Source organism: Medicago truncatula, chromosome 1 (genome assembly GCF_003473485.1).
Source record: "Medicago truncatula cultivar Jemalong A17 chromosome 1, MtrunA17r5.0-ANR, whole genome shotgun sequence".
In the NCBI taxonomy this organism is placed as follows: Eukaryota; Viridiplantae; Streptophyta; class Magnoliopsida; order Fabales; family Fabaceae; genus Medicago; species Medicago truncatula.
In genome coordinates, this window is record NC_053042.1 from 43,765,279 (window position 1) to 43,909,457 (window position 144,179).

A 144,179-nucleotide genomic window follows, 5' to 3' on the forward strand; every position below is an offset into this window, starting at 1 on the left:
CTTAACGTAATTAAATTCTCAAATCATCCCAAAATGTCATTGTAATATTTATGATCATCAATTTAATAGCCTAATTAAGTAGTAGTAACATTTGCTTAATAGACTATTTTGGAAATCATATAGTGACTTCTTGTATCTTCAATTCCAATTTATTATTTTTTGATAATAATTGTTTAGGTGAATGAGAAATCAGGAGTTGTGGTGTGGCCATAAATCTTTGTTGATTTGTGATATGTATCTATTTTGTTATATCTTTCTCTTCAACAACTTTCATTTTCCTTCTCTCAATTATGTGGGTCACTGCATGGTCTATTATTAATATTTAATTTGCATTCATATTTTTCAAGCTCCATACGCATCCTTTTCTTTATCCTTCAACTTTTTTCCTTCTTTTGTCCTATGAATTCGGAGTGATGTGGTGATAAGGACAAGCAAGTCATTTTGGTCAACTCGAAAAGAAGAAATACTGAAAAATATATACATACAGCTCAAATAAGTGATTAACCTTTAGCTAACCAAAAATAAAAAAGTGATTAACCGATTACAATCCCATTAATGACTTTATCCGTAAAACAAGAAATTCGTATCTACCAAAATAAATATCAAACTCTCCTTTTGTTACAAACATAAATCACGGTTCATTTTATAAGAGAAAAGAAAACCATGGGTGTGTTTGTTTCAAGTTTACCAAATTTATTCCTAGGAATAACATTCTTTGGAATATAAAGATGGGAATTTTATTCCAAGGAATTTAAGAAAAATATGTTTGGTTGGCTTTATAATATTCCTAGGAACCATAAAAATAGGGATTATAATAGGTAAACTATTTATGAATTTATTCTCATCTCCATGGAAACTTTATTCCCACCCTTTTCCTTGGAAATTTTTTTCTATTCCCAGGAACATTTTATACCAAGGAATAAATTTTAGTAAACTTGTAACAAACATAGGCATATACATTTCTATCATTTTATTCCCGGGAATCAACAATTATAACTTGAAACAAACACACCCCATATTTTGCGAGAAAAATATATTAATTTTTTTTTATATATAATAAAGTGAGACGAATTGGATCACGGAGGCCTTTCAAGGTCGAAAATTTTTTCATAGGTGTCAGAGGTACTTACATATAAATCCCAAACAAAGTCTCCATATTGACAACGAGAATGAAATATACTTCTATGATATACATCAATATAACATAATTATCATCCTGGAAATCATAATTTAATACGAAATATTTTTTTTACAAGAAATAAACTTGATATCTCAATTAATTTCATTGGTAATAATATGTGCAAATTTGCACATGATAAGAAGTTTAAAGTAGTAACTTTAACTTGAAACTTGTATTTTTTATATTATATATGTAGTTTTTAATAAATAATTATTTGTTTTCAATGAAAAATTACTACTTTTAGTTACTTAAGCATAGACAAACCCATTACATAATTATCATATTTCCATCTAAAAATAATCCTTGCAATTATTTACCTATCTACAAATACAGACCCCATTGTAGAAATCCGCCACACCTACTGAGCATATGTAGGTGTATTAAGCGAACATTTTACCATGTACCCCAACACTTACTCCCTCCGGTCACTATTATTATATTCAATGAACCTAAAAAGTAGAATTTTACTTATAATAGTGATCGGATAGAGTATACCTTAACCTATACAAATCATAAAAAATGTCAATTTTGACATTTTAATCATATGACTTCACCCCCACAATTAGTTTTATAGAACAAGTTTTCCAGAAGTTGAAATTGAACACAAGATTTCTGGAAATTGAAATTTAATCCGTAGCTGAACTAAATATTTTCGTCGATGAAATTACAGTTGTTTATGTTACCGTAAAACGTTTTTCGTTCACAATTTCTAATTGTATGGATCATAATCAAAATTAATGGAACTTTAAATCTAAACCCACGAAGCTAAAAATAAACCACAAACCAAAAAGGGAAAAGTAAAAGAGAATAGGGAATACATTTTTTTTCAACCTGGATACAAATAATTAGCACTTAATGGAAAAGCGTTTGATTATGATTTGCATGATTTGTCCAAGGTTGTTCATATTTTCCAATGAATCTAGTAATTTTCCCATAATTTTTTGTCGAAAATACAACAAATTAAATAAAAAAAAATATGGAGTGCTTGGTTTACGTGTTTAAAAATTCATAAATCAGTCACAGCGTTCTATACAATTTTTGCATACAAAAAACTTATCTATGTATCTGTTGTAGTATGACTCAAAATTTGATGGATGGAGAATATTGTTGCTAAAAATATAAAAGATTTGTTTCAAATATATTTTGTGCTGAAAATATATTTATGGACAATAAATATATTTTTGTATCGTATGAAGAACGATTTGATGCAAATATATTTTGAAAGGGAATATTATACTTTTGATGCAAATATTCTTTTATTGAAGGAGAAAAAAAAACGTATCTTCAGTGTAGTATTCGTTCCAAATTTATGAGTTATATGTTTACTATAAATATAGACCTTGTATGAGACAAAACTTTGAGAGATAGAGGGGGCTGAAACAAGGGTTTAGAAAGGCAACAATAAAACTAGGGTTTGTATAGAGTTTGTCTCTTTGGAACAAACACTAGGTTTTGAGGGTTGATTAACCTTGGGAAACACTATTAGGATTGAATCTCTTGGTTACGGGAAGAGACTGAGACTTTGGGTAGAATTAGGCGGGAGACTAATTCTTGTAACCCATTGATTTCTCTTTTGTAACGATACTCATCATATAGTGGAACGGAGGGCTGCTCTCTTCCCCCATACTAGGTCAATTTGGACCGAATTGGGTCAACAAATTCTTTTGTGTTCTTCTCTTCTTTGTGTTCTTCTCGCCGTTGTTTTTCTACTTTTGGCTTGTATTTATAACTTCCATACACTTTGTTTTGGTTGCTTGATTATCCCTTGCTCCACACATCAAGTTTGTTATTGGTGTGATTTTTCATCGAATTCACAACAGTATCCATGGGAAAATACTTCCTTCGTTCTGAATTGTAAGGAAAAAAAAATCACACTAAAAAAGAAAACTAAAACATAAGAATTTGGAGTATAGTTTTTTGTGTTTTTTTTTTAATAAGTTTTATAAGAAGATATAAAAACAATTTTTATTGGCTATTGGTCATGGAGAAAATAAAAGAGAGAGAAAATTGAATGTAATTTGTATTTAATTTTATGAGAATAAACAAAAGTTTTTCTTGAAAAAGATGGTTTTAAAAAAAAAAACATGATTAAATAGAATAATGTTTGTCTTTTTTGCTTACATTTTGGGACAAAAATTTTAACTTTTTTTGCTTACATTTTGGGAGGGAGAGAATATTTTATAGGGGTGAAATTAAATTAAAAAGGGGGCAAATTTGAAAATTTGTATGATTTGTAGGGATGAACATAGGTTTAACCTCGTGAATTTAAGTTTGTGGAAGATTTGTTGTTAATGCTTTAATGCAACAACGATCATGAAAGAACTTCTTGGTTCAAGATTAAGCGACGATGAGTTTGCAGAATGCATACCATTCCGAGTAAATTTTAACTAATAGAAATATTTTGTAGGGGTGAAGTCAAGTCATAAAAAGTGTAAAATTGGAAATTTTTTATAATTGGTAGGGGTGAATGTGTAAATGTTGGGGTGTAGGGTAAAATTTTCGCATTAAGCTTGTTTGAAGTCTTTTGGCCCAGATAAATCCTTTGGGTCTAAAAGACCAGGCCCAGAGAGAGAGCACACACATAAACCACGTCTTGAAAATTATGCCTTATACACCTCTATTTATTCTGATACCCCTACAAATCATAAAAATATTAATTTTATATTTGACATCACCCTCAAAAAAAAAAATAGTATGCAAAACTTTCCCGAAATTGAGAAAATTTTCGGAAAACATAGAGTTAAGTTTGTCGTAGAGAAATTTATAAACCAAAAAACTCGAATAAATTTTTTCAAAATTTAGTGTATTATTGCATACCATTCGTCTTCGCCCTATACCCAGCTTTCATACAACCTATCAACAATAAATTGCTGAAAGATTTAAGAAGTATAAGTTTCATATTCACAATTCAAAAGAAAAAAAAAATTAAAAGGAAAGAAAAAGTTTTCAAATCTAAAGGTTAAGAGGCAAACCCCAAAATAATATTTTGCTAAAGAAAAAAGGTTACACAGCAACGATACAATAGGAAGCAAAAAACGGTGATTTCAAATAATGACATTGAAAAAATTGGAACAGAAAAATTTAAAACAAAAAATCTCAAAATTCAAAGAGTAGATGAATAGAAGTATTAGTTTTACCCAAAAAACCAAAATGCTATGACAGGTATGATGGGACTTAAAAAGCCTTTGAGTTGTAGTGAAGGAGGTGGAGCAAATTGTAAAAGGTTTAAACTGCTGTGAAAACACATAGGGTTGACAATGACTGACCTAATATGAACATAGTTCGAAATTCAACTCAACAATTAACTTCATAAATTTGGTTGATGAACCAAATTAGTCGAACTTTATTTAAAAAATTAAATCAGTTAATTAAATGAGATGAACTTGAACTATATATAATTTAATATATACAAAGTATGTACCAAAAATAATAATATACAAAGTATTTTTTTTAGGGGATAGGGGATATACAAACAGTGGCGGATCTTAAAAAAATTTAGAGGGTGCCAAAAATTGAAATACAATAGTATAATTAATAATTTACCTCAGGGGTGTCAAATGGTTTGAACAATTTGTTTTTAAAGACACATGGTTTAGGTTTTGAGAGTTTATTATTTAATATAGCACAGGAAAAGGAAAAAAGAAACTAAAATGGGTGAGTGGGGATCAAACTCACCGCCATAATCTACCACTACATTGGGAAGTATTGTTACGAATTATATTCGCATAGTTAGTATATATGTCAAAGTATAGGGGGAGTCATGGCCCACTTCTGCTACTGAAGAGATCCGTCACTATATACTGTATATAAGTTATCCGATTCATTCCAATTTAATATATACAAAGTATGTTGTTCAAAAAAAATATACAAAGTATGTACCCAAAAAAAATACACACAGAGTATTTTTTAGGGGATAGGGGATATACAAAGAGTGGCGGATCTTAAAAAAAATTAGGGGTGCCAAAAATTGAAATACAATAGTATAATTAATAATTTACCTTAGGGGGTGCCAAATGATTTGAACAATTTGTTTTTATAGGGACATGATTTAGGTTTTGAGAGTTTATTATAAATGTGCTACCATTATGCTGTGAAGCATTGTTAAGAACTATGTCCACATAGTTAGTATATATGTCAAAGTATAGGGGGATATACAAAGTATTTATCAAGACCATGTTATATGATAGAATGTTCACAACCCCACCCCCCATTAGAACATGGATCTTTTTTATAGGGTTAATAGTGTTTTTCACTCCTGTAATATACGTCATTTTTTATTTTCGTCCCTATAAAATTTTCGGTTTGATTTGCACCCTCGTAAAATTTTTATTTTCCGGAAAACACCCTTAATAGGCCATTCAAAAACCAAAATTTCTTGAAAAAAAATTATGAAAATGGCCTATTAGGGGTGTTTTCCGGAAAATAAAATTTTTACGAGGGTGCAAATCAAACCGAAAATTTTATAGGAGCGAAAACTGAAATGGCATATATTACAGGGTGAAAAACACTATTAACCCTTTTTTATATTATCTATAAGGATGACTTTTGTTGGTGTAGTGCCTCCTCTTTTTAAATTTTGTATACTTCTATTTATTAAGGGTGTGTTTGGTTTAGGATAGAAGTTGTAAAGAGAGAAGTTGTGAAGAGAGAGTATAGGAAGAGAGAAATAGGTGAGAAATATAGTAGATTTGACCTATTGTTTGGTATAAGAGATAAATGAGAGAAGAGAGAAGTGTGTTAAACTTTTGAAAAGACCAAAATATCCTTACTAAACTTTAATATACAATTTTATTATATATTAATTAATTTCTTATAAAAACTGATAACTTATAATTTTTTACATTAATTTAATTAAGAAACTAAGTAATTTTTTTACAAAGAAATTTGATAACTTATTTGCTTAATTAATTATTTATATACAATTTTACAATTTAATCGGTTAAATTATTTCATTAGTTAACTAACTACTAGTTTAATTTTATTTATTATAATATAAGAGGATTCCAATCAAGAAGTAAAGGAAAGAAAGTTGCGTATTAGTTTTTGTTTTTACCTGCTACAACAAAAACCATGAAAACAATACAATAGTGGTAACAAAAAAAAAAGGACAATAGTTTTATATCATCCACAATACCAGGGATAGTTTTGGAAAAGAGCAAAAAGTTCACATCTCTACTCTATTTCTTCGCAATTCAAGAGAGAAATAAAATAGGCATGGGTCCCATCATATTTGGTCTCTCTTTTCAATCTCTATTCTCAACCAAACAAGAAAAGTTGCTTCTCTCTATCCAACTTCCCTCTTCCCTCTTTCTCTCTTTCTTATTTCTCTTCTAGCAAACAGTGTTAGGCCAAATTTTTAAGATTAGAACAATACATTAAAATTGTTTAAGGTGACCTTGTATGTAAATTTATAAGAGTTTATTTGATAGTATGTGCAAAAAGATGAAAGAATGGAAAATGAGAAAGTATAAGGGTGTGTTTGGTTGTGAGAAGAAAGTGAGAAGAGAGAAATAGGTGAGAGAGAGTAAGAGAAGAGAGAAATGGATGAGAAATAGAGTTGATTTGATGGGTTGTTTGATATAAGAGAAAGAAAAGAGAAATAGAAGAAAAAGAGATGTTACTATTTTTTGAAAAGACAAAAATATCCTTCAATAAAAACAACAGATAATTTATGATTAACTAAAAAAAATTGTACTAATTAAATTAAATTATTAGTTAATTAAATTTAATTTATCAGCTAACTATTATTTCCACTAAAAAAATACTTGTTTTTATATCAGCTCAACAATGAAATAGTATGTTTTTTTTTAACACACAATGAAATAGTATGTTAAAAAAAGCTCAATCTTGGGTGGGAGAGCTTGATAGGTCTGCTACCATGAGAGACCAAGAAAAATAATGTTTAATGGTTGGATATTGAAGTTCCAGAGTTCTTAACATACACCGGCAATATCAAATTTTTTAATTTCATTCTCCCTTTCTCTGTTCTCTCTCCTCTCCACCAGGATTCTTCTTTCTCATGTAATAATCTAAATTTGCAACATCATCACTTTCAATTACTCAACACAAATATGCAGCAATTGTGGTTTTGATTAATTCATATAACAAACTAAATCCATTTTCAATTAATTTTTTATTCATCCTTTGAAAAATAATAATTCATAACATGAACTCTCACCGGAGAAGAGCACAGAAGGACATAATAGCAAGCCAAACTCATTTTAAATTTTAAATTTAGATCTAAAATTGATTTTGCGTTCGTGATATTCATGATAATATGTTTAGATGCCAGTGGACATTAAGTTGTATTATGCAGAGCGCTTATATACTCATGATATTATTTTATAGATCTTATCTTATATAGTGCCAGCACCCAATACTTTTACGGTTTTACTTTCATTTTCACTTTCCTAGATTCGCAGCAACCATTGACATGGAACACCCTTCTTTTTTCTATTCTATGTTTCCATACTTCTTTGAATGTGTGTGAACTATTGAAGGGGCTGCGTTTTTTTTAGTGGGACAGACACACAACACCATTGATGTTTTGAAACTTTTTGTGATTTTTATGGACTGTGTTCTTGGTTGAAGGTGTGTTGGTCTTGCAAATTTTCTCCCCCCTCTTTAATTAATGAATATAAAAGTTTGAACATTGATGGTGATGAGTTGAAGCTTAAATGTCATAACTTTACCAGTTTTCTTCATTGATTATCAATGTCTGAATTTATTGGGTTTATCCCATTAATTTGCACTTAAAAAAGTAATATGAATGTTTAAATTTATTTGATCTATATGAGAGATTTGGAGTTATTATTAGGTTTACATGCCTGAGAAATTTTGCACTTAAAAGTGTTGATATTGTGAGAAAGAAGCAAATGGTGGAAGGATGAGATTATAGAGGGAGCATGCAGAAGAGAAATACGAGAGGAAGATAAACAAATGAGAAATAATCAAGTGTACTTCATTTATTGTGTGCTCATCCAATCCAACGGCTACCCTAAACAACGCCTGTTAAAAAAAATAAAACAATGGAAATAGAAGTCAAGAAGAACATAGCCAACAGTATAACCGTAAAAGCAAAATCATTTTTTTGTCTTTTATGACACAAAGGGAGGGTAGAATTGGAAAAGCAATAATAAGTGGCATCTCTCTCCCATTTCTTCGCTCATGTGTGAAGATTGTAAAAAGGGTGGGGGCCCACATGTTCTAACTCTCTCTTCTCTCTTTCTTACCTCTTCGAAATAAGAGATGTGTTGGATTTCTCTTCAATCTCTCTCTCTCTCTCTTCAACCTCTCTCTTCACCTCTTCCAAATAGTTTACGTTCTTCATAATTGAAATCATTATAATTTGTCCCAAAAAAATAGAATATTAAGAAATTTTATGTGTTTATTTATATAAAAATCTGTTATTATTTGATAAATAATAGATACCCAATACATGAATATAAACTTTGTTAGACTTTACAATCATTTTATTCTTCTAGCTAACATGTATAATATCAATTATCATATGATATGTACGAAGTTCATTTTTAATATATGAAGAATTAGGTAGAATTGATTTAAAATTCATGCATGTAATTCGATGGTGGTGTTATTTGATAATTAACTTCCATGTAGTTGGTTGGTGGTGTTTTTGCCGATTGATATGCATAACTCTATGAGACATATTTAATACATTAGAATGAGGAATATCAATTGTATATGATTTATTTAATATTATTTGTGTTTCATCCTTTATTTAATTTAATTAAAGTTTGTAACACTTAAATTAATAAATCAAATATGAAATTCTCAATTTTAAATTAAATTCAAAATTAGTTCACAATCAACAACATCCAAGTTTAATCTCTAATTAGAACAATATTAGATATGTTTTACTTACATTCCAAGTGTTCTTCAAAGTACCATAACCTTTTTTTCCTAAAAAATTGAGGGATAAAATCAAACCTTATATAATTGTTTTTTTTTTTTTGGGTACAAACCTTATATAATTGTTGTCATGTGTTTATATATTTTCAATCATTTTGTGATATTTGTTAGATATTTGAATCCTCAAAAATCAATATATGATTGTTAGAAACTGTTTTTACAAACATAAATCAACTTTTGTAATAAGAAAATTAATTTATGAGAATTAATGAATTAATATATTTATGGAAATATATTATTATCAGGTTGTACCAGACGATTTATGTAGGACCAAAAATCAATCTTTTTTAAAAGGGACTAGAAAATTATTTCTATACTATCTAATTCAAAAAGATTAAGCAAATCAACTTTTTATGAGATAAACGTAAAAAAAAAACTTTTTAAGAGAGAATTTTTTTAATCCAGCCTGAAACTTTGTTTTTTTGGAGCTTGAAACCTAACCGGTTTGAATAGTCTCTTATCATATTTTGATTTTCTCTTATTTAAACTTTTTTTTGATAAAATAACTCGACGAGTAACCAACATTGTTTCTCATAGAATCATACTTTGATAGGTAAATTTGAACAAAATTGCTTTTTCCACTTCATACAAAGTTAATAAACACTGTGAAATGACAAGTTTAACCCTAAATTACATCGGTAGTTAACTACCGTCGGTTAAAATTCAGCAGCAGTTAACTGTTGTTGGGGTTAAACTTATCATTTCATGGTGTTTCTTAGCTTTGTTTGAAGTGGGAAAAATAATTTTCAAATTTGAATCCTTGATTATGTTTGTTTGAATTCGTTAGGCCCAAATAAATCCTTTAGGCCTAAGAGTCCTTGCCTAGAGAGAGAGCACACACACATAATTCTTTGATTGAACAACATGCTATTTCTTTCAAGTTTTACAACATTTTATTTTTAATCAAATAGTTTAATGGTCAAAATTTTACACCTTAAAGTGAATAAATAAGAAATTCAAAGTTCGAACATCAACTCTTGCATATATCCCTTCATTTTTATCCTTCTAGTTTAGATTATGTGTAATTTTAGTCACTAGTCTTTTTTGAGCAATTTTGATCCTTCAACTTTTCAATTTTTAGAATAATCCATTAAAATAAATTAGAACTCAATTTGTTTCTAAAAATAAAATATAATTCAATTAATATTTATCTAAGTACCATTTCACTTAAAACTTGCCAACTAAAATGTCAAATTTAACTAAACAAAGTCCTGAATTTTCTTCTCTTAAAGCCCTAATCATCCAACATCCTATTAAATTCTTCTGATTGTCAATTTTTTATTTTGAGTTATTTTAAATCTTAAAATTAAATAGTCGAGTCTCAAATATTTTAATAAAATGATACTACGGATTCAGTAATAAGTTAACCATAAACTACAATTGCCAAAAGAACTTGAAAGATCAAAATCACACGTTGTACAAACTAAAAGCTCAATGAAGTCTATCTACTATCTTGAGTTTTAAATCTTGAATCTGTACTTTGAATTGCAAGGATATGGTTAAGTTTGGTTGAAAGTATCGTAAGAAGGAATTTTTTTCGTACTACTTTTTAAATTGAGGAGAGTTGAAAAACGGTTGGTGATGATGACGGTATTATTGGCATGAATGAGGACAGCATTTTTTCTTTCTAAGTTGGCAAGAGCTCACACAATTTAATTGTGGAGAAGTGGGGTGACCGAGGTTCGAACCACTGCTTCTGTATATAACATACGATATCCCTACCATCTGAGTTAAACTCACGGAGATGTGAGGACAACATTTTATGTGCACCATTTTGTACACTGACGCGGTGTGTTGTTGGCGTCACCGTGAAGAGTATGCCAAAAATGTTAACGTCCACTAACATTAATGTAAAACCGCGTTATGATTAAGGGACGCAAAAGTTGACTTTTTAGGTTCATTTAATAAATGATGTATATGGTTTATATATAGACTACATACATTATTTATTGAATGAATCTAAAAAGTAAATTTTTACTTATAATAGTGATCGGAGGGAGCAAGTGTTTAAGGAGAATTCATACAATAAAGATTTTCCGTTTTCATATTAAAAATAAAGAAAAAGAAAAGAACCTAAATTTTTAGATTTGGTTGTAAATGAAAAAGGACAGAATAATGACCAAACACAAATGAATAAGAGACAAGAAAGGACCGACAAGAAGCTTTAGTCTAATTCAAAGACCACACCGCCTGAATTTCCTTCTATTTTCAGATAATTTCTTTTTAAATAAATCTGAATTAATGTACGTGACGTGATGCTCTTCAAATTATTTTTCTCCATTGCTTCCACCTACGTACCATGCATGACACAATTAACTAATACATTACTTCATCTATCCTTAACTATAGAAGTATCGATATTTTAACATCAAAATTCGGAAACTTATGCGACAAGATATAAAATCACGCAAAAAACAACTCGAGATCTTTATAATCATTCTTTATAAGTTGTCATATAATTTGTTCAATTTTTTACGTTCAAATATCATACTCTAACTATAAGGACTCATTACAAAGAAAGAAAGAAGTATCTCTGAATATAGACTATCTTTCAAATCTTTTTTCAAACACAGCCTTAATACTACTAATTTATGAAATGTCCAAAGGATCATGTTACTACTTGTGTGGCCAAATAGGCCAAAAGATTTGTGAAATTGGATGCGACTTCGGAAGTTAGACTAAAGAGGAAGAATTTACATAAATTTAGGGCTCATTTGAATTGACTTATTTTTCAGCTTAAACAAAACATGCAAATAAATGAGTTTTTATGTATTATTCATAAGCTTGTCAAAGTAGTTATGAAAAAACAACTTATGATATGCAAATAAATGAACTTTTATGTATTATTCATAAGCTTGTCAAAATAGTTTATGAAAAAACTTATGATATGCAAATAAATGAATTTTTATGTATTATTCATAAGCTTGTCAAAGTAGTTAATGAAAAAACAACTTATGATATGTAAATAAATGAATTTTTCTGTATTATACATAAACTTGTCAAATTAGTTTATGAAAAAACAATTTATGAAGATAATCTTTTTTTAGGGAAATTTATAAAGATAATGAGAACTTATAAATTAACATAAAACCTTGTTTATTTACATAAACTATTTTTCATAAGCTCAAAGACAATGCAAACACACCCGTATTCTAACTTATACGGAAAAAAAAAACTTCCATAAATTGAAAAATAATCCAAAATAAGCATACATAGCATTGCTTCATGTTAAAACAAATTGACAGCATTGATGTATGGCCGTAAAGTTTGAAAACCACATTCTATGATTTAGAAGCTTTCCTTCAAAAAAAAAAAAAAAAAGATTTAGAAGCTTGTCATTTTTCTTTTTCTTTGATCAGAACATTAAGAAGCTTGTTTACTTTGTAAAAAACATGTTTATATCTCAATAGAGTAGTTTTAAAACAGAAAACACACTTTGAATAACAGATGTTTTTTAACATTTTCCTAATAAAAAAAACACCAAATGATGATAAATTAAATGAATTGAAAAGAAAAACAATATGCACACATAAAAACACCGTATGCACACAAGCTAAATTACAACTGAATTTGAATACCTTAACGTCATTAGTTAAGAAACGATTCTTATCAGTTAGCATTTAGCAATTTGTTGCACGCAGACCTACAAATAACACAACAAAGACTTGGGAGCAAACTTTGTACCAATTGAATATTGGATAATCTTTGAAAGGAATGTAGCAACAAAAGCAGGCAAGTACATACATTCTGAAAACCAAAAGCCATCAAACAGACACAACTGGCAAGTTCACAGACCAATTGCATCTAAGGTCGTTGTCTACAATCTCATGGCCAAAAAAACATAAGTTGGTTCGCAAACTAAAACACAAAATACAACATATGTTCCATGTTTGTTAAATATAATGCACACAAGTCACTTATATACAAAATAAAAGGGAGAAGGGGGAAGGGGGAGAGACTATGAAGCCGGGTTGGACTAAACAGAAAGCAGACATGTTGCCTATATCAGACCTGCAATACTGTGAGGGCCGATTCCAATCGGCTAAAACCTGCCAAGTAAAATCAGCAACTATGTCAGCCTTCATTAATCCCAACGATCACATCAATGAGCAACTTTAAAATTGTTAAATTGAATCAAATACTACAATCTTGTTGCACTTTGAATACTTGCCTGTTCCAGCAATCACTCGCAAGCAATCTTGGTGTCAAAGCTGCTAAGGCATATTGCAAATGCTTCAAAGGCAGAGATTGGATACTGGTAATCCATGGTGAACACATCCTTTCCGACTTTTCCAAACTGCAGAATGACATTTTCCTGGGCCTCCTCAGAAACTCCATTTTTAGGAGAAGCAACCAGCTGGAAATTTTTAACTGAAGCGACTGTCACACGTCCATTGAAGTTCAAACACCAGCATTGGAGTTGTTCATGCCACCTAGGAGCCTTGTTTTTTAACACCAGCTCCCCATCATTTTGACTTATCAAAGGTGCTGCTGATTGGAGATTCTCTGAGCGGGTTGATTTTGATCTGAAGAACGGGATAGATGGAGAAGTATCAGCTCTGCTATGAAGAAATTGAGTCTGTGTCGGGGCCACACCTCCAGGTTCAACAGCTGAGGCAGGGATGGCATCCATAACACATTGCATAATCCTAGGGCCCCTGTTAATATTTGGTTAACTAACTTGTAGTTATTCTAAATAAGAATTCAATTGCAGGGAAATAGAGCCAACTCTTGAAAGGAAACTAAGAAACAATCAATAACAGGAAAAAAATTAACAGCTATTTTCATCTAATGATTTCCAGACCACAGTATTCTCTTTATCTAAAGAGAGATACGTCAAGTGAAAAAACTAATACCTAGAGCCCAAAACATTCAGATCATATGAGACATGCACGATGGGATAGTTTCCTGCAGGAACTCTCGGAGACACTTGCTTGAGACTTAGCCTGGTGGTGCGGGACTTTGCAAATCTGTCTCCATAAACTGGAGGGTGTGCATCATACACTGTAAATTTGGTGCCCAGAAAGTTTGATCTGTTACCAATGAACCAAAAAGTGATTTCAGTCCTAGAAGGTAATAGGTAATAATTAACAAGTCATGTCATAGACTCATAGGTCAACTAAAATACCTCAACTTCCCAACATAGGTGCTACTCCTTCTTGATACATCATCCAAATTTAGAGAAATGATATAGTCAGTGTGGGTTGCACGTCGACACTTGCGTGCAGCAAGAAGGAACTTGCCGTCATCAGTTGAGGCTGCAAAATCAAATCAACATTACAAATGCATCAAAGGCAACATAGATAAAGAGATGAGATATATTCTCTTAATATCATACAAGTTGAGGTTACAAGGTAAAATGAGTAACACCCAGTCCAACCCATGTGTCACAAAATATAGAACACATTATACCACACATCTTAAATTTAAATCTCTGGTAGCACTCACCTTGGTTCAAACTGAGAAAAAGATAATAAATTTGGTCACCGCGATTTCGTTTAATATAGCACTGAATGAGAGAGCCCCTTGGACCAGGCTGCATGATGAAAATAATAAGTCATTTATAGATAATACTAATGTTCAATTTAGATATAGTTGTGTTTCCTTTGTGTGATAAGAAATTAAGAATAAAACTACAATAGTTTCATGCTTAAACTCATGTTACATTGGAGTTTGTTTTCCCAATTGAACAAAAGTTGAGAAAGATGAAAAAACAAGTCTATTCAGCACTACACACATTAGATGAAACCTTTGCATCTTAGTAGAAAAAAGTGTATCAAAATTCAATGCTATATCGAGTTACAGGCAATGGTGTACATATTATCCTTAGGACACCAATGTCACTATTCACAGGGAAGCTAGTCGAAGAAACTATACATCCTTTTGAGCTGAAATGGTTTGGTTAAATTGAAAGTAGTTTCGTTATATTTTTCACTATGTGTGATCTTGAATTGATGACTATACTTCACTTGAGAAATGTTGATGAGTTGATATGTTTTACAAATATTGTTTGTACTTTGTATACTATTTGATGCTACTCTTGCATTGGTGAAATTAAAATCAATAAAACCCATATTTGTTGAGCAGGTATGATTGAGGGGTGGGCTGTTACTTTGATTGTTGCGTGGTGCGGTGAATTCCCAACCCACACCTCACTCAAAAGAGTGAGTTAGCGAGAGAACAAGAATGATTGTTGGCTTTGATGTATTTTTGTAAACAAAATTGTTCATTAACAAAAATACGCCAAAGCCAACCTCACTCAACAAGAGTGAGTTAGTGAAAGGGCAGGAATGATTGTTGGCTTTCATTTACAAAAATGTGCCAGAGCCAACAATCATTCTTGCTCTCTCACTAACTCCTCTCTTTGAATGAGGTGTGGGTTGGGAATTCACTGCACCACGCAACAACCAACATGAGAATGGCATCAAACAGTAAACAACATTTGCAAAACATCTAAAGTAAACTCATCAACCTTTCTCAAGTTAGTAAAGTATAGTCATCAAGATCACACATACTACTGTCAAGAAAACAAACCCAATTCAGCTCAAAAAGGATGTCTAGTCAATCAAAAACTTCTCTGAGCTTAACTCATAAAGCTACAAGTCACAAAAGAACAACAAGTTTGCAGCTGAAAAAAATAAAAGATAAGTTGAGATAGAGACAAGTGCTACCTGCTTCAAGTTGACAGGGAATGTCAACTTGCTGGACAATTGAGGAGGCTTAACAAGTTCCTTCACGATTTCTCTCCAACTCCTGCAAACACCGGCACACGCGACAACATTCTTCCGAGTCGGCCAAGTATCATCTGAAACCTCAATTCTCATAAGCACATCCCTCAAAAGCTCATGGGGCATGTTAGCCCAACAACTCTGACTCAACCCATCATCAATCACCAAAGCACCATCGGCAATAACATTAACATCACAGTGTGACTGTGATCTTGATCTCATACCATACCCGAATTTCACGTCAAATCCCTTCCTATCCATGATCATACTCCTAAATGACATCGTTAACCTAATTCCAACTCCACCCAATTCCTCAATTCTACTAAATTAACTCACCCAATTCTTCTAAACCATAGCTCATGAATAAAAATCAAATTTTTAACAGAAAAATTATATTTTGTTGATGAAATTGAGCACTATGAGTAACCACAATTGCATGTACAAAAACTAATTTCCATCAGGGTGAATTTTGAAAATTAAAATGGATGCAATGTGAAATCAAGTAAACAAACCGAGAAATTTGACGAAAATCGCAGAAATTCACTACCCTTCTTCCATCAGAGTGATTGAACAACAGAAATTGAGGTTTGAGTTGTTGCAGAGAGTGCGGGGAAAGGAGAGAAGAGGCAGAGTAAAGTGAGAAACGGCAAAGGGTAGAGAAGAAGGGAGGAATATTCTTATGACTTATGTGATGAGATTGAGGGTAATGTAGTGTACTTGTGTGGGCTTGTTGGGTTGGGACTTATCCAATGGGTTTCGGGCTTATGTTCTACAAAATCTATTTCTTATTTTTTTTCTTCCCCGGTGAATACATGTCTATTCTTGTTTAAATTAACACGGAATTCTGAGATATTGTATTTGTCTTTCTTACTCTTAATCAAATCGACAACTCGTTTAGAATCTAACTCGAAATTATTGATTCCAATCGAAGATTGTGCACCCGTTTCAAAGCAAGTAGGAGCCCATAAGCTTCACCTTCGTCAATTGCACATGATGGGAAATCCACTCAGCTTTGAAGATAACTTCATTGTTAGTTAGCTAAAACATGTGCTTATACCTACTCGATTACGATGAGTAGAGAACAAAACATCAATGTTGCATTTTAATCTTCCATGTACTGGTTTGATATGTCTCACTTGGCTAATATGCACAACATTGTTGCTCAAATATAGTCGAACATGTTGGCCAAGACACCATTCTTATAAAACATGAACGACACGGTTCTACACTTGTTGAGGTGTATCTATTGATTGGTTCTAAACCATGGTGTGCTGCCTCAGTATCTAAATACCATCAGTGCGCATACATTAGAAAGATTATCATAAAGTTGTTGCAAAGCTTCAAGACTTATTTCACAGATATTGTCACACTTTCTCATAAATGGCTGCATGATATTCCATAAGCATCTTTGCCCACAACAAACCTCGTTTAGGCACACGAACAACAAATAAAGTTGTCCTCCAAACCTCCATCATAAGGAACACAATTAAGAGGGACATTTACCCCACGATCTTGCAGCCACGACTTAGTTGGAAGGTAAATTTGTGCATCCAGCAATACTAATTATTTACATTTAGTGGAGTTTTAATATACCAAATAAATTGTCATCTTCCTGCAACTCAAATGTGAGTGGTATCTATAAATTCATTCCCGTGAAAGCAATGAGCACATCATATCAAATATTATTCATGCTTCTCACCCTTCTAAATCATGTACGATTAAATCAAAAAACAGAATCAACCATTTATGTCAGATATCGTAGCCAAACATAGAGTTAATCAAAAATCATATCCAAACTAGATATAGTTGTTGGTTTTAGAATGTGAGAAACTTGAGTATATACTCAATGCGAATTAAGACCAATAAGCTTCAATATCATTACCTTATCACATAACTAGATTTTGGGCCAAATTTGTCACACCTTCTCATAAATGATTGCCTGATATTCCATGAGCATCTTTGCCCACAACAAACCTTGTTTCGACACACGAACAACAAATAAAGTTGTCCTCCAAACTCCATCACAAAGAACACAGTTAAGAGGGACATTCACCCCACGATCTTGCAGCCTTGACTTAGTTGGAATAATTTTTTTTGCATCCAACAATACCAATTCTTTACATTTAGTGGAGTATTAATGTGCCAAATAAATTGTCATCTTCCTGCAACTCAAATGTGAGTGGTATCTATAAATTCATTACCGTGGAAGCGGTAAGCACATCATATCAAATATCATTCATGCTTCACAGCCTTCTAAATTATGTACGATTAAATAAAAAAAATAAAATCAACCATTTATGTCAAATATTGTGGCCAAACATAGAGTTAATCAAAAATCATATCCAAAGTAAATATAGTTGTTGTTTAGAATGTGAGAAACCTGAGTATATACTGGATGCGAATTAAGGCCAATAAGCTTCAACAACACGACCCTATCACATAACTAGATTTTGGTCCAAATCGAAATGCTAATATTCAATCCAATGCACCAACAGTTTCTTTCTTAAAGCATAAATTTAGAAGGAAATTGCTCTTTAAGCTTTTGAAATTGCTCTCATGTGCCCAAAATTACCTTTAGTGCCTCCAAAAGCGACTAACTATTGTCCGCTCCTTAACAATTATCTTAGGAATGAGCGGTTAACTGTCGTTGGGGATGATAAGCCAATTTTTGGGTACGTGAAAGCAATTTTAGAACTTGTAAAGAGCAATTTCCAATTTAAAATTCCAAATACACATCAATATATAGTTGGGATTGTGACCAATCTTGGTACACAAAAACTATTTAGTCCTTCGTAGGACGAAAAACTAGTTAGCTTGAATTGATCAAAAATTTGGTTTTGTTCAACATTTATTTCAATGGAAAATATTAGTAATTAATTAGATTAATTTTTATTCATTCATTCGAGTTTGAACCCAAAACTTTCAACTCCTTTAACCCTTATCTCAAATTAATTCAGCTACCCACCCCCCTCCCTCCCTCCCTTCTCCCTCATCGGGATTTTGATCAACATTAAGGATCTGGTTCACTAAAGTACAAAGTCATTTACCAAATGACTCAAAGACTTCTTAATTGAAGCTATTGAAATGGGGGGCATTAGATATGTATGGATTTTGGAGGCCGGAAATTAAAAAAATTGAACATTAAAATATACCTGTTATGCACAGAGTGTGTAGCAGGAGTAGTTTCAATCATCTTCAAATACTAATAAAGCGGCTTCTTTAAAGATCCTCGTACAATCCTCACTAGAAAACACAATTAGTCGAATCCATAGGCAAAATTGCATTTTCCCCATCTAGGTCCCCAACGAAACCTTTGCAACAACACGATCAATGCAACTTTTGCGATGATAGTTTGACTAGGGTTTCTCTTTGCAAGGGACTCTTGTCTTCGAAGAGTATTTGATAAGTCTAATGTAAAATAATCTATAAGGTATTTGACAAATAAGGTTTTGCAAAATAACTATGTGGGCCTTGTATTTGACATTTGTCTTAATCTAAAAGCCCACTAAGTATATTGACCTTTGTCACATAGGAAACCTGAACCATTCCACAACTCTTATGTTAACGAAACTTACATTTACAAAAATATACATCTCATTAATATGCCTAAAAAACCTTGTACCAAAAAAACATAAATAAAACATTATCAAACACATTTATAAATAATTGATTCGATAAAACTAAACTTACACATGCTACAATACAAGAGACAAGCATGTTTCAATAATCCACCTGGGTTTGAGATTACGAGTCAAAGGGGCTTTTATCACTTTATTGTAAAAAGTGACTCTATTGCTATTGTTTGAATCTTACATAAAATTGTTCAGTGAATCATCCTTACTTCTCCTCGGATGATTTCAGCATTTGAAGATAAAATTTGACATTTGGTTTTCAATCTTAACTTTATATACGATTAAGATGATTTTCTTTTACGAGATTGAATATTGATTATAGTGGAGTATTCATGTTATTTACATTGAAACATAAAAATCAGGTAAAACAATTATAATAAAACTAAAGATACTTCAATACAAATACATTAATTAAATAAATTCTTAGTTGATTCTTTAGGCAAATTCATATTTGGTATAACAAATCTTAAACAAATTCAAGAAACAGTGTTTTTTTTGTCTTGAACCATGTTTATCAAGGGAAAGAGTATGATAAACTTGAGTTCGACTATTGAACAAGTAAACTTTGATCCTTTAAATCAGGATTCAAATTCAAATCTTAAGAAATAGAGCTATTATAAATTGTATCTACTATAGACTTAAGAAAATAAATCACCTAAAAGTTGGATTGTTCATCTTCTTTTTCATGATCTTCAAATTAAAAATCAATAAACTCATAAATTTAAAATCTAGAGATATCATATCATATTTCTACTCCAAATCGTTGAAATTAAAAAAATCAAAACAATATTCATCATGGGTAGATATGTCCAAATCATCTCCGCAAGCTTAACTCAGTTGGTAAGAACAATGCATAATATATACAAGGTCTGGGGTTCGAATCCCGACCACCACAAAAAAAAAACATGTCCAAATCGATAACTTAACACGAATATGATTTCCTATTCTCGAGTCTCATGCTTTCTTCATTCCTAACACAACACCCCTTTCTTAACAAATCACTTTTTTTTTCTTTTCAACTACATTGTCTTTTCTACAAATTTTAGAACCTCTCTTTGAGAATACATGATGCTTTAAATTGCAATTGTTGTTTTATCGTTCAATTCACATACAAAAATGGTTTTTGCACGAACATCAACCAGAAGAATAAAAAACACACCGATCCTTTTTTTAATACACTTTATAAAAAAGGGTTCAGTTTTAATAGAATCATTGTTTATTCCAATTCTACGATTTTTTTAAGGTTTAAATATGTCTTTAGTCTTTACACTTTCATCAGATTTTGGTATTGGTCCCTACACTTTTTTTTTATTTAGAATTGGTCCCTGCACTTTGTAAAAATATTGGTATTGATCCATCTGTTAACTTTCTGTTAAAAAAAAAACACAAAACTATTGGTATTGGTCCCTGCACTTTGTAAAAATATTGATATTGGTGCCATTTGGCGTGAAATGATTGGGTCACGTGGCACTCCGTTGGTTTTGTGTTTTTTTTTTTAACAGAAAGTTAACAGAGGAACCAATATTTTTATAAAGTGCAGGGACCAATGCCAAACAAAAAAAAGTGCAGGGATCAATGCCAAAATCTGATGAAAGTGCAGGAACAAATGACACATTTAAACTTTTTTTAATATAGTCAATTTTTTTTAAAGGGTTTATTTTAGATGGCCTTTAAAAATCTAGTCTATCTTATGACCATTATATTCTTATCTGAAACGGTTTAGTTTAGATGGTCCATTTAAATCATATATGATGAACTTCTTAGGTTTTTCACTAACTATAAAACAAATAACCTTGTTGTGTTGGCTGTCGTTTTCATATGTTTTACCCTTTTCAGCTAGACAACGATTTCTGAATTGAGATTAGTAAAATCACATGCTAATCTTTGGCTTTGCCATCAAATTGAAGAGAATATAGAGATAATTTCAAATTGAAGAAGGACAAGATAATAAAAAACCACAAAGATGTGAAAACTAAAGATTAACATCAAATTTCTATGAACCTCGCATTAAAATTTAGTGTCTACTTTCAAAAGGGTAAAACAAATGAAAATAGCCGCCAACACAATAGGTTTACCGGTTTATAGTAGTTTGTAAAATCCCTAAAAAAAATCATCACGTGGTTCTAATGGATCTACGTCTATTATAAATAACGTTTTAATGAACCATCAAAACTAAACCCTTTCAATGCAACCCGTTATTAATATTAGGGTTAAATAAGTTTTCTTATCCTTAAAAATATATAAATTTTGAATTTAATCCATAAAAAATAAAACTAGATGTTTCCAACCTCTCAAATTTTTCCCTTTCATTTTTGGTCCTTAATCGTCATAATTTTGAGATGTTGTTGACATTTCCTAAATAAGTAATATGGACGCATATAAGTTAGACATAGTAGATCGACATAATTTAGACAGATTAATATGAAGATAATAAACTAATCATTAAGGACAAAAACAAGAACATTTTTTAGGTGCACGTAAACATGTTGTTTAAGAAATTAAAATCAAAATTCACTATAATTTTAGGGATGTAAAACTTATCTAACACATATTATTATTGATACCAAATTCTGAATTTTATCTTATTTTTGAACTTTATTGACTAATATTTATTTCTGACAATTCCTTTTTGACTCAAGGTATAAATGGAATGGAAGTTTATTGACAACTATTGACCAAAGTTATAGATGGAAGTTTCTTGATGATATGTTTGACTCATTGCTTTTGCTTCCAACGGTTAAATCAAATTTATATATTGGCAAAAATCATATGAACATAACATCAACAAGAGCGCATTTCACATCCATCCACCAACGCCCACAGTCACGCTTCCTCCTCCTGTTTTCCTTTTCTCCACATTCATTCCATATTTTTTTTTTGTAATGAAAATTTAATTAATAAATTTAATCACCATATTAAGCCGCATTATTCTACTATAAATCAATACTAATCCCATTCCACAAAACATGCATTTTTTCCCTCCTTTAGAATTTGAAACCTTTGTTCTGTAGTGAACTAAGCTCAATCCCATCACCAAGTCAAACAATTTTTGAATCTCTCTCTATTCTAGTAACTGATGAATGACTATTCTATTCTATTGGCATTTAGCTCGAGGATATAGGTACTGTCAATATCAAACACACGTGTCACAACATCACAGGTTGAGCCCTCTCAAATAAAACAAACACATTCAAAACCAAACAGAAACTGCACTTCTACTTGTTCTACCGCTCTCTGCTTTTGTTCTTGTTCAATTCAACTAAGGTGGGTGCTTCTCTTATCTTCTTCTTCTTCTTCTTATTCATAGCTTAACATTGCAAAGATCGTATCTTTTTTACTTTTTCTTCATGTTAGTACCATTCTTGAAGTTTTTATTTAACTGGGTCAACGTTTTAAATCAAAAATATAGAAAAAGTTTCCATTTTTATTTATTTGTATGTGTTAATGTTTATCATTTTAGTTTTTGAAAGTTTTTTTTTTTTTTTTTGTTTTGTTGTGTTTTTCTATGTGCTGTCTTGTAAAAATCGAAGAGGCGGTGTCAGTGTAAAAGTCGGTTCATGCATTTGTCCCTTCATGTTAATTCGATGTTTTTGGTTCTTTTCATTCTTACTATCCCTGATTTATTTCTCATTTTTATTCAGATTTTTTTTTGACTCACTTTCTATTTTATTTTTTTTGCCCTTTGTGATTACGACGTGCTAATTATTAATGAGAAAGTGACAACATAAATTCCCCAAGTATACTACTATTCTTGCTCAAAAAAAAAAGAGAAAGTATACTACTATTCTATTCAATGTTGTTTAATGTTTTTTCTCTTATAGTAAATTTTCTTTTGACTAACTTTTTTCTTTTTTGTATATATGTATTAGGTTTTTGTTGTTGGTGATATCTAAGTAAAGAAACAGTAAGGAAAAAGAAGATGAGTGAAAGTACTATGAAGATGAAGAATCAACCGTCACAGTCACACTGGTGGTGGCTTGATGACAACACCACCGTTAGAAGATCAGCATGGCTTCAATCTACACTTACTGGTATACTATCCACTTCCTTTCCTTCCTTTTATTCATTTGAGTTTCTGTTTAAAATATTTTTAATTAGTGTTAGGCCATGAAGCATGGACACTTCTTGTATTAGACATGTCCCGGTGTCTTGTGTCCGACACCGACACATACAATTACACTAAATTATGTGATTTTCTAAAATTATTAGCGGTGTCGGCGTTTCCGTGTCCATATCCGTTCTTCATAGGTGTTCTTCATAGGTGCTAGGTTGTTTTAGTTTTTGGTGAAGAATTAGGCAATTGATATTGATTAATTAGTACTAAATTAGAAGCAACAACTTAATACTAGATTGGCCTATTTTTTTGGGTTAACCTTCTTGTTCAAACACATGGAATTTTGGATATGGAAAATGAATGATGATTTGCAAGAAATGCATTCAATGATGTTTTGGTTGATTGTGTCTAACCCTTGTAATAAAGGCATAGTAGTACCATATGATTGACCATCTCACCAATCATTCTTTTTTTTCTCATGTAGACCCATATAAGTCTGTTTGTTTCCTATTAAATTTCTGGACCCGCATGATTCTGTACTGAAAAACACTTGAAAACCATCTCCTTCGTTTAAATTCCGGTTGAGAGAGGTATCTGTATTACTATTTACTGTCCGACGATGTCTGGAAGGGGATTCCCTCTCTAGTGGAGGGAACCTTTGAGAAATAAAGAAAACCCCTTTTCAAAAGAAGTTAGATGGGCAAAAAGAGATACTTATATAACACGAGTGAAAAAAGTGAAAAGGTTCTGTTATGAGCCTTTGTTATTATTTCAAAGAGTGTTTCTTTTCAAAACATTTTTTCTCTTGACATTTTTTGACTGAGTATTTTCTAGTATTTAAAAGTGAAAAGGTTATGGGCCTTTGTTATTATTTCATTCAAGAGTGTTACTTTTCAAAACCTTTTTTCTCTTGACATCTTTTGGTTGTTTCCCTATGCAATTTGCATATGGTATCTAGGCTTTTGTGATTTGTGAACAAATACCAGAGTGTAAATAATTAACGTGATTTATTGTTAAGTAATATGTGTGTATGGTTGTTTATTTATGGCAGAGCTGAATGAGAAGACAAAGGCAATGTTGAAATTAATTGAAGGAGATGCAGATTCCTTTGCACAAAGAGCTGAGATGTTTTACAAGAAGAGGCCAGAGCTTGTGAGCATGGTTGAAGATTTCTATAGGAAACACCGCTTGTTAGCTGAACGGTTTGATCAAGTCAGGCCTGAATCCGGAATTCGCCTGCTCACCCCTTCTGCTTCACTTAAGCATTCTCAACCAGAGAAGTTGGTGAGTTTTGATGATGATCGTGGGTATGATAGCTATTCTGAGAGTTGCGATGTAGAGGAATCTGTGAAATCGGAAATTGATGATCCTGAGCATGAAGAGGAAGTTCAGTCCGTGGATGCAAATGAAGTGATGAAGCTGACAAGCGAAACTGAGAGACTCGGTGAAGAGAAGAAAACTCATAAGGAACACATCAAGCAGAAAGATGACATTCTTGATGAAGTAATGAAATTAAGAGAAGAGATAGAACTACTCAGAAAAGAGAATGAAGCGCATAAGGACAAACTCAAGCAGAAAGAGACCATTAGTAATGAAGTAGTAAAGAAGTTGAGGGAAGAAATAGAACAACTGAAGAAAGTGAATAATGCACAGAAGGATGGACTCAATCAGAAAGATACCATTTGTAATGACGTAATGAAGTTGAGGGACGAGATTAAACAACTCGAGAAAGAAAATGAAGCACAGAAGAATGAACTCAAGCAGAAAGGTACCATCAATAATGAAGTAATGAAGCTGAGGGAAGAAACAGATGAACTCAAGAAAGGGAATGAAACACTGAAGCTTGAACTGAAGCACAAAGATGATATTAGTAATGAACTAATGAAGTTGAAGGAGGAGATAGAACGACTCGAGAAAGAGAATGAAGCGCAAAAGGCTGAACTCAAAGAGAAAGATACCATATGCAATGAGGTAGTGAAGTTGAGGGAAGAGAATGAAGCTCAGAGAGATGAACTGAAGCAGAAAGATACCATTTGCAATGAAGTAATGAAGTTGAGGGAAGAATTAGAAAGACACAAGAAAGAGAATGAAGCAAAAAAGAGAGAAAGTTTTAGAGAATATACCATTTGTGATGAAGTAATGATGTTGATGGAAGAGAGAGAAAGTTTTAGAGAAGAGAATAGGACTCAGAAGAATGATCTGAAGCTGAAAGACAAAGAGAAAATAGAGGTAATAAGACAGCTGAGTTCAACAATAGATATGCTGAAGCAGGAAAATGTAAAAATGAGAAGCTTCATAGCTAAGGAATCTGCCAAGAAATGGAAGACCCCATTTGAGTTCAACAAACTTATTGAAACATTCTCAGGGAAATTGCTTAAGGGGATTCCAAGGAATAAGCCTAGTATTGTAGCTCTCTAGATATGGTTCAATTAGTTTAAAATACTATATAGTTCTCTAAACAATATTATAAAGATGATATATACATATGTAATATGTTAGTGCCTTATGATAGTAGCCTAGAAATCAATAAAATATGTTTCCAATCCTAGTGTACTTTATTACAGAACTAATTAATATTCTTAACAATATTCCAAATGTTACAATTTTATTTATTTATTTATTTGTCTAATACCTGTATTCATCTCTCCTTTTCATGCCTCAAAAGTTTAATTTCCCCTATATCTTAATGTGAAGTGCACAACAAGCAGAGTCATTAAAAGCTTCTTTTCTGCCACAGAGGAAAGCATTCATTGTTCAATTGATTGCTAAAGCCAACGATCTTTATAAATAAATAGGAAGTTGTCACTGCATTGCTAACTTCTATGGTATATTCCCCACTTTAAAGCCATATAAAGAGATATCAAAAGAATATACAATTATAATATACTAAAAAAAGTAACATACACTGAAAAATAAAGAGCCAAACTTTAAACACCTCATGTTTTATATCTCACAGCTCTGCAGTTCCTATCGGGAGTTTGAATCTATCCGAACTATCTTTGACGGACTTTACTTACCTCACGGTCAAACTCTGAATTATCAGGGACATTTTCCCTTTAGAATCGAACAGTTAAGATTAAAAATTGACATGATAGAACGATGACAAAAATTTACCTCCATTTATTATTTCTACATTCAAATTACTCATCAGACAGACACTTAAAAATGTTCACTAACTAGCCTTAAATTTTTAGAACATTATTATTACATGATTTTAGAAGACAGGCAGAAACAAACATCAGCATGTAATCACATACCATGAAGCTGAATTATACAAACTAACATGATAGCAAGATGTAAAATTGAATACATTAGGAGAGATGAACCCTGAGAAGAAGGGCCTAAAGCCGGTGGCATAGACTCGGATGGTGGAAAAGCCGAAACAGGACCTTGATGAGTTGAGATATCTGGATTTGGAGGGCTAGGACTTGAAGGAATTGTTGGTAATGAAGAATCCGATGGAGAGTAAGCAACTCCTCCAGGGGAAGGAAACAGTGGCTCCATATCTGGTGACATTGCAGGAGAAAAGAGAGGAGCTTCTGGTAATGTAGTTGGTGCTGCTGAGATTGTTGAAATATGCATGGTTTTTGCAGAAGCCAAAGCTAATGAACAATTGCATGCTATTAAGGCTAGGAATATTGATGAGAATGACCAAAAGGAAGCCATAAATGATGATAGATAAAAATTAATTAATTTATGATGTACTCTTTTTGCAGTTCTTAATGAAATGTGTCCGAGAGAGAGAAATGTTCTTGAGGAAGTTTATGATTGAAGTATAGAACTTACAAAAGGGTGTATAAGAAGTGGTGGTGGGCACAAATTTTTTAGTGGTAGTTGATAATTGGTACTTTTTTTATGTCACAGCTTTCACATAAAACATTGTTATGCTACAAGACAAAGTTGATAGGTATTTTTTACCTTGTGGAGCACATGAATCTGAGGTGTCTTTAGCATAAAAGTAAACACTAAAAGATATTAAGAAAAACCAATGGTATGAGTTAGCATCTTAGTTATAGTTACTAGGTAGGAATTCAGAATATGCATCTGTAAATACTGAGATTCACAATTCTTAGTTCTAAAAATTTCATCTCTACCTTTTTATGTCCTGCCTATTTTCTAGAGAGCTGTTAGGGGCCATATAACAGTTCCACTAGAGAGACCTTCATTGAGTACACTTTTATAGGTCCTAAATCTATGAAAATATAATGATAATGTTAAGGAACTCTAGGGAAAGAATTTGAAGAATAGATAAATGAATTCTTAGGCATGAAGTAAGTAAACTATGTTTAGTTGAAATAGAAATGAAAAGTGCTTCATTTACACATAATGAATCATTAAAATTTAGAATTCAACATCTAATCTTAAATATTTAGTGAGTGGTTTGGATGGAAATCCAAAATACTCTCTAAAAGGTTTAATAGAACTCTTTATACAATTGTTAAAATGAAATATTTTATAGCAACGATGCATAGTAAAATTATTTGGGGGGTAAAAAGTAAAACTAAAACTCTGAAAGGGTTAAACAAGGAAAAGAAAGCCAACCAAACACCAAACAATAGGGGAATCTTAAGGCAGGTTATATCTAAGGTACGATAAGTCTTGCACTATGTATATCGTTGTGTTCACCGTTGAATCAATAAATCTTATCGTTATATTAAATGAAATATGATAATGTTTATTGATCTAATGATAGAGAAAAAGACTTATGCACGATACAAGAACAAGTTACCAGTGTATGTTAGACAAAGCATCTTTTTAAGGTATTGTTTTGAGTGGTGATAGGTATACCACCTAATGTGGCAATCCCACTCTTATACACCTCTTATGTGGCACAATTTAATTTAAAATAATAAAATATCAGTGTTATATCCTAGCTGCCTTTCCCCTTCTCGTTCTTCTCCCCTTCTCTTTACAGATTTGTTTTTGTTCTGATTCAAAAGCTGGGAATATATTTTAGGCTTAAATATGATATTAGTCCCTGTAATTTGGGTCGGTTTTGAATTTCGTCCCTATAAAAAAAAAACTTTGAATTACATCCCTGTAAAAAAAAATTTGTTTGAAAAAGGTCCCTGGCCCCACATTTTTTATGATGTGGCATGGTTTTTGCCATGTGGCAGTTGCTGACTGTGCAACTTATGCCACGTGGCATGCCACATAATATTAATTTTTTAAAAATAATTTTAAAATTCTAAAAATATAAAAAAAATTAAAAAATCTGAAAAAAATTTAAAATTATTTTTATCATATAATTTTCAAAAAAAAAAATTATTTTTTTTAAAATTATAAAATCTGAAATTTCTGAAAAAAAAAATTCGAAAAAAAAAATATAATTTTCAAATTAAAAAAAATTAATGGTCGAAAATTTAATTTTAACAGTTTTTTTTCGATTTTTTTAAATGATTTTTGAATTTATTTTCATAATTTTTCAAAACTTTAAAAAAAAAAATAAATTTAATTACGTGGCTGCCACGTGGCAAAACCCATGCCATATCGTAAAAAATGTGGGGCCAGAGACTTTTTCAAACAATTTTTTTTTACAGGGATGATTTTCAAACTTTTTTTTTTTACAAGGACGAAAATCAAAACGGGCCCAAATTACAGAGACGAAAATGATATTTAAGCCTATATTTTATTTTGATCAGAATCAGAAATCGTGTTTGCATCCTCAGCAGCCGAGTTCCTACACTGCAGTCTCTGCAACAATATTGTTGATCATTGAATTAAGCAAGCTAATGGCCGAGATATTTCAAACATAACTTAACATAAAAAATTGTTTTTTTTCTTTTTTTTTTACAGAAGTTAACATGATGAGAAAATACCGTCTTCTTTCTTATTTTCCACCAATAATCAGGTTTATCACTTTTTTTTTTTTGTGAACACTTGTTTTTTGAAACGTTTTGCTAATCCCTTACAATTGCTTTGTTACTCATTTTCTACCCAACATTTATCTGGATCCCATTTTTATTGTTTCTCCTCGTTCTACCCAGCATAACAACAAATATAAATCCACAACATTTACAGTAAATTGGAGTGAAATTTTTGTAGAATAATCAACAACAAACTCAAACCCAAATTCTGATTAATATGTTAACAAAAAATTATATGAAAAAGAAAATCCATTGATCGACGACGCCGGAATGAAGCCACAATCATTTTTAGATTGTCCAATCATTCTTTGCTCAATCATTCATTGTTACAGAGCGACTCTCACTCTCTCTCTAGTATGCGCAGCGCAAGTGTTAACCAAAGAAAGATTTGATGGTTTTTCTTTGTTTTGTACATTGACATTTTTTAATTAATATTTGAATGGTCAGATTACTAAAATAAAAAAAAAAGTGTGATAAATTTACTAAAATATCCCTGCCACATATGGTGATAGAAGAGTGGTACAAAAAAGAATGTGTCTACCAATATTTTCCCTATTGTTTTCTCTTCTCTCTTGCATGTTTGTATTCCTTCATATTAATTAGGTTCATGGGTCACTTTGGATTAATAATAATATGTTGTATGTGAATGGGTCATATACCCATATTTTAATCACGGACAGACACATATGGAAGAAACGTGTTTTTGATTGTTGGGTAGTACTATACACATGCAACTTTCACAATGTAAATGGTAATAAGACAATATGGTGTGACTAGTGGTAGGGACTAGTAACTAGTAAGTGTGAGCTGCATATTATGGAGAAGGTGTCACTCGCAAATTGAGCCAACTTTATTATCTAGTGCTCCTTATTTTATAAAGAATTTATGAAGTTATGAATAATAACATTCCGCGCAGAAGAAATATTAACAAGTTGATATGGCCGAGTTGGTCTAAGGCGCCAGATTAAGGTTCTGGTCCGAAAGGGCGTGGGTTCAAATCCCACTGTCAACATATTCTTTTTTTTTTAATGTTTTTTCAGTTTTTAATACAAAATATCGTTCGTCCCTCAATTCACCTTTAATGCATTCAATTTATAAATTCTTTCATACTTCACAGTCAATTCATACTTTCTTTAACATTTTAATAATTTCAGACAGCATGATCACCCTTCAGCTGAGCCAGCAGACCTTGCTGCTTCTAGTTGATGCCAATATTGTCATGTGAGTGTGATTGCCTCTGTTAAATTCAGACATGATTGGAATCCTTCCAATGCAATTCTGTTAGGAATATGCCTATTATTGGAAGTTCATGAAAGAGAAACTTGGGATCCTTTCTGTCTTGCATTGGTGTACTGACAAAGGCTTAGAACATGTTCTGGTAGACAGAATTCACAACATTAGCTTATCATTGAATCAATTAAAACAAAAATTTTACTATTAAGTTTATTAAACTTAGACCAACAAACAAATATGATTGCTCAATTGCCATGAAACTAACATTCTAGATTGCATTACCGATGCTTTCTTTGAGGAAATGCGGCAAGTCTTTTATTGTCAAAAATAAAAATTCCTTACACAACGGAAAGTCTTGTTTTCCTTGTCGGGTCAAATTTAAAATTTCCCAGAAACCAAGCCTCGTTCAAACTGGGCATTAATAACTTAACAATGTAAAGTGAAATCTTGCATTAATTGCATCAAAGACATAGTTGTAACTTCTAAGAGTCACTCCTATGTGCATTATTATTTCCCCCAAAATACAGAATGCGGGATAAAATTTGAGAGATCAAATCTAAAGAGATCTTCCAAGTTTATCAAATCAAGGAGTCACACTAAAAAGAATAAAAATTACATAGAAGAAAAAGCCACGAGCTCTTGCCTATAGTCCCGTCCCTTCTCTAAAATAATTTATGAGACAGAGGGAGAGAGAGAACAAATCATCGCCTCAAGCATTTTTCAGATGGCAGCTATGAAACTATTCATGTGGTCACATCAAGTTTGCTCCTCATCCTGTTGCTGGACTTTTTGCTGCCAAAAATTGTGACCATATGCTTCAAATATGGCCTCGAAGAGAAATTTCACACTAACACGACATCTCCAGGTTAAAAATCATTATGCCCAGAGCAATCCATCGTGGCCAACTTCAAAATTTGAAACCGGGCTATCACCAAATTCCTGGTCTGGTGGTTGGTCACCTTCTACTTCTTGTGAATCCACATATGGTTGCAAAAGATCAGAAGATCTTTCAGATGGAATACCATAGTCTCTCAGCAAAGATGACGATGCGGCAGCAACGGCTTCTCTCTCCAAAACAGCAGCATAGCAATCTTCAAATTCAAAACACAGATATTTGTTCTTGCATGCTGAAAAGAAGAAAAGCAATGAAACAACCATGAGACACATCACAAAAGAAAATGATCGCACAATGGATTAGATAAAGCAATATCTTACAATCAATGAGATGAGCAAGATGATGGATGTTTTTAATTCGAACTCCGTTGAATTTTATAATCTGCAAAAAATATCATTTTAGAGAAACATAAATGAAGTAGTGAGCCAGCGGGAGTCAATCTCACAAATTAAAATGACTTGCCTGCTGATTGCTCATATCCTCATAACCTATGTTGAGTTCATTTGCCAAGACCTGTCAAGTGGAAAAGAAGTAACACAAAATTATACTACACAAAGAAACAACAAAAATTTGACTAGAAAATGTAAAATGATATAAAAATTTGACTAATTCCTCTACATCATACAGTCAAACAAACATAATAGACATGATTTTTGAAGAAATTCAACAACCAACCTGTGAGAGAATTACAATCTGTTCCCCTTTAAACCTTGCAAATGAATAACGCGCCTTTGCCAATAACTTTAGCTGATCATGAAAAGAGAGAAAAAAAAAAACTCAATCACAAACTCATTGCTTTCCAGCTTTGTGCTTTAAGGCTAATCCGCAAATTCAAAACTTACCCCTATACAATCTTCACGTTCCTCCCTGTCAAAAGTTACATAATTAATTAATGAAATAAATAATAATTCATCAAAAGGAGACCCCCCCCCCCCAAAAAAAAAAAAAAAAAAAAAAACTTATATAAAGAATAAATGCAACATACTCAATCAATGGTTCTGAAAGAGGTGTGAACACTAAGCCGGCAATAATTAAGTAGGAAGGCTGACCTTCATCAATATGAAAGGGAACCTGGAATTTTTTTTGCAAAACAAAGAGCATCAGATCAATAGAATCATGGAATTGATTGATACCAAATTTCTATATGACAAATCACATACCAAATGAACTCGTGGGTTTAAAATAACTTTAGCTTTCATTGATGTTCCGTCTCTGACGATACCAAGTTCTGCAGTATCACCTGCAAATCTGTATAACATTGTTATTCTAGGGTTCCATCCTAAGCATATAAATGGCCCATAAAATCAAATGTCAAATGCTCTGATCCTTGCTTCATGATATTCTTATATAAGGCATCGTAATAAGCCACAAAGTAAACATATAAGAGTATCTGCAATATAAATTGCATTACAAAATATTCGAGAAACCAATAGTGAAGTATTATTATACTTAGTCCCCACGCAATTTCATGTAGAAATTATAATACACATATTGCAAAAGCATTGGAGTAGCAAGAAAGTAATACTGTTAACATGACAAAATTGAAATCTCATAATTATAGCTTTCGTTTGAAGAAGCTATAGATCAACCGTGAAATTCAGTGCAACAACAATATGTAATAAGTGATAAACTGTAAATCAAATGCAGTTTTTGATATCTTGAATTTTGAAGAAAAAGAAGCTCTTACTTTTGACTAATGAGGTAGTGGAAGGCAATTCTCTCATTTGAGCGGAATGGAACTGTTCCTTCACATCCAACACGTATATCATCAAAGCTGACAATCACATCACCCTGTAATGGCAAGATTTATCTAAAATGTCAATGCCTCATACAATTGGTATAAGTTCCTCAGAATTCACATTCAACAATCACTATACCTCCTTTAATACATTATTTGCATCAGAAGTTGGTTCAACTCTACGTACCAATACACCCTGCACAAGACAAAAAGAGTGAAAAATCCAAATTCATTACATATAAAATTATTTATTGTTGAAGAAAAGAGAAAAAGAGTTGTCAAAATAACAAAACTTCACTGATATGGTGTATCATGATGAGATGGGAAACTAATCACCATCAATATGAGATATGGTGTGACGAGAAATCACCATGGGATGGTTAAAAACTCCATCTTTATGAAGTAGGTATTGCAAAACCAATCACGGAGAAAATGAAGTAGTGCCACGGAGAAAATGAAAGAGAAGTGCACAAGAAAAGGCCTCACAAACTTGATGAGCAAACAAGATAATGTAAAAATAGTGTATGATATTTATTAGGACACTACAGTTTAGAAGAGTGGAAGTAACATCAAATGCGGTATGAAGATAAGCAGACCCCGTATATGTGAATAACAGCCATTCTGGCATCTGCAATCACCAGTGTTCAAACAAATAATCTCCATGCATAACATACCTCATTAGACTGTAGTTTCAAACATGCTCGCAGTGCAGGATTCTCTAACTTTTGTATAAGTACTCCAAGACAAGGGAAACCTGGGAGTGAAAACATAGTTTTAGACAACCAGCATAGTTTGCATATTAAGCTTTTTAGGAGGCTTGAAACAACACATGGTATGATTTATGAAATACAATAGTGAATTAGCGATAATCTATTTTCCAGATACATGCTAGAATTCACAGAGCATCAGATCAACAGATTCAATGTATTGGCATAACAGAAATTGGTTAAATCACGCACACAAAACAGAAAAGCACACATTAAGAACAATTTTAGGTGGTTAAGAAATTGGCATGTAAAAGGCAATGTGCACAGGATTCTAAACCTCATCTTATATCAGCATAAATGTTTGTCAAAGTCTATTTCTATGTAAAACATTGATTTTATCAGTAACACGTTTTTAGGGAACCGAGTCATACAAATGATAATTAGAGTTTCAGACAAAACACTGAATCTTCCCAAGCAGTATGATACAATGCCTCCAGTTAACATTTCTTACCAGTATACTTGCCATTCTTTTCGTAGTCAGTCAGAAAATGAGATACAACTGTTGATGGAATCACATATCCAATATTCTCAGCATCTTCAGATCTGTAGACCTAGAAGCATTGTCCCTTAAGTAAATGATCCAGAATAGAAAACAACGTAATGAAATGTTTGATCAGTTAAAACAGGATTATCTGGCAGGAACCAACTCCCCCAAAAGTTCAAATTGTTAGGTGAAAGCTTGTGAAAGGATTTACACTACACTTAACAGTTAACACACTTCTTCACACGGGTCTTTTGGCTTGAAGTGTAGACACTATACAATCCCACCTACCTTGTGCTTAAATTTAACCTTTTTATTTTTAAAAAAAATGTGGAGAGCAAGACCCTTAAATACCATATTAAGAACCAGATTCCCAAAAGCTAAGGTTGTTAATGAAGCCTTGTGAATGATTTACTATCTAACAAAAACTGAAGTAATATTCTTTCTTAACTAATAGAATTAAGTAGTCATTCTTTCAACCAATTTGGGTTGGCCTAGAGGTGTTGGCTTGCGACCTTGGAGTGTGCTCCTCTCAAGGTCTCAGGTTTGATTCCCTCTGGTGCCAATTTCGGTGGGCTGAGTTCACACAGAGCTATGCTCTAAAATCTACCTGAAATGCCACCCCAATGCACTCTCCTTGATCATTGAATGCTGGGCCTCCGCTATTGCCTAAAATTTAACATGTGTAAGTAATTTCTATTACAGTATCACATCAATATAAAATCCCATAAAAAAGGAAGAAATTATTTCAATGCTGGTTGGCAGAAATATTATTTAGAATAAGAAAAGATAGACTAGAACCACTTTTAGATATACTAACCAGGATTTATTGCTGCATCAATTTGAATGCCTAACAACTCAGATGATCCATGAGCATATGATGTAACCTGGTTACAATTTTTATTCAACAATTGCGAACTAAAATCTCGGATAAAAAAAAAATCACATGCAATATATCAAACCTCTACACGAGATACAACTCCCTTTGTCACTGAAATTGTGTCTCCTCCAAAAGGATATCCCACAACCGTTACAGAATCCTTCATGTTACAAAAATATATATAAGTCAAACCATCCAAACAATTATAAAAAAAAAATTCAAACAATCCAAACAAGAGTATACTGTTAGAAAATTTAAACAGGACAAACTATACACACACACTTCAAAAATAGTCTAATTAAATACTGTTTCTTGCATTTTTCGTAAATTTATTGAAACAACATAATCTTGGTAGTTGGTATGGATCAAAGACCGCAATAAATCAGCAATTATTTTTTTTTTTGAAGAAAAATCAGCAATTATTTAGAAAGCAGAAGTGGTGGAGAATGGATGGAAGGATAAAGGAAGGAAAACTACTCTCCCATACGATTTGGAACAATACCAATAATAGCTAAAATATCTAACGGAAACTATTTCAAATAAAGGATGGAATCTTTAGGAACGGTGTATTATGGTGTCATTTACATATTTGATAGCAGATATTGATCAAGTGACATAATCAACCGTTTTCAAAATTTGTGTTAGATATTACCTTTTAACCTAACCAATTTTAAAAGCTTAATAGCCAAAATGAAAGTAAGACTAGCATCATGTACCTAACAATGACACTAGAGACGAAAATATCACTTCACCACCCTAACTCTATACATCCATCCAACGCCCTTTGAGAGTGTTCATACATCAGTTACCCAGATCACTTTGACTTCAATAACAGCTCAGCTACTACGATTGCAATGAAGAATTACCAAAGCAGGAAGAAGCAAATTAAAAAAAAAATAAAAATAACAGTGATAGTTTTAAACCTGTAGATGTGGCAAATGTCCAAATCTAAGAGGTTCTACATCTCTCCAAAACTCCTCGCTTTCTACTGAAAGCAAAGCTAAATCACAACCAGCAGCTCTGGCTAAAACCTGTACATTCCATCAATGAGAATAAGGTATATATATTGACATGTGCTACATAATAATATCCATGTCTAAGAGTCTTCTGTTGACAATTGTATACTTGTTTGGAAAATTTATAAAATAAAATAAAAAAATTATTAATACATAATTTATGTTGTCATGTTTAGAATATATAAAATATGAAATATTGCTAGGGACCTTGGAGTGTACTCCTCCTCAAGGTCTCAGGTTCGTTTCTCCCCGGTGCTAATTTGGGTGTGCTAGTTTAGCTTCTTAAAAAAAAATGAAATATGAAATATTTCAGAATATCTTAGCTCAGTTGGTAGGGACAATGCAAGGTCCAGGGTTCAAACCCTGACCACCACCAAAAAAAGAAAATCTGATTTTATCTCCTAGGATCAACTTCCAAGCTTTAAGTATCTTAGATTAGTTCCTAGGATTAATGTCCATATTACTTGGCTATTGTCACAATTTGTTTTATTTCCATATGTTCATCGCATAACTTGTATGTACAAATACTTCTTTTTCCATATCATCGTAAATCAAAACAGGACAAGTGAACCAACAAAACGTTCCCAGGAGAACTAATTTCTTTGAATCGTCGAAAGAAACAAAACCATTTTCTAATATATAATACTGTCTTGAAAGCGTCATTGCTGCAAATTACCTGAATTACAATCATCGCTCATAAACTTATATTGAAAGTCCCCAACCCTTCGAAGTTGCAATCGAGTGATATACAAGCTTTCTTGATATTCTACCATTTATAACCTATTTTTACCCATTCATGGCTAACATGCACTGTACAATTGATTCATTGAGAATTTTAAACATGCTATAACTTGCAGTTTAACCTATAGAAATCAGCTTTCTCTTCTGCAATTCTTTTTACAAACTACATTTTTATGATTTATATGGTCGTAACATTCTAGTCCCATATGCTACTGAGGATAAATAAGTTAGTCCTACTTAGTCAGATATGCTAAGCAAACCATTCTCGACACCCAAAGTTTGATAACATAATAGTATATTGAGAAAAAACAATACAGCTCCATCATGACAGACATACCTTAGCCACATATTTCGAGTCATCCCCTCTTCTCTTGACCTTAACCTGCAATTATCCCCAAAAAAATATAACAATTGAATCTCCTTACATTTCATTACACATCGAACCTTACAATTAAATGAATAAAGTATGAACATCAAAAGAATGTTGATACAAAGTTTAAAGTCTTATTGGGCATGCTATTTATAGCTTATATGAACAAACTTGTAAAAAGATAACACCTATTAACACAACAAATCCCAATATCCAGTGCCTGTTATCAATTTATGTAACTAAGCAAACTCTAGGAACTATCTTCCATAATTTTGATTTTCTTTGATCTGATCAATCATGAAATTTTTCCTAACTTTCTGCCTTTTAGTTGGCAATGTCATATATAAGATTCATTTGGAAGCCAATTTTAAGAACTTTAAAAATTTCATATTGCAAAATATACAATATACAGAAGAAATTAGAATTCAGGAAATTACCTGTGTATCGTGCTCCACACAATGTGCGTTGGTTAATAGTTTCTTGCCTCCAATCATAAACGCACTGCAAAGCATGTGGCCTGTTAGTTTAACTCAGGAAATATTTATTTATACTATTATGCAGTTAAGGTATTCAAGTCTTGCCTTCCAGTGCTTGTGAATTGTCTCTGTTTTTGCCATGGAAGTGAATAATCTGGGGCAGTATGCGTGCAGTAAACCTAAGGATGAAACAGGGAAAAGAGAAACTGTGTGTAAGGACGCTGAAAATGTGTGTAAGAGCAGTGCAAATATGTAACACAAAAATACTATATGAAGTTAAAGACATGGTAATTGCTCAATGATGAAAAGAAGAGATACAGTTTTAAGGCACTGTAAAAAGTAAAACCATATACATTATAGACAAGAGTATATTTAAGAAAATGTTAGGTGTCAAATGCTATTATCGTGAAATGAATGATGATCAGATATGGGACAAAGCGACAAAGACAATCAATAATGTTGAACTTTGAAATCATTAAACAACCTAGAGACATGCCATGAAAGCTTCAAGGACAAGATCCAACAACAGAAACACAGATGTCAGACATAATTGAGGCATGGCATAAAGGAAATATTTGCGTTCGGATTTTAAATTTGAGGTGCAACCGTTAAGGGTCTCTGAAACAAAATAAAATTAATTTGTAAGCAGGAATAAAAAGAGTAAAACTTCACCTTCACAACAGCATTGAGGAAAGCCGAATCTTGTAAAACACTTGATTCACCCTGAAATTAAAATAAAATCATTTAAAGAGGCAAGGAGAAGCATGCAAAGAGAAAGAATCATTTTGGCCTGTGACGGTTTCTCAATTGGAATAAGCATCTAATCCCAACCTTGTAAAATAAGTTATTGTACGTTAATGGATGCTTACAAAGATTGAGATGACGGGACTTCTAAAAAGCCTGGCATGCATAAGTTGATTTCAACTTATAAAAAGCCATTAGTTATAATACTTGTAATTATAACAATCTGATTTCAACATTTCCCCCCTATAAAGGCTTGTAGAAAAGTTTATCCAAACTAGGAATCAAACCGAATACCTATCTGTTGACGGTGTACAGTCCTACTGGTGGAGTCAACTCTCATTGACAAGCACAATTCTACTTTTAATTCAATTATCAGGAATGCAGAACAAACACAAACTATACATTATGATTTCACAGCCCAAAATAGTGACTTGACATTGAAATCTAAATACAAAAAATTGAATAACCCTAAACCTAACTTGTTCGAGACTAATGTAATAGGCCAAATAACATGACCCTTCTTCAGTAATGAAATCTCGGTGCTTATATGTCAAATTATCAGTTTCCACAATAACACTTCCAAATTTCCAGACAAATGCAACACATTCACATTCAGTTTAGCAATTTACAAATTATCATCTACCATGTCAATGTGATACAAAAAGTACCTGCTGATCCTTGGAGTCTACCACAAAGTCCTTATTTTTCCTTGAAGACTTAAAAGAAGCTGGCACCACATTCCCTCCAGTGGACCTTTCCTCCAACGAATTCTGAAAGATCAACAAAAAAAATAAACATTATGTATCTCATTGTATTTATATTTCATTGCATGTCATTGTCACATCACATCCACACAGAAAAAACATAAGTTAAAACAGTTTAAAGAACAAAATTCATGCTTATTTTCAAACAAAAAAAAAAAAGTGAATTTTGGGAAATAAATTCAAAAACAAAGTAAGAGGTAAAAATTGGGATTTACCTGTCCTTTGAAATTGGGGTCAGAATTGGAAGGAGTGCGGCTGCAACGAATGGAAATGAAGGGTCTCTGTGAAGGTGTATGAGTGTGCCTATGTGAGTAGCGGAATTTGACAGTGGAAGAAGATAACACAGAGAACATGGAACAGTAACTTGAAAGTGCAACAGCCATTTTCACTACACAAACAGAGACAGACAGACACAAGAGTTGAGTTCAATGTGTCTGCTCAACTATTTGTACTTGTGTTCTTGTTCTTGTTTTCTTATCCTCTTCACACCTTCTAGTATCTTATGTTTGAATGTTTTTCTATTTAAATAATATGTGAATTTAGTTTCATTTAATTTATAAAAACATATTATCATCTAATCATATTTCATTCTTTGGTTATTATTCAATGCATTTTATAATATTATGGTATATTTAAATGGTGAAAATTTATTCAATGTATATCTAATTTTTTTTTACTATATGTTGTAATTATTTCATTAATTAGTATGTCAATAATGTGTGATTTGAATATAAGATTGTTAATGCTTCCCGATCAATATTATAAATAAAACTTCATTTTTTTAAGATACATTGAATAATTGATGTATCTAATTTATAATAAATACTAAATACATTTTGTGATTTTTGTTAATAATAATGACCTGAAGAGAGTAAGTTTTAATTGAAATTATATGCTTAATTTTAATCCAATGCAAGTGAATATGTTTTTTTATAAATTATATGATGTTATGATTAAAATCAAATATTTTTAATAACACAACCATTTATGTTTGGCTGAAACATGATACTAACAAATATTTATCTCTTGTTATTTTCTAGAAACACTTCTGTTTTTCTTTATGAGATATTTGGTTTCATTTTTGCCATAGAATATGCGGCGCATAATGGTTGGAGACATGTTTGGCTATTTGGCTAGAGAGCGACTCAACAAGTGCTCTAATGATATTTAAAAACTCCTCTTTAGTCCCTATGGTGCTTCGAAACAAATAGCATAATATCATTAATCTTGATGCTCGTGTGATTTCTTCGCATATTTACCATGAAGGTAACTGTTGTGCTGATTTGTTGGCCAATATGGATCATAGTGTTCAAGATTTTGTTTGATTGGACATAAGATAAAGGTTTCATGGGATGCCAACCTAATTGAGTTGTCGTTGTTTCCTCTTAATGTCTTTCCACACTCATGGCTTACCTAAAAAAATAATCTAAGAGACTTGCTAAGGGCCACATTTGAGTTCTAATAGAGAGACCTTCATTGGGTATATGTTATAGAGTCTGACTCTAAGAAAATAAAATGCTAATGCTAAGGAATCATAGAGAAAGAATTTGAAAAATTGAGAAATTTTTAGGCATGAAGTAAAATATGTTTGTTGATTATAACTCATTATAATCTTCAAATTAATTGGGGTAAATACCTCTTTTCGTCCATGTAATATTAACGAATTTCAATTTTAATCTCTGTAAAAAAAAAAGATTTAGATTTTGTCTATGTAATTTCAGATTCTTCCACTTTTGGTCCCTCATTCCACCACGTCAGCAAAATCTGCATACATGGCACGTAAAATGAGGGACCAAAAGTGGATGAATCTGAAATTACATGACCAAAAGTGGGAGGAATCTAAAATTTCAGGGACACAATTTATGCGGATTCTGCTGACGTGATGAAAGAAGGGACCAAAAGTGGAAGGATCTAAAATTACAGGGACAAAATCTAAATCTTTTTTTTTTACAGGGACTAAAACCGAAATTCGTTAATATTACATGGACGAAAAGAGGTATTTACCCAACTAACTATGCAAGCCTGTTTATTTAGCATCCCATCTTAAATATCAAGTGAGTTGTTCCTTCTTTCTTTGGATTTTAATAAAGATTAAATACAACTATTTGAATAGATGTTAAAATGAAATGTTTTATAGCAATTACGCATCTGCATAAAACTTTAAAAATTAGTAAGAGTTTAATTTTGATTGGCTAAATTGCATGGGTAAAAAGTAAAACAAACAGTTTAGAGAAATAATCTAATAATATAGGGGACTTCTATGGTACACCCGTAAATTACGGTGTACCGGTACTCTCGCTTACAATTTTTATAAATTAACTATCATTTTTTATGAAGAAAATAGGTATTTGTTGACATATATATTTTAGAAAATATCATTTTATATGAAAAAAGCATCATTTCATTTTTTATAAAAATCATACTAATTTTTTTACATTTTATTGTAAAAAATACTCAAAATTCTTTATTATGAGTAATAAGAATTCAGAAAAATCAAATTTTATTGCGTTGACGTTTTTGGTAAATAAGATTTAGTTATTATAATTATAGGTGATAGAAAATAATTTTTTCCTACAAAAAATAACTCATTTAACTATTAATTTAAGAATTTGGTATACCAATACACTCAAATTATTGGACGTACCATAGAACTTGCCAATAATTACTGACATTTGACATTCAATAAAAAATGACTTGTTAGTTATCTGCAAAGAATAGGAGGTCCTCTTGCAATTTGGATTCGATGGAGAAGATAATGGATTTCCCTTGTCTCAGACAAATGTGAACTGTGTAAATAATTGACATGGACCACCATTTAAGAGAACTCAAAATGACAAAGTTGAAATTTATTAACTTTAAAAATATATTTTATTTTTATAGTATTTAGTAACCTCGTCAAAAATCCAATTCATTCTTTCAAAAAAAAATCCAGTTCTTAAAATGAATTCTTTGGTAGAATTGCATGAAGCATAGGTACCCTTTCCGTCACACAAGAAAAAGTTATGATATTGTTATTTTTTGGTTATCACATATTATTATTATTATAAAGGCTTAAATATACAATTCGTCTTGTAATTTGGATGCGTTTTGATTTTGGTCCTTGTTTTAAAAAGGTCACTGACCCCACTTCAGTTATGATTTGGCATGGTTTTGGCCACATGACAGTTGCTGAATGTGCAACTTTTGCCACGTGGCGCTGACATGGCATGCCACACAATTAATTTTTTTATTTTTTTTTCAAAATTCTGATTTTTTTTTTAAATTAAAAAAATACGAAAATAAAAGTGAAAATACATTTCGGAAAAAAACTGTTAAAATGAAAAATTTTGAAAAAAAGTGAAATTAAATTTTTGAAAATTATATATTACATTTTTTATTTCAAAAACTAAATTCCAATTTTTTTCTTCGTCTTTAAAAAAAAATTGGAATTTTTTCATGATTTTTTTATTTATTTTCAATTTTTTTTAATTTTAAAAAAGATTTTTTAAAATATTTTTAAAATTTTAAATGATGTTAACTGCCAATTGACCAAAACCATCTCATGTCAGCAAAAAAGTGGGGCCAAGGACCTTTTTAAAACAAATTTTTTTTTACGAGAATGTTTTTAAATATTTTTTTTATAAGGACGAAAATCAAAACACGCTCAAATCATATGGACGAAATGCATATTTAAGCTTATTATATATTCCTAATAAATCCTTCAAAAAAAAAATATTCTGGAAAAGAGTATATACCAGTATTCTAAAATAAAATAAAAACAGGAAAAGGGGCATTCCGAGAATTGAACTCGGGACCTCTCGCACCCTAAGCGAGAATCATACCACTAGACCAAATGCCCGTTTGATGATGTTGATGTTCAAACAATTAATAAGGATTTAGTTAATTCGCATTGCAACTATCATCCAAACCACCTAATTAATTTCTACTCTCTCTCACCTTCTTCCTTTTTCTTTCAGCTAACATAATTCAAACCAGCAAAACTTCTCCTTCCAAAAAAAATAAAATGCTGAAAATTCAAATCGAACAAACTTTCAAATCCAAAAATTAAAAAATCACAAACACACTACAAAACATTTTCTTGGTTAATTAGGTGTAGACAGACGCACGCGGCATTGTCATTTAAAACCCTGGTGGAAAATCTCAAATCCAACGAGAAGTTAGTAATTTTAATGATCTTCGTAGTACAAGTAATACATCTCCGTACATAATCATCATTTGTGGACCTGACTTTCCCACAATCAAAGAACACGCAATCAAGAAGTTGGTGCTTTGCATGCAAACCTTACGATTGAAATCAGACTATGAATTAGGGAAAAAATGCACAACATATCATTTGCTTTAGTCACTATGAGTACAAAAAATCTATTTCCTTTAATAATATAACTAGCATAAAGATGAACACCCAATCTTTTCGATTTTCTATTACGCTTAAGTGTATGTTTTTGTTTTATAAATGTTTTAAAATATACAACAATCAAATAAAGATATAACTTACATTGTTACTATTATAATTAGATTGAACTCATTATTTAATTGCAATAGTTTACATGAAAAGTAAAATTAAAAGAAAAGTATTACACTAAAATCATGTCTATGTCAAGTCTTTGAGAGGTAAGAGAATCTTATTTGAGATTATAAAAAACAAGGAACGTCTAGGGAACAATCCATAAACACGACATTGAGGACAATCACTTTAGGAAACATGAGAAAGTTTTGGATAGTCACAAGATTTAGGCACTTTATCATACATGCACAAAAGTAAAAAGTACAAGAAATAATTAAATAATGTGTATTTTTAAAATGATTCTACTTTTTTGTGTGAATGTCCAAATAATTTTAAGTATCTTGTTAACGAGTGTCTCCGGGGCACTCTTTAAGCATGCTAAATTAAGTAATTATTCTTTTAAAATGTTAAAGTTTTCAATTTTCAATGCATTGATTATACAAACTTTCATAAAAAGTTATCATTTAAAGTCTTTAACCAGTGCTCCGGAAGCACAAGTTAACATTTTCTTAATTTTAATTAGTGTTTAACCACCCAATTATTTCTTGGAAAACATAATCAAGTAATTCTACAAGCAACTCTTTAAAAAAAAAAGAGCATATAGCACTTGATATCAATAATTTGAATTCTCCAAAACTTGTAGTGGCAACTATGTCCATCAGTGATATAAAGAGTAATGCTAACAACACTCTCTTTTGAACATTCTTTCTAATACTCACTCTCTTATTGGTTTAAATCATTGTAAATCTGCACTTTTGAACCCATACAAAATGGTGGAACATCCATTGATTTCATCTAATAAATAAGAGAGTGTTAAAAATGACTGTTGCTAGCATTTTTCATGCTAAGATCTCAAAGGAAACACAGTTACAAAATGAAGACTCGCCGGTGTCAAATTATTTACACGCAAGTCGCAACCAACACGTCAATGTAAATTGTTCATCCAATAATTTACACACAACAAACATTTAAATATAATTTTTTCATCCAGGGCAAAATAGTTGCTCAAAAAACATTTTTCCCCACATCCAAGTTGCTTGTCATCAGCATTCTAATAATTTAAGTACATTATTTCTCCGAGTATGGCCAAATATATGGCTTGTGAGAGGCCTCATTCAATAAACAAATGAGAGGAAGAGCATAGATAATTCTAGTCATAAAACTCCAACATAGATAAAATTATGCAGAGAGAACTGTATAGCACATAAATAAATAGAAATGGAAGGTAATGTTGATTAGTAGAACTCCATAAAGACGAGTCCCTGCAAATAGCCAGTTTTCTTCCTAAGCTACTGATAGAAAATCGTATAGAATAAGGCAGTAAGATTTTACTGAACAAATTGCATTAGTGCAAAATTTCATATAATATAACATACAAGTTTGACCAGGTCATTGATTGCTCTCAGGTGCTTGAACATTGGAATTGGAATTGGAATTGTAATTATCATACCCTCCAGATGATGGCGCAGGTGGATTGGCTTGATACATGGCTGATGATGCCATAGAGGGAGCACCATTGGAACGTTGTGCTGTAGTGCTTCCAGGAACTGTTGGTGGGGGAGCGAATGAAGGGGGCCTTGGTAGGGTATTTAGCTGACCTGGTATCTGGGGGGCACCAGGTGGAGGCATCATTTGTGGCATGGTGTTAGGTGCAGAAGGACACCCTGAAAAATCCAATTGAAAACCATTTATATTAAGATATGATAGAATAAATTAACCGGTTTATAATGCTTGAACTTGGCTAACCGATTCTCCAAAACTCTCGACACAAGAAAGGTTGCTTCTTTTCAAATGTAAATTCTGTCTATCCAAAAAACCAAACCAAAACATACAAGCTCAACTAAAAGAAAGGTTAGATGTAAAGAATAGGTGTCATGTCATGATAGAAAAAAGTAACATATATAGAACATGATATTCAAACTACAAGGAAATTTCAGTAATGAAAGCCAAAAATAATGTGGTTAGCCATTAAGATGTGCATAATCATGCTCACTTCACCTTGAAAGTATAAATAATTTAATGGACTACGTGTAAAATGCAGAAGACATGAACAGTCAAATACTTCAATCAGGTTATTGCAGTTTTATAAAAGTCACGAAAGGTGTGGATGGGAAAACATTCACCTGGTGCCCCAGGAACAGGTAAAGGTCGAGGCATGAGAGGTCTGAACCCTGGCATTAGTGGGTGACCTCCAGGAATGGGAAATCTCGGGGGTGGCAATACAGGAGGAAGGTTTGGCCTTTGAACCATTAGATTATTATAAGCCACACCAACCGCCTGAAAAGCCGCAGCTTGTCCAAGATGTTCTTTGATCCGTTGATCAATTAAACTTTGGGTTTGCTGTTCTTCAAATTGCTGATAATATAACCTTACATTAGCCTGAAAAAGTACAAACACATATCAAACCTCATAAATATGACCTACATTGAGATGCAATTTTATTTAAAAAAAAAAAAAAAAGTGAGAAAATTTCACAACACCTTGTGTTTATAACCAGAGTTATGCTGCTTTCTAACAGATGGCTGCAATATGAACACAAAGTTAGAAACAAGTGCATTGTCCAGTTGGGGCTAACTAATATTCATGAAAATTATACGAAGGGCCAGTTTGGACTGACTTATTTGAGATTATCTACTGACATAAGTTTTGTGAAACTGTTTGAGAGAACTTATGAAAATAATTTATGACATTGTTCACACGCTTTATTCAGGTTATTATTTTCATAAGTTCCCCAAAATAGCTTATGAAAATAGTGTATAGCTTATACAGAAACAAATCAACTTTATTTTATCTTTTGCTTATCATGATAAGCACTTTTTCCGATGTGTTAGTTTACAATTGCATCTTATTAATGCTGCTAGTTAGAAAAATAAGAAGAAGGAAAGTATGAGAAGAAATTATCTTCTGATACTATACCGTCTAGGTCCATCCTCTTCATCTAGTGATCTGATTATCTTTGCTCAACCAACTCTCTTTAATGTCGTCATTTGTAATCCTAAACCGTCTAGGCTTAAAATCAAAGTGAAAGGCAACACAATTGGCGAATGGTGAGGAAAATAACTTACAGAATCGTGGGTGAGATAGGTATCGCAGAAGTCACAGTAGTACCTGCAATGCAGAATTGAATAAAATGTGATGAATTGAATGAAATGTGAAATTTAAATATTTGTGATTATAGGTTGAAGGAGTGAGTTGCAGTACCGAGGCATGGCTGATTCAGTGAAAAACCCTAGAAGAGGTATGAAGTAAAAAGGTGATGAGGCACGCACGGAACGGACCTTCAGCTTGATGTTGTTGATGAATTCAGAACACCTTTGCCTCTGTGCCCAAACTATACAACTTTCTGGATATCACTATTTCGGAGCTAGTACTATTTGCTTTTAAAATTTTGTTTGGGTTAGTTTTTCTTTTTTTAAGGATATTTTTTTTTAGTTTATATTCCTGGTTAAATATATTTTTAATCACTTTTAAGTTTTAATCTTGTAAAAAATTACTTTGATTTGTTTTTTTTTCCTAAGGGATTCTAAATTGTTTGTTATCAATTTTAGTTTATAACTTTTTATAAAACTAGTCTACAAAATTTGTGCCAAATGTTTCAAGTGACATTTTTTTATAACATATCATCGATTAAATTTCAAGTGACATTTTTTTATAACATATCAATCAAAACACTTATTAAGTTAATTAAATTTTAGGATCTTAAACATGACATAAAAATGTCACTTGAAACATGTAGCATTAGTTTTTTGTAAATAATCTAAAAATGAAATATAGTATTTTCACTTTGCCCCATAATGATATATTTATACGAGAGTAAATGGTCATTTTAGTCCTTGTACATTGTTGTCACAAATGTCTCTGACTCAGGATTAAATACAAATTAGTCATTGAATGTGCATTTCTGTTATTAGCTTAGTCCCTGATGTTAAATTTTTTTGCTAACTGATGAGGTGTCAAATATTTTGTGCTCACAAGGTACATGAGGTGTCACAAGGACTAAAGTAGATGTAGAAAATGATAACTTTGGTCTCTGAACCAAAAATCAATATCCTCAAATTGAATCGCAAATCCCTATATTTCGAATTTAATCCCAAAATCTCTAAACCCCAAAATATCATCTAATTCCTTCCTTTGTTCAAAATTAAATATTTCATTAAACACCAAAATTGAATCACATGATGATGGATGTTGGTGCAAAGTGCAAATTCGTCCCAACGAAGTGTTTCTTGTTCGTCAAGAACCAGGTCATCTTCTTCAATGAAGTTTTCATGGGCATATAAAAGAAACAAACAGAAAACATTAAATGATCATTAAGGTCTCTAACTGCACGTACTTACTATCAGTCAGGTCCATGATAATAAGTATTTACTATCAGTAAGTGACCATTTACTCTTTAGATGACCAAAGTTCGAATGTAATTATTAAATAACTAAAAATAAAATACAATGTTATTTGATCAAATAGCTTAGTGACTAGAAATTCACTCCATAAATTTGAATAAGTGATTTTCATTAAAGCTCAGGGGCTAGAAATACAATATTATTATATTTTTTCCTCCATAAATTTAACACAATTGAAAAGAACAATACGGTGTAATATATAAGGGTTGTATTTAAACTTCAAATGTCTCACTTATTCATATTTAATAAGTGTTTTTATAACCATTAAATTATTTGATCAAATAATATTGTATTACGTTTTTAGTCCACTTAATAATTTCATTCGAGCTTTGGTCGTCTAAATATATAATAATGGGGCAAAGTAAAAATACAATATTTCATTTTTAGTCTATTTTTTTTTTTTGGTAGTGCCATTTTTAGTCTATTTAGAAAGACTAAAAACATTGTAAAAAAAAAAAAAAAGACTAAAAACATATTATAATTTATTTTCTCGGAGTATCCTCTAACATATTTTTATTTAGATGGATTAAAGACATCAGAAGAAAACAATATTTGTAGGCGTTCTTCAAAAACTAATAAAAATAGCAATTTTTTTTTTTATATATAAATAATTTTTGGAGAATACTACGAATTTCTTTTTCCGAACCCGAAGAAGAGGTGTTTTATTCGCCTGATTTAATTTCCCTCGTGTGTAATTAATAGAAGCATATCATATCATATCATAGATCTGCTGACTTTTTTCCTTCGTCCCTGTAAGAAAAAAGCTAGATGGCTGGTTCCGATAATAATTCATCTGTTTCAGGTTTACAACTTTGCTTTTTCTATTCCTTTAATCTTATTTCCCTAACATAACATAACAACAATGCGTTCCTGTATGATTACTATCATCAAGTTAGTTGTAATTTTGAAGCAGGAACATCATCGCATGACGAGAAGCAGAATTGGGCTAAGTCTCCTTCAACTGTTTTCAATCACTTCGCCACAAGTGGAATTTCTGTCGCAGTTGCAACATCGATTACTCACCCTCTAGGTACGTTTGTTTCGTTCCTGCTTCTCCATTATAATTATAATAATGTTAATGGTTTTCATTGGGATCTGTTTTTCTTTTACGTTCAAAAAAATTCTCATTTAGATCGAGTCAACAGCTGTAGTAATTTAGTAAAGATGTTATCGTTAAGTTGGTGAAGTTTACATTTAGACTGAGTGTGCTCCTCCTCGAGGTATCATATTCGATTATCTCATGTGCCAATTTGGGTGTGTTAATTTAGCTTCTTCAAAATAAAAAATAAAAAATGTTGAGAATTTTAATTTGTTTCTACATTCCGTGCAGATGTCTTGAAAGTGAGGCTACAAATGCAACTTGTTGGTCAAAAGGGTCCTTTAAGTGGAATGGTAGTTCACTGAGTTCAACCTTTCCTCTTTAGACCTTATACCTATCACATTATGATACAAAACTTTTGCCAATTAAGCATTTTTCCAGGGACAACTGTTTTTAAGTGTGGTCAAAAATGAAGGACCTAAGTCTTTGTATCTGGGTTTGACACCTGCTTTAACAAGGTCAGTTGTTTATGGAGGACTACGCTTGGGTTTGTACGAACCCTCTAAGCATGCATGTGATCGTGCTTTTGGTTCTTCCAATGTTTTAGTTAAAATTGCTTCGGGAATGTTTGCTGGTGCTTTTGCAACTGCACTCACCAATCCAATGGAAGTTCTCAAGGTGAACTATCATATCTTTTACCTGTACATTAAACAATTTTTTTTTTGTTTCTCCTTCAAAACCATATTCCTGCAATCAGGTGCGTTTGCAAATGAATTCAGACATGGGGAAGGGTGGACCAATTTTAGAGCTCCGGAGGACTATATCTGAAGAGGGAATCAAAGCTCTGTGGAAGGGGGTGGGCCCTGCCATGGCCAGAGCAGCTGCCTTGACTGCATCTCAGTTGGCTACTTACGATGAAACCAAGCAGGTCAATTTCTAAAGTGTATTTTTGTTCATCTATTCCTCATCTCCCTAATTTACTTTCAATTAAACCATTGTTTTTCTAAATTTGTTTTGCTTTCCTTCTTATGCAGATTCTAGTCAAGTGTACATCTCTCAAAGAAGGATTTCATCTACATCTTATGTATGGCTCTCTCGTCATTTTTATTTCTCCATATCTTTCTTAATGCAGATTGAACTAATGAAGCATCATTAGAGCCCAAAGATTGACCAAAATCCCGGGCAACAACTTCACCATATAGTGAAGATTGACCTATCTTGAAAAATGAAATTTGCATAACTAATGTTTGTTTTATAATTGTTTTTGCGTGCATAAAATATATTCAAACTGAAGTGCATATTTTCTTACAAAACTAGTTTTGTTTGTCTAATTAATTAAAACAATGATTTTCAACATTGGCACGCCTTAGGTCTATTAGTTGAAGGAGAGAAAGTTAAATAGTTAGTTTGACATTAGTTGGGAACTTGGGACTGAGAGATAGTCTAAAGGCAGGCATTGTTATATGAAACAATGTCAAGAGATGAGGGAAATCCGGGTCTTGGGCCAGGTAGGTCAATGTAACCGTGAAGAATTTGTGTTCTTATCTGTAGTCAGGGAAATTCTTCCTTGTGTTTTCTAATAAAATACAATAATGGAAACCTAATTGTAACAGTTGAAATTGTTGCCAGGAGACTAGGTCACGGATCTAAGTTGTGACATTAACTTGTTGCAAATGCAAGATTAGGCAGCCAGCCTGCAATGAATTCTAAATGGATCCGACCAATCCTTTGTCAGCATCGGATTACCTATGTTTTCTATCAGCACACCCACACAACTCTGAATTCATTAGAATTATTACTATTTTGAAATCAAAACCATTTTCCATTATCAGAGATGTGACTTAACTGATTGTGTTATGTACCTTATACAGCTCAAGCACAGTTGCAGGCATCCTGAGCACCCTTATAACTGCTCCCATGGATATGGTTAAAACACGTCTCATGTTGCAACGAGAATCCACGGGTGGTAGAATATATAAAAATGGATTTAACTGTGCATACCAGGTATTAAATTGTTTTCTCACCTCTCAAACCTGCAGTACTTTGTTTGTTCTATACTGATCTCTGCTTCTTTATTTTAAGTGGTTGACTTTAGTTCATTACTTTGTACTGTGCCATATAAGTTCTATACTTCTTTCATACATTCTTTAACTTTGACTAGGCTTTCCTAATTCTTAGTTATTAGCTTTTAATGGAGTGATAACGAAATGACTTTCGTAAAACCCAATCATGTAAAACAATGATATATTTTCTTGATCTGGATTCACTTATTAAGGGCATTTGTCGTGTGTGGTGGGTTTCAGGTCCTACTTACGGAGGGTCCAAGAGCACTTTACAAAGGGTGAGTTTTATGTTTGGGATGCATTTTTACACGGAGCTTGTTTGTTTTATTCATCCTAAACTTTAATGCTAATTAACATCCGAGGTACGTTTTGTCAGGGGCTTCACACTATTTGCAAGATTAGGACCACAAACCACAATTACATTTATATTATGTGAGGAGCTAAGGAAAATTGCTGGCTTGGAGGCAATTTAGTGACAACTGACAAGTCTCCACTGCTGACCAAATTGATTCTTGAAGTGCTGAATAACTCCTTTTGCAAGCAAACCCCCCATTGGGGAATTCTTTTAGATAGTTGATATCTACATTCTACATTGGTGATCTGAGGTTTATATCGTAGAGAATCGGATCATATTTTTACTCGCAATTAAGCAGACCCTTTTAAGAGAGATTCATCTACTCGAGCACGTGGTTATGGTTGTACTCACTCCCATACCACCACTATTATAAACAACAGGAAGTTGATTATTTTTGTATTGTGTTGTTTTGTTTCTATCATCATTATCACTGTATTAAATCGAAAAACAATATTGCTCAACCTCCAGTTTAAGAAGGAACTGGATGATGTTGATGTGAAGATGATTTTTCAGTTTTCTCAAATGTTGCTGCCTACACACACGCTGCCTACTCACACACAAAACTAGTTGCTGCCTATTTTCTTATTAAAGGCTGTCAAACTCGAGTTTTTACCTCAATTTGTTTTGCATATGTGGAATAGACTTGTAAACCAGACTCGTAAACTTGTATGAATTTACCTCATATTAAAATAATATTAAAAAGTTTAAACCCACTTGGGTTGGTCTGGTGGTGTTAGTTTGAGACTTAGAGTGTGCTCTTCTCAAGTCTTAGGTTCGATTTTCCTGGTAACAATTTCGGTGGGTTAGTTTAGCTTATTTAAAAAAATATATTAAAAAGTTTATATACATTACATATGTATTATATAACACTATAAATGAATGAGTTTTTCTACTTGCACCCTAGTTAATCATGGTTGCACCCCAAAATGACAAGATTACCCTTTCATAAAATTTAATCTAAAACTTAGTTGAAGTATGTCATATAAACTGAGTTTAAGTGTATATACTTAATCTCAGTTTAAGTAGGTTCATGTAAATTGAGTTTAAGTAGGTCATGTAAATTGAGTTCATGTAAACTAAATTTAAATAAGTGTACCAACTTAAACTCAGTTTAAGTAGGTTCATGTAAACTAAGTTTAAGTAGGTCATGTAAACTTAGTTTAAATAGATCATGCAAACTTAGTTTAAGTGTACATCTAAAAGTTCAATCTTATTCAATGATTATACGTTCATCTCAGTTTAAGTATGCACATGTAAACTCAGTTTAAGTAGGTTCATGTAAACTCAGTTTAAGTATGTTCATGTAAACTCAGTTTAAATAGGTTCATGTTAACTCAGTTTAAGTAGGTTCATGTAAACTTAGTTTAAGTAGGTTCATGTAAACTCAATTTAAGTAGGTTCATATAAACTCAGTTTAAGTAGGTTCATGTAAGTTTACATGAACCTACTTAAACTGAATTTAAGTTAACCTTGCCAATCTAAATTAAAACCGTAATCGTACAGTGCATTAGTGCAGTTGAAGGAAAAAAATTGAAACTAGCAAATAGAAGAAGAAATTCACTTACTTATATCCAATTGAGTATGGATGAAAAATATTTTGATTCACTCTTTAATTTTCATGGAGATTGATATTGAACATCAAATTGTTTGATCGATCGCTTTGTGGGGTGAAAGAGGGTGAAACTCACTGACAATGAATAAAATTAGGGTTTTAAGAAAATTTATATAAAAGGGCAATTTTGGTATTATAAAAACTTTTAAAAAAATTTGGGTGTAACCAGAAAAATATGGGGTGTAAATAGAAAAACTCTGAATGAATCAATAATTCACAATTTCAACTTAACTATAAAGCAATTCTTCAAAAAAAAAAAAAAACTTAACTATAAAGCAAAAATATCCAAATCATCATAATAAAATGTCGTAGTCACCTATTTGTATCAAACAACGTAATTATCCAACCAAATCATTAAAACATCCAAAAAAAAAAAAAAAAAAAACTATCCAAATAACAAGAGTTTAATAAGTTTTTAAAGTAAACAAACCCAGACATAGAATTAATTTTTTTTAATCGGATAAAATTGATATAAATTAATTCAATTGTACCTGCCTGATTTTCTCAAATTTTTAATGAAAACAATGATAGAAACTCCGTTGACAACGTTGACAAATCGCAACATTGAAAGTATTACTTCTTATAAAAGCAATATTGACAACACACATTGTAAGATTGTTATTTTTTTTGAAGGAACACATCGTAAGATTGTTGTTTACATAGTAGAGTGAAGTACATAACAGCCACAGGTTCACACTTATCACCACCCCAATGACTTATTTAAGAAATAATTATAATCAAAGAAGAAAAATATAATAGCAAAAATTTCTTTTGCAAACTGATAAAATACATTTTTTTTTGGGCAACACAAACCAAAAATGACATATACCACAAACAAAAACCAAATATAAATTTCTATATCCAAAAGATCATTCTAGCAGAAAAATGGAGAGTAGAAAGTCATGGTACAAAAAACCTCAAGAAATGTCCAATGTTTTTCAATTTATTTTTCATAGCAAAAATTGTTTATAAGAATTATACTATTTTTTATATTTTATTGAAAAAAAATCCAATATTCACTACTATTTGTAATAAACATTCAGAAAAAAATTTCTACCAAAAAAATAAAATATTTCGCTGACATTTTTTATAAATATTTAATTATTAATTATTTAAAAGATAAAAGTTGTTTTTTAAATAAAAAACTCATTTAGCAACTAATTTAAAAACCAAATATACCGATATTTGTCGAATCTTCGGATTTACTATATAAAGAGGACTGCTACATCTCCCGGGAGAAAAAATTACGATAACTTCGCGAATCACAATTTCCTCAGTTAAAATTCAATGTTTAGTGCTAAACGTGAGATTTGGCAGAATTCAAGGAAAGCTGCAATTATAATGTGCACCGGCTTTCCTTGAATTCCATCAAATCCCACGTTGAACATTGAATTTATTGAATTTTAACTGAGGAAATTGTGATTCGCGAAGCTATCGTGATTTTATAGCATTCCTCCCCTATATAAATTCTCTCAATAAAGAGTGGAGATCCGCTTTAATCGTTTATAACTTGCTCGCGGTCTAATTTTATTATATAACATTCAAATTAATCTCGATCATATTGAGGGACAACCAATATAAAAATGTCAAAAATTAATTTGAATATTATTTTTGTTGAAACTGATTTGAATTGCTAGAAAAAAAATTGTAACGAAACTCCTTGATGTATAATAGGCCAAATGCCATTTACGGTCCTTTAAGTTACATGATTATAACAAGTTAGTCCTTTAAGTTTTTTTAGTAATAAATTGGTCTTTTAAGTCATAAAATATTTGCACCATTATCCTAATTTCATCAAACTCAATCAAAAAATGTTTATGTGGATGTTTAATGTTAAGTTGGTTTATCCAAATTCATTGCCCTCAAAACTAAAGCTCAAAGATGTGCTATTCGGTCTTTATGAAAAACAAAATTGACCGATTACTTGATTTATAATATTGTTGATCAATTTTTTTTTTTTTGATGTCATAGCACTTTTGGATCCACCACCTTAATGCCAAATAATCTATATATACATTTTTTAACGAAGCTGGTTGAAGAGATGGATATTCTAAGGCTTAAAGGATTAATTTGTAACAAAAAATAATTTAAAGAACTAATTGATAACATAAAAAACTTAAAGGACTAATCAGTTATAAACATATAACTTAAAGAACCACGAGAGATATTTAACCTATATAATACACTATACTTGCCACCATGAAATTGGATATTATTTTTGTAAAATATAATTTTATTTTACTCTTTCTTACCTAAAAAGTCTAATGTCCATTTTTTTTTTTATCAAGCCTCTGATTACAATTTGGCTGGCGCAGACCCTAAACAGCTAGCACATACATAACCATTCACCGTTTCACGCCACCAACCAAGTAAACAAAGGTAATACAACACAATACCCCTTTATAGAATATTAATATATATTAGGATTAGGATTAGCACAAATGAACAACATCGATCATCATGGTGAAATTGAAAAGTAATTGATAATTTAATAATAAATAATAAACAAATATAATTGCTCAAAAAGAAAAAACAAATATAAATTCAATATGATTATTTACAAAGTTAATGAAGATTGGTTCGATCAATCTGCAATATTATGTGTTCAATATTTATTGTCGATGAGAAAACATCTTTCAATAAATGATCGTAATTTAATAGATTTCGAAACTCTACACATCTAAATTTTTTATTAATTTTTTTTAATATGATAAAAGCGATCTATTAGTTAATATAATGACAAAAATCATAGTAAATCTTGACCATTAATTTTGTTTATTATTAGATCAAAGATTATTTTTAACGTCCAATATTTTAAGTTCACCGTTCTAACTGTCGCATATTAATATATTGTGAAATATGGTTCTTCAATCAAGATAAATCACGTAACCAACAACTTCTATTTAGATGCATAAATAAATATGGATAAGTTATGACAAGGATGGAGAATCTATTCACGTTAAATCATTACCCATATATTCTAGTCGTTACCATTTCTAGTCTTCTAGAAGGGAGCGTGTTTTCTAACACTGTTCATGTGTGCATGCATTTGTTACCATGCTTCTAGAAAATCTTCACCAACTTTACACATACATAGCCACATCTTTTTCCTTATTTTAATAATAACCAACAAAATTGAGTCCAATTTGGAGGAGGCTGGTATAAATTAAAGCATGGGGTCATTGGTCGGTTCTTGTCAACAAAAAGTGTCAAACAATAGTCCCCCACGTTTATTTTGTTTCTCTTTTTTCAAACAATACTATAGAGCACTTTATTATATTCTAGGATTCTAAAACAAAAAAGTAGCCTCATATTGAATATTGAGCACTAATAGATCGATGGATAGGAAGAAAAACAATGGTGATTTTTTCTCTTATGGTCTTAATGAAGCCACTGGTGATTCTGAAGTTGATATTTGTGATCCTAATATCAATATGGATTATGAAATATCCAGGTCAGTGCATGATGATGATAATGACGATGCTATGTCTTGCAGCAATGATGGATCTGCTGTCAATGAGCATGATCAGTCATGGGGTGATGATGATGATGATGATGATGAGAAGAGATTAGAAGATGATGAGGAGGAGAAAGATGTTGTTTATGGAACATCATATTGTAGTGAAGATGATGATGATGATGATCATCATAAGAAAAATGATCAACATAAGAAGAAGAAATGCTATGTGTCTTTTGATTTAGGGTATGAGTCGCATGAGTCGATGGATGAGATGGAAAAGAATAGGAGGTTCTGGGAAGCTTGTTTGGCATCTTGATTCAATATTGAATGTAGTATTTGCTTAGGCTGCTTTTCTTCCATATTTAATTCCCTTAGCTTAACTTTAAATATAAATTAATAACAATCATTTTTTAATATGTGTCCCTCTCGCCATATAATAATTATTATTTTTGTTATTAATTGCATGACACATATGTATTTTATCTACATTAATTAGTTTATTACGTTTCATAAATCACTGTTTGTCTTCACACACACAAAAAAAAAATCGTTGCTGTTGTCCAATTTTATTCACGGAGAGCGCTAACAAATGCCTCAAGTTTGAAAGATCTGTAATAAATAGATAGGATATTGAAATCAAATTATATATAATTATGCATGATTGATTAATAAGCTTCATCAAATACGAACTAATGTGACATTAATATTATTTACTCATGTATTGATGTACATGTATAGGAGACAATTTATTCACGGAGAGCGTTAGTTTTTTCTCTCTAAGTTTTCTCTTTTAGTTTTTCATTGAAGAGTGGTTTTGGGTCAATTTTTGACATGAAAATGAAATCACCTCTCTTCATCTTTTTCTCTCTGATTCAATCTAAATAAGTGATTTTTCATATAGATCTAGTTTTTTCTTCGTGATTTCACCATCCGAGTGTGGTGGTGTATTGTTCGTCGTCTTGTGCGGCGTTGTTTGATTTTCCGTATTGCTGCGGTGTTCATTTGATTCATATTGAAAGATCGATTATTCAATCAAAGAATTGGGCGTCAACGTTGCAGATCCGGAGGCATGGGTATTCCGGTCACTTTAATTTTATCATATATTTTATAGGCATTATGCTGTTATATGCTATTAACTTGCTTGGATGCTCTTGTTCAAAAAAACTTGCTTGAATGCTGTGAGTTTGTCGCAGATTCATCCTTTACGTTTTTAGCGGTGTTGAATGATGTAATTTATCAATTTGAATGAATGAATATCGTTTTGGTTTTGTAAAAAAAAAATAAGCTTCATCAAATAACGAATCATTTGACAGAACCGTGTTCGATTTTTAAGTGAAACAATTCTTGGTGATTTAATTTATATTTACCTCACGATCAAATTCTACCCAAACCCCTTTTTTCCGAAAACAGGAGGGTTCATACAAAAAAAAAAGATATATAATTATTGGAAAAAAGGTATGTGCAGTGATAGTATACAATCGCGAAGCAATCGTGAGACAATATTTCGCTATGTTTAGCATGATAATATAATATTATGAACAATAACGATAATTATTCCAATTCGAGAAGGAATATCTCTCCTAAGAAATTAGAGGAAGACTAGAATTTCATTTCTAACTTAATTCTTATCTTTCTCGTTACACATACAACTTATATATAGATGCAATACAATACAATAGATGATAAGGTAATTTCCTCAACCAACTATTTTCCAACCACCTATAACCTCCTATTACATATAAAATATATATTTAATAAACTACTAACTACCTATTACATTACATATAAAATATATATTTACTAATTTATTTGATATTATGTTATATACACATCATTGCTTCATCCATCCACAACAACCTTGTCCTCAATAATGCAAAGAAGATGTGAAACTGCCACACTTTTGTCCTTAACAAAGAAGATGAGCTTCAGAAGAATGATATTGTGTTATATACATATCATTATTCTTTCTAAAATAATAAGCCGAAGCAGAAGGTTGTGGAAATTGGATGATTTAGATGAAAGGTGTGCGTTTGGTCCAATTATTTTAAGGAGAAAACTTATATACTTCGAAGGTTTGGTTGGATATCAGTATCTTGTGGGCAAAATTCATTCAAATTTAATTTTAATTTAAATAAATTAACACAAAAATATTACACATGAAATTACCTAATTTGATCACATTGCATGGAGTCCCATTTTTTATTTTTTTTACTTTGTCTATAAGCTCACATCACACATATTCTAAAGGCTTTAATGTTCACTAAATCATATATTGGTACTTGTAACTTTTGAAATAGAGGGAAACTTGTTCCATGAAAAACACAACAGGCAAAAGTGGCTATCAATTTATTTTTTTTAATATAACAAAAGTGCAACAATGTATGTAAGAACGGGAAAAAGTGCGAAAGGATATTCTTTGCTTCGATTCGATATAAATACATTCATAGATATATGTTTCTACTTTGTCACTATGAAAATGTGTCCATTCTTTGGTATAGGGTATTTTTTAGTACAATTCTTTGCATCGATTCCATATAAAAAACACATTCCTAGATATCGGTTTCTACTTTGTCACTATGAACATGTGCTCATTCTTTGTACTTACGTGAATGCATCCATAGAAAATATTTATATGTTAGTGTCTAGTTAGTAAGAGATTACACTTATTCTAAACAAAACAAAAAAAAAATACTTATTCTCCTTTTTTTTCCCTCTTAAGGAACCTACAACTATCATCCATCGCAAAAAAATTAACTTCTTAATTTGAAGTAAATGTTTCTCACCATCTTCATTCTCCGATATTTTTAAGGTGACTCTTGATCTAATCATGTTGGATCAAACCTCATCATCCTTATGCTTCTCTGATAAGTTAGAATGTCTAACTGCATCATCGAGATTGGATTGTTAATTTTCATCATACCCCTCCGCCAAGGCAACGAGTGTGCGGATTGGCTTGCTAAGTCTTGAATTATTTACCCTCCTCAATTGCATCACTCCTTTTTAGATGTTGTTCTTCGAATTGATTGCCTAAGATTGTAGTTTTTGTTATGTTTTGTCATTTTTTCTTGATAAAAAAAATCTACCCGCATTACAATTCAACCAAAATGTGAAAACCAGTTTGTTTTTCACACTTTCCCACCTTCAACACTATTTGATCTAGAGCGTGGATAGCATGAATGACTCGTAACAAATCTAAGATAGATTTAAATATAATGTGTTAGATTTTGGATTGAACTCAACAACAAACAACTCTGACCCCAGTTAAATTAAATTTGCAAGTACAAACAGATTTATCTATAAAAGACTAAACTCTAAAGTCAATCTAGTCAAACAACAAAGAATCTATCAAATTATGATCATAAACAAGATAAATAGCAAGCAAGCATCATCTCATGCTAAATCAATCAACTCTATGCTTAGAACATTCACCTAAGTGAAGTATGAAAATGTGGCTACTCTTTAGCCAATAGCCATTCCCATTTGTCATAATTAGAGTTGTCAAGTACAGAAACATACAGAACCAGCTCAAATTCAGCCCTAAGCTGAACACAACCTGCCCAGAATCCACAATAAGCAAACAGTTCCTACTCCAGGAAGTAATCATTTACACAAGCACACCTGGTTGTACAGACAAAATCTGAAACAAGGTACTTCAAAACTACTAAAAAAATAAAACAAGTTCTTAGCTAGATGTGAGCCGCGGCACAGGCGAAACAGAATCCGTAAATTTATCAATCATCTCCACATCTTCGGTGTCTGTCCATCCTAGACGTAACGGAATCGTTGTGTCAGCATTGAACTTTTCTCTGTCGAAACTCAAGCAGGACTTCACAATTTCGCTATCAGTAATTGGTACAGCAGGTTCCACACTATAGTCACAGCAATTTTTAGAGCTCACATACTCTTGCAAATAACTTTCAGGTTCTTCTGAGAATTCTTTGGTGTGCTCATCCAACTTTTTTAAGAAGCAATCTTCTATCTCGCTCAGAGATTCAGCCTCCAATTCCTCTTGACTGCTATTTCTGTAATGAGCATGATCATCAAAATCTGACTTAGTCCTTCTCAATTCACTGCTAGCGTCTATTTCTCGTTGACTGTCATATTCATCCTCAGACGGGCGATATGAAGAGCGAAAGGACATGGGTGAATATCCACCTGTTGCGGTTTCTCGTTGACTGTCATATTCATCCTCTGAACGGCGAAATGATGTGCGAAAGGACATGGGTGAATATCCACCTGTTGCTGTTTCTTCACGTTCCCTAAGGGTTTTCATTATCAATGTCTTGAGCAAATTCATCACTTGAACAGCGTGCATTAGAGCAGTTAGAGGATCAGACATCTGTGAAACGAGAATGGTTGATTAAAAGCACATAAATTAAAAGTACATTTCTAAAACAATAAAAAACATAGATTAAAAGCACATAAATTAAAAATACAATTAGACAATTTTTCAGTATGCAAATTTCTTATGTGATAATGGAAACTACAAATGCTAATTTGAAATATGGCCATGATAGGTTGATTATTCTGTCTTAAAAAAAAATTAGGATAACATAATAGGAAAATGTGAACATTAAACAAAGGGTATGCATACTTTTACTAATTACCTGAGTCATGTTTGGAGCAAAAACCATGGCAATGTTTCTTGCATTCATTTTGTTAAACTCCTCCTCTTGGACAACATCAGCCATGAGATCAATAGCCCAACTGAGTAAGGCAGACTCAGTTGGTTTTAGCTGCTTCACAAGCTCAATAGATTCTTCTTCTGTGTTGCACTCAAGAACTTGCTCAGGGGAAAGTCCATCTAGTACTCCCGAAGGAAGCTCTCGGAACCACGCTTTGATTAGTCCCGCCAAGCAGTGGACATCAATGTCATCTGGCACAATTCCACTATTCAACTGGTTCCTCACATGCTCCTCCTTACTATTTTCCGGGTTTATGCGGAATATACCTTCAGCCTGAAATTTCATTGAAATGAGAAATCAAATTAGCCTCAAATGACTACTCACTAGACATTAATAATGTTACAAAATGACAAAATATATCATAAACTCGGTACCTTTAATCCTCCCTGTGAATATAAACGGTCCTGCATTAGCATGAGAATAGTAGGGACACTGTTTCCTTTTGAATCATAAGAACACTGCATGGATTCTGCTGACACTCCAAACACACTTACACTGCAAGCATAGATGACAGCAATTTGCAAGTCAGAAAGATGAAACAATAACGGTCAAAGACAAAAAACGCTATGAAGAATAGACAGACACAACACCGACACCAACATGTAAACATTGGTAACAATTTGAGGAAATTTAATTGGTTGAAAATGATAAATGTGTTGGTGTCCGACATCGACATCTATTGGACACCAGACATACATTCGATCTGCAGTACTGCATATCAAATGTGCTCTAGCATCAAATAAGGGATTAAGTTTAGAAAACATTATGTCATATCCTCAAATATCTCTCAAAAAAAAATAGAAAAGTTCAAGCTTCAACCAATTTTGCACAAGTAGTTCCGACTTCTGATGTATATGTATTTGAAGAACCTTAACCCTATTCATATGCTACCAAAGCATACAATTCATGTCCACCAAACCCCAAAAAATATCAAGTTTTGCCCTTTAGTAAATATTATCTAGGACAATAGTTTACAAGATCACAACACCAGTTCAAAGGAATTTCATTTCATAAGGTACAAATCCATAGTTCTAGCATTTTCTGGACTACACAAAAACACTTTTCAGTAAAGGGGAAAATATGACCCTCAATTTGGCTACACTTCAGTACTTCACACATGAAAGACAAAAATCTCATACACTAATACACTATCCTCTCTCTTTCTTCTCCACACACTCACACATAGAAACACGGCCATTAAACCAAAAACTCTTCCCACACAATAAAAAAAAGCAAATTTTTTTCAGACCCATTTGAAATCTAACAAAACCAACTAAAAAAAAAAAAAAAATCAAATTTTTATTAGACCCATTTGAAATCTAACCATAAAAAAAAGAAAGAAAGTAAAAGATGAATGTTTTACCTAGCACTAGGAACACGACCAGGGATCTCAACTTCAAACTCAACAGGAAGACCAAGAAAGCCATTGAAACGGTCAAAGGTAACATGAGTAATATGCTGAACATCAGTTGGCCATCCGATCTCCATTTGATGAACGGTTGAGATGACTTCATGATCTGGTCTATCTACTCTGCATGCTACCATTGATTTTCTTATAGCAGCCAAAAGCAAAGCCACCAATGAAAGCTGGTTCTGCTGTTCATCTTCTTCTGTTTGTGTTGGTCTTGTTCTTTTGCTTCCTCCACCGCATCCACCGCCTCTGGTAACCATCACAAGCCCTGTCATTGTGTTACTCTCTCTCTCTCTCTAAAATGTTTCTCTCTCTAGAAAGAGAAAGAAAGGACAGTGTGGTTTAAATTTGAGAGAGGGTGGAATAGTTAATGAGCTTTGTTGGGTTGCATTCAATTTTTCAGAAAGAGAAGCTTTTATGTGAAAACAATGGATTTGGTTTTGAACTTCTAAATTCAAACGGCCACTCCTTTCAAATTCGAAGCTATCTTTCTCTCTCATTTCTATAAAGGGCTTTTGCTGTTTTTGACCTCTGTGTTTACATGAATTACCAATACTGCCACTCCACTCTCTTAAACAAAAAAAATCCTTCTTCATGTTCGGGTTAACTTCTTCGTCTTCAAGTAGTTTAGTGATTAAATCTCACATGTTTTAAAGGTATAGAAGTGAGGTGTCTAAGAGTTGAACTCCAACCTTTGCATATGTTATGCAACGTTACTACCAACTTAACTAAACTTACAGAGACTCTCAAGTTATTTATATGAGTTATAAAAGTTCATGCATTTGATTCATATTAGGATAATGTTAACCGGTGTCTCAAAGACACTGGTTAAACATAAAAAACAAATAGATTTTTATGAAAAAGTTGTCTAACTGTCACTTGATAAAAAATACTATCATCTTATATTTTCAAGACAAAATTTTTATTTGTAGATTTCTTAACCATTGTTCTGAGAGCACCAATTAGCAAGACCTTCATTTTAATACAGATGATATACAACTTTTATTGATTTATTTTCCTTTTTTTAAAAAGGATTAGAATGAATGTCAAATGTTAATTAAATTCGTCTTTGTTTGAAGTTATTATCGATGAGTAGTTACTGAGCCTCCACCAATATATGTCTACAATTAGAAGGTTGAGATTAAGTTTTTTTAGATATAAGAAAATCCATTTAGTAAACTATGCTCTCCAGCATTTGTTTTTCATACATAATGATAAGAATTGAATTCATGACTATGTGTGTGTTTGGAACCACTTTTAGAAGCATATTTACGCACCTCAGTGTTTTTTCACCGTGAAATTAGAAGCTCTAATGTCTAGCTTCGTGTTGTTGTGGTTATTTTATCGCGATTTTGGAGAAATCGAACACGAATACAAAAGGTGCTATATTTTTAAGGGATTAAGTTATTTGTCGACTATTTTGCACTATTTTGTTAGTGGTTGTGTTATATAGAAGAAAAAAAATTAGTTTAGTTGGATATTAAAGGATCGTGAAAGTCAATACTTACTTCAAAACTTAAAGAACGTTGCAGAAATATTTACAAATTACTCGCAAAGATGGCCATGTCAATATCAGAGCCTTGAACACACCTCTTGCTGGATAGGAGTATATAATAAGCTAAGTTCTTATCAATCTATCTGAAATTATTTGGACTTTGTGTATACTTTTTTTTACACTAAATTATGATCATAAGGGATTAAGTAGGGTTTACTGATCTAGTTGAATACGTGATATTCCATGTCATAAGTTTCTTTTGTGTGTAAGGTGACTGGAATCCTTCGGTTTCAAGTAGTATACTTTTTCTTGACAAAATAGTTTCCAGAATATTAATGATTGCCTTTCTTGCCAAAAATAAAATGTTGATAATTGCTTCCTAACTAAAACACTCTTCAATTATCAATCATTATCCATTATATCCATTGAAAGAAGGCTAGATTACCAAATCCACTACCACTACTTTTCTGAATATTACACGCAATCCTGAATACAATCATCTTCCACTTAGATTATATCTGATTCTGATTCATATGTGCATTAACAATGATAGGATTTAATAATCTAACTATGTTATAAAATTGATGAATGTTAGCCTTATTACTCCTATGTCATTTTTCCTTTGATAAAATCTATAACAATCATATTATATATTACTCCCGCAAAAATCAAAAATACTAGTAATATGTTCATTTTTATGTATCGGGTTAATATTAAGAAATTTCATAGTATTCTTTTATTTTTTATGAAAAAACTCGTCTCTTTCTATGATTTTTTTTTGGTCAGATAGCCTAGTGGCTAGAATTCACCTTATAAGGTGAATAAGTGGGATGTCCGGGATTCAAACCCCGGCCCCTACATATAACAATGCATTGTCCCTAGAACTGTCAAAACGGACGGCCCGGCCCTAGCGGGCTTCGGGCTTTAGCCGACCGGGCCAAAAAACCCGGTTGACAAAACGGGCTTGAAATATACTGCCCGAGCCCGGCCCTACATGGGCCGCGGGCTAAACGGGCCGGCCCGTATTAAAAATTATATTTTTTTTTATTTTAAAAAAATACTATAAAACACTACTATAATTTTTTATAAATAATATTTTTAATATGTTTAAATAATGTCTAGCACAAAAGTAAATTGTAAACATTTTCGTACAAACGTCGTAAACTAAAACGACGAGAAAAATGATTTTAAATAAATTAGATATGTTATGGTTATAGATATTTATATATTCGATCTTTAAAACTATAAATAACGAAATGAATAAATATAATTTTATATTACATTTATATTTGTGTTAATTCATTGAATTTTCACTTTTGTTTTTTACTTTGATAATCAACTAAGTAAATAATTATTTAAAAAATATATATAATTTATAGAATTTTTTTTGTTATGCGGGCTAACGGGCTACTCGCGGCCCATTCGGGCTAGCCCTAACGGGTACCGGGCTTTTAAGGGCCGGGCTAAAAAGCCCTATTAAAATTCGAGCTCAATATTTTAGGCCCAAACCCTATATTTATTCGGGCTAAACGGACCGGCCCATACAGACCGACCCGTTTTGACAGCTCTAATTGTCCCTGCCAACTGAGCTATGCTCACGGGGACTCTCTTTCTATGATATTACCGGTGACTAATATGTGTCTCATAACATTTGTTAGGGACCAAACTATTCAAATTTCACCCCAGCTCTTGGGCTATCTTCCTTTCCCCTTTCTTCTTCCTATATTAAAGAACAAGATATCAATTTATTCACCTCTAAGGAACTAAAATGGGATTTTCGTGTTTTGCCAAGGACACTAACTTGTCTGTTAATTTTTCGTTACAATTCTACAATGTCAGCTAACTAACATCGTTAATGCACAACGTAAATAACTTAACAGTTCACGTTATTGTTTAAGACACAATTTACTCTTAGTGATTAATATTAACTCAGCGATTATACTGTCCCGACCAATTTTTGTTGGGACTAAAAAAAATTGTATTTTTCCATCGGAAACTATATTGGTTGTTTTTGTAAAGAGACTAGAATGAGACCTTCATTCTTTTGCGATATATTATTAAAGATTAAAATTAATTTTGATATTACCTTAAAACTTTGAAAATGATTGACTGATAATAACAAGTTTTTTTTTTTTTTTTTTTTTATATATAAAAGATATACGTTCCAAAATATAGCTTTTATTTATACTCTCCTATATAAAAAGGATATACTATTAAGAGTTTTTGCTATGTTTTAGTAGAATATGACAAGGTAATTAATATATCTTCTCTAGTTAAAATTTTATATTGTTGAGTTTTATCTTGACAAAAGATACACGTTAAAAATAAAAAAAGGATGAGAGCGACCATAAATAGCCTCCTTACTGAAATTGTATTTTTTTGGTTCTGACTGAAATTGTATTATTTGAAGAAATTAATTCCTCTCTATAACATAAAAGTCTTTGGGGGTGTCAAAATAGGACAAGTACAACAAATCAACCCCCAATTAGTCTTGTATATAAAATTTGGATTGTTGACAAAATTTAAGGATTAAATCGCTTGAACCCAACCCACCCAACCTAAAATTTGTTAGCAATGACTTAGCCAACAATCAATGGATTTGGCCAACTACGAAAGTAGAAAATAGCTTAATTTTCAGATTAATAAGAGTAAAAAATAATCTATCATATCATATTCATATTGTTCTAAGGCTAGAACTCTAGGGATTTTTGTCAGTAATGTACCGTGTCCAAGGTCAAAGTGTTTCATATCTCATGATAATACAATAACGTTTTATTTTTTTAACGAATACGATAACGTTTTATTGTATCATTTCATATCTCATTTATTATTATGATAATGTATGATGTCGTTTTTGGCTCTATTGAGATAACATTTTAATTAACATAAGTATTTATTCCTTTTAAAAAAACATAAGAATTTATTATATAACTTATAAATGTATAAATAAATTATTTATATAACAAAAGATAAATTAAATCAATCTATTTTGATATTATAAGCTGTTTGCATAAACTATATTAGAAAATTTATGAACACAAGTAGAAAATAGTTTATATATGTAATTTCAAATCCATTTTTGTGATCCAAGAACATATACCTATGTAACTTTGTGGATAATGTTATGTTACTTCCTTCGTCTCAAAATAATCGACATAATTGACAGTTTTATACATGTCAATACATAATTTTGGTTGGCATTTAATGTTTTTTCTAGGGAATTGGCATTTAATGTTATTAATTATATATTACCAAAAAGTTATAAATGGTTGATATTTCAAAAATATTCATTAAGACAGTTTTTTTTTTTTTGGTAGTCTTACAATGTAATGAGGCAAAAGAAAAAAAAGGAAGAAGACAAAATTAAGTTCCAAGCTGATCTCTCGTGATGAGAGATTCCATGTCAGGCGGAGAGCAGTTCCAGTGAGCCGAGCACCTTGGATGTGATCATTCCTTAGCCATAAAATTTGCACACATATTTTGCTCCCTAAGAACATGCATCAATGTTGTGTTTCTATTCCCATGGAAAGCATCTCTAATATGATGAATGTAAGTAGCATAAGTTTGCAAGGTATGATCACGACCAGCAATAATCAGGTCAACTGCTTTCAAACAATCACTCTCATAAATAATGTTGGCATAACCTTTTTTACTACAAAAATCAAGACCTGTCTGGATAGCACGTCACTCAGCTGATAACACATCACCTCCAACTTTGTAGTGAGAAAAACCAGCTATCCGATCTGCATCGTGGTTGCGAACAACACCACCAACATCTAAACAACTAAAATCTTGTAGAAAGCTACCATCAATATTGAGTTTAAGTATACCTTATGGAGGGGTAATCCAATGTACAAAAAGACGCAATGAGATGAATTTAACAACATCTTATATACTACCATTTTTCTAGTGTCATCTTAATAATGCACATAGCAAATCAATTACTTTAGAAAGGAGTATCATGTACTAAAGAGAATGACCAATTTCCAGGAATCCAAGAGAGACACTTGGACAGTGGAAATCGAATCTTTTGAAGGCCATTGCTTAAAGTAAATTTTGCTTAGGAGGGCCCTCAATTTCCTTGTAAGTAATAAGTAGAGATTATTTTGATTGGCTTATAGCAATGATGTTCCTTTTGTTTTACCATTAATCATCTTTTGTATTTCCAATAACCATGGGTCCTTTTTATGTGATTGGCGTGATTAAAGGATGTGAAGAATGATTTGTTGGATATTACAGTTTCATTGGTTTACCAAAACTATTACTATCATTTTGTCCTATATAGCAATTTGAATCCTATGTAAGTTGCATCCTGTCTTCTTTTGAAGACACCATGCTGGCTGGCTGAGATTGTCTTTTTTCATGGTCATATTCATCTCTACGAGCCATCATGCATTGAAAGAGACAAAGATTAGATCACATTATTCTCTACTCCTTCCTCCTCTTTCCAGTATAAACAAAAATAAATAAATTCAAATTTGTATCCGAATACATCAATTTTGTTTGACTTTTTATGCTTATTTTTAAAGCCGGGGTAATACTAGTCTATCAAAACCACCACCGCGTAATGTGAATTATGTGAAGTTTTCTGAGCCATTATTGTAGTAGTTCGTATATCTATAGCAAAATCCTATTTTTTATTTTGTTAAGGGGGAAGCTGTTAGGCCGAATTACAAGCGAGCATGATGAAGAAAATAAAATAAAAGATTAACACAACCTGGGGAGGGTGGAGTAAAAAGCATCAGCTATGTGCTATCACTACAATATGAAGGTTAATATCAGTTATGTCTAAGCAGATACCTATCCCAGACTAAGAGCAACAAACTCCAAGAGTTAGGTTTGGTGGTAAAATGTAAAATGACAGGTCTTGGATCCGGAGGTTTCAGATTTGAGTCAGTTATACCTTTGAAGATTGGAAGTGCTCTTTAAGGGCAAAGGTCTTTCCTACCTTATACTGGTGCATCGTCCCCTCATCCTAAATTTATTTCAGGCACATTGAATTAGCTGGTTGAAGAATAAATTAATTTTATGTTTGTAAAGGGCAGGACTGGAGTGCCCCTCACCCTAGACTTTTTTATTATGAAAAAATAGTAGGACATGCATGCTATTGAGGTCTAGCGCAAATAATTGGTACACATGGTGTATGAGTGTTGTAAAACTCGGATAGCAAATTTGATTCTTACTGATAAAAAAGTTTAGGACATAATTTGAAACTAATCTTTCCCATAAAATTTAAATGAAGTAATGCCATTGCTATTTGACTATATGGAAATATGATACTATAAAAGGATGGGATGTCCTTCTAGTTCAGCATTCATTCTCCCCTTTGAATACGAACAGATTTTCACTAGTGCCTTGCATGGTACTTTTAAGTTTCGTTGTGATTTGTCAAGGAGGCATCCTGGGGAAGAACTTCTACCAGCATTCCTGCCCTCAGGCCAATGACATTATTATGGAAAAAACCCTACAGTATGTCTCTGCTAATCCCAACTTACCTGCTAAGGTGCTTAGATTGCATTTCCATGACTATTTTGTCAAGGTAAATCCATACACCAAAACTTTTATGCAGTCATGTTTCATTTTATGAATATTTGTGTGTGTAATATTACGAGTAGCATTTCAACATGACAATGTGTATAACATAGATTGCAAATATGTACATTTCTGGGTTGCGATGGCTCAGTTTTGTTCAACTCCACTAGCAATAACACTGCAGAGAAGGATGCAATTCCTAATTTAACTTTGGCTGGCTTTGATGTCATTAATGACATAAAAAATGCGGTTGAGGAAAAATGTGCCAAAACTGTCTCTTGTGCTGACATATTGGCATTAGCTGCTAGGGATGCCGTTTCAACTGTGACCATTATATCTTCTTCAAAAACAGTGACCATTATCCTAACCTTAATACCTCAAATTTCTTTCCTACAGATACACCTACCTTTGAGTTTTCAATTGAGGCATGTACCATCTGATTCGAAGACCTACAAGTCATGTAATTTGATTTCAAAAACGTTAGTATCAGCTAAAAGGAAAATACAGAATTGACACTGTTACATCAGCAACTAATACACATCAACACCTGAGTATCGATGAGGCGCGGAGTGTATCAAGAAAATGGAGAAATAAACTAAGAGATGAAAGTTGTTTTCAGCCGCGACGCATTCTGTTAGTCATAGAATAATGTGTATCTTTCTGTTGTATCTCATTTGATTTAGTCATAAGTCTGGTTCTGGTACAGATTGTATTATATGCACTTTGTTCAATGAAATTACTCACTTCTATCAATTTCCTAGCGTTTCGGACATTCGGATGCCGAAAATAAAGAACCTGCTGCATTTATTTCTGTTAAAGGATATTGTCACAGGAAGCTTGGCCATCCTAGCAGATAGCTATTTGATCAAATGCAAAGCAGCTGCAAACAATCTAGGCTTCTGCAAAAGATGAATCTGAATTTTGTGAAGCTTGTTAATGCAAAAAGTCTCTTAGTTCCTTTTAAAAATTCTCTTACATGTGCCAAAAGACAGTCCTTTGAATTTAGTACATTACGAATATGAAGTATGGGGTCCTTTGAATTTAGTACATTATGAATTTAGCTCCAACAAGTTATGCTCATTTTATTGATGATTTTAGTAGATTTGCGTGGATTTATCTTCTAAGGCAAAAACTAGTAGATGTGTGTAACAACTTAGAAGCTTTTATTCAATTTAAAATCCTTGTGAAAATCAGTTCAATGCAAAAATTAAAGCAGTCCAGTGTGGTAGTGGACAAGAATAATATAAAAACAGATACAAAAATTAAATCAATTATCTCGCTACAGGCAAGAATCGCTCTACTACTCTCATACGACCTTTCATCACCGGTGACCAAGCACAGCAGCGACAAGACCTTCGTTGGACTAGAGTTGCGCTGTACTCTTTCAAATGCTCTGCAGAAAAAACATCTAGGTCGGTTCTTGTTGTTTCTACCTAGTTTAATTATCCTGGAAGATCATTTATTTTTTTGTTTCAAAGCTATACTTGTTGATAAAAGAAGACGTTATATGTTGATTAGAATTGTGCCATATTCTTTCAAATGCTGCTAAGTATAATCAAAGCTGCACTCAAGAGAAGAAATTACAGGATGCAACAACCCTTTTATTTATTATGATAGAACTGTTGAGGCAACATATGACATACGTGAGAACCCATAATAAATGGAGAGATAGACACATTTGTGCTTAATTTGTTTCATATCCTTCGAAATATAAATATGAGCTTTTAGAAGTTGACATGGCTAAGAAAATGGCAAAGAAAATATGGATTGAGTGAGGCTGAGATAATGTCAGCTAGGTAAGGGAAGTTAAACAAGTAATGAAGGTTAAATTATGATGAATGGAAGAAGTTTTGATCTTTTAAAGACAATGACTTGATCATGGAGAGAAGATATTGGAAGACCATCCTCTCCTTTCTACCCACTTTTAAAATCTTTCTTATTTCTACGAAATCCATAGCTCCTCATATCATATTTACTTAAGACGCACAACTTAACAGGGAAAATAAAGACTCCCTTCACTTTTCAAGGAATCTCAGCTGCAAAAACCAACTATATTTTTAACGTGCTCTACACACTAAACTTGAGTTCTTATTTCTTTGCAACATTCACTTTCTTCTTCGTTCCAATTACGGTTGTTAGTAGTAATAAGGACAAACATATGTTTAATAAATTGGAAGTATAATATATATTCGTATTTTAACCAAATGACTAAAGTAAAATTTAGTGATCCAATTATTACATCATGTTCATGCAATTGTATTGAGGTTTGATACAGATTGATCAAATTAAATCTTGCATATCAGTTCAAGTGCAGATGCTCAAATCTCAACTGATAAAATAATTTTAGTTTTGAAACAGAAAAATATATTGAAACTCGAACACAAGCACAAGTGGTACCCGGGTAAAGCCAAAAATTACAACGCTCACTATACTAGCAGCAGGGAGTGTTCAATCAAGATTAACCCACCATATTACAACAAAACATCAAAACAAAGAGCAACAGTCCCTGCAAAAGGATGTCCTTGTGATAGGGGACTATTCTCTGGTTCATTATAGAAGTTTGATTAGACAAGATATTGTGAAACATTTATCTATCATTGGACACTGGTTAGATTTGATCAACATTGATGGACGGATGGATACCACGAAAACAAATTCTGGGAGCTGAAGCACTAAGGTTTAGTGTTGAACTTTTTTTTCCCAAATGATTGCAGCAATTTTTTTAGCTATCCTCGTGACTAGGGCTGGAAATGAGTCGAGTCGAATCGAACCCGTCTAAATTCGACTCGACTCGTTAAGAATTGGCTCGGTTCGAACCTCGGTTCAAGTTTGACACGAACTTTTTTTCCAGCTCAAGTTCGACTCGTTTAAAGTTCATGAACAATTTAGTGCAGCTCATTAGGTTCAATTCGTTTGTTCAAAGCGCATAACGTTAGGTAAGGAAATGAGTAAAGCCACTTGAACACTAGTATGCAACCACCAAATCCAATTTTTCCTTCTCGTGTCATATGTTTATCTTATTATAGATAATCGCATCCTCTATTTTTCATGCATGATCCGATGCGGAACTATTTTAGTTTTGAAATCCTTAAAAACTACAACAACATTGTGCATGGCGTTGTCAATCAATTTTAAATTAGCTCATTTTTATCCTATTATTGCTAACTATTCGTCTTAGTTTTTAAAGTATTATATATATAATCAATTATCTAAGTGCATAAAATCAATTATATATAAATTTAAAAATATTGTTTAAGTGTTATATATATAATCGAGTCATCTCGTGAATCAAACGAGTCGAACTACATATAGCTCAAGTTCAACTCAATTAGTTGACGAACTTAATTTTCAACTCAAGTTCGGCTCATTTGATTCATGAAGTTGGTTCGGTTCATTGTCAGCACTACTCATGACATAGCTTGTTCTGTACTTGCAGTAGGAAACCCTCCAACTCTGTTTTTAGCATTAAGTGGTATATCATATATGTTATGACTTGTGAGAATCACCATTTCTAAAAGAAGGCAACAAATATGATCCTGGCAAAGCCAAACAGCTTTGAACAATCAGAAAGTTATACATTTTTGGAAACAGTTTGACCATTTATATGAAGTGCGTATATTTACAAATATCGCTTCAGAACTGAAGCACAGATAGCATTAGTTGGGTGATATAGAGAATGTATCTTAACTAAAAGGCAATCATTTAGAACTGGAAGGCAATCATTTAGATTTTGATATTGTTTTCATTACTTGCATTGTTTTGAGAAATCAATTAATGCGTAAAATAACTAAAAGTATATCCTTAAGTATGAAGGCAAATTTCTATGACCATGGGGAATAAAATATAAAGCATGTAGCAGTAATGCAGCACTGGGGTTACAGTGACACAATTATGAGTAACTTTGATCCTTTTATTTCAGTTATGTAGTAACTTTGATCCTTTGATTTCTGTAAATTCTGTGCACCCCACCAAAAGTTTGTGAATTTGCCAACAGAGCAGAGCACCTACATACGAATAACAAATTCACACTACAATTCATGTGCAACAGAACTGCTACTGTCATATGTACAGAAAACAGCCATAGGTTCAACTAGAAGAGTGTCATATTCGGTGAAAATAGCTTTGCTTTCCATGAAGGTATTCTGAAGTGAATACTAATAAAAGACCTACAGCAACAGTTCTTGCCACTACTCTTTTTTTTAACAAAGTGTTTGTTAAAACCAACTCATGTATAAGGAATACTCAAGATTGAGTCAAAGATATAACATAAAGCAGAAGCCAGGAATTGTTATCAACCCAAATTGCCTACAATTAGGGTGCAACACCTCCTGAGTCTTAACTCTAACAGAACAACAACAACAACAACAACAACAATCTGAATGGATACATATATGCCGCTAAAGCTAGTCTAAAATCAGTCTTAGAAATAGAAACTGCCCCTGCAATGATATTCAAAGCAGTTCCAATGCTCACCTATTCAAACTACTGGTTTTCCTTTCCCCTTGACAGTGCAGGTTCTGGAAGCAATAAAGAAATAGTTCCACTTGATGAAACTTCAGTATTTTAAAACTCCGGAAAGGAATAGATCAGAGTCTCTTTGCGGAAAGAGAATTTACATGCGAGTTAACTTGTTTTTGAGACCTAAGAACGTAAACTTGTAAGAGTTCAAGAGTTAATTCGATAGTTTAACAAACGACGGCTATATCCAAGTGTTTCAAATATTTCAACAAAATGGATCAAGTCCGATGAAAAATAAATATATATATCATGGAAATGTTGAACCACCTATGGTTGTCTGCAATCTGATAAATATCCCGATATCCCGAGAGCCCAAAATGGATGCAAGTGTTAAAAAAAAGACTTGTCATATGAGACATATGCAATTTCAGATGGATAACGTACACAACAAAACTATATGGAGATAACATATGAGACAATAGATGAAAGAGTAACTAAGCAAGTAGAGAACAACTCAAAAATTAGCCATAACTTTTCCGGGTGCTTTACAAGGCACACAAAAATTCTAAAACTGAAATTTCCTTAAACCACAAAAACAAAGACAACACTAAAATAACACACAATAAGTGAACAAAAACACCTCGCATATGAGGACAGAAGGCCAAAACTTCATCTTCTTCCAGCAATTCTCAACAAAGGAGAAATTATCCCTTGTATCTCTTGCAACGACTGTTGAATCCGAATCTCTGCCTCGACAGTGCTCTTGAGATTTCTTATATGCTTCTTGAGAACTTCAGAATTCTTAATATCATCAGCCCTCATTTCAATAACCTTATTAGCCAATCCCATTAACAAACTAGAATACTTGGGCACAGTACAATACTTATGCAAGAAAGCCAAAAGCAGTTCCAGTTTCTCCAAATCCAAATCAGAAACACACCTCAACAACTTCTTTCTAGACACCAATTCCTCCATCACAGCAACCACATGCCCCGGATTTTTACCTTCCAACACGCACACAAGAGCCTCACCATGCCTAAACTTATTCAAAAGCTTATCATGTGCAGTCAACTTCACCTTCTTTGGCTTCATAACCAAGTAATCACCCTCAGACGGTTTCTCTCCTTGCCCTCTTTGAAAATACCTAAAGTTAGTAGTTTTCAAAACCTTCTTCTCAGTATCCTCCACCGGCCTAATTCTCCAAAACGAACTAGCCTCACTCACGCCAACTTCCTTCTCATCCACCTTCACCTTCCTCTTCGCAGCATAAATTATCCCATTCGAAGTTCCAATCACCCTCGTAGAACAATCCGGGGAATATCCAACAGACAAAAGCGGCGCAGGATACCTCATCGAATAAGTAACCTTCATATTCCCATAATCAAACACCTTAAAATAACCATCCAAACCAACACTCATAATCCTATACTGATCTGACTCATCCCCCGAATCCTTCCCAATCCTCCCAACACAAATCTTCGTCACTGTCTTATTATGACTCTCCATGGAATACACAAGCCTCCCACCACCAATCAAATCCCAAATCTTGACCGCATTCCCACCAGCAGTTGCAATCATCCCACCACCCGGCAAATAAACAACATCCTCCACAGGACAACCATGATTAAAATCCATCACCGAATTCGTCTCACCTCTAACCCTAACATCCCAAACTTTCACAAAATGATCATAAGAGCCAGTAACAAAACTATCAGAACTAACCGGCGACGAATCACCACACCTAACATAATCCTTATGGCCACGAAACACCATGAACGGAGTTTCCTCAGCAACATCCCAATACCTAACAACAGCATCATCACTGCCAGAAACTAAATGCAACTTATCATGACGCGGATAATGAACAAACCTAACAGGACGATTGTTTGAACTAAGACGACGGAGACGGGTACGTGTTTTGACATCAAAGATTTGGATAAAACCTGAGAGGTCTGAAGCGGCGACGAGACGAGCATCGTTACGGAAAGAGACGGAGGAAACAGTGTCGGAGAAGGAGGAGATGGTGGCGGTTTGGGAAAGAGTTTGAGAGCTGAAGATGGAGAGAGAGGCTGAATTAGCGGCGGCGAAGGAATAGGGTGGATTTGGGGAGAAGGTGATGGAAGGGATAGAGAATTGTTTAGGGATTTGTTGGGTTTTGAAGGAAGACCAGTATTTGGATTCAGAGGTTTGGGATTGTGTTCTTGGTTTGGTTTTGAGTTTTGGTTTAACTGGGAAGTTTTTTGATACTCTTGCTTCCTCCATTGATGATATGATGGTTGAAGAAGAAGCTGCTAAACCTTCAACACTGTCTTATTCGTTTGCTGGTTTTTTAGGGTTTAAGAAGAATGAGGGAGGCACGGCGCGACAAATGATAGTAGAGTAGAGGTTTGTGTAACGTGTAAAAAAAATAAAAACAATGTCCAAATACCTTTTAAAGAAATAACAATATTAAATACTATTTTGCTAATTTTTATTTTATCATATTATTTATTTCTAAATATTAATTTAGATGTTGTATTTTATATTTTTAGTGATATTAAATATGTGGTTGTATTTGATTTATTCTTTTTTTTTTCTTATATTATAGACTACATATATATTCTTTTTTTACTTGAAATAATGATCGGAGAGGTACTTAACATTACATCTTCAAATGGTAGAATTTATTGAACAAAAGATTATGAGTGAATATATAATTAGTCATTGAATTTGATTTTTTTAAGGATAGTCACTGAATTTGTTATTATCATTTAGTTTAGTTTTTAAATATTTTTGAAATAGCATAATAATCTCTAAATTTGTATTGTGTTACTCATTTTCATCCATCCATTAACTTCAAACATTGTGGATGATGATGTATTAGTCCATGTGGATTTCAAATCAGCTCGATGTTGAATTTTTAGATAATGAATTGAAAATGTTGAGGTATTTGATTGAAATTTGTGTATATTTAAAATTAGTAAATAATTGTTGTGGCTTAGTATGTATAAAGTTATCTCTCTGAATTTAGCTGAGTTAGTTGATAGGAATAATGCATAATATATTTAAGATTATGGTTCGAATCCTGAGATAAAAAAAAAAGTATATGTATAGAGAAAATTTAGAGGGAAGACATTCTCAAATATTTATGTTCGTTATTCAATTTTTTGAGTTATTGACATTTGACAAGCAAATTGGTTAGTTAAAAAACATCATGCTTAATTAGAAGAAGTTGTCGACTCCCATGCTAACAATCACTTTATTAATTGTGCATGAAGTAGTATGTCATAAATAATGCCTACCAATGTTGTGCATCATTTTTATGAACAATTCACACAGCCTTCTCCATCGCATCGCAAGTCTCAACATGCTAACTTGCAGCCTTAACATCCAAGCGCAAATATATAAACTCAACGGCAACAAACACACGAGTTCCTTGCACCTTAATCCTTTGACACAATGGACTGGTATATTGACTCCGGAGCATCGCATATGTTACTGCATATCAGCAAAATCTAACACAATTGGACCCAGCCAAGTTTTCTTGATAAACAACAAGATCTATATATAGTAGTATACATTGATTGTTAGTTGTTACAATGTGTTCCAAACATTATAAAGAATTTAGTTTCGGTGTCAAAATTTGCCAGAGGGAATGGTATATTCTTTGAATTTCAGTCACATGTCTACTTTCTTAAATCTCAGGTGTCTAAGTAGATCCTTCATGAAGACACTATTGGCTAAGATAGCCTTTACTGTATCAAAGACATACTGATTCTTACACAATGATGCTCTGATTTGCAATAAGCTGTACACCTTATTAACAAGCTCCCCATTCCTGACCTCACTGGTTTTATTTACTTCGCCTTACAATAACCACAAATTATAGTTCTGGTCCTAAGAATGTGTCTACTTGGGAGCATCACCAACTTATTATGGTCACAAAATGCCTTGACCAAAATGGTTACATCTACACCTTAAACAATTTTATCTTTGATGAATCGCAATTTCCTTACACACTTTGCTTCAACTTCTTCCGCCTCTACTCATACCTCAAGTTGCCTCTATATTCTTCACCCTCCTGTCATTATTCAATACTTATACCCAAGATCAAGTGATCAATCATTTGAAAGCAATACTTATATTTTGTGTTGGGTTTTAATTTTAATTTTCACGAAACCGGAATAATACATTTGAAACCTAGGAAATTGCTACTCTCATCTCATCATATCATGAAATGATCCAGATGTTACAAAAACATAAAATGGAAAAAATTATATATTTCTTTTATAATACAATATACATACTGTATTCCCTCACTAAAAGTTATCCCTATATTGAGGGGTACAAGATGCCAACATCTCTTCTATTATGTCCACGTCACATTCCCTTATAAACCCAATATCAACAATAATCACCCATTTGTTAATAGGCTAAATGTAAATTACAAAAATCCACACTGGGGCTACTTGCAAACTAACTGAGAATTGATCATCTGCCACTAGAAAAAGAATACAGTACAAAATATGCATTCTGCAACAATTTGCAGGTATTTGAACAACATTTGGTGGGGGCCTGGTTACAAATCCACATGGGTTGCATTTGATCATGTCATATATACGCTAGGGAGCCACGGTCAAGGTCAGGCTGTGGTCGACCTCGAGTAGGAGTTGGTGGCCTCTGAATATTAAGCTCCTATAATAAGAACAAACAAAATATAAGTTCATATACATTTCGCTACTCAGTAAATGCATTTTTTCAGTTATTGTTAAACATGGTACAGAGAATCAAGCTTACCTGCATCCATGTCTCGTCCATGACACGCTCAGGAGAAGACTCTGGTGACTGAAGGGGAGGGGGTATCGGATGAATTAATTTTGGAACCACAACCAAACCCCTGCCTACCACCAGTATAGCTCCCGCATTATTTGCAGTTCCTAAATAACACACCCAAAATAAGATTGAAATGCTACCACATATGAAAGAGAAATTTATTTATTTTTGTTATTGGCAAATGTGAGTAGTTAGTTTGTTAGATTAATATTTTTACTCATTCGCTCAGGTTTGAACGCAGGACCTCCAACTCCTTTTCCCTTAGCTCAATGAGCTACCCAACCCCTCCTTACATATGAAAGAGAATGAAGATGAGAAATCATGCTTACCGCAGTAGTTGGTTGCAGAAAAAAGTGTGATTAATTGTCCTTGGGCAAATCGCTCAAAACCATCCATGACACACTCATGGGCCCTTATGATGAGCTGTAATTTATTTTTCTTACAGAATTCTGTAACACGATCAGGCTGCATAAAATAAGGAAGTTAATAGGTTAATTTGGCATTTTAATAGCAAAAGCTATAAGGCATGTGTGGCTATTGAGTAATATTCAATTGTACTGTCGAACTTCTATGCCCTAATCCTTTTTGATCTTGTGGAGGCCACCAAAAACTTTCAATTGATTTCATTTTTGGTTCTCAAGAAGAACATTAATTTATATCACTACAGAAAACCGTTGGTGGGCATGAAGGGGAGGATGACAAGGATGAGTGGACATTTTCAAGTAACTAAGAACCTAAATTAAATCATTTGAGAGAACTTGTCTAATTGCATGAAAGGCTCATTTTTCCAATGAATGACAGCGTACTTACCCCGAAAGTGACTAGCCCTGGGCCTCTAGCATTTGGTCTCAAACCCTCCACGCTATCATTTTCTGTGGGATCAGACCTTCAAGTGTATAGATGCTATAAGACAAAAAGAATGCACACATAACACCAACATGAAAAGAAAGAATGAGAAAAAAAAGAGGATACCATAAGAGGTCCATTAAAATAATAGATCCTGCATCCATTGTTATGGGCCTTTCAATCTTCTCTATCTGTTCTACTGAATGGATAGATCTTCCAATGCCACCATGCATACAGATAATTTTCTTTTCAATAAGAGCAGCGAGTGGAAGATGGTTAAAAAGTTGATTGAATCTTGTCCACGCCCATATTCCATCATTTTCACCCTGCAAGCATCTAGTCAGTTGCAGAATTGAACCTAAAAACTGAATCAAAACAGATATGTTTCTGTCTATACCATTCGCTCAATGCACTCTATACGAAAACCAAATAATGCATTTATGTCAGCAGCTTCGTGGTTTCCACGTATCAAGTGAACATTGTCAGGATATTCAATCTGCACAATCAGAAGAACACCAGCAAAAGTCAATTATAAAGAAAATGAAGACCAAATACCATAATAGCTGACAACTTTTTATAGTTAAAAGTAGTTAGCTTGCCTTAAGAGCAAGTAGTAAGGTAATGGTTTCCAAGCTGTGCTGTCCTCGATCAACATAATCTCCTAAAAACAGGTAGTCAATATACCTGAAACATCAATTATTTAGCTAATTACAAAATGATCATGTAGAACAGGAGGAGAATGCCGCATTCAACAAATTTTCACAACATTAAATAGTAATAGAAGAACTGTGTTATTTACATAAAACAAACTGAAACATACCAAGGCTGCATTTGGATTGGCTTATAAACGACTTATTTGAACTTATCTATTGACATATGCTTTTGAAAATAGAAGGGTGTGAGATGTCTATGAGATGTTTACATCTTATTTCAATAAGCTCTTCAGAATAGCTTATATCTTATAAGAAAACAATTTAACCATGTTTCCTCTTTGATTATAGAAAAAGCTTATACATAGGTGCTTATTCAATCATCACTTAACTAAGTTGTTTAGCCAAATGCACTGCTAGTGCTGAATTAAAAAATCGTGTTAAGAAATACATTGCACATATTAAGTTAACCCACGACATCCCCCTGCATGTTTTACTTCAATTCACAACAAATTGCGAGTAAACATTTTTAGACATGGTTTTGGATAGAAACAATTTTAGACATGTTGAAGAGTTCAAATGCAACAAACCATTCAGAAGAAGTGCATATTGAAATCCACAGATCAAAGGAAAGAAATATTTTTAGAGTCAATCAAATAGTGCTTAACTGTGTTTTAAAGGATGAAACCTTAAGTCAACAATAACATCCACAGGGTCTCAAGTGTATCTAACATAAAATCTTTGTGATGTATCTATAAGATTTTCCAATAAATACTCTTAAAAGAATCTGGTGATCTGCTTGCCAAGGAGTTGTAAATTGAAAAAAAGTTGGATGGCTGACATTTTACAATATGCTAGTCTAAGACTAGCATGTTGGAACTAAATTCTAATTGGCGCAAAGGAATAAAAATCCAGGATTACATAGTGTGAGAGAAATAGAGAAGAGTTGATTGATGATATCAGCATAAGCTATTTTGGCACAAGGAATGTTAATATACCCATGTATACATATAACAAGCTTACGTGATGTCTCCTGCGGTTGAAGGAAATCCATATTCATCAAAAAGCCGCATCAAATCACCAAACTGCCCATGAAGATCACCAAATACTTTGACGGGGGCTTTCAGCTGAAGAACAGTTGGTTCATGCATAAATATTTGCTCGGCAGCATAGCAAAGCTCACCCACTTCATAAGAATCCAAGAAGAACCGCCTATTTACAGGTGCTTTCCAGTTGCGAGGCCTGAGCAAATTTGAAATTATCTGGCAAGAAGAGAATGACAACAAGTGATTATTTATTGTACCAATATGATAATTAAATGGGCACACGTGTTAAGCCCCACCAATATAAGGGAAGAAGAATGTGCATCTGATAATGCTTGCCTTTTTATGTAAACCCTGAGGGGATTTCTGCCTGGTGAACTTCTTTGTAGGATATGGCGAATCATTATTTATGGGAAGCATGCGTCTGCTTTCATTTTCAAATTGATCCAGGGACAATTGTCTCACCAATCCACCTAGGTTACCTACAGCCTCTTTAGCAACTACAACCTGTAATAGAATCATTATTAATTTGCGTCCTTGAGAGAAACTTCATCCGTTATAGGCAAGGATTCCAAGTACATACAGCTCTAGGGTGAAGGCGAACATCTCCCTCTGTGTCACTTCCATCTGAAACTGTGTCGGCAGCATGTGAGTTGTCATCTGACACAAATGTTTCATCAGCAGGACTACTTGATATAGCTTGCACAGATTGCCAGACAGCACTGGCGGCCTCGGCTTCAGCAGCTGATGCCTCCCTCAGTTTCTCCAGGGAAACTTTGTCCAAGCTGGTAAAATCAACACATATCAAGCTGTCATAAAATTGAAATAGCCCATGCACAAGAATGACAAGCTAGAAGTGTTGAGCTTCTAATGAGAGAAGCAACAAATGACATACCCTGAGCCACCAGATGACGGGATTTCTAATCCACCATCCATACTTGGTGTTTTTGCATTATAGTTGAAGTTAGACTGATTGTGTTTGGGACTTGTAAGAGGTGAACCTCTCTCATTGATGACAGGCTGCAATGGTGAATTTTCAGCCACTAAGAAATCACCCAGTAGTAGATCTGCACAGGATAACACGGCTTCATTATAATTGGTGAACAAAGAAAACCGATTAGAAATATCTGAGAAACAATTTAAGACAAACAAAGATATAAATTTATCAAGACACACGGTCCGAAGTAAAATTAGAGAACTTAAAAACTTATAAATTCCTTAAATAGGAATTCTAGTTCCTGCTAACTAACTGATAGAATAAAACACATTCTTCTAAGTGCATCGTATCAATAGTTCTCCACTACCAGCAACTTTTTTTGCAACTCTTCCCGTCACCCAAATACATTCTCTATCACCCATCTCCTCAACAGACATCAACCACCTGTTTTACTCATCTTCCATATCATGGTCATTCCAGCAAACAAGCATGCTGGGCTTTCAACCCATTGACACTACACTCCAATGGATCTAAATGTCAAACTACTACTAGGTTTGAGGAGCCACTAAAAAGGTCCTGGAAGATACATATGTCTTGCTACAAACTCAACGATCTTACAATAACCAAAATTGACATTGTTTTTGCTGTAACTTTGGTAAGCTAGTTTCTAAAAGCTGAGGGTTATTTTATCAGAACAAACACAGTGCTGAAATTGCTTGGCATGATCACCGTAAGATTTTTATCTTCATTGCAGGAAACTTAATTCATGGAGAAGCAAGAAACAAATCATTGTTGCTGGATCTAATGGAAAGGCACAGAGAGTATCATGCAATGGAAACAACATGGGAATTATGTGGCTAAAACAATTGCTTCAGCTGGCAAATATGGAGCGCATGAAATTAATTTGTGATAACCAAGCTACCCTGCATATTTCTCCAATCCCAATTTTCATGAAAAAGTGAACACGTAGGAATTGTCTTCCTTTTCATGAGAGTGAACGCTCTTCATGGGAAATCACAATTGGTCTGCCAACTCAAATGACGCGTGTGTGCGAGTGCTGGGGAGTGTGGTGGGTGTGTGTGTGTGTGTGTGTGTGCATGGTTAAGAAAATGAACTAGACACGTCTGCTTCAATTTAAAAACACAGATGACATAATTTGAAAAGTAAAATGTGGATTCTGCTTAATGCTTGCCAGGAGAGTAGTACACAGAACTAGAGCCGCATGCAGCTGCCAACAAACCAATCAATGCCGTTGGATTTCGTAAAAAGGTAAAATCAGTACATCAATATGACTGACTGGCGGCATTTATCTCGTGTAATGCATAAAAAGAGTCATTTTATTCTTTATATCAGCTTAATTGCTTTTGTAATAAGCTGCATTTGGTTTTTCATGTGAAAGTGACACCTTATTTCTATCGTTCATTGCTCATAATGCAAGTACATACCTCCTCTAAGACCACCATAGATATAGACTTGAACACCAACAGCTGCTGCTGCATGGCGACAACGACGCATAAGCTCCAAAGAATGATCATAATCATGACCTTTGTTTGAGCGTGACGAGGACACAATGCCATTTCTATCCAACCAAACCCCAGCAGCAGTGTCCAATACTGTCAAAACAAGAAAATAATATTTATACATAAATATAAATAAATAATAGTCACACACCAGTAGACGAAATAAATAAGACAGCATGGCAAGAAACATGTACAATAAAAAAATTGCAATGGACTATAAATACAAGTTACCTGCAATGGATGGTTCACCTTCGACAGCTCGCCCACCCCTAAGAACACCTCCTGTAACATGTAATCGTGCACCAACAAAAACCTGATAGAATGAATGTCATATTCAATCAAAAAACAATCTTCAAAGGTGTTAGAATAGCTAGAATACATCTTATAATATCAGGATTTTGGCTTAAAATAGTGTGGAAGACAGAGCTAGGCCTTGTAACCTCATGGGACAGAATTCAAATCCCTTGGGTGGAAAGTCGTAAAATGGTCTTTATTGCCACTTGAATTAATGATAATTTCCCTCTTCCCCAATTTTTTTTAATAAAAGAGGATCAAAGATGATCTCTGCAGAATAGTTTCTATACTACTAGTAATTCATGATTTGCTTCCTTCATTAGGATTATGAATCATCTATAAATATTAATTAAGCATGTGCCTATTCATTTGTAACGTCCTTCGCAAATCAATCAGTAGATATAATATATATAAAATTATACTAGTATATGTTAAATTAACATTTTCGTCGCTTAAAAATAGTTGATATAAAGAAACTAGAAAATTAATATTTTATTTTAAATTAATTAATTTTATAAAAAATTATTTTAATTTGTTTATTATGGCTAAGGAAAATTTAAAACTAATCCATCATTCTTTACTTAATCTATTATCAGACCTTCATGGATAGCTAGCACTCGGCCCAAACCAATTTACCTTCATGGATAGCTAGCACTCGGCCCAAACCAATTTTAAACAAAATAGTTAAAGGATAAAAAAATAAACAGAAAAAACTAAAAAAGGGGCCTTTTAAGTTTCGAAGATAGGGCTCGCAGACAGCATGATAAGATTGAGACTGAGGGTTAAAACAAGGGAGACGAAAATGGAGACAGAGTGATGGTGATGTAGTTATGCTGCAGCCGCACGATATAGCTAGAACCATACCAACTTGACCGCACTACGGATGGCAATTAGAGGAGGAACATGGGGATGCTGATACTTCGCCGCAGCAGTCGGGCTGCATTTAGAGGTATTATGTTACAACCTGACCTAGAAATGGCATTTTTGGGATTGCAATAAATCCCACGATCTCTCCGATTTAAAAAGTTATTTTGCATTCAATTGGAAAATTTAGATCACGATCTTGACAACAAAGGTGGGAATGATGACAAGGAAGCATCGAGAGGTAACCAAAATGAGAAAATTCCAGGTGAAAGTTGAAAAGCTGTCGTTTAGCATATTTTTAAGTCTGATTTTTTTCTTATTATTGAACTTGCTCACTCGAGCATAAACTCTCAATTTTGATCGAGTCTGAACGAGTCCACAATAGTTAAGTAGAGTTTACTCAATAACGAGTCTGTATGCAATTCAACTTGATTTCCGTACCTAGAAATGAAAACCCTAACGAGTAATAGCCTGTTTGGTTTGGTGGCATATGTGCTAAACGTATGTCTCAAAGAGAACTAGACGTGAAAAGAAAGAAGCCAGAAAACATGGCTTCCACGTCAACGTGGTTTCCTGCCGCGATTTCTCACTTTCCAACTTCTCACTTTCCAACGCCACACCAAACACAGCATAAACAAGTTAACTCGAAAGTTTGCCAACCAAGGTGTGTGTAGGAAAGGTAGCTTTAAGTGGGTAGTTATCTTAATATAAGTGAGACCACACAGTGAAAACTTGGTGCTTTTAACCATTAGATAGAAATAAAATGAATTCTTACAATTGGCATCTGTGATTTTATTACAAAAGTGAAAGGAGTTTAATCTTGACATCTACATCATGAATGAATGAATGAATGAAGATTGAATAGTCAAAAATAAAGAATCAAATCATGTCACCATTTTAAGTAATAATAACTAACAGAGATCCAGAATCTTAGTGATGAGAGAAATCATATAAGAAATTTACTGTTGAAATATCCCACTTACCGATGCATGTTGATACCTAGGTGAAGGGGAAACTCCGGGAGCAAGAGTCCATTCCCACGTGCCATTCCTATGCATGAGAAGTCCATAGGCATCTGCTTGTGGCTGCAGAGGACAAATACAATAAGTGATATTATATTTCACCAAATAGGCCTCAGATGCAAGATTCATAACAATATGACATCAAAAAGTATTCTTTTCTGCTTCAACAAAATTAATTATTACTCAACACACTACAATTTAATTAGACAAAAGGGGTGTTATAATCCATGCATGAAAGATTATCACATCATGTTTTCTAAGAGCAACATAATACGATTATCTAATTAACGCAGTAAGTACAAGACATACAGTTCCAGAAGAGTCTCTTCCACCACAAAGTAAAAACATTCCATCTGAGCGGGCACTAGCAGTTGCATACCTATAAATTGTGGTAGAATAATGTAAAATGGCAATATACTTGTATAATTAAAAAGTGGAGACAGATAAGGATTTGCTTGCCAAAAGGCTAGACAGACTTACATTCTAGCAGAAGGCCTGTCACCTTCTGGGTTCAGCTTCTGCCACGCATAAGGTTTTTGAGCCGTATCCAAAGTCCAAGCATCAGACACAACTCGTTTCCCTACCAAATGGTTAAAAAAAAAAAAAAAAAACTATTTGTAATATATCACCAGACAACATAATATTTCATCACAATAGTGAACTAAGACATGCACTCTACAACCACACGGATCACGGAAATATGTAGCATAAGACTATACAAGGAAAACAACTTGGAGAAATTCCACTGCTAATTTAATAGTGTTTATTTTTTATAAAAATAAAATAAAAAATTGTATCAAAATGAAATGCCGGTACTACGTAATAGCACTGGAGTAAAAAAAAGTCAAAATATAATCACCGAATTGTTAAAGATTGTGTTGTGACTTGTGACTATTTAATAGTTTTCCCCCAACTTTCAATCTAGTATGGAAAACCTGGATCCGAAAGGCAATTGTATTTAAGGCATTCACAAGTCAAGTTTATCATTCATGTTTTACTTAACCATTTTGCCTACTCATTAATTAATTTTCCATGAAAGTGAGCCTTGCTGCAACGGTGAGATTGTTGCTTTGTGACCTGGAGGTCACGGATTCAAATCCTGAAACAGCCTATCCGCTTGTCGGGGGTAAGGATGCATACATCTACTCTCCCCAGACCCCACCTAACTACAGCCTTGTGTAGTGGGCCGCGTTGACTATTGTTCCGTCCAAAAAGTCAGCCATACATCTAGTCTTCACAACAACTTGTAGCATGTTTGTATAACCGTTCCGATCCAATTGCACAGTTCCAAGACAACAAATGTAAAAGTAAAAATTGATTGCATGTAGTTAATCATATGTTTGTGATGTCTTGAATGATAAGCAAACATCTATTTAATTGTCCAACGCGGTTTCATTAATAAAATGTGGAAAAAGACAACTAGTTCAAAATTTCACTCACCATCATTTCCGCTGACGGTAACAAGATACCTCTGAGCAACCAAGTCCATTACATGGCCATATCGAGGCCCTGGTCCTTGCCCTTGTACAACGACTCTACAATTAAATGAATTGAAATATTGACAAATGCTACAGTTTTGTCAAAATTCTAGAAGTATAAAAAAGGAAAGATCGAACTCAGTAACTCACCTGTGCCATTTGTATTTATCATTGGTCAAGTCAAGCACATAGAGATCATCAGTAGAATGCCCGGCCGGACCTATCCCACCCTAGCCATGCAGAACCAATAAAGCACCAAACAAACAGATATGTTAAGTCATAACACCGTATCAATACAAACCAACCAAGTAAAAGAGAAAGTATCATCAAAATTTAATCACATAATCACCTGAAAAACAACCATTGTGCCAACGGTGGCTGCGGCATGAGCAGCTCGAGGAGAGGGCGGGTCTCCGGCCGGTTTAATCCTAAACATCATCATAACATAAAACAAACACAGTTACTTGACTAGCAATTCAATTCAACTAACAATAACAACAACAACAACAACAAAAAATGAAGCTGAATTTCAAAATGAATGAACGAACCTAGTCCATTTTTTTGAATCAACATCATAAGCATGAACTGAATTCGTAACTCCAGCTAATCCTACAAAACAAAATCAAACAGAGAAACAAATTTCAAGCAAAATTCAACAACATAACTCAAAAATGAAAGCAAGATAGAAGATTATTACGAATGCCAGGAGCTGAAGTAGATCCTCCTTCAATGGCAGTGGCGCCACCGAAGAGAATCAACCGTGGACCATGCGACTTAGTGGCGGCGACGGCGGTGAGAGTATGACCACAGCGAGGACCAGGTGCGTCTTCATCAGTATCCCAAAAACTTTCTATCGGTTTATACGTTGGAGCAGGATATAGCCACGGTTTCGAACCCATCGAAAATCCTATTGTTGAAAAGAAAGAAGAACCCTAAGCAATGGTGGTGGACCCGGACCGGAATAGCTCCGGACCCGTTTATATTATTATATAGTAAAGTATAACTGTAAACGTTTTTTCTTTCTTGATTTCAAATTACAATAGATCAAGAACTAAGTAGAGAATTGTCTTGATCTTAAATTATTGAGAGAGAGAGAGAGAGAGAGAGAATTGGATGGAAGTGTATATGAAGTAAAAGGGGAAGAGTTTTATTTGTTTTTGTTTATGTTGAAATTGGGTTGATAAAGGTGGAGGAGTTTTATTTATTTAGAGTTACAGAGAAAAGACTAAGTTGAATCTAGTTGATAATTATTTTATGTGAATTGTTGAATTGAATTGAATAGAATTGGAGAAAGGGTTGGGTTAGTGGGAATGGAAAAGAAGGGAACCTAAGTTAGCCACCACTTCTCACAGATGGCCCGCGCAACTCAAACTACTGTTACAGGTTGTCATGAATCAATGTCAAAACACATGGCTAAAATCACACGCCTGTCACTCACAATTACAATGATCAAGATCAAAGTATACTTTAGTAACTTTGTTGTGGGAAATGTAAAGAGAAATCATAATTGAACATTTCGTATATATTAAGAAAAATACATAAATCAAAACGATAAATTGTTTTAAATCTTTTTGTTAAATATTGGTGCATTTAACATTATCATAAATATAAAGTGGAATATAGTATTGAATTTAGAGTGATCATGACATTAGTATTATTAATTAAAGTGTATAATTGATGAATTTAGCGTGATCATGATATTATCAACAAACTAACCCAAAAATGCTTAGATGAAATGATACGAGTCTCTTCTAACTTAATCAAGGTTTTGGGTTCGAATTCAGCCTTGGATATGCAGCAACGTTAAAACTCTTGGGGAGAGTTTGCACTCATTTAAGTCCCACAAAACTCAAGAGATTAGTCTCTGCGATTACGCGCACAGAAGATAACCGGTTTACAACGACGACGACAACAACTAAAAACTCAATGAACTATAGTAGATTTTTAATTTGTATCACGGTTATTTACTAAAATAACAATGACTAAAGTGATGATTGTTTAAGTTACAAAGTGTAGTTTTCATAAAATTCTAATGGTTCAATATTAAACAAGATTATGATGTATTTTTACAAATTATGATAGTTTAGTATGTTTTTTTTTGTACCTGCAAGAATTACGATTGTTTCCACCATCACTGGTGTTCCAGTAAGGGTGATGATGTTTTTGTGTTATGTATAAAGTCCTCCTTTTCTTGAAGCCAAAATAACAAACTCATTTCAATTTTTCAATATAATATTGATTACTTTTTTCAATTATAACTCTAATTAATATTACTTTCATCACTCTGAATTCAATATTTTTCACTTTGTCTTTATGATAATGGTGAATACACAAATACTTGACAAGAGCACTTAAAACAATTTTTCTCTCTCATTCACTTATACATTTTTCTTAATCAGTGTAAAATGAACAAATGACTCACTTGATTTAGGAGAGGGAGTAATAGTAAACTCCCTGAAAGTTATTGCTCTCTTCATGTGCGAGGCACATGGTTTCCCTAGGCCATCAAAGGATCTCCCTTGTCTAGGACGGAGGTATAGAACTATAACCATTTTTTGTTTGGAAGTATGCCTTTCCACGTATGCACGTCATCTCTACCAATTAGTGTCATTTTCGTTTTGTCCGGTTTTATCTTAAATCGTTTGAAAAAGACTTTACCCCGTAGATTTTTCATCCTGGCTAAGTAATAAGATGTTGTGCATATTAAAATTTTTGTGGTTGCTTAACTCTTGGTAAGATCAACTTTTTCAATGCATACAAATCTCTTTTATGGAGTTGATATAAAGAGTAGTTATAGATGAACCACGGCATAAAATAACATATGCCAAAATGAGAATGGGTGTAATCCCACGTGCTCTACGTATACTGCATAAACTTGTGACCACTTTTTGAATTTCTTAAATGATGCTTGTTTTTGAAAATAAATTTTAAACTGGTTTTATCCACTCAAAAGAAACTATAACTTGTTTGCTTCACTCCCCCTTCATCCTTTTGTGATTTTCATGAGTTGCAATGCCTTTGGTTTCTTTGTTTATGTGCTCATTATACCTTTATTTGTTTGTATCTTCAGGAGATGGAGTACTCAAGCGGGGGTCTAGTTCTTTCTTTTATAGTAACTTGTCTTCGAAGAAATCAAGGATTTGGTGTTGTAATGGTCACCTCATGAGGCACGACTTGTTTCTTACATATGATAAATGGTACCGATCTATACCGTCACCAATATTTGGCAGGGTTTGTAATATCATTTCATATAGGATTCTAATATTTCCAAATTATAAATCTCTATAACTCTTTTACTGCAAATCTTATGGAAAAGAAAATGGCATACATGCTAGACTCTCAATTTGATTTATCTGTCACATGAACCGTTTTGTTTTATTACTATCAATTTCAGTTAGCATTTTGTACATAAATGTAAAATTATGTGGGAGAGTTGGCTTATAGTTAAATAATCTTGATTTTTTTTTTTAAAAAAAAAAAAAAAACATTTACCCCTATGACATGACATTGTCTATCAACCACGTGAAGACAATCAACGATCACGTCACGTCGACTAATAAAGAAAATTGACGGTAACGTTTAATAATTTTAAAAGATTTTTCCCTTTCTTTAATATGAGGGAGGATATTTGTAAGAATTTATAATTTCAATTTTTTTTTCCTATTTAATCAACAAAGGCTTTTATCCCATTTTCCTCTACTTCTTTCACTTGCTCGTTCCTTTCTTTTAAAATCTTCTCCTTCATTCCTCTCCAAACTCACAAACAAAACCTTAGTTTGATATGCATAAAAGTAGGAAAAGTAGCATGAAAATGAAATAAAATTTGGTACTCCCTCCATTCCATTATAACTGATTTTTTTTCTAGTGAACTTAGCTCAGTTGGTATGGACAATGCATAATAATATACAAGGTCTGAGGTTCAAACCCTACATATATATGATCCGTTGACACCAAATCTCAACCGTCTAATTTATTTAATCCAATGATCGATAATTATTCGTTAAATTAATAAGCATGATCTTTTTTCGCTTGCCTCACCTAATCCCACACACATTTTTCTACTTCATCGTCTTCAACAGATTAATGTTAATGGCTAACAATCAAAGTAAACCCATCCAAAATTCAACCGATCAATTACAATCCAGCCAAAACTTGATTTCCATGTCAATTCACCAAGAATTTAGAAACTCAAGAACTTAATTTCAAAATAATTTTCAACAAATCTTCCATTTGAATTTCTACAAGTCAATTAAAAGTAATGAAATTGAATAAATCAATTTCCGTCTCAATTTATAGAACTGAAGAACACGATAAAAAGAAATTTTATAAACTCTATTTCCAAACTGAAAAACCCACCAATCAAAGGAAACCCATCTAATCCAAAATACCCTAGATTCATGATTCACTAGTTTCCTCTAATTTCAAATGATTTCATAATTTTAGATAAATTATGTGCATAGGTTGCAATATGTATGAGAAATCTATCAAGGAGTGCATATGGTAGAGAATAACTAATTGTTCAGAAGAAAAAATGAGTATGGCTTCAATTTGTGATCAGAAGAGAGACATTATTGTGAGTTAATTTAGAAACTATTTGATGTCAACGGATCGGAACTAATATATATATAATATATGAGTCAGGATCCGTTGACACCTGACATCAGGTGTCAACGAATTCGTTGACACCTAATGTTACCCGTTGATCTCTTTTGATCTAAGAGCTTGTATTTGTTCATTTAAAATACCACGTGAACCACCCTGACACGATTGTGGATCTCTATATCTTCTGAAAATAGAGGTTAGCGCTTATGTGCCTTTCTTGCCATGAATATCTGCATTTGCATTTCTGTGCCATTAACCAAACAAAACTAGTTGTTGGTTACGATCTATAACAACAAATCAATGATTGGAACTAGACATCATAGTTCTATGAGATTGAGAACAAAGGCAAGATGAGTCATTTTGACCTAATTTAAAGCCAAATTCCTTAACCTAATCGACGGCCAAAATATTTTATAATGGTCAAATCTCTTCTCAATTTTGTTTTTTTATTTTATTTTATTTTATTTTTTCTGTATAAAAAAACATACAAAACAAGATTATTAAGCTGCAATAAAAGGACAAAAATGTCCGCACTTAAATAAGACGAACAAAATTTCATTGTTGTCTGCAAAATGTGTGATGACGATATCGAGACAGATTGAAACTCGCATTACACCGGGGATTGGGAGGGTGATGAATGAATCCGTGGCCATGTCGGAGTAGAGTGTGTGGACGGCGACGAGTGGTCTTGCGGTGGCGGTGGAACAGAAGGATAATCAATCCTCTGAGAGTAGTTTACAAGCAATTTTAAATGAACAAATATAACCCCTTAGATCAAAAGAGATCTGAAACGTGAAATATATATTCAATCTGTATTAGAAATGTGAAATATTGCTTATAATAATGACATGATGAAGTAAATTTTTTATTATAATAATTATAGGATGACGTATGTTAGTTAAATTGAAAATGAAGAAAGTGATATTAATTAAACTTATAATTAAAAAATAATTATTATTATAGACTGAAAATTGATTTTAAGATTTTTTATTTTGAAAGGACTCCTAAATTATTATGGGACCGATGGAGTATTTAAAAGGGGATTTAAAAGTGAGTGAAAAATGGATGCAAGAACAGAACAACGCTACCGTACTCCGGCGTCCACCCCGAAAGCCTTCGGACAATGGCTATATTCCATTCCCTTCCTCTGCATTCCCAACACATCCGCCGCATCCACTTCTATCAACACCCATATTGGCCTTTAAATATTCACTCAACTACTTTCACAAATCGCATTATTTTCATTCTCCTTTTCTCTCTATTCCTCACTTCACTTCCTTCAGGTTCGATTCCATGCTGTTTCGTTTCATTCTCTTTTCAGAATCATATGTTCTCTGAATCCACTTTGTCGATTGATTCTATTTTAATTTCTCTCTTTTTTTTTTTTTTTTTTTTAATTTTTTTATACCAACGGAGTTTCTTTAATTATCATTATACATAAATTTCTGATTCTCTATACATGATGAATTCAGGGTTATGAAATTCAATTGGTGGTTTTTTTTAGTTAGGGTTTAATTTTCCAATACCGATAATCTGCTACTACTATTATTATTAATTGTAAAACTTCTAAAATTATGATTCAATAGCTATGTTTTTTAGGGTTTAACTTTCCAATACAAATAATTTTTTGTTTGTAAATAAAGATAAAAAAAATGAATTTAATATGTTTGTTTGTGATATCTGGTGATTGATTTAGTACATGTTGTTCTGTTCTGTTGTATAATGGCAAATAGTGATCCGGCTAACAATGAGGTGCCCCAAAACCATAAGATTGAAGTGCTATCCAAGACAGTTTATCTGGAATTTGGATACAATAAGCGTAAGCGCTGGTCAGATGAAGAAAACAATGTGCTCAAGTCCTTCTTAGATGCAAAAAGTTGGAAAGACATCAATTGGAGAGACATCGGGAATGAAGAAAAACTGTTTGGTCGGGATACGGAAGCGATCCGGGACAAAGCAAGGAAATTATTTTTTAAAAAGGAAAGACAAGAAAAAGGGTTCTTAGAGTCTCGGCGTAAAAGAAAAGGTAAGGCTATGAAGGAAATTATCTAATTGTTTATAAGTTTTAGCTGTGCAAGATACCATTGTTTGATACAGGATACCGGTGAATTTTGGTGTTACGAGTTTCATATTTTTCACTGTTGTATATGTTTGTTGATTTTTTCTTAATTTGTCATGTTTTAGCTTTAGTTGTGCAAGATACTCTTGTTTGATACATGTACATATGTTTGTTGAATTTTGGGTAGGACCTGTGGTTCTCAATTTGTTATGTTTTAGCTGTAGCTGTGCAAGATACTATTATTAGATACATGATACTTGTGAATTTTGGTCTTACAAATTTTATATTTTTCACAGCTGTATATGTTTGTTGACTTTTTGGTAGGACCTTATGTTTCTTAATTTGTTATGCTGTAGCTGTGCAAAATACTATTGTTTGATACATGATACTGGTGAATTTTGGTGTTACCAGTTTTATATTTTTTTACTGCTGTATATGTCTATTGAATTTTGGTGTTACTGCAAAAGTTTATGTTGATTGGTCATTACAGTATATAGTCTGACAAGTATATATTATAAGAGATTTCAGTATATACCAGTTGAAGATGTTTCGTACTTAAATACTTGGCATAGTCATTACAATATACAGTTATACTCTGACAAGTATATATTTGAAGAGATTTAAGTAAATACCAATTGAAGATAGGGAAAATGTGGTGATAAATATTTCTTTGTATTCCCATTTTCCATGATATTATCAAATGAACAATAAAATATCTTATGTTCCAAAAAAAATAAGTTAATAAACATATGTTTAGAAATCACCTAACATTGTTATTGTTGTGATCTTAAGGGAAAAAGGCGAAGAAGGCAGGAGTGAACTGTGAACTTCCTTGGGATGTGTTTGATGTCATTTGAATCTTATGAAAACATTATATTTTTTATGAAATTATGATTACAATTATATTATAGACATGAATAATATATATTTTACCCTTTTATATCATAATAAATTATATTTATTTCTTTAATAATTCTAACAATATAACAAATCTAATATACTCATATAATATCTATCTTTAAAAAATATAACAAATAAATATAAATATTTATTTTTTGAATGACACAAACAAAATATCATTTTAGGGTCAAATTTGCTTAAGAGTATAATTGGATCGAGAGAAAAAGCTGCTCAAAACTGTCTATTTAAAGCACTTTGGTTGACCGGGGCGTTGGCTTGAGTTCGTTATTGTGGATTGCTCGGTGCAACACACTCGCATAGCCTCCAGGCTGCATAAACGTTACTCTCCTTGTCTGTCATACATACTTCACAGCAAAATAGTCCTTCCACACACAGTACACACACCTCTCCCCTTTCCTTTCTTCACCATTGCATGCATGGCCTATAACCAACAATTATGATCCTTTACTTTATTTTAATTTCTATCTAACATGAATTTAGCTAAAACATAGTTTCTATAATTATGATTCAATTACTAGGTTTTTTTTTTAGGGTTTAATACGTTGTCTGTAATTGATTAATTTATGTTCTACAATTACCATTCAATATCTGCAGGATCATGGCAAATAGTAATTCAGCTAACAATGTGGTGCCCCAAAATCGTATGATTGAAGAGCAGTCTGAGGAAGTTAATCTGAAAATTGGATACAATCGTGGTAAGGTTTATATTTTTCACTATTGTATGTGGTTGTTGAGTTTTGAATAGGACTCTCTGGTTCTCAATTTTTTATGTTTTAGCTGTAGCTGTGCAAAGTACTATTGTTTGCTACATGATACTAGTGATCTTGGTGTTACAAGTTTTATATTTTTCACTGCTGTATATGTCTGCTGAGTTTTGGTATTATTGTAAAAGTTTACGTCGACCGGTCATTACCGTATATAGTCTGACTGCCAAGTATATATTAGAAGAGATTTAAGTATAGACGAGTTGAAGATGTTTCATACATAAATACTTGCCATAGTCATTACAATATTAAGTATGTATTAGAAGAGATTTTAGAATATACAAAGTGAAGATGGGAAAATGGGGTAATAAATATTTTATGCTGATCTAGATTTTTGTTTGGGAAAATGGGGTAATAAATAACAAAAATAAAATATCAAATAAACAATAAAATATCTTATGTTCCTAAAATAACTAAAAAAACATGTTTAGAAATCACCTAACACTGTTTTATTGTTGTGATCTAAAGGGAAAAAGGTGAAGAAGATAGCAGAGAACTGTGAACTTCCTTGGGATGTGCTTAATATCATTTCCAAAACATTAGATTTTGACGATCTCTTTCAGTTTGCCGTTGTGTGCAAGAATTGGAGGGCTTTTTATTGGAGAAATTTACTTGTATCGCAAGAACCGTTACTTCTTCAAGTTTCGTATAATCGTCATGAGGAATCATATTCCTTTATTAGCTTGCCCGACCGAAAGATTTATTTATTGAAGATGATGAACTTCATCAGCTATGTCTATGTTACGTCTTCTAGCGGATATTTTATCATGGCAGGATTTTGTAATTCATTTTTGCTAATCAATCCATTTACAAGGATAAAGAAGGTAATCACTGCCTCTACCTTTGAAGTTGTTCCTGATATGTTTGATAACCATGCCTTGCTTGCTTTTGGCAAATGATCTGAGGAATTTGTCTTGGTGGTTTCATGCAAAAGTTCTAGGAGATTGCATGTCTATCAATCTCGAAATTGTGGTTGGGTTGCTTATTCGACAATGGGAAATCTAGGGAGGGTTGTTGACTTTGTGGTTTTGCATAATATAATATATGTTGTCACTGACAAGGCCACATAGGGGTACTCAGCTTGAATTCTGCAAATATTAAATTTCTAAAACTGCTGTGATGAGCAACTTTTGGTGGTTGATTTATCGTGCAAGAAAATGAGGAATGTATACAAGATAGACTTCTCAACCATGAATTATGTCAAACTCGAAGCTTTGGGCAACATTGCATTATTTTATGCTGGGAAGAGAAACTTTTACGCATTGAGCAACCCTAATAGGTGGGGATATGAGAGTAACTCTGTGTATGTCATCAATCTTTCAACATATACACAATGTAGTGTGTATTCAGGGGATGGTAAAAAATTACAAAAATGTATTACGCTTCCAGCTCCTCATGGAACATTTTCTAGCATGTTGGATTGATGTTTTAGACCTCTACGATTGAGGTAGATTATTCTCTTGTTGAGTAACTTGCATATTGTACACAATGTTACTTGTTGTCTTTGTGTTAAGTAGGAAAAACTTGCAATATTTTATAGTTTTCAATATTAGGAAAGTATTGAGATTGAAGAAAGAATTGAATTCAGATGTGTATCACAACTGAATGGGTTGGCCATTTGTAGTTTGTTTATTTTTGGTGTTTTTTATTTTTACTTTTACGGATAAAAAAGTATAAAAATTGCACTGTGCAAAATTTTGAAGCTAGTAGCAGTAGAGGCGGCTCTGCTCTGCTGCCTAGTATTAGAAATGGAAATTGAACTCTGCCTCTTGCATTTTGAGTTTGGATTAGGATCAGTGACAGCATGATTTGTTTTTACATTTAGATTATAGATTGTATGTTTATGGAAGCTAGCATTTTCTATATTGTCATATCAAATGTACAGATTTTGATTTTTTTTTTTTTTTTTGTGGATTTTACATACTGGGAAGGAGAGTATGATCATTTTAGCTGAGTTCTGTTGGCCCTTATCTAGTCTGGGAATGGAAGGTTATTTCCCACCATGGGAAAGTTTTTTTTAAACATTGGATTAAGTAAAAAACATAATATTATCATGGTCTGTCAGTACTAGATCTAACCACTTATCCTCTATTATCATCTTCCTCCTAGCCTCACCATCTTATCCGACCTTCCACTGTTACCTTCATCCACCTTCTCCTCTGATGCAAAATAAGAATTCAACAAAGAGGAAATTGGAATTTTAATTCTTTCTACCAAACCCACCATCGAAGAAAACAAAGAACATAAGTGTTGGCTTCAAATTCTGCTTTTTTATTATTATCTCCTTTTAAGCCAAAAAAGAATCAAAATAAGAACATGAAAATCTGAACATAAGAAAATCCTTAATTTTAGAATTTTGTGTTCTTAGAATCATTTTATAAGCATCTGAAGACTACTCAGATCCAATCCCAACAAATCTCGCATTTTAAGAAACCCAGTAAAGCAAAACAACCATTTTTTTATTTAAAAAAATTGAAAACCCACCGGTTGGATTTTTAAGGTTCCTTCTGCCGAATAATTTTTAGTGTTGTTGATTTGATTTTTTAGTATAATAATGGTTCTATTCAATTGAAGGGTGTTTGTTTTTTTTTGTAATCAAGTCAAACTTGAGTTCACTGACTCGTTGATCACGTGATGGTGATTCTGGCTTGTGAGTGGACGACGACGAGGAGAGGGTTACGAGTGGAAATTGATGGCAGGGCCGAGAAAGGAGATTCTTGAAGGGAGAATGGAGTCGGAGATGTAGGTTTCAATGTCGGTCTTGGAGCCGGCGGTGACGATGCGTTGGTGGAGGGTTAAACTCTTCTCCACAGTAGATGTAAATTTCAGATCTGAAGGTTGAAGAAATGTGAAAGAAAAACAGAAAAAAATATAATGTACATAGACCATGTTAAAATCTATACACCTCTTTAATCTAATGGATAAAATTTACTTTCCTATGGTGGGAAACAACTATCCATTCTCATGCTAAATGCCACCCTTACTATATGTTGCAACTACTGAAAAATAAGGTTTTAGGTGTATGCCGTAGTACAAATATCACATCACATCATATTAATATTCAAATCAGCAATTTAAAAAAATGTGTGGATTCTTTTTTCTTTTTGGGTCAAATCTCCTTATGGATTCTTATTTGAAGTTCAATTGAAATAAGGAACCATTCCTTGGTTATTATTTAAATGATATTTTTTGCTTGCTTTCTTTTTCGGATTTGAATATTGGCATTTGATACCAAAAATAAACACAAACAAATGAAAAACAAAGTAAATTGTTATTTTTGAATTGGTGCCAAGAAAGTTAATGACATTCAATATGAACCAATCTAATATGATATAATTAGTAATTACACATCCTCTTGTTGTGCAAAAGCACTTACATATTCGTAATAATATCTTAATTTAAGGTACTAACATATCTGTACAACAAGAAGTATGAGACACAAGAAATGAAAGCGGGAACAAGAAACAACATTCTCTTTGGCATAGTTTGGAAGCTCTTGGGTCCTTCTTCAATGATAGGCTCCAACCTTGGAAATTTAGAAGAACATTTTTTAGGGGTTATGATCAGAGCAGGAGCTACCTCACCACAATTTTGAATGCCTCTCAATCTCATTTCAACCTTCACCATCTTCCTTGGCATTTAATTAATCAATCTTAATCACAAGTTGTAGTTAACCAAATTAACCCTTATATTTTCCTTGATATGTTTTAGAGAGAATAGCCCATATACGACTATTTATATATTTTGGGGTATTCAATATTTGGTTGGCAAAGCCATGAGAATCATTGGTTGAAATTAGTGACAACTCATTAATTAGTGCTTGAATATGTCTTTGTTTGGATTGAAATAGATTTCACAGCAATCACAACAGCAAAGCATTTTATGACCATTCTAGAAGCAGTCTAAAAATAGAAAAATGATGTGTACACTTTGACTTAAGGAAACATTCTAGATTAGGATATTATTATTATTATTATTAATAAGAAAAAGTGCTAGAGTCACACCCTTTAACACAATCTATCACGGTCTATTAAATAGGATTTATTTTACGTGTCGCCTTTACATATTAGCTTTTGATTCACATTGCTATTGATTCATTAGACAGTTTTCTTGTGTATCAAGCTATCTATAGAACTTAGAATTCTCTACTGGTTAGCCTACAATGGTTAACTTGTGTATCACTGCTTGTATAAATAACCATTGTATTCTCTTTTCTAATTAATGAAACGATTACATTTCATTCATCTTTTTCAATTCATAAGAATGATATTGTAAGCCATCATTTTTGTAATTGTGCTTTCAATGGGTTGTATTTACAAGTAACATTTTATTTTAAAAGAATATTCGAGCAAGCTAATCTTCTACAATCTCATAACAAGTCTAATTTTAGCTTTCTGGTCATTTAAGTTCTTGAAGTACCAATGCTAGGCAGCATGTGGAACTTTAAATTTTATCTTGAGAACAATTTTTTTTGAAGGTTCGTTTGTTTAGTCCTGAATGTGAACTGATATTTTATGACAGTTAGTTTAAGTGGTTCTCAACTTGTCAAACCAGTTTAGAACTGAATTGAGCAGCATGTGGAGCTTTAAATTCAGTTGTTTAGTCCTGAATGTGAACTTCAGAATGTAGCATATGACAATAAAAAGTAGCACTAATATTCTGAGCCAGTTGTAAAACTGTGTTTCAAAATCTGATTCAGTTCTAAAACCTGTTTGAAATTCGTTTAAAACGTTTTCTAGAACTAGTTTGAAATTCGTCAGGTTTGAGCTGACTCAACCAGTTTTGGTTCAAAGCCGCTTTTAAAATAAAGGTCTTGTTAACTTGCACCCCAAGGGCACATGTTAAGCAATTTAAAAGTAGAAATTTTAAATTGAAAAAATAATATTTTGACTTTTCAAAAGTTGAATGCACGGAATTTTAATATAAATATTTCAACATTTAGCTCATTAACATGTGCCTCATGTTAGCATTTGCCTTAAAAAAAACGAGTAGTGATACATAGACCACCTTAGGTAGCATGTACCACTTGTACACCCACATGTATTGTCTCTCACACACTCTCACATGGAGTGGTACAATGTGTGTATGAAAAAAAGTGTGTACATGAAACATTATCCTAAAATAACCGTAATTTACAGAAACTGAACAGGTTTTGGTTGATAATACTAAACCACAATTCTAGTTTTCTTAAATTTGTTAATGTTTCCACACAAATGGTAAGTTGAAAATATAATTTTCCCTCATGCTTTTGACATATGAACATCACTGTACAGTCTCGCTATGGCTTTATTCAGCCTTTAGGAGTTCATTATACTAATGCTAAAATTAGATATTTGTTAGAATTAGTAAGGCTTCTTGTGCTGCTTGTAAATCTGCTTTGAGTTTGGAATCATGTGTGTTTAGAGATTTCTCTATGTAATTAATCTTGCTGAGAAAAAAAATATGGGATGTCTGCTATGCTTGCAAATCATTCAAGTTCGTTAAGATCTTTTGACTCTTGAGATGCTGCTATGGCGTAATTGAATCATCTTGATAGTGTTTGCATAATCTTCTCCATGACTTGTTTTTCTGTTGTATTACCATTGTTATTCTTCGGTTTATTGACCAATGTATCTATTTGTAAAAAATCAGGAATATTTTTATCTTTGTAAAATTCAATAAGCTCAAATTGTTGTTTTAAGTCTTGCAACCTTTTTCTTTAAACTGGATTTGCTCCATGTGTTTTGAGCATAATTTCCCAAGCTTGCTTTGCTATTATATAGCATGGAAACTTTTTGCTTCACGGGTTCATTTTTTCTGGTTTTCCTTGCAGTAGGTTTTGCAGGAATTTGGTGTTGGGGACAATTTTTGATGTCTTTTTTAGCAGGTTGAAGCAGGGGTGTGGGGCTTATTTTCTTGCTTTGTTTCTAGGGAAGATTAGCTTTTATGTTAGAGGTTCCTTTTGTTGTTTTGTTACTGGTTTTATGGTTTAGCTTCTATTACCCTGCTAGTGCAAGTGTATTAGTTAGCCAATCTTCGGTTATTCCTTGTTTCTCATGTTTATTAATGAAATGAAATAACCTTGGCTCTTTGATCACATGCATAAAATCTTCCTTATAAATGAAGATTAAAATATGAGATCATTCGCAATTCTTATCACCCTAACGTGTGTTCTCAAATGGTGTGTGAGCTAGACAAGACATAAAAGTAAAGTAAAACATAAGATAGATCTTGTGTGTTATGAAAAATAAAGAAGTGTAGTGTTTATAAGCAAACACTAATTTTATTGGCTAAAACAATGTGGCCTACCCAGCTTAGCCTTGCTCGGCTAATTTCGCAGTAGTGTTTGATTTCTTTGATGGAGTATGTGGTGTCTCATCAAAACGTGCATCCGTGCTAATAGTTTGTTTTTGGATTTGGATCATTTCCATTGAAATTTTTTTCAAATTTTCTCCATTTTCAATCTACACCATTAAAATACAACAACCACTTTTCATTATAATTTAATTCTCACTTTCTCTCTCATGATTGATGGTTGAGATTCCACATGAGAAAACTTAAGACAATTTTCAATGGAGAGAATCCCAATTTTTTTTTTAAACGCTTATGTGTTAATAGCTACGAAGTTCGGATACTTCAAAACGGAGACATACCTGTATCGGATACCGATACTCCACGGATACTCGCAGATACATATGTACCCACGAAGTATCGGAATTTATTATTTTAATTTTTAAAAAATATTTTATCAGATACTTATATGATACTCCACAGATATACAAGGATACTTCTAAGATACTTCTTCATAGATACATATTCTAGAAAGAGATGTAGGGTAAAAAAATGAGACAATAAATGAATATGATTCAATTTTATATATGCGTCAATATAATTGTTTACCAAATGAATCACTTAAAATTATACTTCTTGTGAATGAAGGTAACGAGAGGAAGGTGATTCAGTTAATCAACATTATATAAAATTTGTGTTGAGTTCTTTTAATGATGTTTTTCTCGATATCCCAACATATGAAAATATAATGCAGTTTATACGAAAACATTACATTTTTTTATTTTGAGCACATGTATTATTTTGTAAAAATTGTTACTTTTATAATAATTTAATAATGAAGAGTAATAAATGTTTGTATCCCAAATTTAAAAAGATTAACGTATCCGTGTGCTTGTATCATATCGTACCGGCACTTTTGTACCCGTGTCCGGGCTTCATAGGTTAATAGCTACTTCATCCTGTGACGCTACAAACATAGAACACAATTAAAATGTTAAATTTCTCAAGTTCCACTAAGCTTCAATTGTTTTGAACATTCTCGCGACCTTATTTGGACCTTAATAGACATGAACAAGATTTACCTAACTCGCATTTAGATATATAAGCCTTCATTCGGCTGAGAAGAACTTGTTTGAGGAATACTCGTGGTCTAAACTTGAGGGAAATCTGGTGAATTCCTTTAACATTGAAGTTTTTCACCCTTTTCCTTCGTTTAAAACTAGAAGCCATTGACTTTGAAAAGAAACTATCTTCCCTATCATCATCTATGAGAAAGTTTATCCATTACACAAATTTACACATTGAGTTCAAATTTCACATAAAGTTATACACATGATATTAATGTCAAAGACATACATTGTTATGATAGTATCAATTATTGCCAAAAATAAGTTTTCTCAACCAGCTTTGTGTTGAAGCCAGAAATCATGGCAGTATATTATAGGGGGCTCAGAGAGTGGCGGTGCATGCAAAAACAAAGGGCAATTCCGTCAAAATAAAGAAAAACGACGCTGCACCATATAAATCATGTAACCCTGTTTATTCTCTCACCATTTCATTTTCTCTAGGGTTTCTGAGTAACTTCATTCAAGGTAAATTTCTTTCTCACAATTTAGGGTACAATTTCGTTTCTATTTGATGTGTTCTTATCATTTAGGATAGTTAGATATTTTGTTCGTTTATTTTCTGCATTTTCTTTTTATTTTTATTTCCGTATTCGATCATGATAATAATGTTTATGCTTAAGTTTATGCTTTTCCTTTTGATTCGTTGGATGTTTGTTTATATGTCTGAATCGGTAGTTTTTATTTGTTGTGAATTTATGTTCTTTTTCAGCATCGTTCTATGTTTTTAGTGTGTTAATCGTTTATGTTTTTGAATTATGCTGTAACATATTATTATATTTATACATGTCATAATGACAAAGACGAAGTTAAACACTCAATTTCATGCCCGTTTTATTCTGTATTGTTGCCGTTCATTATGCAATTTTTGACTTGTGGGAATGTTATTGTGTTGTTGCTATATAAGTATTTTATTTTACTATTGAATGAATACTGGGATATATATATATATATATATATATATATATATATATATATATATATATATATAGTAGTTATAATGTCTTGTTTTCTGTGTTGAATGGACAGATTCTGTTTGTGATTTCAAGTTCAAGGACTAATGGGTGATGATGAAAAGGTTCATATTAACATCGTATTTATTGGTAATGTCGACTCTGGGAAGTCAACCACTGGTGGTCATTTGATCTACAAGCTTGGCGGTATTAAAAAGGATGTCATTGAGAAATTTGAGAAAGAAGCTGCTGAGATGAACAAGCGCTCATTCAAGTATGCTTGGGTACTTGACAAGCTCAAGGCTGAGCGTGAAAGAGGTGTTACAATTGATATTTCCATGTCCAAGTTTGAGACAACCAAATACCACTGCACTCTCATTGACGCCCCCGGACACAGATTTCATCAAGAACATGTTAACCGGCACGTCCCTAGCTGACTGTGCTGTTCTCATCATTGATTCCAGAACTGGTAGTTTTGAGACTGGTATCAATGGTCAGACCACTGAACATGCTCTTCTTGCCTATACTCTTGGTGTGAATCAAATGATCTGCTGCTGCAACAAGGTATTTATATTTCCAGCCCCTTTAAAGTTGTATTTGTTTATTTTTATTTATAGTTCATTTATATTAAGTACTAATTATCATCTATCTTGACAGATGGATGCAACTACACCCAAATACTCTAAGGGTAGGTTTGAAGAACTTGTGACGAATTTCTCCCCCCTTTTGATCAAGGTTGGCTATAACCTATCTGACATTCCATTTATTCCCATATCTGGTTTTGTTGGAGAAAACATCATTGAGCGCTCTACTAACCTTGATTGGTACAAAGGTCCCACCCTTTTTGAAGCTATCGACCAAATCAAAGTACCGAAGAGGCCATCAGATAAGCCTCTCCGATTACCAATCCAGTCTGTTTACATGATTGGAGGAATTGGAGTCGTGCCTGTTGGTCGTGTTATGACTGGTGTCTTGAAACCAGGAATGGCTGTGACTTTTGCCCCAACTGGGGTGCAAACTGAAGTGAGGTCTGTGGAGATGCACCACGAAGGTCTCATCGAGGCCCTTCCTGGTGACATTGTGGGATTTAATGTTAAGAACATGTCTGTTAAGGATCTCAAGCAAGGTTATGTTGCCTCAAACTCCAACGATGATCCAGCCATGGAAGCCGTTAAATTTACTTCTCATATTATTGTCATTAATCACCCTGATGGAAAAATTCCACTTGGCTATACACCTATTGTTGACTGCCACACCTCCCACATTCCTGTCAGGTTCGCTAGGTTTGTTAACAAGCTTGACAGGCGTTGTAATTTTGTGCTTGAGCAGGAGCCCAAATTCTTGGAGAATGGTGATGGGGGGCTTGTTGAAATGATTCCAACCAAGCCCATGGTGGTAGAGCCTAATGCAAAATATTCTTCACTTGCCCGTTTTACAGTCAGAGACACGCGTCGAACTGTCGCTGTTGGAGTCATCAAGGATGTGACGAAGAAAGCGAAGACACATCAGGATGTGACCCTGAAGAATGGTGATTCTGGGGCTGTTGATATGATTCCCACCAAGCCCATCGTGGTAGAAGCTCGCCGTAAGTCTGGACTCCCACCTTTTGCCTTCAGAGGCATGCGTCACACTGTGCCTCAAACTGTGCCCGTTGGATTTGTCAAGGATAGGTTGAAGAAAAGGAAGGAGGATCAGGATGTGATCTTGAAGAATAGTGGTGCTAAGGCTGCTAAGTTGATTCCCACCATGGCCATGGTGGCGCGTCAAACTGTGCCGGTTAGAGGCATCAATGATGGGACGAAAGAGAAGGATCAGGATGCAGGAGGCAGTAAGTCAAAGAAAGGGATTGAAGAAGTGAATTTTGACGGATTATCAATCTAGGCAAGTCTATTGTCGTTATTACACAAAATGGACTTTGATCCGAAGTATGTCTATTTCTGGTCTAGTCTAGTAAACTTACTTCGCAGCTTTTGTTCCCAGAACTGACTTCTAGCTAGATCGACGGTGGCAGGACCGTTTCTTTTTTGTTTGTATGCTATGAATATTATGTCTAGTGTGAATACTTGGATTATCTAAGCAGCAAGTTTATGGACCTGGTGATTATCTTTTGAATATTAACTATCTATCTGTGTGTTTATTCCTTGCTAGAAAGTTCTGAAGTTTTTGTTGGGTCAAGTATCTCTGATTGTTCTAGGAAATATAGATGAACATCATTGTCTTGCTATGGTTTTATTCAGTCTTTAAGAGTTCATTATATTAATGCTAAAATTAGATATTTGTTAGAATTAGTAAGGCTTCTTGTGGTACTTGTAAATGTGCTTTGAGTTTGGAATATTCCTACATCACATCTTATTTTCACTTCCATCTTGTGCATGTGTCTTCTGAACTTTTCTCAATCATGTGTTTAGAGATTTCTCTTATGCAATTAATCTTGCTAAGAAAAAAATGGGATGTCTGCTATGCTTGCAAATCATTCAAGGTATATTTTGACCCCTTGGTTGCTGCTATGTTGTAATTGAACCATCTTGTTAGTGTTTGCATAATTTTTTTCCTTGACTTGTATTTCTGTTATATTACCATTGTTATTCTTGGTTTTATTGACCAACATATCCATTCGTAAAAAATCATGAATGCTTTCATCTTTGTAAAATTCAATCAGCTCAAATTGTTGTTTTAAGTCTTGCAACCTTTTTCGTTAAATTGGATTTGCTCCATGTGTTTTGAGCATAATTTCCCAAGCTTGTTTTATTGTTATAGCATGGTAGCCCCCCATTGACTTATTAAAAACAAAGCTTTTTAATTGAGTACTTTTTTTCTATTTTTCAACTTTTGATTTTTCTTCTTCTGTTTGTTCAGCAAAATCTTTCTCTAAAATACCCCATAACCACAGGATTTGAAATGTAGTTCCATCAAACTTCTAAATTGTTGATTGGATTTACTTCCAGCTTAGTTTAAGTTCAACCTGCCTCTACATATCTTTGTTGGCATTTAAAACTGCCTTCTAGATATATTTGGGATATAACTAAATAGAGTATTGAATGAAACACTATTAAATTTCACTCACATAATTTAAACACAGTCTGTCTGCACAAGGTACTTGTCAGTCTCCCTTTTTGTAATTCTCTTCAAATTCTTAACTTCATTTTCAATCATGCTGCTCATTTGAAGAGAAGAAATAGTTGAAGAGAAGAAATAGTTGGAATTGATTCCAAAACGGGTTATGTTCAAATTATCTTAAGCTTGGCTGATAATAATTGCTCACACTTAAACTGTAGCACAAATGACCCAATGTTGCTTATTCATAAGAGATTTTCCTGAAGCTCCTCCTGTTAAAGCTAAACCACCAATATTATAGTGATAATTCAAATCGCTCATTAGAAATGCTTCTGATTCTTGTTTAGCTAAAATCCCTTGAGAAGTGACATTGGCATTGATGATTTTTCTGTTCTTTCATTTGCTTCCTTTATAAAAGATTCAGTATGGATGAAAGGCGTATGTGTAGCTGGATCGTTCCCTTGCTTCATTAGCTTTTTTCGACAAAAAAGCAAACCACTTGCTAGATAGTTACGATTGTTATCAAATTAGTTTAGACCTTTCACCTCGAGCTGTCCATTTTTCTTAATAATTAAGCTTTGCTAAAATAGTTTTAATAGGTTGTGTTTCAATTTAACATATATTCTGTATTGGTCTTATTTCAATTTACATGTGTCTGCAACTTCATTCTCCAAGTTAGGCGTGTAGAAGAAGATACAAAGGAGGCTAAAAAAAATATATATTATTTTTTACATGAAAGCATCTAAAATTGAAACATAATTAAAACAGATTGAGTAGATCCTTTAAGATACTACTGCTGTCCTTAAGAATTGGGTTTCAAGATTGTCCTCAGCTGCAGGCTATGTTTATTTCTGCTGCGAATTCCTCCATTGGTTATAGTGTTTGGTGTCGAATATGCTTCGGTTCAGCTTTCCTAGAAGTGGAGAAGGTATTTGCTTGGTTTTGGAGGCTTGTGCTAAGGTTTTGTTTACCTCTCTCGGTTTGGTTCCTATGGTGAGTGTAATATGGTGTGAACTAAAGAAGACATAAAAGTAAAGTATAAAAGGATAAATTTTGTAAAAGTACCTTCACCGGTATTTTATAGGCAAACATTACCTCTACTGGCCAAAACAATGTGGCTTACGGAGTTTAGCTTGATTTCTATTGTTGTTGGGGAATGCGGTGCCTCAAGTAACCACGTTTCACTTGATCTTCCCTCTTTCTTTGCATTTCTTGTTTCCTCTGTCGTCTCCTCATAACATGCTAATAGTTTTTTTTTATAAGTGCAGAAAAAATCAATTAACTCGCATTCAGATGTATAGAAGAACTTGCCTGATCTTAAATTCAACTATTTGCCAATTTCAACTAATAAGTTCTTTGTTTTAGGTATAAATAGAAGATAAATAACATTCAATACAATTTTATAGGAATTTCAATATTTTTAATTGTATTACAATTCTAATCATGATCAGATTGGATTTAAACACCTTTAATACTTGGGGATCACATAGGTCTAATCTTGAGCACATCAAAGTTTTGTTGAGTAATGGAGGAATACTACTTGAGGGAAATCTGGTGAATTCCTTTAACATTGAAGCTTTTCACTCCTTTTCTTCGTTTAAAACTTGGAGTCATTGACTTTGAAAAGAAACTATCTTCCCTATCATCATCATCTACCTGGGTTAGTTTTCATCTCAGAGAGAATTTATCCATAATACAAATTTATACGTTGAGTTCAAATTTCACATACAATTGGAGAAAGATAGAAAGTTATAAACATGATATTAATTGTTATGATAGTATCAATATTGGAATTGGACATTAGATACATATATGTAGATTCTTGTTGCCAAAAAAACACTCGGCAGCTGGATTGCACAAATCTCTGAAAGCAAAAATAAGTTTTCTCAACCAGCTTGGTGTTGAAGCCAGATATCATACATAGTATAAGCAAAATAAGCTAGGCACTTTGCCCTGACTAATACAAAACTCATAAGAAACCTAGTATGTGCAAAATACAGTACAAATTTACATGACTATACATACATTCAAGCAAATGTCTCAGATTTTTTAGTACTATAATGAAGAGAAACATGTTTTTGAAAAGTAGCAATTGGAGAAACATGTTGAAAACTTTTAAGATTAGTTTGACAACCACCATGAGCAATCAAAACCAAAGCAACTTGCAAATGTCCAGCTTCAGCAGCACAATGCAAAGGAGTGTAACCAGCATCATCAACACTATCAACCTCAGCACCATGTTCCAACAAAACCTTAACACTCTTTATTCTACCCTTGAATGAAGCCCAATGTAGTGGGGTCCACCCATTCTGATCTTTTCTATTCACTTCCGCTCCTTCCCCTAAACACTTCTTCAGCGCGTGTACATCGTCCACACGCGCCGCTTGTAGAAGCGCGTCGCCCCAACGTAGTACACCGAACAAGCGCGTGTGTCCACTCTCCGATGCTATTTCAAACGCTGTTTTACCGTTTAACTCTCTTGCGTATTTTACGTCGGAGTTTTCTAGTAAAAACTCAACTGCTTTTAAATGATTTCTCGACGCTGCGTGATGAAGTGGTGTCCACCGTCGGGAATCAACGGCGTTAGCGTTTCCTCCGATTGAAACAAAAAACTCAATTAAACTCACGTGACCTTCACTCGCCGATACGTGAATCGGTGTCATCATTTCTCTGTTCACCGAATTCACATCCAATTCGTCGCAGAAAGATTCAAACAAAAACTTTACAACATCGACTCTATCTATTATTGCAGCTTCATGCAAAACAAAATCCACTGAATCGTTGATTCTGCATCCGTTAGCTACAAGAAGCTTCAAAACAGCGAGTTTCCCAGTTCTTATCGCAAACGGAATAAGCGATTTACCGTTTGAATCTCTAAAATTCACATCTCCACCAGCGGTGATTAGATCGGTAACGTATTCAACTTTCCCGCTTTCAACCGCGGGTTTCATCAAATTCGTGAGATTCGATTTCGTGCAAACCGATATAGCTTTCGTGAAAAGATTACGAGTTTCGTAATTTGAGATAACGTACTCCGCGACGGTGGGACCTACTAAGATGACGGTTATAACTGCATCCCGGAAAACGTGGGGGCCAGGTTTGTTAAATAGACGACGGAGATCGTCTGTGGTAGCTTTACCGGTTGGTAGCATGGAGGTTCGGACTGTGATGACGTCAGCAGGTTCGGACAAAGGTGGTTGATTAAGGTTTGTGAGATGAAGTGTGTATGTTGATGAAGAAAGTGGTGGGATTACTGACAAAGGTTTGTTGATTGAAAAGGTTGTTGGGTTTGTTGTTGTTAAGGAAACTGCAACAGACATGGTGTGCATGAGGTTTGTAAGCTTGAACGAGGAAGAACATTTTTGGTTTTTTTGGAAGTTAAGGTTCACTTCGTTGAACTCTGTTTTCACCAACCTATCCATGGTGGTGATGGTTAGCACAAAAGAGTGTTTTCAATTCTTATTAGTGTCTTGTTATTTTGTGCTAATCAAAATTGACGGAAGAAATTAAGATGCTTGTTGGAATGAGACTGTTTATTTTGCAATTATATTATCATTGTTATTTATTTTGATTTAATTTATTGTTGACTTATTGGGGTTTAGAAATTAATTTGTGAATTGATTATTGGTGATGTGTGATTAAAATATTGATGTTCGTTAGTTAGGGTGCGATTGCGAACGTGACAGGGAAGGTGTGGGTGGGATGAAGAAGGATATGAATAAAGTTAGAGAAGACTCTGAATAAGACAATGTAAGATGTTTTTCTTTTCATGCTTGCTATTGAATTGAAAGGGTAAAAAGGTGTGAATTTGAACCAATTCAACCAGCCATTTTTGTGGAACTGGTTTAGTGTTGTAAGTTTGAACCGGTACATAGGAAATTGATATATTTTTTTAATTCATTCATTTTTGCAAAACGTTGGGTATAGAAGGAATTGAAATTTACATATTACAATTTTCCTGCTCATTGGATTGTCATGGTGCAATTTTATATATTTTTTGTACTATCTGAAAGTGAAAACAGGGCATCTTGTGTGTATATACTTGGTTGATATTCTGTTCCACACTGGTTTTGGGCTTTGGCTGTATATGAGGACCATGTTTAATAGAGAAAATGCGGCAGTTGCGATTTCACATACCATTTTCTAGTTTTTGTTTAATATTATTAGGTCATATTCAGCAGCCATGAGTCACTTTATAAATTTATGACTAATAATGATATTTGTCTTCATTTTAGATTATTTGAGCCAAGTCAGCTAACAGTAATTGGAATTTTGTTTCTCTTTTTGGCTGATTGTTTATAACTTTATGCAGTTGTAATTTTAGGTGATTTTCATTGGCTAAAGATCCATAGACAACTCTTTATCCCATACACACTTTTACCACTGCCTATGTGGCAATTATTTTTTTGTTTTATTCAACCAAAATAATAGAACAATAAGTTTCTCTCCAAAGAACCTCATTGGCCCCTCTTTCTTCTCCGTTATGCCCCCACCGCCGCTCCTTTCACCGGCCTCACAGCCCCTTTCCTCCCCATCCATTTCTTTCTGCTACTACTACATCTGTCATGTTTCAATGAATTCAATTTTTAGATCTAAAATAAGCTAACGTTCTCCCTCTCTCATATGTGTTATCTCTCTCATCTTTCACCTTGGAAATCATTTTCACACAATCTCCTGACGACGACAATGTTGGTTGATAGACGGTGGTGGACGATGGTGGTCGATGGTGGCCAGATTTGCTGATTACAACTTGAGATTTAAAGGCGACGGTGGTGGTGGTGAGATTTTAGTGGGAGGACGGCGGCCAACAATGATGGGTAACGAAGAGATGAAAGCGGAGAGAGATGATGAGATGGGTGAAAAATGGGTGTTGCTGGTGATGGTAGCCAGTGACGGTGGGCGGTGAAGGGAAAAGTCGGGAGAGAGGGTGAAGGATCGAAGAGAGAGAAAATAGTGGGGTTGAGAAAGTTGCAGAGTTTAGTTGGACAAAATTACCCCTCGGTTTTTGTTAATTGACAAAATTACCCATGCCACATAAGATGTGTATAGAAGTGGTTTGCCATATGGGGGTGTTTGTGTATCAGCACTCATTCCATTCTATTTCAGTTTTCAACTTCTACAGCTTCTTATGTTCTATATGACGTGTCTTATTTACCAAAATTAAGTCCTTTGTCTAAGGCAACAATGTATATTATCCATTTTGGGGCAAAGGCTACGGTGGGAGACCTCTTTAGGTCTCCTACCGTAAGAGACTTGGACTTCTTCTTTTTTTTTTTGCAAAATAGATATTAACCATTGGATGTATTTAAAAAAATTTGAAGACGTAGTATTTTCATACTCTCTATAACACTAGATTATTTTTACACCCATCCTTCTCTCTTCCCCTCCAAGTTTATGCTTACTACCCACCACCAGCAACCTCTCAAATGTAATGTTAGTGTGAAAGTGTGAAAAAAAAAATATAGTGTGGAAAAAATGTAATGTTTCTGCTTTCTGGGTTGTTTTGGTTGAGAGGTTGAAGAAAGTGTGAAAAAAAATTATAGTGTGGAAGGATTATAGTAAGATCGGTGTTCTCCATCAATCTCTTGGTAACACAATTCATTTTTGTTATATAAAAAAAAAAATTAATCTTTTATAATGTCTCCTACCGTAGAAGACCTATTCAAATCTACTACCGAAAACGGCGCCCCATTTTGACATCTTCGTTGGTTAGTTTCATGGGAATTTTTTCATTAAAAACTATGCATATTAATCTAGAAGTGTGTACTTCATAAAAAAATTGGATGTCTTGTGGTAGAGCGAGATTATAAAAAAAATAAAATCAGGAAATTTAAGTTGAATTTGATTGGTTTAATTTTAATAGGTGTCTTCTTCTCTCTATGATGTTTTCTTTTTGTGGTAGTCGGAGTTTGAACCCCGACCCTGTATAGATTATACATTGTCCCTACCAACTGAGTTAAACTCAGGAGGACTCTCTCCGTGGTGTTTAAATAAACAACTTACTAACGAATATCTTAAGAGTATTATTTAAAAAATTAATAATAAAAAAAATTATCTTAAAAATACTTGTTAAATATATGTAAAAATCATAATTACACAATTTTCTATATAAAAGTTACTACTTTTGGATGTTGAACAATGTTTTAAAGATACATGTCAACATTCCCTTCAAATAAACGTGAGTAGAACTAAAAATTTGTGTGTGAAAATCAATTATTAAACAAAAATTACAAATTCTAACTTCATGTAAAATCAATTCTAAAAGTGGAATCAGATCTTCTCAACAACAATGAAACATGTCATAATCAATTCTACACCTTCATATTTAATAATGATCCATCTTTGAGTGGATCCAAACATAAAATTAATTATGTGTGTTGTTCTTGAAGTGGGAATGGAAAATGTTCTAACACATGTTCAATATATTTGTACCGATAATTATGCTAAAAGATGAATGGAATTTATTTTCCCTTAAAAAAAAAATAATGAAACATGATTTATCCAAAAACAACTGATATTAAAAACTTATCATGATTTTCTTCACTTGTTTGCATAAGTTCATTATTTTTCTGCTCAAAAAAAAAAAAAGTTCATTATTTTTCCACATCAATTCATTATTTTTTCTTCACTCTTGTTTCGAAACATGTAAAGATGTCAATCGAATTTTAAATATGATTTTTCTGTCGTTCAATTTCTAGAATCCAAACGTGTAAAGATCCTAAAAAAAAAAATTAATCATGGTTCAACCGTGGTAAATTTTTTTCATTTTAAGTGATAGAAAACACGTTTTGGGTTTTAAAATCTAAAATACGAAAGGCGTTTTTGGAGGGGCAAGAGAAACATAGAGGTGGGAAAGTAATTTCTTTAAATACCAATGGGACAAAGCCCCAAACTAAACAATATACAACCATCAGATACTCAACGAAAATTATACCCCGTACCCTTACAATTAATCCTTCACCCCTACAGGAGTAAACACAAACTTTTTGCGATTCAATTCCTGGATAACAAACATGGTATAAATGCTCCACGGCACTTAACTGCCGATGGATAGAATCGGAGATCGGCAGTTAACTACCACCGGTTAACTTCCACGGCTGTTAATTGTCGATGAGGTCATTTCAATAATTTATTGGTGTTTTCAATTAAACTATAAAGTGTCAACAACAATATTCGATATATATAACCTGTATTTTATCTATTCTATTTTTCAACTTTATATTTCAATTTGTTCAACATCAAAAAAAAACTTCATATTTCAATACCATGTTACAGCCAAAGTTCAAATAAAAATATCACTCAATTTTTTTACGTTACCATTTCATAAGTACGATATTATCAATGTTGTTTAGCAATGATTTTTGTGTTGTCATATTATAAGTACATTTTCACTGTTGTTTAACAATTATTAATCAACGGTAGAGAACTTGTAGCACAACAGTTATTAAAAATCAAATGATTTTTCTATTTTTTTACTTGTAGTTCAAATAAAAATATCACTCAATTCATTGTTTCAAATAATATGTTTATCATTGATTTGAAACAATGAATTGCTATAAACATGTTTTTATTGCCAAAAGATAAACATATTATTTGCCTTCTCCATACCCGAGTTTGTAAAAATTACCCGTATTCGAGCCCATATTTTTGTGGGCAAAAACTTTAGGATATTTCCCCATACCCAATGGATGGGTACCTAAGTGTCCATACCCACACTCATTATCCACGTTTTAGCTATGAAAGACAATAAAAACATCACAATTGTAATAAAACTATGGTCAATTTTTTTTAAATCAACTCATAAAATAGTATGAATCGTAGAATTTAGCCATATAAAAATTGTACGTGAACGAGAGGGAGCGGTAACTGTATTAAGTAGTTTTTAGGTTTATGTTTAGACTTAAATAACTAAATTAATTAATTAATTATACACAAAAAATAAATAAATTACTTATTACATTGTATAAATATGTATGTGCGGGTTGCGGGGCTGAGTATTATACTACCCTTATCCGCACCCATACCTATTTAAATTTTAAGGTAATAACTCGGACTCATGCCCGTACTCATGAAAGTGATGTTTTACCCTACTCATTGCAGGTATTTTTTTTTTTGCGATATCCATCGAATCTTGGTCCAATTGTCATCCTCCCAAGGTTCACCCAACATAATTTACAAAAAATAACAGTGAATTATAACTTACTAGCTTGGAGGGAATTGAAACCCACGTGTTTAGAGAGAACCCAGACTTTCTCTCTCTAAACTTATCGTGAAAACGCCAACCAAACTTAGGTTTCCCCTTAGCTTGTGGAGGCGCAGCCGCCGGATTTCTTGGCCAACCCAACCCAAATTCGGTTCTTACTACTAGGTCCTCCTGGTCCGTTTCACTGTTCCGATCCATGGATAGCTGGAAAAAAGTGGATCTCACAAAGGAAGAAGAAGATGAAGGAGTGGATGCAGGTGACATAGAGAGCTTTGGTGATGACATTTTTGCTAACTCTCTTGTGGGGAAGCTCTGGACAGAAAACCCATTCAATGGAAGGATCTTCAAACAAGTTATCACTCAAGCTTGGAGGTTGAAAAATCATGTAGAGGTTCAGGATCTGAACAAGAACCTCTTTCTGTTTCGTTTCACAACTAAGAGGGATGCTGATACAGTGCTAAAAACTGGTCCGTGGAGCTTTGATCGAAACATTGTCGTCTTGAAGCACCTACCTGGAGATGAACAACCTTCTGATCTGGAGATGCATTCAAGTGAGTTTTGGGCAAGAATTTACGATCTGCCTCTGAAATTGCGGTCTGATGCGATGGCAAAGAAGCTTGGAGATGTCCTTGGGAAGTTTATGGAAGTGGACAGCAAAGAAGGAAACAGATTGGGCAAGTTTCTCCGTGTCAAAGTAACGATTGATCTCCGGAAACCCCTGAAGAGAGGAACTGTGGTTAAGTACCAAGGCAAGAATCTAAGGGTTTATTTCAAATATGAAAGACTACCTACTTTCTGCTTTGTATGTGGGCGCATCGGACATCAGATAAAGGATTATGCAGAGATGGATGGGAAAGACGAAACTGAGTTCGATGAAATAGAGGAGAAAGAATTGCCATTTGGACAGTGGATGAAAGCTTCACCCTTACCGAAAATCACAGTGGAATTAAAGAGGGAGGCTAGTTCCAGCTCTAGTGGGAAAAGTCTATTTGTATCACCAAGCAACATCAATGAGCGACCAAATGAAGACAAGGGGAAAGGAGTGGAAGAAGAACAATCTGTGGTGAAAGTAGTGTGTAAAGCTATCCAGGCAGAACCATCTACTAACACATTGCCAGACAAGTCGCAGAGCGAAGTGGAGAGTGTAGCTGAATCATTTGGGAACGTTGAGATCACACCTCAAGGTTTACAAAACACGGATAAGGGGTCCCCAACAAAGTCAAAAACCAAGTCACCAAATAAACCAACAAAGAAGTGGTCCAGGAAGAAAGGTGAGAGAAAGGGGAAGCAACTAGAAAAACAACTTGTGAAGGAGTTAGGTAAGAGACAGCTAGTGGAGGTAACAATTTCACAAGGCGACCCTATGGACTTGTGTCGGGGGGAGCAGAAGAGGAGAATCATTGTTGACACAGTTTCGATGCAATTACCAGAGGGGGTGTTGGATGACCAACACCTCCTTCCCCAATGAAAATCTTGAGTTGGAACTGCAGGGGGTTGGGGAATCCCTCGGCAGTTCAAGCCTTGTTGAGGCTCACCCGGTTACAAAATCCCTATTGTGTCTTCTTAATGGAGACTAGATTGAAGAGTTTTGAATTTGAAGGCATAAAACAAAGATGTGGTTTTAATTCTTGTCTAGCTGTTGACTGTAGGGGTAATGGTAAAGAAAGAGCAGGTGGCTTGGCACTTATGTGGAGAGCACCATTGCAAATTACTATATCTTCATACACTTTGAATCATATTGGTGGACATTTCACTGATGGTGAATCTGATCAGCAATGTTATTTTTCTTGCATTTATGGATACCCGGAGGAATGTAACAAAAGGAAAACTTGGCAACTAATCGAGGAACTGAGCGCTAATGTGGGGAGCAAGTGGCTTTGCTTTGGTGACCTGAATGATATGATCAACTCAGCTGAGAAGATAGGAGGCAACACTAGGAGTTCAAACCAGCTTATGCTGGGGAGAAATACCTTGGATATCTGCAGACTGATTGATTTGGGCTTTGAAGGACATCCGTTCACTTGGACAAATAAGAGGGAGCTTGAGGAAAATATTCAATGTTGACTAGATAGAGCTGTGGCATCAGAAGAGTTCATCAGTAGATTCGCTCCCATCAGAGTTCTCCACCTTCCCAGGTATGGTTCTGATCATGCTCCTATTCTAATTGATCTAGAATCTGATTTTATGAGTGCCCATAAGAAAAGGATCCGAATGTTCCGTTTTGAGGAGGCCTGGACGAAAGAGGTAAACTCTGAGGACATTATTCGTAATGTCTGGAATGGAGGTGGTCTCAACCTCCCTGGTAGAATTAACGGCATGCAACACTTAGATAGCTCCTTTGAAGGTATGAATATGAGTTCCATTAAAAAAGAAATCAAAAGAATTGAAAAGATTCTATGTGATAGTAACCTGTGGTCTAGTACGCATGCTGATCTAGTTCGCTTCAAAACCCTTGAGAAGCAATTAGATGATCTCTTGAAAACAGAGGAAGTAATGTGGCGTCAACGCAGCAGGGCAGTGTGGCTCATGGAAGGGGATAAGAATACAAAGTTTTTCCATGGGAAGGCTAACCAAAGGAGGAAAACTAACGAGATAAAGAAATTGAAGGATAGTGACGGGGTGTGGTGGAGAGGGGAGGAACATGTTGAAAGAATTTTAATCGACCATTTCTCGGACATTTTCTCTTCTTCCAACCCGGTTGATATAGAGGAAGTGTGTGAAGTAGTTAGAGGGAAACTGAACAACAATCATAGAGAATTCTGTGCTAGTATTTTCACGATGCATGAGGTGAAAGATGCTATTTTTCAGATGCATCCGGTTAAAGCCCCTGGTTCAGATGGCCTCCCTGCGTTATTCTTCCAAAAGTACTGGCATATAGTAGGGGGAGATGTTCTCAATTATGCTCTGGATGTTCTAAATAACGGTAGAAGCCCGGAGGATATGAACAAGACTTTTATAGCTCTTATACCAAAATGTAAGAATCCAACATCCCCTAAGGATTTCAGACCGATCAGCCTCTGTAATGTTGTGATGAAAATAGTAACAAAGACCATTGCAAACAGGTTGAAGCAAATATTACCGGAAATAATAGATGAAGAGCAAAGTGCCTTTGTGAAAGGAAGATTGATCACTGACAATGCACTCATTGCTATGGAATGCTTTCATTGGATGAAAAAGAAGAAGAAAGGGAAGAAGGGAACGATGGCTCTTAAATTGGACATGTCAAAGGCTTATGACAGAATTGAGTGGAATTTTGTTAGTGGAATGTTACATGCCATGGGATTTCCCGAGGCTTTTGTTGGTCTTGTCCTTCGGTGTATCTCATCTGTTTCTTATCAAATTTTGATCAATGGCCAACCCAGCAAGCCAATCTCCCCTGAAAGAGGCCTTCGACAAGGGGACCCCCTATCCCCTTACCTGTTTATTCTTTGTGCTGATGTTTTGTCAGGTTTGTTGTCAAAAGAAGCTAAGCTCAAGAAGATCCATGGCATCCAAGTAGCTAGAAAGGCGCCCATAATTTCACATCTGTCATTTGCGGATGATAGTCTGTTGTTTGCGTGTGCAAATGTAGTAGAAGCTGAGACAATCTTGCAGGTTCTTAATTCTTACCAGATGGCTTCTGGACAAGTCGTCAATTTGGATAAGTCTGAGGCATCATTTAGTCGAAATGTGCGTGAAGAGGAAAAAGAAATGATCTGTAACAAGATGAATGTAAAGACTGTGATGTCTCATACTAAATACCTGGGTCTTCCAGTGGTGTTTGGTAGATCCAAGAAGCAAATTTTCTCCTTTGTTATTGACCGTGTCTGGAAAAAGCTGAAGGGATGGAAAGAGAAATTTCTGTCAAGAGCAGGGAAAGAGGTTTTGATCAAAGTAGTGGCGCAAGCCATTCCGAGCTATATTATGAGTTGCTACAAATTACCCGAAGGTTGTTGTAATGAGATTGAAGGTTTATTGTCAAAATTTTGGTGGGGAGCAAAAGAAGGAGAACGGAAAATTCATTGGATGAGTTGGGAGCGATTGTCCAAGGCTAAGACCAAAGGCGGGATGGGTTTTCGAGGTTTTAGTGATTTCAACAAAGCGCTTCTTGGAAAACATTGTTGGAGGCTCCTGACCGGCGAAGATACGCTAATGGGGAAAGTCTTTAAAAGCCGATATCACCCAAGGGGAAGTTTTTTGGAGGCCAAGATGGGTTTTTCTCCTAGCTATGCTTGGAGGAGTATCATGAGTGCTAGAGATGTAATTGAAAAAGGTAGCAAATGGCAAATTGGAAATGGAGAGAAAGTCAGAATTTGGCATGACAACTGGCTTCAAAACAGAGGCAATTCAAGAGTGCAGAGTCAATCTACAATACTCCAACAAGATGCATATGTTTGCGCTCTTATTGATCAAGACACCAAGTAGTGGAATAGAGATTTGATCTTCTCCGTTTTCAATCATTTTGAGTCAAGGCTCATTGTTAACATTCCTTTATCTTGTAGACTTCCAGAAGATACTTTGATTTGGTCTGGAGAAAAGCATGGGAATTACTCCGTGCGTTCAGCTTATCACTTGTTAGGCGAGGAAAGAAAGAACGTTCTACCGGGATCATCACATGATGCCTATGAGAAGCTGTGGAAAGAAATTTGGCGTGTAAATCTCCCAAATAGAGTTAAGAACTTTATCTGGAGGTTGTCACAAAACATCCTACCCACCAGAGGAAACTTGTTTAAAAAAGGGGTTAAAATTGAGCCTTTATGTCCGATGTGCAATTCTGAAACTGAAACAGTTCACCACCTCTTCATGGAATGCAATTTTGCTAAGTTAGTTTGGTTCTCATCTAGCCTTGGCATCCATGTCCCGTTACACTCCTCTCTTAGTAGCTGGCTTTTAAATTGGTTAGAAAAGAAAGATAAATTAGGCTCACAGTTATTTTGCACTATTTTGTGGAAAATGTGGTTTTATAGGAATCAAATGGTGTTCAAAATGGTTAATACCTTTCCCCCTGATGTTGCTACTGCTGCACTTGATTTTGTTGTTGATTTTAATCAAACAGTACCTGCTAAGAAATCCAAGGGGCAGCAACCCATTGCTGCTGCTCCTAGTCCTGTTCAGAATGCTCATATTATCCAGGTTGATGCAGGTTGTTTTCCGGAGGGATACACCACTTATGGCTGCGTGTTTAAGGCTGCTCCAGATAACATTTTTTTCTCAGCATGCAAGAAAGAGGAGCTGATAACAGATCCTGTCATGGCAGAAACTTTAGCCATTCGTTGGTGTCTCAATTTAGCTAAGGAAAGAGGCCTTTAGGACATCATTATCCAATCTGATGCTCTTGCTGTTGTTGAGTGTTTTAGAGGGTCAAATTCACTTGCTTGTATTGCTTTGATAATTCTAGATTGTAAGGTACTTATGAATGAATTCAATAGTGTGTCTATTAATTATGTTTCTAGAGATCTAAATGCATTAGCACATAGGCTTGTTGGCTATGCTATGCAAGTTGGTTGTAAGTCATGGAATGGATATGCTTTTCCTGTCATTGCAATTCCTACTGTCTGTAACACTTCTATTATCTAATGAAGATGTTTGAATTTCAAAAAAAAAAAACATAATTTACAAAAAGCTATACTGCGCAGTGTGATAACTAACACCGATACTAGATTTGAAGGAAACTTTCAGTACAAAAAAAAAAAAGATTTGAAGGAAACTTTATAGTGAAATACTGTTCATATAGATGCAACTATGCAATAAAATTTGGAAGAGGTAGAGAGATATCAGTTAAAATCGTTTAATACCCTTTCCCTGTTGAATTGACTACTGAGTTTTAAGTTCCTCTAATTTTATTACCATCTAAAAAAAATCTGTATTTTAAACAACATCGTATAAAACTAACTTCGATTTCAACAAATTAATAATATTTCCTTCAAAAAAACAAATTAATAATATTAAAATGAAGGTCCACTAATTGAAAAAAAAAATAGCAATATAATTGACAATAATCCGTGACATAAAAAAAATTCAATATCGCCGTGAGTTTAACTCGGTTGAAAAGGACATTGCATAATTTATGCAAGGGTCGGGATTCGAACCCCGGACATCCCACTCACTAGGCTACTAGATAAAAAAAAAAAAAAAAATCAATTATCCCTTAAAAAAAATATATAATTGACATTATATCAGTGCCTGTACATAAAATAATGATAAAATTCAATAGTGTTTCGTCATTTGAAAAATCATTGAGATGTTTCGTCATATGATAACCAACTGGGCATCTAATTAAAGGAATCAAACACCAACTTTGAACATTACGTAATTAATCAGAAATTGGGAAACATTCATAAATATAAGTATATGCTGTCACAAAATAAGAATATAATCCATCATCCACTAATTAAAGTTGGCTTAGAATCATGTAACAAATATTGGCCTTAACCTTCAAATATGCTCTGAATTGCTTGACACATTTCAGCTAAGTGCATATACCCTAACAAAAATGGCAAAGCCAAGGAAAATTAGGATTGAAGCGTTATCTTTCAACTTCCAAGGACACATTTCAGCTTAAACAAATATCACCATTCACTCTATAACAGTAATCTTTTAAACCCACTTAAGTAGAATGTTATTTATTTTTTTGTCTTTACCATTAGTTTAAGAATGGTAAACGGACTCATAAAAATGTGAGCATCATTCAAATTAACCCAATGCTAATTACTTCCTCCGTTCCAAATTGTATGACGTTTTGGGCATTTCACACATATTAAGAAATGTAATTAATATTGTGTGGGAAATAAATATTATGAGTTGTTTTACAAAATTATCCTTAATAAATGATATGGGAAAGATAAATAAAATAATTGAAAGAAAAAAGAGTAATAAATAGTTAAAGATATAATAGGAAAAATAACATTAATGTTTTATTGGTATTGTAAAGCGACATATAATTTGAGATAATTTTTTTTCTCCTAAAGTAACATACAATTTGGGACGGAGGGAGTAGAATTTTTAGACATTGATAACGAAATTAACCGATTTCTCCTTTCGTTTTAAAATACTTATCGTTTTTGGAAATAATTTTGTTTCACATTACTTGTCACTTTCAAGTTTCAATGCAACATTAATTATTGGTTTGTCAATAATATCGTTGCTTATTTATTATAGAGAGAAATAATAAATGGTTAAAGCTATTATAGAAAAAGAAAAAAAAAACACATAGAATTTCGTCAAAAACAACAAAATTTATTTGATTTCTCTTAGTACATGTAAATTTTTCAAAAACGACAGATATTATGAAACAGAGGGAGTATATATATATTTGGTACATGGGAGTATATATTTTTTTTAGAGAGGGGGAGGGAGTATATATTGTCAAGCTATAAACGTGTGACACATATATTTTCCATTAATGCCACATCATCAATGGCGGAGGGGGCCAAGGGGTGCCATTGTCCCCCCAACATTTTCATGATTTTTATTATGATAAATGATATTTGTACAACTATTTAATACAATTTTGTACAATTTTCTATCTCATATTTACATTATGTTGTTATTCTCTCTCTTCTTTTTTCTCTCTATTATTTTTGACCAATGAAAAGAGAGAACAACAAAGTTGTCTCAAAGATTGTACCAAAATAGTTGTTAAAATATCACTACTCTTATACTATCAAGCTAGTAAGTCTAAAATGCAAACTCTTTAGCTTCTCTTGATAATAAAAGTAGGCATCATTTATCAACTAGCGCAATATATATCGTTTAGATAAGATATTAGACCCATTTTTATCATAGATTTACTTTATATAATGTGATTTTTTAGAAAATTATTTTATGGGTCTTGTTAACGAGTGTCTCTAGTGCACTTTTTAAGCATTCTAAATTAGGTAATTGTTCTTTAAAAATGTCAAAGTTTTCAATTTTCAATACATTTATTACACAAACTTTCATAAAAAGTTACTATTTAAGGTCATTAAGCCCGAGGGCACTGGTTAACATTTCCCTTATTAATTTTCCACTAAATTTAACTCAAAGATTTAAGTTGAGAGATGGTTAAGTTTTTTTTTGTTACAGAAGCAAACTAACAGCAAAACAACAAAGAACAGTAAAACAGAAAAGAGCAAAACATACAGACGACTAGGGCCTAGAGAAGAAAGTGCCCAACGCGTCGATCTTGAGCAGAGGAAGAAGGTCAGCAGGTGGCGAGGAGTGCATGATGAAAGCATTTGTAGAGGAGACTCTCATTTTAACCATAAAGTCGGCGCATTGGTTTCCCTCTCTTAAGGTGTGATGAAGAGTGAGGTTACGATTACCAAGTAAATCTTTGATATCTTGAGAGATGGTTAAGGATAAAACAATTTCATTCATTTCTCTTATTTAAAAATTCTTAAATTATGTGTATATATATTGAGCACTGAAAATTTATTTTTTTATTAAATTATTGAATTTGGTTCCCCAAACTTTAATTTCTGGCTCTGCCCTGCGCATCTTTGAAAACTAAATTGCAAATTATGAGGTAAATATTATTTGACGTATTTTGATCTTGAGGTTGCAATCTCCATAGTAGTTGACATGCAGTGCAGTACCAGTAGATGTGTCAATCACATATTTTGCTGTAACATATTGTTGATGTGAGATTCATATAAAAGACCACATAATTATTTAATCTGTCACATTACATTTTCCTACTTAACAAATAATCTATAACACACATGTTAAAATTTTATATATGAATTTGACCAAAAAATAATTCTATATATGAATGGATCGATTCGTAAAATTTAAAGAGAATTTTGTCGAATGTTCTCAAATAATTATTTGTCCATTTAGAGGGAAGCCACTCATAGTGGCAGGTGCAGTTGCTACCCAAATTTCATTTTGGGTTAAATAAGTTTTTTTTTTTTTTTTTTTTTTTTTTTTTTGTATAATATGCATCTCTCATATATATGCATCTATAAATATAACACATCATGCCCCTAAAATAAATATAACACATCATTCTCCTAAAATAAATATAACACATCATATCCTATTTTTAATACCTCGAAATTTTTCTTTAAGTAATAGCTTCGCATATATTTTCATCAATAAATTTGGTCATCGTTATTAAAATAACGAAATGTGACATTGAAAGAGACTAGAAATGAAATGCATTATATTTATGGCAAATTCTATGGTACATTCAAAAATCTGAGTATACCGGTACACAAAATCATTAAATTTATATTGAAACGAGTTGTTTTTTCGAAGAAAAAGAATTATTTTCTATCATTAACAATTACAATAATTAGATCTTAGTTACCGAAAGTGTCGACGAAATAAAATTTACATTTTTTGAATTTTTGTTACATATAACAAAAAATATTTATTATTTTTTATGAGAAAATGTTAAAAATTTAATATGATTCTTATAAACAATGAAATGATGTTTATTCTTATAACACGATGTCTTATAAAATATAAATATTGATAAATAACTCTTTATTTTATAAAATAATCGTTAAATTGTAAATATTTGAAGCAGGAGTACCGGTACACCTCAATTTGTGAGGTGTACCGTAGAAGTTCCCTATATTTATAGGGACTATAAAGTTTTCAATGCGACATTGAAAAAAAATAACTAAACTAATCAGTCAAAATTGATAACATAGAGTGGATTTAAACTAAGTTTTTTTATCTTTATAAATATATCATCATTCATTATTAATTCTTCTATATAGTGCAACATGCTCAACTTTTAACAGTCAAAAACTAACTTTGCCAGTGCAAAATATTGGAAACTCTATTAATATAATATATATATATATATATTGCCCTCACAAAAATAGAGTAAATAGATAATAAACTCTATTTCAAATTAAATATTCGAAACACTTATATATTGACGTGTTTTTATACAAAAATCTTTAGTAAATCAATTTTTTTTAATACGTCATCGGATCAAAATAGAACGAAAATCATTTAAAGAATCAAAAGTAAAACTTATGAGTAAATTAAAAGAACAAAGTACAATTTAGCTTATTGGTTAAGTTTATATTAATTTTGAAAATAATTTGTATTTATTTAGTCTTTAGTTTTGGCCTCGCAGAAACAATGGTATGAAATAATGCAAGGCCGGATTGATGCAATGATAGTTTAAGGTAGAAACAAAATGTAATCCAATGAAACAAATTAATATTGGAGATAATCCAATATGACACGCAGATTTGGTTACATGGTTTTGGTTTTGTGTGTCACATTAGCATTACAAACCTCTCTGTGATAATCTAGGTAGGTGATGATTGAACAGTGACAGGCATGTATAAATGAACTCTTTTCCCTTTGGTTGGATTAAAAACCAATCGGCACAACATGACAAAACCTGTTCCTAGTTGTTGACCTAATGCACAAAAAGCCAAACACTATGGTGGCCCGCACGTTATACATTTTCAATCTTATTGTACTCCTTGTGAAAAGAGAATGAGAATTTTACCAAAAACAAAAAACAATTTATCACTTAACTTTCAAATTTACACCGTCACACCAACAAAATTGAATCATAAATGAATTAAACAAGGTAGTAGTATGCAACACGGCAATTTTGTTTGGTATAATTCGAGTGTGTGTGGCACATGCATGGCCACCGATTCCATGCTATACGACAACATATCCAGCCAAATACATAAATGCACGCTGTGTTTTTATTTTATTTATCTTGACTAAGATGTTCCTTAGTCAGCATATTGTATTTGTACTATTATATGTAAATGTAATATAAATCAACCCTACAAAAGGAGGTGCATGAACATAAATGTATAAGATATATGTATTTATAAATGGAAGGGGGAAATGATTTTAGCCTTTTGGTGGTGAGCTATCCCTAAGAAATAAGAATATTTGTTGTAAAGACTATTCTCACTTTCACTTGATAAAAGAATCACTAGTAAAATATGTTAAAGAATTCACAAGTGCACCCTACCTAGCTAGGACAACAATACTATTTACTTTAATTTGTTCTTTGTGGTGACATAAAATTTTATATAATCAACTAAATCTAATCAAGACTAGAAAGAATATTTTCATTCATGTTTTATAGTAGTTTTATCATGCACAAAAGAATTTTCTCAAAAAATAACATAGATGTTGAATCTCCATTGATTAATCATGCATAGTAAGAAGGCATATTGTGTTTGTCGTATAGGTTTATTATTCACTTTGTTCGGATTAAAATAAATTTACTTTGTTGGTGAGCTAACACTTATTACCAACTGCCATAGAAAGACAAGGAAAATTGATGTTGACACATATGAGAAAGCTGAGAAACATCAGTAAAAGATGTAAACGTCCATGCGACAGTTAACTACGATGAATTAAAACACGACTGCAGTTAACTGTCGAGGAAAATTTCGATAGTTAACTACTTAAGAAAATTTCTGCAGTTCACTGCCGAGGAAATTGTGATTGTCAAATTAATTTTGTTTGAAGGTTATTCACGTTTATGAATATAAAGGGAAAATGCAATAATTTACATTAATAAACGGTTGATTTTTGTGGAACGGTTACTTTCGTTTTTAGTGGTGTATTTTTTGTTATAATCGTTGCATTTTTAATTGATTTAATTACCGAAAATAATGAGATGATTTAATTTTAAAGACGTTGACTACAACTCATTCATTTTCTTTTGTTTACAAAAATGCAGTATTAATGACATTTTATTTTTGCTAATATGAGTAATAAAGACATTGATAGCTAATGATCTTCTTTGATTTTATATTTTTTTTTTGTAATTTGCTTTGTATAAGATTGATGCATAACTAAAAATTTTGACTTTTGAAATTAAATATATTAATTGAATTTATTATTTTGTTATTTCAATTTATGTTACAATTAGACATTATTCAAACTTTTCTTTCAAAAAAGAAAAACATTATTCAAAACTAATTTTAAAAATATATCGTGGAAGTCACAATTAGATTTTTCAAATTAAATATATTAATTGAATTTATTATTTTGTTATTTCAATTTATGTTACAATTATACATTATTCAAAACTTTTCTTTCAAAAAAAAAAAAAAGACATCATTAAAAACTTATAAAAATGTACTGTGGCAGTTACAATTAGACTTTTCGAATTAAATATATTAATTGAGTTTATTATTTTGTTATTTCAATTTATTGTTACAATTAAATCAATTAAACATGTAATTAATGTTCAATTTTTACGACAGTTAACTGCAGAAGTCCGCCTCGATAGTTAACTGCCGAAGCTTTCCTCGGCAGTTAACTACAGTCGATTTTTAAATTCCTCAACAATTAACTGTTGTAGGGGCATTTATGTCTTTTATTGATATTTCTCATTCTTCTCATATGTGTCAACAACAATTTCAAGACAAGATTCATATTGTAGTTACTCCTTAATTATGAAAAGTTTTTGTGACTATTACCAACTTGTACTTCAACTAATTAAGTGATATCTGTGACTTTCTGCCTTTGTATTCTCCTCCGTAGAGTACTGCATAAGATTTTTCATAAAAGGTTGGTTCTTATTTATTTGTTGTTTTTAGAATTTAATACTTTAATACTAATTATTATTGTCGATTAATTTTGTCAACTATTTCTTGTAGAGAAAACATGTGTGATAAAATAATAACCCGGCAGTAAAAATATCATTAAAAATCAATTAGTTTCATCATAATGACGCGGTACGGAAGCGTAGGCTAGCAAGCAGTAAACCTAAATAGAAAAGAAATAAGTTTGCAAGCGACAAACTTATGAAAAATAGGGTTTCAGAATCAACCAACAATTGAGAAAAACTCCATAAAATATTATTGAATAAAAGTTATGCCTTTTAGGTTACATCTGTTAAGCTTAAATAGGAAGTTCAAAAATAACAAACTGAAAACAAAACAAACAAATAATAAAATTAGGCTGAAATAATAAAATATTGCTAAATTACTAAAAAAACTTCCTACATCACATAAACAATAAAAATATTTAATTTCTGTAAGTTAACCTAAAACAACACTTTAAAAAAGAATTGAATGAGTAATTTATATATTAGTGACTATTATAATGTTTAGAACAACTAACTCACCAAATAGAGTTATCTAAGACATGATATATCCTTTCAAAAAAATCTAAGACATAATATATGTTTATTTTATTTATATACCCCTATCTTTTATCATGACAAACACATAATTTGTATTATACGATCGAGTAGAAACTATAAATTTCACTAGACTATAGTATATTTTCGCAAAAGAGAGAATAGAAAAGCAAGCAAAAAGGAAAGGAAGAATGAAAGAAGAAACAAAAAGAATAACCTAATTTTAGTGAGAAAGTGCAGGAAACCACTACTAATTTGTACTCCCTCCGTCTCATAATACTTGACACAGTTGACCTTATTACGCATGTCAATGCATAACTTTGAGTTTAAATACTTTGAATAATATATTAGAAAAAATTATGAAAATTTGATATTTTGAAAATACTTATCGAGACGAATCTAACGACATCTTATATGATATTATTTATCTTTGTATATATTAGTAGAAAAATACGGTCAAAGTAAGTTAGATCAAAATTAAAAAATTTCAAATGGGTCATCTATTGCGGGACCAAACACATTGATCCTTCCAGGCCTAAGATTTGTGAGCTTAGTAATGATTGATTAGATGAAGACATTGTCGTCTCCTAGTGTACCTCCAAACATTTGGACAATTGAATAGGTAAAAGTCATAAGTGCGAGATTTTAAGGTTTAGAATAATGTATCCGAACATGAGTTATAAACTTTATAGAAGAGGGATTAGGGTTTCTAGAATGCAAAACACAAATTTGATTGAAGTGGACAGACCATAATATGATCTTCATCATGCGGTCCCGAATTAAACATCTGCTTGCATTTGCCTCAACAACCAGTTAAAATCATATCTATTTATGAACAACGTAACCATAATATGATTTGCTCTAAACAAATGACTTTGGAGTAACTCATTCCATTGATGAATTGAGATTGCAAAACATGCATGAACTTGATCGAGCATAAGGTCCAAATCCAAGAATATATTGCAAGAATGAATTGGTACACCGTGGCTATCTCCATTCCCATTAGATTATTTGTGACACACAAATTATCCCCACAATTACACATTCATTTTCCGCGTGCCTATCTTTGATTCACACCTTCGTATGATTATCATCACCAATAATAATCAAGCAAAACCGACGGCGGTAATCCATTGGAGTAGTGAATGGGTCCCAACCAATCGTCAAAAAGAAAAATCAAAATCTGATTAATCATGGCACTAGCTAGAACAAGAGAGAGGGACACATATGATACACCCCACAAAGGGACCCTTGATCATCGTACAAATACAAACTCGTTTTGTGATTATATGATTGGGACCCATTTCATCAACGAGTGCTTCATAACTATGCCACTTGTTTGTACCACACGGTGAGCTAGACAGAACCGGTTCCACCCAATACGACAAATTTTAATCATTAATAAATCTTCCTAATAATTAATCTAATCAATAATACGATTTAGTAAAGATTTTTTCCAACCATTGCCAAAAGAAAAGAAAACACTTCTTATACAAAAGATATTTATTTTTCTAAATGATTATGCTCAAATTGTTTGGGAAAACTGCAATTTGATTTCTGAGAGAAGAAAGAAACAATTTTTTGTTAAACTTTTATTTACCTCCGAATCAAACTTCATATTATTATGGTTTTTTCCTCTAAACAGGTTTACGTAAAAAAATAGTCAAAATTAAATACATCCTCAGACAATGAGTCGTATATTTCCTTCTTTTATAAAAAAAAAAAATGTGTCTCTATCTCTCTCTCTCTCTCACACACACACACACACATATATATATATATATATATATATATATATATATATATATATATATATATATATATATATATATATATATATATCGTTTAATCTCATTCTCATTTAAAAGCTTAACACCTAACCGTGTTTCTTCAAAGACATTGTAGCAAAATCTTCTTCAAACAGTTTTTTTTACTTGTTCTCATTTCAACATTTCTTTCCTGTATTTCTAAAAATGGTGTCGTTTTTCCGGTTCTATTACACATAAGCTTACATTAACATCATAATTGTCACGTAGTAAACTTTCATTAACGTGTGTTATGATTTACGTCTAAAGGACAAAAATGTGATTCATTTTAAAAAGATAAAAGACTAACATACATTTAAAATATAATAAAATTAAAATGCATTTTTTTATAGAAGTTTAATAACCCAAAATATATTTAGGCCGAAATAAAATAAAACACCTTATTTATTTATTTTTTACGGGAAAATACAACACCTTAATGATCACAGCATTATTTTATTTAAAATTATAAAGAGAACAAGTAATACACCTAAAACCCCTAAAAAAAAAAAATACACGCCTAAAAGAAAACTAAAAATACTTCATTCGTTTCAAAAAGAGTGTCGCTTTAACTATTTGCACACATATTAAGAAATGAAATGAAATAATGATTAGACATAACACTTTTACTAAATTGCCCTTACTTTATAAGAAAAAGATAATTTTATAGTTGCATTGAAAATTTTGTAAGAGAAAAGTTGGAGAGGGTAAAGTTTGAAAAAAAAAATTAAAGTTGTATTGAAAATGTAAAGTGACATTCATTTTGAAATAATTTTTTTTGCTAAGCGACACTAATTTTGAAACGCAGGAAGTAAAGGTTGCTTTCCCTGTTATTATTACTCAGTACCTGACAAAAAACATGTCGTCACGCGTATTCATTAACGGACAAAACAGTTGTCATGGTCAGTGGCATTTGAGAGATATGGTGATAGGGTGGAGGGTATTTGAGGAATTGAAAAAGGGAGGGTGCGTTTGGCAAAGGAAAAAATCGTTGAGAGGAAACCCTTTGTCGACACGTGCTTGGCGTCGGCCGCACGCTGAGCAACTAATTTGTCTCCTTCTGGCTGGCTTCAAAAGGATTTCGTATAGGTACAACTCTATTTGCCCCTACGCCGTTTCACTACTTCCAATTATATCCGATTAAAATAAAACTTCAGTCCCCATGAGCTTAACTCATTTGGTAAGGGATAGTGCACAATATGTATAGGGGCTGGGGTTCGAACTCCGGACACCCCACTTATTCATCTTTAAGGTGGATTTCTCTAGCCACTAGGCTACTTGACAAAAAAGAAATAAAACTTCAAACCGATTTTAAAAAAAATTAAAACGACAAAAAAATTAAATACTTTTTTTTATGTGTTTGAATAATTCTTTTAACAATTTTATGAGGGTTTTTTTAACAAGTTAAATGAAATATATTACTCTTTTCGCTCTTTAATAAATGATCATTTTGTAAAAAAAAAATACTGTCTTAAAATAGTTAATTCATTTTATTTTTCAATGCAATATTAATTACTTTTTTTAAATTATAATTCTAATTAATATTACTTTCATCACTCTCAATTCAATATATTCTAATTTGCATTTATGATAATGAAAAATGTAACAATACTTGATAAGAACATTTAAAATCATTTTTCTCTCTTCTTCGCTTATACATTTCTTTTAATAAGTGTGAAAAAAGCAAATAACTCCCTTAATTTAGGACGTAGGGAGTAAAGGAGTAACGTTGTAGGAGCATTCTTCCTAGCACAAGAATGTATAAGAGAGAAACACTAAACTTTACAACAATAACAATTCGAAAAAATGACCAAAAAAAAAAATCAATCAGTGCACAAACAAACGAAAAAAGCATGTCCATTCGCTATGATTACCTAAAGCAAAATTAGTATTTAATTACATTGAGGAATTTGATACTCCATTAAATTTGCATTTAATTATACATAGTCTTTTTAGAACATTCATTTCTCTCTAAACAAGACTATTGAAGTATGATACTCATATATAATCATGTTAATGATATGTGTAGGAGTGAGAACATGCCTGACCGTCTGAAATGGGTATACGATCTAGCCCATTTAAAGTCTAATTCGGCGACCTCGTTTCATAAAAAGGTCAAGCTCAAACTTTTTACAAAATTGATGCAAATGTTCCTCACTCTCATGTGCAAGTCGTGGACATCCACGTAGAGGACCTGCTCAGCTAATTTATCAGTGCCAGACCAATTTGTAAACCAAAAATAGGAGTTTTCATCGCCTAGTCGAAAATCAAAACCTTCCCTTGGGAAAAAAGAGCTTGCATAATAAGTAATAACATCTCAAGTGACTGATATTGGTTTCATACATGGTAAGGAACATGTCCTTATTAATATACTTTTGTTTTAACACCTATACCCATAATGAATCACACAATTTTCCCAAGAGCGAAGTATTGGCCTTATCAATGTACACAACTGATGTTGTATCTAACTTAACAAACATGATGGCGCAAAAATTTCCCAGTAGGTGAAATGGAGTGATAAAAAAAGTGGCATGTTGATGTCTGCCTAATTGATTAGTTTGTCATTATTTGTGCATATAATTGACAATTCTCACACATAATTCCAAAATGGTGATGATTAGAACAAGAATTATAAATTGCTAAAATTGATGTGATAATGAAAAAGAGACATGCAAAATTAATATGAAGAATACACAACAATGGAAAAGACAAAAATAGAGGGGGATGGCACCACACTAAAGCTTCTGGAGAGAAGATGAACGATGAGTCTTGGAGGAATGATCGGAAAATAAAACATGGTTTCGTGATAAGATTATAGGAAATGGTCCAATCCAAAACCGAAAAGAGACGTAATATCACAAATACACAAAGTGTATTTTTCTACCGAAATTCATTGATTTTAATTACTTTAGGCATTGCCTATTTGTCGGAAAAGAATGAACATTACTGACTCGGGTTCTCATCAAATGTGTCGAGCAATAATCTGTCGAGATGCAAAATGAGGATACATGCAAGCAATTTGACACTCAAGTAATTATAAGAGCAAAGAGTGGAAGGTATCGAAAGGATGGAAAGTGTGTACCTTGTACATGTGATGAATGATGTCTTTTACATGCAAGCTTTTGGAGTCGTTGTAGACTTGATGAGAGGTCGTTACAAACGATGCTTCATCATTCTCGAGCTTGGTTATCCGTTACGAGCCATGGAGTCATTATTGAGTGGAGAATCAAAACTAGTTGTTGAGGTCTTTGTTGAATGTGAAATTTTACATATCACTAGAACCAAGTCATCCTCAAAGTGAGAAATTAATTTGGGATCCTTTAACTTCCAAAAGATACGGGTTACATCTATCATCGTCAACCTTATCCTCAATAAGATGGTTGATTCTTTCCAAAGTAAGATTATAAATCCATCGAGAAACATTATACCAAAAACTTATAATTTTGTTGCGACATCTCTTCACAAGCGTTCATTGATGAAAATAACGAGTGTTGTTGCGTATGAGTGTGATCCATTTACTCATTGCCTGATGGAACCAATAATAATCTTCTTATCGAGTGATTTGATAATATTTTTCTTAACGACAGGCTTTGATTTACTGAGGTGATCATTAGGATCGTCGTGGATAAAACTTGTTGATTCCTTTCAACCTTCACTGAATCTGGCGAGATACTCTAAGAGGTATTTTGAATGTCCCTATGTATGTTGAAGAAGTTGGTTATAACGACCTTTTGGAGTTCGCTTCTCGAAAACTGATGAATGACTTTGTGGTAGAAGTCAACATATATCGTGATTGAGTGTCTAGGTAGGTTCATGAACCATCAGAGGCAACATCCTTCAAAATTCCCGTTAAGAGTTTGCATTTGAGGGTTTATGCAACTTCGATGTTGTTCATCTGGGTCTCTATGCTACAAAATGCTCCAATGGATCAATTCTATTGTCAAAAGTCGATAAATAGGGAGGTTTGAAATTCTCTGGTATTGGGGCTTTTTGATTTCTTGAGATAGCGATTGTGAATGCTTTAGTTTCTCATCAGATTGTTCGCTGACAAATCTTTCTTGCTGTATATGTTGAACTTGAGTTTGTAAGTTTTCATTTTGCAACACAATTCCTCCATCATGGTTGAATTTCGTTAAGATCCTCATTCTCCCGACGACGAAGATTGGATTCACACCATCTTGCTTGGATGTGTGGTGGTTACCTTGATTTTGATGTACCACGGTCGAGATCTTGGTGTTAATGTATATGGTGTAGAAAAGTGAATGGATCAATAAATACCACTAGTCATGTATATATAGAGGGCTGGTATGATAGAGAGAGCGAAAATCATGGTCCGTAATGTGGCCTATAATCTCGATCACGAATAATCGTCCCCTACTACCCATGTTATGTGATCGTGGCTTTAGCGATCGAATAAGGTCACATGAGTTTTATGTTGGAATGACTTGGTCTCGTTTAGGGTTTGAGGATATCGCGGTCCCAAATATAAATGTTCTCGAATAAAGGCCCTTATCAATTCACGATGGTTCAAGGATGTTGGTATTGTGTTTCGGCTACACTTATACAATTTTTTTTAGGAAAATGCTAACAATGTCTCTGAGACATTCTTTAAGAACTTTAAATGATAAATTTTTATGAAAATTCATGTGTTCATTATATTGAAAATTATAATGTTTGATTTTTTTTTCCCTAAGAATAATAATTTATAAATTTAGGATTCTAAAAGAATATGCCAAAGACACTCGTTAACAATCTTTTTTTAAGGGGGCTACGCTTATAAACCGGTCCTAGATAAATGTATATGAATATGATTTTTTTTACAAGAGTATATGAATATGATGTTGCAATGATTATTAAAAAAAATTAGATAATTCATTTTTTTCCTTAAAAAAAGGCAATTTAATATTTCAATCAAGTCGGAAGTTAAATACAATTTTTAAGTAGTTTTTATTTTATTTTTGACAAAACTTGATCATAGTAAAAGACAATTGAAAAAAATTTGATCGTAGTTGGTTATTTATTCTTTGTTTCAATCATATTCATATGTCATAATAAACTACAGAAATTTAATTTATTCTTGGTACAAAAGAGAGAGCTTCATTTATTTATTTAGATCCAAAAGTAAGTAAATAATGGGGGGCTTTGCGTGGACGTAATAGGTAATATCCGTTATGATAAATGTGGGAAAACAAAACTTAAATCATGGAATTTGTAAGACAAAAAAAGGTTAACTGAAAGACATAAATTTGTTAACAAGTCCAAAACGGGGTTTTGTCAATAGCCATCAACAAGAACAAGAACAAGAAACCTTCGGCTGTACACAAACTCGTACGTCACAAGTCATTTCTCTCTCAACTACACTAGCATAAAGACAAAACAATAACCATAAATTATTTTTTGTCAAAAAAAACCATTAAATAAATATCTTAATTCATTTTCATAGCTATAAATAAATAGTATAACAGTATAATAATTTGATCATGAGACGATAAATGATTTCTTCAAAAAAAAAATTAAGACATTAAATAAGTCCATTCAAATTGACATTGAAAAAAACAAACCTAAGACAAGAGAACATATTCTTAGGTGGTTCAAATTAATATCATCAGATCAATTTAAATGGGTTTATTTCAACTTAACCCTACGTCTTTATCCGAATCCAAGTTTGAGAATGTGAATGTTAATTTTTTCTTAGAGTTTGTTTATATTTTGACGAATTAATCTATACAGTTACGAGCGGAGGATATCAATTAAAAGAATTGGCGAGGACAAATATTTAATATAGGAAAAGATAAAAGTGGGACCCAAGATGAACAGTTTAATTCGGCCGCCAGCTTTGTCGTCTCTCTTGTCTCCGTTTACATCTCTCTCCCTCGCTCCGTCGTTCCTTTGTGTTTGACTCTCTCTCTCTCTCTCTCTACACCTGTCTCACTTTCTCTCTCCTCTTCATCACTCTTTCTTATCTTCCTCATTTCTCATTCATACCTCATCATCATATATCATAATATATCTTCTTCATTGAATGAATGAATGAATGTGATTCGTGATCTCTTTCAGTTTTCTACATAGAACTTTTCATTTCTTTCTTCACTCTTCACATTAAACCGACAAATCAACCTTACCCATCATTTCTTTCAACTTTCATCTTTCTATTTTTATAATCCTTAATTAGTTTATTAATTAATATTATTATTATTATGAGGCGGCATAAAAGGTCGGTTATTTTGTTTCTGTGAGGATCACTGTTACTTTTTAAGCGTGTTTTCTTTGGATTTTGTTTTTCAATCACACTCTTATCTTATAGATATATTCATATTCATATTTAGAGCGAAGAAAACAAACATCATAGACATAAACATGGCTGGAAGTAATGAAGTCAACCTTAATGAATCTAAGGTAACAACTTTCTTAGTTTTTTTTTGGTCTTTTGGCTTTTTTTTTTTCTTGCTTTGTTTGATTCTAGCATTGTTTATTTGTTTTTAGAAGTGATTTTTTTTTTTTTTTTTTTTTTTGTGTGTTTATGATGTTGGGTTTTGGTGTTGAAGGGGAAAAGTTTGAATCTTTAACATCGATTGGGAAGGATTGCATATTTGTTTGGAACATCTTTGAGTTAAAGAGAGTGTTGTTTCTTTGTTTTTGTTATCCTTTTCTGGGTTTTGTTGATAATGATGGTCCCTATGTAGTTTTTGGGGTTTGTTTCAATTTTTTGTTTTGTACTTTCTATTTTTTCTTACATGTAGGCCTCTTGGTTTACTTGTTCTGGTAAGTTGGTAAATTTTTGTTTGATTTACTCTCCAAAGTTGAAAATTTGTCCACCTTTCTCAAAGATTTGTGAGGTTCTTTCATGCCTATACTTCCTTTTTATGATCCTTTTTTCAATAATTTCTTGCTTTTCTAAAGGGATGAGCTTTGATTAGAGGATTTTATTCTTCTTTTGAAGTAATAGTACTATAGTGTCAAATGAAGTGCATAATTCATATGGATAAGGTTCTAATAACATAGTTCATATGCATAAGCTTTGATTATATGATATTTTTTTACTTTTCAAGTACTATCGTGTCAAATGAAATGCATAGTTGATATGGAGAGGATTCTAATAACATGTTACAATCTTTGTAGAGTGTTGTTCCTCTCAATACTTGGGTGCTTATCTCCAATTTCAAGCTTGCTTACAATCTACTAAGACGCGCTGACGGAACATTCAATAGAGAGTTAGCTGAGTTTCTTGACCGCAAGGTCCCAGCCAATACAATTCCTGTAGATGGAGTATTCTCTTTCGATCATGTCGATAGAAATTCAGGACTTTTCAATAGGGTTTATCAACCTGCTCCAGAGAATGTTACTACTTGGGGAATTATAGAGCTAGAAAAGCCCTTGAGCACAACAGAGATTGTCCCTGTCATAATCTTCTTCCATGGTGGAAGTTTCTCTCATTCCTCAGCTAATAGTGCTATCTATGACACTTTCTGCCGTCGCCTTGTGAGCATGTGTAAGGCTGTTGTTGTTTCTGTAAACTACAGAAGATCACCCGAGCATCGGTATCCGTGTGCTTATGAAGATGGTTGGAATGCTCTAAATTGGGTCAAATCAAGGACATGGCTTCAAAGTGGAAAGGACTCTAAGGTTTATGCTTACATGGCTGGTGATAGTTCCGGAGGCAACATTGCTCATCACGTTGCGGTGAGAGCTGCCGAGGAAGATGTTGAGGTACTAGGTAACATTCTTCTCCATCCACTCTTTGGCGGGGAGAAGCGAACAGAATCGGAGAAGAAACTGGATGGAAAGTATTTTGTGAGGTTGCAAGATCGCGATTGGTATTGGCGAGCTTTTCTACCTGAAGGGGAAGATAGAGATCATCCTGCTTGTAATCCATTTGGTCCTAAAGGTAAAAGCCTTGTAGGACTCAAGTTCCCTAAAAGCCTTGTTTGTGTGGCTGGTTTGGATCTTCTACAAGATTGGCAATTGGAATATGTGGAAGGTCTCGAGAATTCTGACCAAGATGTCAAACTTCTTTACCTAAAGGAAGCCACTATTGGTTTCTACTTCCTGCCTAATAACGATCATTTCTATTGCCTCATGAATGAGATAAACACCTTTGTGCATCCTAACTGCTGATATACTGCTACTACCACTTAACCATACATGACTAAAAGCCTGACTTGTATTTTTTATGTCCCTACTTTATAGTGGCGGTGTGTAGTTATAATATTATCATGTAGCATTACTTTCTGTTTTAACATCTATGGTGGTAATCCGAGCTTTCTGTAACTGGTGTGAACCACTGCTTCCTGTTGTATGCCTATATCTTTTGAAGGGGAGCATCAGTCTTAGGCGTCTGAGGTAGGGTTTGGCTGTGCCGCCGTTTACAAGGCTTTCCCCATTCCACTTGTTCGACCTCGGAAGCACGAGGGGAGATACAAGATAGGGCTTGGTTGATGATTAATTTGATTATGTGAGTGTCTTTTATGTTGTATAACTATTATTATATAGAGTGGGGACTTTTGAGTATAGCCCATCCTATTATGAACTTTGTATGTTATATAGTAATATAAATATCTTGTTTGGTTGGTTTTTAGTTATATTTTTGTCCACAATGCTAATGTTGTATTATGTTTTTTTTCGAATTTCTTTACACAAAAGTTACTAATGTATTTGGTTTTGTTTATGCATTCAAGTTAAGAGAAATGTTTCAATAAGCTTGGGATATTTAGCATTGAAATCATGACAGATAAAAGCAGTAACACTGGTTAAAATAATGAAGCTAGCTTGCATATGAATTTGAATTATTCTATGGTTTTTCCTCCACTCTTTTAAATTTCAGACACAGGTTCAAACATAAGATTCACTTGAAAAGGGTGACATAAAATGTCCAATGTGGAAAAGGGATGCGTTTTCTTGTCATGTGTGATCTTTAGTTATCTGTTAGAAAGGAATAATGGAACATGTAATATAACATGACAGGGGTGGGTAGGCTTGGAGGACAATCCTCAGTCCTTGTTCATTGATTACCTTAAAGTCAAATCCCATCCACCAAAAGGACATCAGAAGCTTGGCACGAGTTTGAATCATGAATTTCTCCATCTTTCAACAACAGTTTGATTAATTCTTATTATCATCATATTCCCTTATTCTCAAATACTATGTTTCACTTCTTGAAATAATTGAATTAACTACAAAAATTAGTGATTAAGAAAACAAATTGTCTTTGTAACCAAAGTTAATGTTGGATTTCACTTTATTTTTCCTTTCTATTGTAATTGTCAATTATTGAATTTTTGGATGTATTCTTAGGCTATGTTACAATTTGATAAAATAAATAAGAATCAAGTGGAATAAAATTGTAATAGTTTTTTAATTAGTTTAAAATACAACGTGTCTCATTTATATTCATAGAGTCTCAATCTTGAATTAGAACTTTGAAAATGTATCCCAAAAAAGTACAATATGATAAACTTGATGAAATGCATCTATTCCATGAAGAATACAATGAATTTTTTTGATTCCATCAGAAAATACCTTTTATTCCTCTTTAATTTGAGGGTATAGGATGGAGTCATTGTTCTTTTAACAAAAAGCTTCATTGAAAAATATTCAATAAAATACGACTTTATTCTATTCTATCCCCTCTACCTTGTTCCATTTGATTTCATCATCTCATAAATACTGAACTATACTAAATACTAATATCATTTTCTTTCTTCTTTATGCTGACTAGTATTCGGGAACAGCTAAGCTTTGACAAAGACATGAAACTCTTGTCTTTTATTGATTTTCTTGGGAATCCTTATCTACCTCTTTTTTGTGCGTGGAGCCTTTGTATAACACCGCAAATTTATTCAATTAAGGGACAAAGACTTTTGTTAGGGCTTTCAAAAGCTTGATTATCCACCTTTGTTGTGCAAGATTATTCTACTTTACTACATGTCTGTCTTATTATGAATAGTTCTTAGTAATATTAATATGTGTTATGTCTTTGAAAATATTCCCTAATACGACAGAGAAGAGAGTCATTATCAATAAATGGGATTTCTTTATTTGTGGATTATGGACAAAATTTTATTTGTTTGCTTGGTACCTTGCTTTTTTATTAATTAAAAATATTTGATGGGTCATTACTTGTGTTTTGCGCATTCACACCAATACCATTATGACGAATCTTCTACTCAAGCGTGTCGTTAGTGCCTAATTTTATATACATTGTATTCTATATAATTGAGCTGAACTTTGTATTCTTAAATCATAGTTCTTCCACCTCTGGTTTTCTACCTACTTTTAGCTTTATGCTTTCAGCTCAAATCCGTTTCTGCATAATTGGATTCTCACATGAGAAATGAAAAAGTTTAAAACATATCAATATCTTTATGTTTGATACTACGGTGAATATGTCATAATCACAATGATCTACTGTGATTTTCAAAAACTACATTTTGTGGCTTTTACAAAATCATAAAGAGTCACCGTAACTTTGACATGTATACCATGATATCAAATATAAACTATGTTACTTATAAGAGCATAAGATATATAATGATAATCAAGAAGATAGTTTAATCTCTAATCAATAACAAAATACTAGTTATATTACCAACTTTTTTCTATTTAGAAAATGCTATTGGTAAGAGTTGTGACACTAAATGGAAGCAAAATCAATCCACGTGTTTCTCCCTAAAGTAAAACTGCTTTCTTTTTCGTGGATGAAGGTAAAATCTGTAAATTTTGTTTTAGGTTATCATAATTGGTAGTTAAAACTTTTTTGCTTGTTTGAATATTGATTAATTTTTTCCATTTTATTGTCTTTTTCAGATTGTTATTGTTGTAAACTTTAATGTTTCTCTTTAGCATATCTTATCTTGTGTTAAGGAGAATGCTCTTTTGATATTAATATATTTTATTTTAGCTTGTTAAAAAAACTCATAAAAAACATAGAAAATGCCTTGCCACTTATCCAAAGTTCAGCTATGTGAATGGGGAACGACTTCCCTGCAGTATATTTTTATTTGTAAAGGCAATTCGCTACTATTAGCAGTTTCCGCATTTATGGTCTCGATTGCAAATAAAGATCACATAGTTTATGTTTATTTATCAAACTTATAATGAATTGTCTTATTTATATCAGATAAGTTAAATTAAAACTACTAAGGAGATCTTTCATTACCAATTGAGATCACATATCCGTTGTAAATTGGTAAGTCTCTGATCTTATTTGGAGTGTGTCTCTTTTTAATTTAAATTTTCCTATAAAAGAAAAGAAAGGCATTTGACTAGATGCAACTACATAGAGTATTAGTAATTCATTTGTATGCTGCTAAAACAAGTACCGTTTCCTCAGTCCTATAGTAAGCGATCAATTTGTAAAATAATTCTGTTTCAAAAAAATGAAATTTATAATATCAATAGATTTTATATTAAAATTGAGTTTCTTGAAAAGTCTTCTAACAAGGTTTACAAGAAAAATTCTTTTTAACGACGGTTTAAAAAAAAATCGTATTGATGTAGCTATAATACTTATACAAGATTTGATATTTTGTGGGTATATCGACGAAGTCATAAACATTGTCTAAAATTTACACATATTTTCGAGATTTTAGATTTAAATTTAGATGAAGATAACCAATCTAGGGATGGCAAAGCGGATCATCTCTTTTCAGTCCCATTTAGACCGTCCGCTTAAGTCCGCCAAAAGCGGGACGAGAAGGGCAGAGTTAATTTAGATGATCGAGTATAGAATTCCTCCGAACTTCGTTTTAAGGCGGGTTGACGGACCGATCTGCCAAACAAAAAACCATGATTTTTAATGCATTTTTGTACAACTATATTGTTATAAAAGAATATGTTGCAGTTTTTTATAAAACACAAGCTTGCGAGACAAATTTGGATAGATATTTGCTCATTTTATTTTAAATTATGTTTAACGAGGCGAGTCAACTAGAAGCGGCGAGTTCAAACTCTAGCTTAATCCACAAAAAATAGCAGGTTAAACGAGCCGGTTTCGTAGATTGAGCTTGCTTTATCACCCCTAGTTCAACCTAACCACATGGACATCGTTAGTTGAATTAAGTTTTACGAAAATATTTAAATAACTTTAAACAAATAAAATATAATTTTTTTTAAGATTTATTTATATGTAAAATTTCATGTCGAGTTGAGAGTAACCAATGAGTAAAAACAAAGACATGTTAGGTGAACAAAGAGGATAAAAATTAAATAAAATACGATTCATCACAAAAGACAGAACTTAACAAAAACAGCTTGTTATTAACTGATTTGTAGTCAAAATCGTGCATCAAAACATGTCTTCAAATGCGTAAAAATGGGTTTGGGGCCTACTTATCTTGTTCAATGTTTCTAACAAATAAATTTAAAAAACTACTTGTCATTCTGAGAAACCGAAATCCATGAACAGAAAGAACTTTAACTTTTAGAATAGAGAGAAGACTAGATTGAAAAAGAAAGGGGACTAACAAACAAACTCCTTTTCCTTTTGTATGTACAGTTGATTTACGGTAGAAATATTTCTCTCTAACTTTTGTATTTAGTCTAACAATTAATCAACTTTTTTTTAAAGATATTCTTTTAATCAATCAGAAGCATTTGATAAAAAATATTACATTTAAACTATCCCGCTATTGATTTCTCAATGTCTCTACCCCTTATCTTCAATATTTAGCATTCTTCAACCTCATGCTTACGTTTGGCTTTTTCAACGGTACAATCACTCTTTAAGTCGGTTTAATCGATCTTAAAAGTGTCCAACGATAGTTAATTGCTACTTAAAAAGTCAAACCATATTTAATTGTCGTTAAATAAGACTCTTGGTAAGAGTTTATATAGAGGAGACAATCTCCACCTTATGAACCGGTTTTTGAGGATGAGTTAGGCTTCCAATTTCTTAATGGTATCAGAGCCTGATGATTTCAAGGGTCACTTACCGATTCACGCACCAAGCCCAAAAGAGTGTTGCTGGGCGTGACAGCCGATTCACGCACCAAAGCCCAAAGAGTGCTGGACGTGACGGGGGTGTATTGGGAAAAATCCATGTCCCACATCGGATATATAAGACTCAAGATGAGTTTTAGACCTCCAATTTCTTTATGGTATCAGAGCTTGTCGAATTCAAGAGCCACCTACCGATTCACGAACCAAGCCCAAAAGAGTGTTGCTGGAGGTGACGGCCAATTCACGCACCAAAGGCCAAAGAGTGCTAGGTGTGACGGAGGTGTATTGGGAAAAACCCATGCCTCATATCAGATAGATTAGACTCTTAGTAAGAGTTTATATAGAGGAGACAATCCCCACCTTATGAACCGGTTTTGTCAATAAGACTCTTGATAAGAGTTTATATTTATGAACCAGTTTTTGAGGATGAGTTAGGCCTCAAATTTCTTTAAT

General features: G+C 33.0%; 12 protein-coding genes, 1 long non-coding RNA gene, 2 other non-coding genes and 1 pseudogene across 17 annotated transcripts; 7 read left to right on the forward strand and 9 right to left on the reverse strand.

The window, feature by feature from the left end:
• Nucleotides 1-12,777: 12,777 nt before the first annotated feature.
• LOC25484782 (tubby-like F-box protein 3) lies at nt 12,778-16,580 on the reverse strand. The gene is made up of 6 exons (XM_013613769.3): nt 15,784-16,580; nt 14,561-14,648; nt 14,241-14,370; nt 13,969-14,145; nt 13,284-13,770; nt 12,778-13,161 (listed from the first exon to the last, which is right to left on the reverse strand). The coding sequence occupies exons 1-5, from the start codon at nt 16,120-16,122 to the stop codon at nt 13,296-13,298; spliced, it is 1,209 nt and encodes a 402-aa protein (XP_013469223.1). The 5' UTR covers nt 16,123-16,580; the 3' UTR covers nt 12,778-13,161; nt 13,284-13,295.
• Nucleotides 16,581-22,523: 5,943 nt separating this feature from the next.
• Nucleotides 22,524-26,032, forward strand: LOC25484783 (protein NETWORKED 4B). Its single transcript, XM_013613770.3, has 3 exons — nt 22,524-22,736; nt 23,342-23,503; nt 24,578-26,032. Exons 2-3 carry the CDS (start codon nt 23,392-23,394, stop codon nt 25,942-25,944), a joined length of 1,479 nt encoding a protein of 492 aa, XP_013469224.1. The 5' UTR covers nt 22,524-22,736; nt 23,342-23,391; the 3' UTR covers nt 25,945-26,032.
• Nucleotides 26,033-26,581: 549 nt separating this feature from the next.
• On the reverse strand, nt 26,582-27,355 carry LOC25484784 (classical arabinogalactan protein 26). Its single transcript, XM_024783967.2, has one exon. It carries the CDS (start codon nt 27,190-27,192, stop codon nt 26,776-26,778), a length of 417 nt encoding a protein of 138 aa, XP_024639735.1. The 5' UTR covers nt 27,193-27,355; the 3' UTR covers nt 26,582-26,775.
• Nucleotides 27,356-30,324: 2,969 nt separating this feature from the next.
• TRNAL-AAG (transfer RNA leucine (anticodon AAG)) lies at nt 30,325-30,405 on the forward strand. The gene has a single exon. It is a non-coding gene; the product is annotated as a tRNA-Leu (tRNA).
• A 643-nt stretch (nt 30,406-31,048) lies between these two features.
• LOC25484786 (protease Do-like 2, chloroplastic) lies at nt 31,049-40,000 on the reverse strand. The gene is made up of 21 exons (XM_013613772.3): nt 39,714-40,000; nt 39,403-39,504; nt 38,663-38,713; nt 38,096-38,169; nt 37,952-38,015; nt 37,482-37,526; nt 36,311-36,418; nt 35,470-35,547; nt 35,328-35,394; nt 35,118-35,176; nt 34,478-34,577; nt 33,934-34,013; nt 33,399-33,455; nt 33,209-33,312; nt 32,682-32,769; nt 32,507-32,592; nt 32,364-32,388; nt 32,197-32,268; nt 31,984-32,034; nt 31,842-31,902; nt 31,049-31,753 (listed from the first exon to the last, which is right to left on the reverse strand). The coding sequence occupies exons 1-21, from the start codon at nt 39,879-39,881 to the stop codon at nt 31,503-31,505; spliced, it is 1,791 nt and encodes a 596-aa protein (XP_013469226.1). The 5' UTR covers nt 39,882-40,000; the 3' UTR covers nt 31,049-31,502.
• A 3,264-nt stretch (nt 40,001-43,264) lies between these two features.
• TRNAP-AGG (transfer RNA proline (anticodon AGG)) lies at nt 43,265-43,336 on the reverse strand. The gene has a single exon. It is a non-coding gene; the product is annotated as a tRNA-Pro (tRNA).
• A 1,845-nt stretch (nt 43,337-45,181) lies between these two features.
• Nucleotides 45,182-47,373, reverse strand: LOC25484788 (U1 small nuclear ribonucleoprotein C). The gene is made up of 5 exons (XM_013613773.3): nt 47,204-47,373; nt 47,068-47,110; nt 46,483-46,524; nt 46,126-46,381; nt 45,182-45,666 (listed from the first exon to the last, which is right to left on the reverse strand). The coding sequence occupies exons 1-5, from the start codon at nt 47,209-47,211 to the stop codon at nt 45,392-45,394; spliced, it is 624 nt and encodes a 207-aa protein (XP_013469227.1). The 5' UTR covers nt 47,212-47,373; the 3' UTR covers nt 45,182-45,391.
• Nucleotides 47,374-49,042: 1,669 nt separating this feature from the next.
• On the forward strand, nt 49,043-52,471 carry LOC25484789 (mitochondrial substrate carrier family protein ucpB). 2 transcript variants are annotated; one of them, XM_024783980.2, is made up of 9 exons: nt 49,043-49,204; nt 49,313-49,432; nt 49,733-49,794; nt 49,883-50,119; nt 50,199-50,369; nt 50,476-50,525; nt 51,313-51,445; nt 51,745-51,782; nt 51,881-52,471. In XM_024783980.2, exons 1-9 carry the CDS (start codon nt 49,171-49,173, stop codon nt 51,975-51,977), a joined length of 942 nt encoding a protein of 313 aa, XP_024639748.1. In that variant the 5' UTR covers nt 49,043-49,170; the 3' UTR covers nt 51,978-52,471. The 2 variants fall into 2 exon arrangements, with proteins under 2 accessions (XP_024639748.1, XP_013469229.1); XM_013613775.3 differs by having other exon boundaries at nt 49,316-49,432.
• Nucleotides 52,472-60,321: 7,850 nt separating this feature from the next.
• On the reverse strand, nt 60,322-63,512 carry LOC11410234 (rho GTPase-activating protein 2). The gene is made up of 4 exons (XM_003591557.4): nt 62,980-63,512; nt 61,991-62,111; nt 61,539-61,889; nt 60,322-61,270 (listed from the first exon to the last, which is right to left on the reverse strand). Exons 1-4 carry the CDS (start codon nt 63,300-63,302, stop codon nt 60,614-60,616), a joined length of 1,452 nt encoding a protein of 483 aa, XP_003591605.2. The 5' UTR covers nt 63,303-63,512; the 3' UTR covers nt 60,322-60,613.
• A 5,498-nt stretch (nt 63,513-69,010) lies between these two features.
• Nucleotides 69,011-70,807, forward strand: LOC112417527 (uncharacterized). Its single transcript, XR_003008099.2, has 2 exons — nt 69,011-70,061; nt 70,451-70,807. It is a non-coding gene; the product is annotated as an uncharacterized lncRNA (long non-coding RNA).
• A 4,100-nt stretch (nt 70,808-74,907) lies between these two features.
• Nucleotides 74,908-76,906, reverse strand: LOC11420033 (protein SLOW WALKER 1). The gene has a single exon (XM_003591537.4). The coding sequence runs from the start codon at nt 76,772-76,774 to the stop codon at nt 75,182-75,184; it is 1,593 nt and encodes a 530-aa protein (XP_003591585.1). The 5' UTR covers nt 76,775-76,906; the 3' UTR covers nt 74,908-75,181.
• Nucleotides 76,907-78,740: 1,834 nt separating this feature from the next.
• Nucleotides 78,741-89,378, reverse strand: LOC11410231 (serine/threonine-protein phosphatase BSL1). Its single transcript, XM_003591546.4, has 21 exons — nt 88,676-89,378; nt 88,527-88,587; nt 88,328-88,406; nt 88,129-88,208; nt 87,941-88,035; nt 86,981-87,080; nt 86,810-86,879; nt 86,462-86,563; nt 84,552-84,633; nt 84,246-84,413; nt 82,759-82,930; nt 82,447-82,648; nt 82,203-82,370; nt 81,844-82,082; nt 80,770-80,854; nt 80,568-80,666; nt 80,297-80,496; nt 80,135-80,210; nt 79,654-79,789; nt 79,289-79,428; nt 78,741-79,186 (listed from the first exon to the last, which is right to left on the reverse strand). The coding sequence occupies exons 1-21, from the start codon at nt 88,875-88,877 to the stop codon at nt 79,103-79,105; spliced, it is 2,640 nt and encodes an 879-aa protein (XP_003591594.2). The 5' UTR covers nt 88,878-89,378; the 3' UTR covers nt 78,741-79,102.
• Nucleotides 89,379-93,620: 4,242 nt separating this feature from the next.
• On the forward strand, nt 93,621-98,120 carry LOC25484792 (uncharacterized). 2 transcript variants are annotated; one of them, XR_003012286.2, is made up of 4 exons: nt 93,629-93,863; nt 94,314-94,606; nt 96,155-96,255; nt 96,793-98,120. XR_003012286.2 is itself a non-coding variant. In XM_024784003.2 (3 exons), exons 1-3 carry the CDS (start codon nt 93,646-93,648, stop codon nt 96,205-96,207), a joined length of 564 nt encoding a protein of 187 aa, XP_024639771.1. In that variant the 5' UTR covers nt 93,621-93,645; the 3' UTR covers nt 96,208-96,256. The 2 variants fall into 2 exon arrangements, 1 of the variants encoding a protein (XP_024639771.1); XM_024784003.2 differs by lacking the exon at nt 96,793-98,120 and having other exon boundaries at nt 93,621-93,863; nt 96,155-96,256.
• A 5,574-nt stretch (nt 98,121-103,694) lies between these two features.
• Nucleotides 103,695-106,785, forward strand: LOC11417115 (elongation factor 1-alpha-like; annotated as a pseudogene).
• A 2,711-nt stretch (nt 106,786-109,496) lies between these two features.
• LOC11415982 (protein VAPYRIN-LIKE-like) lies at nt 109,497-111,245 on the reverse strand. Its single transcript, NM_001424631.1, has one exon. It carries the CDS (start codon nt 111,145-111,147, stop codon nt 109,753-109,755), a length of 1,395 nt encoding a protein of 464 aa, NP_001411560.1. The 5' UTR covers nt 111,148-111,245; the 3' UTR covers nt 109,497-109,752.
• Nucleotides 111,246-136,653: 25,408 nt separating this feature from the next.
• LOC11416837 (gibberellin receptor GID1B) lies at nt 136,654-139,369 on the forward strand. The gene is made up of 3 exons (XM_003591542.4): nt 136,654-137,004; nt 137,117-137,186; nt 137,910-139,369. Exons 1-3 carry the CDS (start codon nt 136,988-136,990, stop codon nt 138,903-138,905), a joined length of 1,083 nt encoding a protein of 360 aa, XP_003591590.1. The 5' UTR covers nt 136,654-136,987; the 3' UTR covers nt 138,906-139,369.
• Nucleotides 139,370-144,179: the final 4,810 nt, after the last annotated feature.

Bases quoted from the DNA above. Each gene is read 5' to 3' on its own strand.
- LOC11415982 (NM_001424631.1), bottom strand. From the start codon at position 111,147: ATGGATAGGTTGGTGAAAACAGAGTTCAACGAAGTGAACCTTAACTTC.
- LOC11410234 (XM_003591557.4), bottom strand. From the start codon at position 63,302: ATGACAGGGCTTGTGATGGTTACCAGAGGCGGTGGATGCGGTGGAGGA. The intron at 61,890-61,990 runs GTACCGAGTTTA...ATGAAATTTCAG, and splicing joins ATTCACAGGGAGGATTAAAG to GCTGAAGGTATATTCCGCAT. The intron at 61,271-61,538 runs GTAATTAGTAAA...CTCGTTTCACAG, and splicing joins TTGCTCCAAACATGACTCAG to ATGTCTGATCCTCTAACTGC.
- LOC25484788 (XM_013613773.3), bottom strand. The intron at 46,525-47,067 runs GTAAGTTATTTT...TTCATATTGCAG, and splicing joins CCTATCTCACCCACGATTCT to CCATCTGTTAGAAAGCAGCA. The intron at 45,667-46,125 runs GTGAATGTTTTC...TGGATTTTTCAG, and splicing joins ACCTGTTCCTGGGGCACCAG to GGTGTCCTTCTGCACCTAAC.
- LOC25484782 (XM_013613769.3), bottom strand. From the start codon at position 16,122: ATGTCATTTAGGAGTATGATCATGGATAGGAAGGGATTTGACGTGAAA. The intron at 14,649-15,783 runs GTAGCACTTGTC...TTCATCATGCAG, and splicing joins TCCCTGTCAACTTGAAGCAG to CCTGGTCCAAGGGGCTCTCT. The intron at 14,371-14,560 runs GTGAGTGCTACC...TTGATTTTGCAG, and splicing joins TTTTCTCAGTTTGAACCAAG to CCTCAACTGATGACGGCAAG.
- LOC11420033 (XM_003591537.4), bottom strand. From the start codon at position 76,774: ATGGAGGAAGCAAGAGTATCAAAAAACTTCCCAGTTAAACCAAAACTC.
- LOC25484789 (XM_024783980.2), top strand. From the start codon at position 49,171: ATGGCTGGTTCCGATAATAATTCATCTGTTTCAG. The intron at 49,205-49,312 runs GTTTACAACTTT...GTAATTTTGAAG, and splicing joins TAATAATTCATCTGTTTCAG to CAGGAACATCATCGCATGAC. The intron at 49,795-49,882 runs GTAGTTCACTGA...GCATTTTTCCAG, and splicing joins AGGGTCCTTTAAGTGGAATG to GGACAACTGTTTTTAAGTGT.
- LOC25484792 (XM_024784003.2), top strand. From the start codon at position 93,646: ATGCAAGAACAGAACAACGCTACCGTACTCCGGCGTCCACCCCGAAAG. The intron at 93,864-94,313 runs GTTCGATTCCAT...AATGGCAAATAG, and splicing joins CCTCACTTCACTTCCTTCAG to TGATCCGGCTAACAATGAGG. The intron at 94,607-96,154 runs GTAAGGCTATGA...CAATATCTGCAG, and splicing joins GTCTCGGCGTAAAAGAAAAG to GATCATGGCAAATAGTAATT.
- LOC11416837 (XM_003591542.4), top strand. The intron at 137,187-137,909 runs GTAACAACTTTC...CAATCTTTGTAG, and splicing joins TCAACCTTAATGAATCTAAG to AGTGTTGTTCCTCTCAATAC.
- LOC25484786 (XM_013613772.3), bottom strand. From the start codon at position 39,881: ATGGCTGTTGCACTTTCAAGTTACTGTTCCATGTTCTCTGTGTTATCT. The intron at 38,016-38,095 runs GCAAGACTTGAA...CATGCTTTGCAG, and splicing joins CAATTCACAAGCACTGGAAG to TGCGTTTATGATTGGAGGCA. The intron at 31,754-31,841 runs GTAAGATATTGC...TCTTCTTTTCAG, and splicing joins TCTTGCTCATCTCATTGATT to CATGCAAGAACAAATATCTG.
- LOC11410231 (XM_003591546.4), bottom strand. From the start codon at position 88,877: ATGGGTTCGAAACCGTGGCTATATCCTGCTCCAACGTATAAACCGATA. The intron at 80,497-80,567 runs GTATAGACAGAA...AGATGCTTGCAG, and splicing joins TAGAGTGCATTGAGCGAATG to GGTGAAAATGATGGAATATG. The intron at 80,211-80,296 runs GTATCCTCTTTT...ATACACTTGAAG, and splicing joins ATTTTAATGGACCTCTTATG to GTCTGATCCCACAGAAAATG.
- LOC25484783 (XM_013613770.3), top strand. From the start codon at position 23,392: ATGAGTGAAAGTACTATGAAGATGAAGAATCAACCGTCACAGTCACAC. The intron at 23,504-24,577 runs GTATACTATCCA...TATTTATGGCAG, and splicing joins GCTTCAATCTACACTTACTG to AGCTGAATGAGAAGACAAAG.
- LOC25484784 (XM_024783967.2), bottom strand. From the start codon at position 27,192: ATGGCTTCCTTTTGGTCATTCTCATCAATATTCCTAGCCTTAATAGCA.